The sequence below is a fragment of the Trichomycterus rosablanca genome, chromosome 19 (genome assembly GCF_030014385.1).
Source record: "Trichomycterus rosablanca isolate fTriRos1 chromosome 19, fTriRos1.hap1, whole genome shotgun sequence".
NCBI lineage: Eukaryota > Metazoa > Chordata > Actinopteri > Siluriformes > Trichomycteridae > Trichomycterus > Trichomycterus rosablanca.
In genome coordinates, this window is record NC_086006.1 from 2,710,834 (window position 1) to 2,855,012 (window position 144,179).

A 144,179-nucleotide genomic window follows, 5' to 3' on the forward strand; every position below is an offset into this window, starting at 1 on the left:
TTTATTTATTTAAACCTCCGCGTTTGAGTCCTTTCTCTCCCACGTGACAACTTTGACTTTTATTTGATGTCAGACAGGATGAACCTGAGATATTTCATGTTTTATCTGCTCAACTTCCTTTCATTTATTAATAAACCTTTATTCTTTCAAACCTTTAACCGTCAAAAGTACATTGAGATCTTAGAGCAACATGTGCTGCCTTTAGGATGTCGTCTTTTCCAGGGACGTCCAGCATTTATCAACAAGTCGATGCAAAACCACATTATGAAGTCATGGCTGTGGAAGAAGAGGGTGCGGGAACTGGACTGGCCCGCCTGCAGTCCTGACTTGTCCCCAGTAGAGAATTTTGAAATGAAAAATGCGACAACGACGAGCCCGTACTGTTGCACATCTTAAGACGTGTTTGCAGGAAGAACGAGACAAAATTAAAGCTGAAACACTAAATCACTTGGTCTCCTCGGTGCCAAAACGTCTTTTAAGTGGTGAAAAGGAACGGAAACATTACAAAGGGCTAAATGCTTTACTGTCCCAACTTTTTTGGAATGTGTTGCAGGCCTGAAATGCAGGAATGGATGTTTATTAATGAATAAAATTAAGTTGAGCAAAACATGAAATATCTCAGGTTCATCCTGTCTGCAATCAAAAAAAGTCAAAATAAATGTAACTTTGTACTTTTAAATAAAATCTACATCACACTTCAGCTCTTAGAGTAATAAATGAATCCTGGTTCATGATTTGTACCTTTATAAGTGAGTGAGGATTGAAACCTGGGGTGGAATGTTATCAGCAGCGTTCCTGAGGGCCAGGTTTTGTTCTCAGCTGTGTACAATCTCTCTCGTGGCATTTTTCTGAATGAACAATACACGCCGGCCTGGTTTAAAAACACAGCTCACAGGAAATATGTGTGAGTTTTGTGTGTCAGCACGATTTCCTCCACATTCTTATGAGATAACACGGCGTTCCAGCGGCTCCGGGTTCGAAAAGTCACGTCTGGATATCTGGATCTTATTTATGATGGTTCATCCATGCCAGAAATATTTTGGCTTCTTTGTTCGGGGTCTTGATGTCGAGAGTCAGCTACTGTTTCAGGTTAGAAAAGTGGCTGATGGGTAATTTTTGCTCAATGTGCTTGTGGTCGTCAGGTTCTAATGTTAGAGTCGCACCCGTTCTCGTCCCCTGAACACTGTGTATGTTCCTGTAGTCATAATCTATTTTTCTATTTCTATTTCTATTCTACACCGATCAGCCATAACATTAAAACCACCTCCTTGTTTCTACACTCACTGTCCATTTTATCAGCTCCACTTACCATATAGAAGCACTTTGTAGTTCTACAATTACTGACTGTAGTCCATCTGTTTCTCTGCATGCTTTGTTAGCCCCCTTTCATGCTGTTCTTCAATGGTCAGGACCCCCACAGGACCACCACAGAGCAGGTATTATTTGGGTGGTGGATCATTCTCAGCACTGCAGTGACACTGACATGGTGGTGGTGTGTTAGTGTGTGTTGTGCTGGTATGAGTGGATCAGACACAGCAGTGCTGCTGGAGTTTTTAAACACCTCACTGTCACTGCTGGACTGAGAATAGTCCACCAACCAAAAATATCCAGCCAACAGCGCCCCGTGGGCAGCGTCCTGTGACCACTGATGAAGGTCTAGAAGATGACCGACTCAAACAGCGGCAATAGATGAGCGATCGTCTCTGACTTTACATCTACAAGGTGGAACAACTAGGTAGGAGTGTCTAATAGAGTGGACAGTGAGTGGACACGGTATTTAAAAACTCCAGCAGCGCTGCTGTGTCTGATCCACTCATACCAGCACAACACACACTAACACACCAGCACCATGTCAGTGTCACTGCAGTGCTGAGAATCATCCACCACCCAAATAATACCTGCTCTGTGGTGGTCCTGACCATTGAAGAACAGCATGAAAGGGGGCTAACAGAGCATGCAGAGAAACAGATGGACCTACAAAGTGCTTCTATATGGTAAGTGGAGCTGATAACATGGACAGTGAGTGTAGAAACAAGGAGGTGGTTTTAATGTTATGGCTGATCAGTGTATTATTACATATTGTTGTAATGTGTGTATTTGTGCACTTCTTCAGCAGCCTCATTTGCCATATAAAGCCATCTTAAAAAATCTTAAACTCCACCAAGCACTACAGTTAAGAAGTAACAAGTCAGAAAATTCAGGCCACGTCCCCTGAGCTCGATCCAGCGATACTCATTCCTCTTTACCACCAGCTCATCGACTCACTTCCAAATTCCTTTTATTCTCTTTTCACTTTGTTAAATATTGTCTTTGTGCCGGCGTGATTCGCTCCTGCTGCTGCTGCTGTGGCTCGGCGTGTTTTATACAGCCGCAGAATGCCCGAATGATTAAAACTTCTTCTCTCCCTCTTCATTAGTCCGGCCAGCACGCTGTACTAGAACGTTTTTTATTTCTTAATGCAGTTACTGAGTGCTGCAGAGGGTCGGATCGTTCGCTTTTAACTTCTCCAAATATAGATCTGATAATAAAGTCATGAATCTCCCTGCTTGTGTGCGTAGGAGTGCAGAGACACACACAAAGAAATACTAACACGGTCATGTTCAGAAGTTTGTAGACACTTGTCATAATTAGTGGGTTTGGCTACACTTACTAAAGCACATTACATTTACATGTTCGGCATTTAGCAGACGCGTTTATCCAAAGCGACTTACAGTACTGTGACAGTATACTGTCTAAGCAATTGAGGGTTAAGGGCCTTGCTCAAGGGCCCAACAGTGGCAACCTGGCAGTGGTGGGGCTTAAACCAGCGACCTTTTGATTACTAGTCCTAGGCTACAACTACCTAGTGGTTACTGGTTACCCTGTACTGTGAGAAACTCACACAGACACGGGGAGAACATGCAAACTCTACACAGAAAGCTCCCAGACCGCTTTCCAGACCTAAGAATCGAACCCAGTACCTTCTCGTTGTGAGGCGATAGTGCTACCCTCCATAGCGATTAATACAGCAAGAATAGAGAAGACCGTGGGTGTGTGTGCATGTGCGACAACTTATCAACCAATCAAGACCTTGAATGTCACCTAGTGCAGTTATTTTTATCCCCTGATCACACACACACACACACACACACACACACACAGAGTAAAGATTAAGATAAGCTGTCAGTCATCTGTGGTCCACCTGCACCACCTGTCAGCTCAGATCATCCTGATACTAAACACACACACACACACACACAGACCCACACACACAGACCTCTTTATTCTCTTCTATTTTCTGCTCCTTTCATCTACCTGTTGTCGAGGACTGATCCATTTTCTCTGATTTGAAGCTGTATGAGTGAGATGCCGACTTTCTTCACTTTGAGCAGAATGAAACCTGACGTGGATTTCTGATGTTGTAGCCGATCCGCCTCACGTGTTTTTGCTTACCGTTCAGTCAAAAAAGCATTTTGGTCAAGAAGGCCTGACTCATGATTGTTCCAATTCGTCCCAGAGCTGTTCAGTGGGGTTTAGGTTAAGGTCTCTGTGCAGGCGACTGGAGTTTATCATCACATCATGATTTTATGGACCAGATTTGGTAGAAAGGAGTGTAGTCATCCCAAAACAGAAAAGCTAGAAGCTCCTAAAGCATTTTTGTTTGGAGTTTGGATGTATTTTGTGATCTTTCTGCTTGTGTACCCAAACCTAAGACCAGCCGATAGCACCGCTGGGGTTTTGAACCCTGTATCCCTGCGGCAGGGTGCTAGTGCAGTTTACCGGCATGTGAGTTGAGGGTCGCAGTGGGTCTGATTTATGCCAGTCTGTTCCAGGGCAGACACACACACAGGGCAATTTTTAGTAGCTCCAATTGGTCTGACAAACCGGAGCACCCAGAGAAAACCCACATGGACACAGGGAGAACATACAAACTCCACACAGGAAGGACCCTGGTCAAGTCAGTGGCCACTTATTTAATGATGATGTGCAGATCCTTGATAAGGAACGGGGAGTCAGAGGCCATCTATATAAAGAATGTCGTGATTGCAGCGATACCCCGATCATATGTGAATAGCACACATGGCCATTGTAATGTTATCTATGGCCAAATAATTGTAATCTATAATTAAAGCAGAAACCCAGGTAATCCGGGGAGTTCAAAACATTTTTTACAAGTTTACAACAAAAAGGATTCGAACCCGGAAAATGTCCCTAAAGTTTGGAGCTGGACGTTGGTTTACATTCATATACTGATTCTCTTTTTTCCTCAGTAAAACAGTCAAAGCTCTAAAATCCTGTAGCAGAACCTCACAGGCGTGTTTATCAATCCACAGTTTTCTGGAAGACTCGTTTCAGTGAATGAAGCCGACACACATCATTCGGCTTTACTGTTCCTGGAAGTGTTTAACATGCTAACTGTGCTAACCTGCTAAACATTAAACTAGCTGTTCAGCAAAACTGTTCCAGCATCCAGGCCTTAAGCTAAAATCACTGACTCACTGTTAGCATGAAGGAATCTGGAGACTCGGCTCTGATTCAGTGTTATTTTTAGTCTGTACTAATTACTATAATTTCTATTAATCAGCCACAATGATAAACTGAAATGAAGGGAGGTGCATCCTGTTAGCTCTCATTATTCTTTCAATATTAAAGCATTGTTTTTATTTTACACAGTATTTTATTATATAGTACTAGCAAATCTATAAATAAATGTTAATTCTTTCCTTCTTTTTATCTTTTTTTCTTTCCTTATTTCTGTCTTTTTTCTTTCTTTCCTTCTTTTTGTCTTTGCTTCTTTTTGTCTTTCCTTCTTCCAGTTTTTCATAGCCAGTTAGTCTTTCACTGCTGGAGACCCCGATCATGTCCATGGAGGGCATATTTGCCCTTTTATTTGCTCATGCTTTGGTGGATTCATGTGTGAGGTCAGTCTTGCACATGGAGAGTAATGCGCTGATCTCAGGGAAAGCCCCTCAAAACTGAAAAGTGCATTCTCACCTTTTAAACACTATAGTGAATGATCCCTGCACATGTTGGTGGTGTTGATGTTTCCTTTGAACCTGTGACAGTAATACATCACCAGACACTAAACAGCCTCAGTGCTTGTACACTGTCAGGACTCTCACATTCTGTTTTGTGTTTGTTCCACTTTGTATTTTTTTAATCTTAAGGACGACTGTAGTGGTGCGGTCAGGGTCGGCTGGTTCAGATGGTTCAGGAGGCCAGTTGCAGGCCCTGGCATTGTTGGTGGTTTAAACTAGCCATCCCTTATTGACAGAGATTAAATAGCCACAACAATCAACGTCAACAACTACGTCAACAACTACGTCAACAACTACGTCAACATCAGCGTCACTGCAAGTTTTTAAAGCATTCCATCAATAAAGACGGCTAAACCAGTTCCACTGACTATCATCTGTGCTCATGCTGGTCCTGTTACTCCTCACACTGTCCTCATTCCATCACTTATTACCACATTAATCTTTAGCATATCTGTCCATCAGACTTCATTCCAGAAGTACTTATTTAATAAACTTTTGCCTTGTTTAATGCCAGTGTTCACCAGTAAAGCAGTAGGCAAATCTTCATCATGTCTGTCTTGTGCAAAAATAAACCTGCATCCTGGTTTTACATGGACTTTTGGAATATCTAAGGTTTGGGAGAAAGCCAATAATAGTAATAATAATAAATCATAATAATAACAACAATAAACAAATAATGATAATAATTAAGCAGTGGGTAGAGTGGGTGCTCATATTCCCATGGGTCTTAAAGCCTTGGGATTAATCGTCGCCTCAGGTCTCTGTCACTGAGGAATTTTGTATGTTCTCTTAAAATCTTTGTGGTTTCCTTCCACATCTCAGTAAACATGCAGAAGGTGGATTGTCCATTCAAAATTGCCTCCAGGTGTTGCCCAGGGTTTTCATGAGGCACCGGATCCACAGCAACTCTGACAAGGAAGTTAATAAATGAAATGTGTGTATTGTTGTGTTTCTCTAATTTGCATTGTGTGTGTGTGTGTGTGTGTTGGGTTAAGGTTGCTGCATTGCATCAGTTTATCTGTCAGTAACGAGTAACGGTCAAGCTGAACACACCCCTGTCATCCATCATTCCTCATTCATTCTCTCACGAGCCAAAACATCCATTCACACAATCAGAAATACAGAGAGAGAGAGTGTGTGTGTGTGTGTGTGTGTGTGTGTGTGTGAGAGAGAGAGAGAGAGAGCGAGAGAGAGCATTAACTGCAGTAGAGAGGCGAGGTGGGGGTGTGAGGATGAGCGAGCGAGAGAGAGGGAGGAGAACAGAGGAGATGAAGAGATGATGTCCTCTGCCTACATCTCTGCCTCTCATTGACAAAATACATGATTAGTTTTATCTCACACACACACACACACACACACACACACACACACACACACACATGCGGACAGTACCGCAGTGCACAGCTATAGGCACCACAGCTCAGCCAGCATGATGTAATAGAAACGACATCATCGCCCATCAGCACCGTCCCGGCTGCAGCACCATCACCGGAATCAGCCTCACCGACCTTCAGCATCCTGGACCATCGGAGACAACAACACCAGTAAGACCACCAGCAATTGTTGCTTGTACCCTCGCACACACACACACATGTTCACTTTCATCCAGCCACATATGAACTCTGGGCTGTTTTTGCTCTTTAATAGTTTAAATACTGTTAAATGATCAAATACGTAGTGATAATTCTTTGTTTTGGACTCTCGCAGGCGCCACACTGGGGTCGGCAGAGTATGCGGGGCCACCGGAGGCCATGCGACTGGTCCACGGCACAGAAAAACACACGTTCTCCTTTAAAAAGTGCTCTGCCTTCCAGTTCTTCAAGAGAAAGGTGTGTGGAACGATCTGTATGCTAACAAAAAGTCAGTGTAAAGGAGTCTTGTGGTCAAAATGCAATGCAGGTAGGACTAATGTGGGGAGTTTAATTTGTTGGCTTTGGACTGGAGTTTGTGGACACTTCACAGTGAGCTTGTTGGACAGTCCATTCTTAAATCCTGGGCATTATTATTGACCTGCCCCTTTCCTTATTGCAGCTGTAATAGCCTTATATCTCCTGAAAAGGCTTTCCAAGACTTTGGAGTGTGTCTGTGGGAATGCGTGCTCGTTTAGTCAATATAGTATTGGTAAGAGCGGGCACCGATGGCTTTCAATCCGTGTTTCAATTCATCGCATCGATGTTTGTGGGTTTGTGCAGGCAACCGGAGCATTAATTCATGCCAAAACAGCACTGCTGTATGTACTGTCGAATGGATGGAGACAGACTAGCCCGTCAAACTTGCCCCATTTATGTAAGCTTTGGAAAGTTCCTTGAAAACGAGGAATGAGAAAGTCATGGCACAAAGAAATAACATAATGAAACTTTCTGTATGTATTTTTTTATTTGTAAATCATTCAGTCACAGAAAATGAAAAGTAACAGTTATAGAAACCTTTAATCCCAAGCTCACTAATACAGACATGATCCTGTAGCTAAACGTGGTAGTTTTGCAGTGTCAGCCATATTGGTCAAATGAAAGACATAACATAATGTCATAAAGATGAACATAAACCAAGTAAATTTTCATTACTCAGGCGTGTATTTACATCTATTGAGATTCGATAAGCTATTGTGCCAAAAGTTAAAAAGTGAAATCATTACTTATCTGTATTAGCCTTGTAGCTAATGAGTCAAGATCAGACACCATAATGTCTTGGCTAGGAGGCTTTGTTGGTAAGTTCATTGTTTATTCGAATACCTGAGGATTTGTGATGCGTAAACCTCCACAAATGATATCTTTAGGTTCAGTACTGGGGCTGCAGTGCACAGGTAATAAACATTTAATGCAATCCAGGATACTGATTATTGGGAGAAGGTTTTATATACAGAAATCCTGCTGCACTGGACTTATGTAACTTTCAGCATACACGTGTTAGAACAAAACTGGGAAAAAAAGAAATGCATTTAAGATAGGATAGGATAAAAGATATGATAAAATAATATATGATATGATAGGAAAGGATAGGATAGGATATAACATAAAATAGGATATAAGATAAAATAAGATAGGATATGATAAAAAAGGATAGGATATGATATAACTTAAGATAAGATAAACGAAGATAAGATATAAGATAAGATAGGATAGGAAAGAATAGGATATATGATAAAAGATATGATATAAGATAAGATAGGATTGGATAGAATATAAGATAAGATAAAAGTTAAGACACAATAAGATGATACGATAAGATAGAAGTATAGGTATATAAAAATTGACGAATTTAACACATTTCAACAAATATTGCATGTTGTCAGGTATTGTGCAGTAACAAGGCATGTTTTATACAATATTGCACATTGTTTAATTGATTATTATTTTGTTTGCTCTGTCCAAGCATCAAACTCTTGTGATCATGGATATACACCGATCAGGCATAACATTATGACCACTTTTCTAATATTGTGTTTGTCCCCCCCCACTAACAGATGCCGTGATGAAGAGATAATCAGTGTTATTCACTTCACCTGTCAGTGGTCATAATGTTATGCCTTGTCTGTGTAGCTCATATTCTAAAGATTGAATCACCCACTGTGTCTGTAGGTTCATTCTGTATGTTAATGTAGATAAATGCTACACACTTCCTGTTTAGAGTTGTTCTTTATTACTGCTGCCAGTGTGAGAGGTCATGATGATGTGATATCACATGTGATTCCACCAGTCCAAGTAATGTACCCTGATCTAGGACTCAGTTACTCAGCAGTTCATTACAGGGACTCACAAAACAGCTCGAGGGGGCAGATTCTGGTGAAACTACGCGATTATAAACGATTTATAGAGAATCTCTTCTCTAATCCCATCACCACATCAACGACTGTCCACAAAACAGCTTTAGTGTTTCAGGATTTATCAGAATCCAATTCCACAGTAGTGGTGATACAAACAGTCCTTTAACATACTGGAAAACTGCAGATATTTCATAATATTAAAATATTATTGATATTTTTATGGCAGTTTTAACACTTCAGAAAACATCAGTTTTCTCTTCACACTTCCAGTGTATGTTTTTTTTTTTTCAGTCATCAGGTAATGTTTGTGTGTTTCAGCTCAGCTCAGGATGGTGTCCAAACACACACACACACACACACACACACACACACACACATACACACACAGAGCAGATGGAGTGTTAGTGGCTGACTCAGAAAGATTGTGTTGTGGTTGTTGGGTGTTTATGCCAACTGTGAAGAGAGAGAGAGAGAGAGAGTGTGTGTGTGTGTGTGAGAGAGAGAGAGAGAGAGAGAGAGAGAGAGAGAGAGAGAGAGAGAGAGAGAGAGAGATAGATTGTGCTTGTATATCTCTCTATTTTCTGGTGAATTTAACTAGTCAGTAACTAGTCTGTTCTCTTGCTCTGTTGGTTGATTGTGTCTTTATGTGTATAGGCCTGTGTAAGAATCAATAATACAATATTTAAAATATATAAAAAAAATAATAATACAACATTTAAAAAATATAAAAAATAATAATACAATATTTAAAATATATAATTATACAATATTTACAACAAATAAAAAATAATAATACAATATTTAAAAAATATAAAAAATAATAATACAATATTTACAATATATAAAAAATAATAAAACAATATTTACAATATATAAAAAATAATAATACAAAATTTAAAATATATAAGAAATAATAATACAATATTTACAATATATAAATAATGATAATACAATATTTACAATATATATAAAAATATTAATTTAATATTTACAATGTATAAAAAATAATAATACAATATTTACAATATGTATAGAAAAAAACAATATTTACAATATATATAAAAAATACAATATTTGCAATATATAAGAAATGATAATACAATATTTACAATATATAAAATAAATAATAAAACAATATTTACAATATATAAAAAATAATAAAAAAATATTTACAATATATAAAAATAATAAAACAATATTTACAATATATAAAAAATAATAAAACAATATTTACAATATATAAAAAATAATAAAACAATATTTACAATATATAAAAAATAATAATACAAAATGTTAAATATATAAGAAATAATTATACAATATTTACAATATATAAAAGCAAATGAACCAAATCCCTCTATTGCTGGTAATTTTCTCCAAATCCAGCTGTAGTGCTGGTGTTCTTAGCATCAGCAAGGTGTTTAATTGTCACCTCAAAAAGTGAATCATTGTCGGTTTAACAGTACATACTGTACATACTCTGGTCAAACTTTAAAGAAGAATGTGACGTAAGTAGGTGAATTTTGAAGCTGTTGTTAACTTTAATCCACCGAGTCATCCTGACATGCAGTGACACGCCACCATAAATCTGAACCCTGTGTGATACCAGCAGCACCGACAGCCTCTTTATTACACAATAAACCAGCGTACAGGTCAACAGATTACAGCGGGAATATGATCGATTATGTTGTATAACAAAAAGCCAGATGTGGTGGAACATCATCTCACAGTACACCAGCTTTTATAAAACAGTTATATTAAACAATACTGTCGTTTCTTTGCCATTTGATGTTGATTTGAGGAGTTGTGCACGGCTCGATGTTAACGGTTCGATCTCCGGATGCTAACTACGTTATTTGGTATCTAGTTCTCTCACCTTCCAAAAACATGTCAGTAAGTGTACCGCCTATTCTACAGTATAACTGATAGATCGATGTCCTGCGATGGACATTTCGTCCACGATGTACTCCTGGCTTAAGGCCAGTGTTCCCAGTAGAGACTCTGGACTGGTGCAAAGCCGATCGTAATAAATCACTTATGATCAATTTTCAGACAGTACTGATATGAAAATGTGATGAATGTACATGCTTAGTGTGCGTGTTGTGCTTTAAAATGATGACTGGACTCTGCAGATAGGTATCGTTCACACACACACACACACACACACACACACACACACACACACTTGGCATTTTGTTCTTGGCTGAGCTTTCTTTGGAAAAGTTGAGTCATCATCAGCAATTTGGCTTTGTATCTCTCTCTCTAATTCTCTCTCTTCTTTTCTCTCTTTCTCTGTCTTTTCTCTGGACGTTTTTGTAATCATATTTAATTACTGTACTGTGTGTGTACGGCTATAATAGCAATCTCAGTGCTTAAAAACGCTTTTACCTCTGTTTAAGATTTAACAATATATGCTTTTAACTTTGCAGCAACGCTCGATTTAAAGAGACTCCAGTGTCCTGCATACTGAGCAGCTCTGGAATGAATTGGAACATCAACTAAGGCTTTCCTGACTGACATCAGTGCCAGACCATACAAACGTCCTTTTAAAAACATGGGCACAAATCCTCACAGACATACTTCTAAGTCCAGCTAGAAGCCTAGCTGTTGTTATTTACAGCTAAAAGATCACATAGGGGTCGCTCTGTTTTAATACAATATGTTTTTGAAATGGGACGTCCAACAAGCTAATGGTCAGGCGTCCAAATACTTTTTCTTTTTTTTTTAAAGGGCAATTAACCTGACTGCATGTTTTTGGACTGTGGGAGGAAACCGGAGCTCCCGGAGGAAACCCACGCAGACACAGGGAGAACATGCAGACTCCACACAGAATGGACCCGGACCGCCCCGCCTGGGGATCGAACTCAGGACCTTCTTGCTGTGAGGCGACAGTGCTACCCACAGAGCCACCGTGCCGCCCGCGTCCAAATACTTTAAGTAGGTGAATTTTTAGGCTGTAATTGGCTTTAATCCACCAGTTCAGTAGCCTGGCATGCAGTGACAGACGTGCCACCATAAAACGAACCCTGTTTGATACCAACAGCACCTATGGTACAGGTCAGCAGAATACAGAAGGAATACTAGCCAGTTGTATGATTGATAGATCTGACCGGTGTGTGTTCACAGGTACGGAGGTGGATGAGGAACCCCAAGGTAAGCGTGGAGAAGGCGCAGACTAAAAATTTCCTCTCACCGTGTCCCAAGTGTCAGGATGGACAAGACCTGTGGTACACACACTTCCCCACGTCGTACGCCTGCTGCCCGTACAGCCCCGGGGGGTACTACGTCCCACACCCACCCAGTCCGCTGTGCCAGCCCGGCGTGCCAGGACCGAGGGACAAGAATAAAAGCTGCAAGGTCAGACATGCTCTTATCTGTCATGTAGATCTGTTTTGTCTACCTAACTGGACTGGAGAAGATTTTATGTAAAATATGTAGCGGTTTAGGTAGTGGACTAGTAATAAGAAGGTTGCTGGTTCAAACCCCACCTTCATTAATTTGCCAATGTTGTGTCCATAAACAAGGCCCTTAATTGTCAAATGCTCAGATTGTATTCTGTATTCAGTGTGTGTGTGTGTGTGTGTGTGTTAAGAGAGAATAAAAGGACGTATCAATCCTGGCATTGAGCTTAATCCAAATCTATTGCCATTTGACCACACACTGACCACACACTCGCTCACCTATTCACACATATTATATCTTATATACCGATCAGCCATAACATTAAAACCACCTCCTTGTTTCTACACTCACTGTCCATTTTATCAGCTCCACTTACCAAATAGAAGCAATTGTAGTTCTACAATTACTGACTGTAGTCCATCTGTCTCTCTACATACGTTTTACATAACTTTTACTCTGTTCTTCAATGGTCAGGACCCCCACAGGACCACTACAGAGCAGGTATTATTTGGGTGGTGGATGATTCTCAGCACTGCAGTGACACTGACATGGTGGTGGTGTGTTAGTGTGTGTTGTGTATGAGTGGATCAGACACAGCAGCGCTGCTGGAGTTTTTAAACACCTCACCGTCACTGCTGGACTGAGAATAGTCCACCAACCAAAAATATATCCAGCCAACAGCGCCACGTGGGCAGCGTCCTGTGACCACTGATGAAGGTCTAGAATATGACCGACTCAAAAAGCAGCAATAGATGAGCGATCGTCTCTGACTTTACATCTACAAGGTGGACCAACTAGGTAGGAGTGTCTAATAGAGTGGACAGTGAGTGGACACGGTATTTAAAAACTCCAGCAGCGCTGCTGTGTCTAATCCACTCATACCAGCACAACACACACTAACACACCACCACCATGTCAGTGTCACTGCAGTGCTGAGAATGATCCACCCACCTAAATAATACCTGCTCTGTGGTGGTCCTGTGGGGGTCCTGACCATTGAAGAACAGCGTAAAAGCAGGTTAAAAAAGCATGCAGAGAAACAGATGGACTACAGTCAGTAATTGTAGAACTACAAAGTGCTTCTATATGGTAAGTGGAGCTGATAAAATGGACAGTGAGTGTAGAAACAAGGAGGTGGTTTTAATGTTATGGCTGATCAGTGTATATAACCAGTCCGTGGTGCTAAATAGGTTGCGGGCTGCTGCTTTAAGGTCACTTTATCTGTGTGTATTATTCACGCTCTGCAGCTCGTAATGCTAATGCATCCTCACAGCGTCTCTCAGAGTTTACACAGCTGAGGCTCTTTAGTCTTTGTCTCTATTTGTATCTTCACCTCCTTCTCTTCCTCCATTCGATTTCTCTCCACGTTTCCTTTCTGTTCTCGCTCTGATGATGATCTCTGGGTAAAAATAAGGCTGTTTTAATCTGCAGCTCAGCATAAACGCGGTGAGTTCGACCCTCACTGCTCCAGATACAGAACCAGGAAGCTACAGACTGATCTATTACATAATCTGCTCTTTTATAACAGCCCGGTGCCCTATCAGCTCTCAGCTTAAACCCAGAGCTCTGAGAAATACTGAACCTAAGGTCATCATGAGCTAGGTTTCATGGTCTTGGCATATTAAGCCTCATAAAAAGAATATATACAGATTGATTTATGTGTGAATTGGAAACACCTTTGTGCACATCTTCTAATTCAGAACAATAAAACAGCTAGAATGCTGATAATAAACTTGTGTTAGATATATTATCATCTGCCAAAAGCAGAAATTAGTTTTAGTTATCGAGTCTATAAAAATACTGTGGAAAACATAGCATGCAGTTTGGGATCAGTAAATTATAACTAATTGCTGTAACACTGATCAGCCATAACATTAAAACCACCTCCTTGTTTCTACACTCACTGTCCATTTTATCAGCTCCACTTACCATATAGAAGCACTTTGTAGTTCTACTTTGTAGTTCTACAATTACTGACTGTAGTCCATCTGTTTCTCTGCATGCTTTGTTACCCCCTTTCATGCTGGACCCCCACAGGACCACCACAGAGCAGGTATTATTTAGGTGGTGGATCATTCTCAGCACTGCAGTGACACTGACATGGTGGTGGTGTGTTAGTGTGTGTTGTGCTGGTATAACTGGATCAGACACAGCAGCACTGATGGAGTTTTTAAACACCTCACTGTCACTGCTGGACTGAGAATAGTCCACCACCAATTAAAAATATCCAGCCAACAGCGCCCCGTGGGCAGCGTCCTGTGACCACTGATGAAGGTCTAAAAGATGACCGACTCAAACAGCAGCAATAGATGAGCGATCGTCTCTGACATCTACAAGGTGGACCGACTAGGTAGGAGTGTCTAATAGAGTGGACAGTGAGTGGACACGGTATTTAAAAACTCCAGCAGCGCTGCTGTGTCTAATCCACTCATACAAGCACAACACACACTAACACACCACCACCATGTCAGTGTCACTGCAGTGCTGAGAACGATCCACCACCCAGATAATACCTGCTCTGTGGTGGTCCTGATCATTGAAGAACAGGGTGAAAGGAGGCTAAAAAAAGCCTGTAGAGAAACAGATGGACTACAGTCAGTAATTGTAGAACTACAAAGTGCTTCTATATGGTAAGTGGAGCTGATAAAATGGACAGTGAGTGTAGAAACAAGGAGGTGGTTTTAATGTTATGGCTGATCGGTGTATATACAGTTTCGGGATCACTTTATCCGCAATATTTGAACAGAGAAAAAATAAGAAAAAAGTAAGAAAGCCTGAGAACCAGGTTGTCTCCTCATGCCAGCTACTTGATCCACCAGGATGTGACAGCCCAAGTTCCAAAAAATAAAGAAAAAGAGGGAACTTAGTAAAACTAGCAATGGCTATAAATAGATAGATGATGTAAAACTGACACTCCATCAGCAGATGTCACTAGCATGAGCATGGATGCCAATTAAACCAGAAGAAGATAGCAAATGTTGACGAGGGTGCAGATAAGCAGAGAAACCAGCAATGAGCTGGCAAATGAAGTCGGAATATAAAGATTTCCTTCAAGCTGCAGCTCATGAACACTTAACACTTAATGAGGCGCAGAGACCGCCCTTAAAGTGCCGATTTAAGGAACCGACACTGACAGTCATGTGCGCCTCTGCAGGATCAAAAATGTGCATGAGGTGCAGCTTTTATAGTGTGTAAAGAGTAGCAAATAGTTCAGAACATGATATATAGTTGGTGAATAACGTCTATGTCACTGTTATTCACCCAGGACGGCCTGGGATTGATTTCACCTATCATCTAAAAAATGTTTTGGAGATCATCGTGTGGTGTTTAAGTGGTGTTTCCATTCGCTCCTGTTTTTTATTTTGAGTTGAAAAGACTATTTGTGAGCGTTTCCCTGAGGCCATTTTCCATGAGTGTCTGTATTTATGTTTGTTGAAGTTCATCCATCGTCTGTGTGTGTTTCCACTGCTTCCTGCTGGTTTAGTTTATATCAGGTCACTAAAATGCGCTCTAGTACGATCTGAGTAATCCAGACGGGCGTGTTATAATGCACTGGAACCTGTTACAGTCCAGTACAGCTTTAGGAAATTGCATGGTGCAAGTACAAACCCCATTTCCAGAACATTTGGGACATTTTGTAAAATGCAATAACGGCAAGAATCTGTGATTTGTTCGTTCTGTTGATCCTTTGTTACACTGACAAAAATACAGTGAAAAAATCCTATGTTTCCACTGACCAACTTAATTGTATTTTGTAAATATAAACACGTCTGCGAAACATTCGAAAAATTAGGACAGCAGCATGTTTACCTCTGTGTTACATCTCTGTTCTTATTAATGGCACTTTTTCATGGTTTGGGAACTAAAGAAACGTCTTTGTTTAATATAAGACTCAACTGTCCATGTTGCTGTTGTCTGATTTTCCTCTTTATGATGCACTTTACTTACATTTACAATATGAGACAGATCTGGACTGCAGGCAGGCCATTCAAACACACGCATTCCGTGTTTGTTGTAGCACATGTACCACCATCCACCAGAAAAGCCTAGTGCTCATGAACCCATTAGTCTTATCACTTTACTGGACAGATGGAACACCATTATTTAAAAGGCTATTCCCTCAAATGTTTGATGATGGTTGGGGTGTGTGTGTGTTGCTGTCTAAAACCATATATCCATATATCTGCTATAGTTATTTGGTTGGTTGACAGGTTGGGTATTCAGTTGGGTTGGGTCAAGGCCAACCCGTCCATCTAAGGGGACAACTCGACCTGAAACGATATATTTTCATCATTCTAAATGTGGTATTTGTAGGAAGTTCATTTAATTCATTCATTTTCTTATCTGCTTATCCAATTAGGGGGGGGGGGGGGGGGGGGTGCTGATTGAGCTCCTATCCCAGCTTTTCAATGGGCGCAAGGCACACAGTAACACCCTGGACGGGACGCCAGTCCATCGCAGGGCACACACACACACACTCATATACCTATAGGGCAATTCAGGACTGTGGTCTCATTGCTTTTGTGAGGAGTTTTGCAAGTTCTCTCAATGCCTGTGTGGGTTTTCTTTGGGTATTTAACCCCACCCTCCCACCACCACCACCACCACCACCTCTAACATGATTGTGTGATGCCCTGTGATGCATTGGCACCCTGTCCAGACCCACCATGCCTTTGACCAAAATAAAGCAGTTAGTTAATTAATTAAAAGTTTATTAATTACATTTCACATCCAAAAATAATAATAATATTATACAAAATTCTCAGTTTAAAAAGGAAACCTTGTTTTCTTTATTGTCTCTATTGTTACAAGATCTGTCTCCGCACGACTGTGTCCCAAACTGCAAAGTGTCATAATAAATAGATTCTAAATGAATGTAACACTGTTTTAACACTGTTGTGATTGGTGTGTATCTTGGTTACTGTGATCTAACAAGCATTAAACCCTAAGCAATAAAACTCAGACTCTGTTTGTTTCCCATATCACTATAAATGCAGAATGATTAACCATCAGACGAGGTGACTTCACTTTTAACAGCCACCGTTTCAGAGGTTTTATGGAAATGAAGCGCCGGAGGTGAAATTAGTGATCGATTTCCTGAAAGTGCAGAAGTGTTTTGAAAAACTGACCTGATCAGATCTGTGCTCCGTTGGAACTTTATCACACATTTATTACAGCGTGAGTTTTAATCAGTGACCTGAAGTGTGTGTTTTTCAGAAGTGTGTGTAGGGTTTAGTGTTTTTAATTCTTGGATGCTGGATGTTTGTCATTAAAGAACATTGGCGTGGCTGATAGTGTTGGTACTTCACCACAACGTGTTACCAACAATTACCACTTTAGCTGAAGTGTGTGTAAATGAAGATTCAAATGGGTGGTGGGTGGTTATTGGTATGAAACCTACTATAGGGTTTTTACGATTTGGACTATAATCTAAAGGAAATGATTGAAAAAGCAAATATTTGATTCTATGTTTTTATACCCATTATTCAGCTTTCAGATTTGGATAAGTTGAACCAAGTCCACATACAATATTCTTAATGGGGTTGGGTTTAGGACTCTGGGATTTCTTGCTTTTCTGTGGTTGGGGGCAGGAGGCATTTAAAACCAGAGCTGTTTTACCACCGCTTTATCCTATTAAGGGTCGTGATGGGTAAAATTCATCAGACGAGATGCAGAAAACACTGTGAACAGGTTGCCAGTCCATCACAGAGCGCACACACACACCTAGGGGGCTGTTTAATATCTCTGATTAACCTGACTGTGAAAGGAAACACACACAGACACAGGGAGAACATGCAAACTCCACACAGTAAAAACCACGACCGCTTGACCTGGACCTTCTTGCTGTGAGGCGACAGTGCTACTCACCGAGCCATCATGTCACCCAACACTTGTTTGTTTGTTTGTTTGTTTGTTAGGATTTTAATGTCATTCCTTACACCTTGGTTACATTCATGACAGGGACATTTGCATGTCACTCATCACACAAGATTCATCAGCTCACAAGGTTATATCAAACACAGTCATGGACAATTTTGTATCTCCAGTTCACCTCACTCATGTCTTTGGACTGTGGGAGGAAACCGGAGCTCCCGGAGGAAACCAACACAGACACAGGGAGAACATGCAAACTCCACACAGAAAAAAACAGAACCGCTCCACATGGGAATTTAACCCAGGACATGACTTTTAGGACATTACATTATTTATTTATGGTGCATTGAGGATAAAATAAATCAGTATGTTATCATACACATATTATAAACACATGAAGATTTTATATGTAGTGAAACATTGATTCAGTTTGTGATACAGCCGGTGAACTTTAACCAATATTAAACCGTGTACAGTGAAAACCAGGTACTGTTACTGTATTTCAAACTCGTGTTATTCTTGGTTATTAGAAATGCATACTGATTAACTAAAGATGTAGATGATATTGTTTTTTAAATAGTTCACTTGAGATGAAGTGTATGTAAATTAATCGCCTAAAGAGAGATTAATAAATGGCTTCATTCACTAAACACATTAATAAGCACCAGACTTTGTTATTTGGGTTTTCAGGTGAACATTAAGTGTTTCACACGAGCAGTTTTCGCATTACTGTGTTTAATCTATGTAGAATGGAGACTGTTTACAGTAACTGGCTGCTGATCATTGGTACATTTGGCTGAATTTGGGGGAAATGTAATCAGAAAGTGCTTTAATTCCTTCGTTATGCAAATCTACAGCTGTTCGGCCAGATGGGATCTTCGTTGTCATGATTTGCGCTTTATAATGCAGTAAAGTAGACAGGTCTGGACGGCATGACACACAGTCGTAGGAGGTGCAGAATGTGGCTTAGCATTGTGATGTTGAAATAATCACAGAGGTCCCTAAAATAGATGTTGTCTAGAACATGTGTAAATATCTCTCAGCAATAAGGGCGCCTGACAGGTAAAGTTACTGACGCCATGGACAACAATACGCCTCCATACCATAAACTCGACACTGGTAACTGTCTGAAATGATGTTTTTTTCTGACCTGGCCAAAAAACGACTTTAAAGTTGGCTGTGTTACAGGATATGGTGGACATAAAGCTTCTGCTGTGCATAGTACAGTGTTAATTTGCATTTGTTCATGCAAGAGTTCATGTTTACTGGAGGTGGTCGGTAGACTATTCACCAGCCCATGAGCTGATGTCCATCATGGAAGCATGCTGGTTTTCAGTGCAATAAGAATAAGATAGTAAGAAGAATACCTTTGTCATATATACATATACACATGTAGAGTACAATAAAATTATTTTTCTGCTTATCCCAGCTTGTTTGGAAGCTGGGGTCAGAGCACAAAAGCTCTACCCACAGGGCTACCACTGTCCTTTTATTTATTAATTTTTTTTCATGTATCCCATCTTGTTTGGGAGCTGGGGTCGGAGCCCAGGGTCAGCCATCGTACTGACCTGGAGCATCAAGGGTTTATGGCCCTGCTTAAGTGCATAACAGTGGCTGAATGGCAGAGCTTGGATTCAAACTCTCAACATTTAGGTTGATAGCCCAAAGCTCTACCCACTAGGCTACCACTGACCCCGATTAAGGTAAAACATTAAATAAATTGTCTTTATAGTTTTAGAATTTTGGTCTAATTACAGGTCAATCAGAAGGTCGCTGGTTCAAGCCCTACCACTGCCAGGTTGCCACTATCGGGCCCTTGAGCAAGGCTCTTAACCCTTCATTGTTTAGGCTGCATATTGTCCAAAAAGGGTTTGGATAAAAGTAGATCACTGTTTTTTTTTTTTTATCATCATTACAGCTACTGTATGAACTTTTTATGGTAATTAAGTTAGAATTTCTAGGATGCAGCACATTTTTAAGGTCATCTGGCAGACCACTTAGGGGTATCTCAGTTTGAGAAGCACTGCTATAAGGCATGATGGGAATAGGGTTGAGTTCTTTTTTTTAGTTAAAGGATTTACTAGCTGTGTGTGTTTGTGTGTGTGTGTGTATGTGAGACAGACAGATAAAGACAGACAGTAAATGGTTGTACTGGCTGTGCTGGGAGGGGGTATCTGTTATCTAACACAGTTCAGAGCGAGGTGGTCAGAACCAGCAGCAGCCGTAAATGCTTTTGTTCACCAGTGTGACGGATTGGTGTCGGATCGTTCACACAACCTGCACATTACACTTCATTACATGCACAAACTGCAGTTCATTCATGAGCCTCTGAGAGCTGATTATGATTATGTCAGGTACTATGTCACTACCATGTCACTTTCATGTCACTAATATGTAGGGATGTAACGATACACTCTACCCACGATGCGATGCGATTCACGATACTGGGTTCACGATACGATGTTTTTTAAACAAAAATGAAATTGAAAATAAATACTGTATTTGTGCTTATCTTTTATTTATCTAAATAATGAATGTCCTTTTATTTCTGAGGTAGGTACAAACTATGCAAAACAATGCTGCACATTTCCCTTTTTGTGTAAAAAAAACCTGAAATGAAATAAATCCCACATTAAATAAATAAAATAAATAATACAAATAAAGAAAGTATCCTCACATGAATAAATTTGGCTGGGAAATTCCGAACCTGGCAACCCTGTAGTGACGTCAACCAGGCGAGGTGAATAGTGCCAGCGCCCTCTGCTGTTTAAAGTGAACATTGATACATGAATTATCCATGTAAACCGATTTAAAGTGGTGTGGTGAGTCTTGTGGTGCATCGTTACATCCCTACTAATATGTAATGACATGCTACTGCCTTGTCACTATTACGTCACTGCCATGTCATAACCATGTCATTACCATGTTTCTACTATGTCGCTACTATGTCAGTACCATGTCACTGTATTGTTTTCACTTCTGTGTCCATGTCACTGCCATCCTGATTATGGTGAACCATCCAGGGCAGTTGTAGCCTAGTAGTTAAGGTACTGGAATACTAATCGAAAGATCACTGGTTTAAGCCCCACCACTGCCAGGTTGCCACCGTTGGGCCCTTAAGCAAGGTCCTTAACCCTCAATTGCTTAGACAGTATACTGTCACAGTACTGTAAGTCGCTTTGGATAAAAGCGTCCGCTAAATGCCAAAAATGTAAATGTAATCCAAAAAATGTTACCATGTGCTGCTGTGGTGGTCTGTAATGAAGTCAGCACTTAAATAGTGGGTGTACCTCAGATGGTCAAAGGGTGTAGAGGACAGTGTGTGTGTGTGTGTGTGTGTGTGTGTGTGTGTGTGTGTTGAGATGAAGAATTAATGTGGTGGAAACACACAGCCTGCTTGATGTGCGCCGATGACTCATCGCTGGGGTCTCTGCTGTGAAACACACAGACTGTGTGTGTGTGTGTGTGTGTGTGTGTGTGTGTGTTCACAGGTGGACATGAAAGGCGAGTGTATTTATAGTGGCAGGATTTGAGGTGAAGCGTTTCTGTTCTTTCACCTGCACTCAGAAATGCCAGCATCATCGCGGCTGCTCCCGCGTCATGCTAATTGCTACACAACGCTTAAATTACAGCTCTGTGGAAATAGATACGGAGCTCGATTGTCCTTTACGCTGATTAGGTTGCCGGGACGATGATAACGAGTGTTAAGAACAACTGACCTTGAACGCAACAACAACAGCGGCGTGATTTCCCGACTAACCTGAGTCCAGAGTCCGGCACATTTACTGTATCAGGCGCTCGCTAGGTGCTAGCTCTCTTTCTTAACCCAGTTCTGCTAGTACGTCACCTTTCACCCTCTTGAGCCGAGGCTTTGGGCTTTAAGAGTGTACCTGCCGGCCTCTGTGCTGAAGCTGTGCCTCCGAGAGCCAGAGGAAGGGGTGTAGTTAGATAAAAACAGCCCCTGAAGCTCCATATAACCCTCAGATCTCACCAACGTCTGCTGTTTGTCCAGTGTCTTAATTTCCTCACATAAATGTCATTTAATTATGACATTGTTTGTGTTTTATTTAATTAAACATGAATGCTAACCCAGTTCTGAACCCTGATCTCCGCAGGCGTTAGTTTATCCTGGCTGGCTCACGGTTAGATCTGCATTACTGCAGAGTTTGCACAACACACTCTCTGCCCTCTTTCCGCACATCTCGTTCCTCCGGTCTTGTACTTTTTGTACAGTTACACAGTTTCTAGTCCTCACCCCAGAGGTGACACGGATCAGTGTTACTGGCCTGGCACCTTGCCCGCTGGCTCCTCTTTTCCCGGAACAGCCTGGCACTGTAAGCGGGTGGATGTGCTATTAAGAAAATTCATGAACTGACCCACTTCTAAAGTCGTGATCCTGATGGATGGTTTATGGAAAATCTTTAACCGCTTTCCAGAACAATATGAGATGATTTTATGGAGTTTGAACACTTATGGTGAGTCACGGGAGGGTCAAAGTTCAGCTGAGCAGATCGTTTAAATGAAGAGGAACAAAATGTGTATTATGTTTTTATTTTTTATTGTTCATTACCCTCATTTAAATAGCAGGAAGTACTTTAGTTTGTAATTCTGCATAATGAAAAAGCTCATGCAGAGACACTGAAAGACTCTGAAAGACTCTGAGAAACTCTGAGACACTGAAAGACTCTGAAAGACTCCAAGAGACTCTGAGAGATTCTATGAGACTCTAAGAGACACCGAGAGACTCTGGAAGACACTAAGAAACTCTGAAAGACTCTGAGAGACTCTGAAAGACTCTGAGAGACTCTGGGCGACAGGTCAAACTCCAGCAAACAAAGGCTAACTCTAAATAAAAAAAACTGCCAATCAAAGGCGGTTGGAAACTTTGGCGCACACTAGTACACAACCATAAACAAGCACGCAGACCTTCCTTCTTGCAAAACAGCCTCTCAGTTCACGGAGCCCATAGCCAGCAGGACCAGCACATGCCCGAACCTAAAACAAGGAGAAAACAGAGAGACGGAGAGTCGCTGTTCCACCCTGGCTGCTTTCCACAGGCACAACCAGCAGAAGAGAGACGTGTGGGATCTTAGGAATTCCAGGAATGTTTATCCAACACCAGCCGCTCCGGCCGGGGCTTTTTCAAGCTGTAATAGAACCAGAACTCACGCAGCAAAAACAGCAACTTTCCACTGGTGGGCAAATTAACAGGCATAGAACTGAAGTGAATTAGGAACAAAGTAAAACAAAGATACATGTGCTCAAAGTTTTGTTGAAATCAGAATATAAAATCCATATTTAAGTGCCAGAAAATCTGGTACACCAGTCTAATATTGGTAGGTCCTCCACAGAAGCGTAGCACTGCAGAATGTTTGAGGTGGGGCATGAACCAGCAACCTTTTCATTACTAGTCCAGTACCTTAACCGCTGAGCTTCAACTGTCCTCTACAACGGGCCACAGACCCCACAAGCTTATGGAAATATTCTATAGACAATGAACTCCATGCTTCCAGCAGAACGGACCAAGGGTTTCTTGATCCACAGTGCAGTGCCTGGCAGCACAGATGTGTTCTTTACATGGAGAACACACAAACTCCAGACAGAAAGGACTCTGGTTGTCTAGCCAGAGTTCTGAACCCTGGCCCTTCTTACTGTGAGGCAACAGTGCTACCCATTGCACCACATTAAACTACTGCTTCAAATATAAATAATAAACATTATTGCCTTGTTGCGTTGATGTAGTGCTGAGAAGAAGTCAAATTGGTATTTTTTACTTGATATAAAGGGTCCAGTTCCAGGACCAGCCATAAAAAAATCCTTTGAGCATTACGCCTCCTTGCTCTTCCTGTTTTGGCAGGTGTCTACAGGTATTTTGCGTCTGCAAAATAATGATTCATCCAGCAGACAGCTAGTGGCAGGTAGTGCTGATGATTCACCCATCTTGGAAAGCATTTCCACTGTGTTACAGTTCACATGGCGTGTGCTTTACACCACTACTTTGTGCTTGCATTTATGCAGAGTGTGGCCTGCTGTATGCAAGCAGTTGTGGGTAGTTGTAAAAGTCATTGATACGTTTCAAACAGTGTCTAAATTCCATGATATAATTTAAATATTTAATATACTTGAGTACATATTTGTATATTGTTTATATAGTGTAAACATAAGTCATGTTGCCGCTAGGACAAACTGAAAGGCTGCAGATGGATCACATCCCACAGATGGATTTTATTTTAGTCAGTATTTGTTCTAAAGTTGTTTGCTTAATCTTGTGTCTGTGTGTGTGTGTGTGTGTGTGTGTGTGTTTATCCAGGTGAGGAAGTGGAAAATGCTGAGTCGGCACAACGTCGACGGAAAGGCTAAAGATCCGGAGCCGGAGGGTCACATGATCTGCCCCTGGGCAACGTCGCCCTTGCTGGGGGTCCCTGTACTGATGGAGTGCTCCATCTGCAGCGTACCCTTCATCACCTATAGCAGCGAAGAGACCTGGCAACCGCGGCAGCGCACACAGGTTAGCACACACACACACACACACACACACACACACACACACTTATACAGAAATACTGACAATATTACAGATGATTTTGGTTAAGTGTGTAGCCACTGATGCACCACTGCTTTCACATCATCATCACATGAAAATCTTCTTCCCCTTAAAGGTTGAAATCAGATGGAGCTAAATCCAAACTATAAGCGTCTCTCAGTCTCACAGGCACGCACAAGTTAGCTTAACGTGGGTGACGTATCTCAGGCTAGCTCACACTCACTGTCTCTGAGTAGGTGATTAAAAAACGACTCTGTTTCCTCCTGATGTGGAGACAGAGATGAGAGATGAGATGTAAGGCAGCTGTGCACATGTAGAAAGAGTCGAATAGTTTTCTTTTTAAGCTATAATATAGATCCAAAGTGCATTAATGTGCTGGTAATACGTAAAATGTATAACTCTTGGCGTAAGGCACACAACCACTGGACCCTGGAGCTGAGGAAATATGGTACAGATGACTCTGGGTTTGGTAAACGCTCCTGATTTTATGCAGTTACTGTGTTCTCATTGTAGAGGTCTTACATTGTGTCATTCTAATGCAGGGAGCCGAGCACTTTTATACTTTTAGCAAAAGAAAATACATTATTCATAAAGCAAAGACCTAAATCTGTTATCACTATGGTAACTGCCTCTCATTTTAGCAAGAAGTTCAGAGAGAGGATGGGAGGGATGGGGATTGTGCTGGAAGGTGGGGGGGGGGAGCAGAAAAGGCATTCATAGACTGAAATAGAGAATTCGGGAGGAGAGATAACACTGGGGAGGTGTGTGTGTGTGTGTCCAAGTAAGTGGGGTAAGGTCAGCGGTCAAAAAACTCCCCGTTTCACATTCCTGTTCCCCCGATGTGCCACCGTGCTGCTGCCGGACAATCAGTACACCACAATCTGAGGAAATTCCACATAAGCTGGAAAAAAGCAGAAATGTATCAGTGTGGAGCGGATAATAACGTTTCTACACCTCCAGGACTCACCAGCATTATCAAATAAAGGAAACTACACTGTGAGTCAAAAATGGGACCTCTGTACCTGTGTCCATTTTACTGACGGACACAACAATTCAATTTGTGTCTCCGCTCCACAGCAGCAGACGATAATATTGTAGCACAAGATAAAATAGTTCTTAACAGAGGGGACAGAATTTTAATAAAGAATTAGTATTTGATTGAAGGTTATGAACTGTACATGTTTACTTGCTGAATTTACAATGATAAACTGTAAAATTGCTCCGTAAGATCCGTGAAACTAGTAGCGAAAGACAAAAACAAAGCGCATGCACTTACCTCAAGTTGAAGAACTGATGCTCAACCAAGAGGACAAACCTCAGACCCATCGGTCAACACGTCACATTTATTTTATTTCTTTATTTTTTTATGCATTTTCTCTTCATTTTCCTCCCGATTTAGCTCACTCAATTTATTTTCCGCTGCTGAGGGATACCCGATTGCATCCGAGGAGAGCACGCCGCTGTACACGCCTTTTCTCGCCCCTGCATTCTGCAAAGGCGTCTCTTCCGCCAATCAGGGTCCTTACACAGCGTTTGAGGATCCCAACCCACACATAGGCCGACTTCCTTCCAGCAGATACGGTGACCAATTAGTATCTGTTGCAGGCACTGCCAATTATGCCCTTCAGATGGCGCCCAGCCGACCGGTGGCAACGCCGAGTTTCGAACCGAGGAGTTTAGAATCTCGGGGCTGGTGTGCTAGCGGAATATCCAACTGCGCTACCTGGGCGCCAACATGTCACATTTATATCAAAACTGGACTTTGATTGACTCCCAATCGTCAATCTGAATTATTCATCGTGATCTGACGCTGCAACAGTGAAAGAATTTTGCAAATTGATCAACATTGATCAACAGTCCAGAGGTTCTTCTTTTACTCACAGTGTATTTAAATAGTGATGAATCTACCCAGGAGTGACCGGCTTGCTTTCTTCATTAATGTAACAACACCTCATCCAGAAAGTCACAAAAAATATGCCCCCCCCCCCCCCCCCCCCCTTTAAAAAAAAAACTTTTAAAGGATGAGCTATTCTGTTAATATAATACAAAAGGAAAACAACCACGGTTAAAGTCAGAAACCTTTATAACGTTAATCATTTCTTTCTCCAGGCGATGGACCTTTACTACCACGGAGAAGCTGATCCAGACTACGGCTGCTCCTCTGACACAAGTAAGAGCTGCTGCTTGATTTTATTCTTTATTTATTATTCCGTCCTGTGCTGTGCGTGTATTATACAGTATAACATGAGTTCATTAGCAAAAAACTATCAGGTGTCTTTGTTCCGTTCTTCACTCCCACCACTTTCTCTAGAAGTCTGATATTCAATAAATAAACGTGCGGCCCGACTGACTCACCGCATCTCCTCACGCGTTTTAAAATGAGATTTTTATTCAGACGTGATGTTGAATGTTGACAGATCATTGGCTCACAGCAAACACAAAAGAACAACCTGCAAAATGTCAAGAACAAAGAACAGAACCGTAAAACTAATGTAAGAAAATCAGGGTGGAAAGACACAGACGTTCGTGTTTGGTATCTCGATCCAATACGAGAACTGCTCAGTGAGCTCAGTAAGATGTGAAAAAGAGAACGTTTGTAGTTTTATAGACCTCAAACCTAAAGAGAACTTTTTATATTCATTAATGTATTAATTCATTGTCTGTTTTACTACCAATTTATCCTGGTCAGGGTCAGGGTGGGTCCCATTCATTGTGGGAAAGGCAGGAAACACCACAGACTAGTCTCCAGTTCATCACAGAGCACATGGGTGGCTCGGTGGGTAGCACTGTCGCCTCACAGCAAGAAGGTCCTGGGTTTGATCCCCAGGCGGGGCGGTCCGGGTCCTTTCTGTGTGGAGTTTGCATGTTCTCCCCGTGTCTGCATGGGTTTACTCTGGGAGCTCCGGTTTCCTCCCACAGTCCAAAAACATGCAGTCAGGTTAATTGGAGACACTGAATTGCCCTATAGGTGAATGAGTGTGTGTCTGCCCTGCGATGGACTGACGTGTGTTACTGTGTGCCTTGCGCCCATTGAAAAGCTGAGCTCCAGCAATCCCCCCTAACCCTAACCCCCTTAACCCTGATTGGATTAGTGGTTAAGAAAGTGAGTGAGTGAGGATTTTTAACATCATTTTTTTGACATGAAGTTCAAACACAGTCATGGACAATTTTGTATCTCCAGTTCACCTCACTTGCACGTCTTTGTAATGTGGGAGGAAACCGGAGCACCCGGAGGAAACCCACATGGACACAGACACAGGGAGAACATGCAAACTCCGCACAGAAAGGACACGGACCGCCCCACCTAGGGATGGAACCCAGGACCTTCTTGCTGTGAGGCAACACTGCTACCCACCAAGCCACTGCGCCGCCCTCATATAGAAACTATTCACTGACACTACTAATCAAAACAAGCTTTAAATAACAGTACCTTAAAATACTCTCTTTACTCCGCTGATGTAGTCATAACCCACCGGTCACGGTTAACACATTGCATGAATGCTAATAACTATTTACAGTTAAACACAAACTGGTATTTATGAAAGAATAACAACCCACACAAGGTTCAGTCGCACCACAGTCGGATCAGTCAGAGGAAACGTAATCACCACTGTATCTGTGTAACTTCTCTATAATAAAATACTACAAATGTTTTTCTCTGTGCTTGTTTTCATGGATTTATAAACCCACTGATGCTTGTTTTACTGTGTAATCAGTGTTCCCTATCTTTTGGATAGGCTGAGATGCAGAATTCGTAGCATGACATTGCTAAGAAGGCAGATAAATATAACTTAAGGATTTATTATTGAAAATTTTTAGCTCTGCATTGCATAACATTGTGAGCGGGAGCTATTTTGGAGCTCCTTTAACATGCATGACAATGTGAAATGTGATCTTCTGTGCTGGAATATTGTGTGTTTAAACGACAGTAATGAAATTAGTTTAATGAAATTAGCACTTATTATATGAGCAGATGGGGAAAAGACAAAAGGCGATAGGCGACCTAAATAGGTTGAGGACACTTGATATGGGAGTTTGTTTGTTTGTTTATTAGGGGTTTAACGTCATGTTTTACACTTTGGTTACATTCATGACACAAGATTTATCAGTTCACAAGGTTATATCAAACACAGTCATGGACAATTTTGTATCTCCAATTCACCTCACTTGCACGTCTTTGGACTGTGGGAGGAAACCGGAGCACCCGGAGGAAACCCACGCAGACATGGGGAGAACATGCAAACTCCACACAGAAAGGACCCGGACCGCCCCACCTGGGGATCGAACCCAGGACCTTCTTGCTGTAAAACGACAGTGCTACCCACAGAGCTGTGCTGCCCTGTATGGGAGATTAAAAGGATGATGATGACTCAAGCCTAAAGCTAACGTTAATGTAATTAGCCTACTATTGACAAAGTTCATAAACATGATAGCTGTTTAACATGATGTATGATTAATTAACATTGTATGAACATGAATAGACATCTAATGCAGAATGTGAGTGTTTTTGTCTGATTAGTCACTTATAACTGAGATTAATGATAGTAATCAGCCTGTAAATGTAATTCATAACCCACTTCATTGGGTTTTTCATTTACCCCTCCAATAGTTACAATACAGGAGATGAGAGAGATGAATGTGTACAGAAATTTATTAAGTGAGGATCATGCAGTGACTTTTCCTCTACGGTGAATGTAAGAAAACGAGCCTCCACATTATTACAGCAACAAAAGTCCTGAAACGCGAGTGGACTTTATTCAGCATGACTGCTGAGTTCACGGAGCTCCCACAGTGCTAAAGTTTCCACTGAGACTGATCTTTAATTACACATATTTTCCACTCGCTTACCCTATTTTACGACACTCGGCTGAACTGTGCTGAACCCTCTTTCTAATGAGGTGATTAAAAAAATCCTAGTAAAGTTTTACTGTATGGAAAACTATATCATTCACGTTTTTGGCAAATGCACACGCTGGGTTTCATTTCAGTCACACAACGCAAGAACGACAAGCAATATTAACAATATTAATCCCTCAGACGGCGCTGCATTAAAAAAACGACATGATTCTATAATAATATAACCACATGGGCTCTAGAATTCTTTAGAAAACCCTTGTGAGTAAACACAGCTTATTTCTGATATCTGGATATAAAATCAAGACTCTAATAGACAATCTTAAGGCTGATGCTCGTATGAGGTGGACAGACGCAAAGTAAAATTGTGTGCTGGGGTCTGATAAGTCTATGTTTTAAAAATAATGGATGTTGTGCTCTCCAGGGCTCACAGGAAAAGGACCGTCGGGACTGTAAACATTCAAGCTCAAGAGCCAGAATCCGTCATGATATGGGGTTTGTTAGTGTCAATGTCTTTGGTACATTTTTGCAACATGTTGCAGCCATTAAATTTTGTGTATATATACTAAAAAACAATAGATATTATCAGTTAAAACATTAAATATATATACGTATTTCCACTCAACATGTTTTGATTGAGATTAAAGCACATAAACAGTCGGTTATTAACATGACACATAAACTTAAAGTCAAAGTTTAAAAAAAGAATGAAAACCAAATGAGACCAAATGTTTGAGTTTTACTGCATTTGGAATCTGAGCCAAAAAACAACCATCCAAACTGGTCATTTTACGATGCATGTGGTTAGATGGGGTGGTGTGTGCTGTAACTTATTTGCCTTGAGTTTTTATGAGCTGTAAAAGTAAAAAAATAAAACACCAAGCACGATTTACAGACAGATAGTCGGTGGTTTGTTTCTAATTTTCTAATTGCAGCTTTTAATTTTTAAATAAAAAGTACACAACTATGCCAATAAAATTCAATGGAGTTTATTATACGCAAACTGTTTACTCCAAATAGCATTCATTACTATTATAACATATGTGGACTGTACTGAACAGTTTGTGCCAAATATCAACAAATTTAATTGAATTGTACCAACTTTGTTGTATCTGAAGCTTGTTATTAATCAAAAGAGTCAAATTAGGGTGAAAACATGACAAATAATTTAGATTCCTAAATGTTTTTTGTTGTTTATGTGTTTCAATCATTTAGCCACATATTCAGATATTATTGCATTACAGTTAGATAGATGACGGACAGACAGACAGACAGACAGACAGGCAGACAGACAGACAGACAGACAGACAGACAGACAGACAGACAGATAGATAGATAGATAGATAGATAGATAGATAGATAGATAGATGGATGGATGGATGGATGGATGGATGGATGGATGGATGGATGGATGGACGGACGGACGGACAGATAGACGGATGGATGGATGGATGGACAGATAGACGGATGGACGGACGGACGGACAGATAGACGGACGGACGGACAGACAGACAGACAGACAGACAGACAGATAGATAGATAGATAGATAGATAGATAGATAGATAGATAGATAGATAGATAGATAGATAGATAGATAGACAGACAGAGAGACGGTTTGACGGACAGACAGAGAGACAGATAGATAGACGGATCGATTGATCGATAAATGGACGGATGGTTAGAAGGACAGACTGACAGACAGACAGACAAATACAAAAGATACCAAAAAGGTTCTAAATTTACCAAATAGATTTAGTGTAATTACGTCAAGGATAGAAAACAACTGTTCTGTTGTGCAGTCAAGCAGAAGCATAAAAACACAAATGTACAGACATGCACCTCTGTTATTCATCGTTGTTATTCAGAACAGAACCCAAACTCATAATTAGGCCTGTGTGACCAGTAAGTGTGTGTGTGTGTGTGTGTGTGTGTGTGTTACTCAGATTTGCAGTCATATGCCAAATCCATTCATGTTATCTCATAAAATCATTTTCCCTTCTAAATAACCTATAATTTCTCGTGGGTTCTCATCAACATGGATCTCAAGTTCATCCCATCTGGGTCATCTCCAGGAAGTCTGTGTTTGTGTGTGTAATTACGTACAGTCATTTTGCTAAACCCCAACTCACAACACTGTTTGCTCTAAAACCACGACGGCGTGTATAATGACTGGCTGTGGTTTAAAGCATTTGTAATGAAAGCATATTAAATAATGAATGCATATTAAGGTTCTAAAATTTAAATAAGGACAGAGCTGGACCCTTATGCTCTAAATCCTCTTATCTCTCTTCTATCAAGCCTCTAATCTAATTCAGATATTTCTCACAGACTCTATTACACAATACAGAGAGGATAGAAATACATGAAAGGTCATGCAACGTCCAAAGACAAAAGTTAGCAGCAGAATGAATTATATTCAGTGCCTTTCAGTAAATAAATATCTTAGAAAGCCTTTTAACGCAACAGTTTTTTAAATGTACACTCTTTTAAAGTAGATTCATTCAAATGTAAGACCTGTTATAATGAAAGTAAACATTTGGAGCAATAGGTACGCAAAGATGTAGGACATTCAAGCTCATGTAATACAACTGAAAAAGGGCTGAATCACTTTCTTTGTAAAAATTATCTTTTGAACACAAGAATTGTTTGTCAGAAGTTTAATGGATTGCTTTTCCTTGGCGGAGAAGATGCACTCAAGCTTAAGAAGGTAGTGAAGCATGTAGTAACAATTTGGAGAATATTTTTTACATTTACAGCATTTAGCAGATGCTTTTAACCAAAGTGACTTACAATTATGACTGAATACAATGCAAGCAAATGCTCAGAGACCCAGTAGTGGCAACCTGGGCTTGAAACAGTGACCTTTAGGTTACTAGTCCAGAACGTTAACCTCTAAGCTATCACAGCCCTATACATTAAGAATATTGTGCAAGTATATTCTATATAGTGGTAGCTGTTTCACAGTTGCAATGCCCTAACGCACATCTAAAGCAAAGTCTAAAAATAATGGCTTACCAAAATTGGTGTGGCACAGAGCCCTAATCTTAAACCTTAATTTAACACTTATGGGATGTATTTAGTTGCCAAATAATGCAAATCTGTGGTTTCTCATTATTGCTCTTGCGGCTGAATGGAAGCAAAGCCCTGCTGTCGTGTTCCAAACCCTACTGAAGTCTTTTCAAAACAAAGGGGGATCTGTTCGATATTAATACAAATATTAGGTATATAGACATTTAGTATCGTGGGGTGTCTATATACTTTTGGCCTTGTTATGTAGAATTCAACAAAATGAAGCTTTAGTAATGCGGGAAAATAAAAGGCTGTACACTGGATTGTAAAGACTAAGGGCTGGTTGAAGGTTCAAGCCTACTGTTGGGCCTTTGAGCAATGCTTTTAACACTCAACTGCTTAAATTGTATTTTGCATCTTCTGAATGCCAGAAATGTAAACACCCACAATCCAAACCAGAGTCAGAGTAAACACAATAACACATTGACTCCTCTCTGCGTCGTAAGCATGGCCGCTGTGTACCGCCGCTCACTAGACTCTGACATCAGCTGGTGAGAGGCGATGTACAGGGGGTTACGTAAGCACTCATTCAGTACACACTGGTCAACTGTAACACCAGAGCCTTCATCGTTCATCTGACGTATGTGGATGGGTTTAGAGTGCATGAGTGTACTTGGCCTTTCGCTCTGTGAATGTACTGTGCATATATTTGTGAAATGTGGGACGATGGACAGCGGTGGGAAAAAAAACACACACTGTTCCCCTGTGGGAAAATAAAGTCATGAAAGGATTTATTGTACACTTATAAGTGGCATGTACCCCATCATGTATCTCATAGCTGTGTCAAGATTTTAGTCATTTCTGCTACTGTTCCTTTAGTGTAACTCAAAGATTAAAACATGCTTATTTATATACAATTCAAAAATTTATGAATTTAACTTGGACAAATGATCAAGGCTCTGGCAGCTTCTAATTCATAACAGACCTGTTTAAGGTGGTTCCTAAATTACACATGATACATCTCATTTTTTGACTTTGACAGTTTGGGTGTTTTTCCCATCCTTGGCAAGAGACCACTTATCCATTTGCTTTGTTATGGGTGCAGTTAAACTAGACCTATTTATCCTGGCACAAAGACCACCAAATGTCACCATTGTAATTTGTAAAAAAACAATTAGATGTCAATCCAGTACAATATAATATTAATATTGAATATGATTTGCCAAAAGAAATAAGTCAAAACTAAACCACAATGCTGTGAAAAGCTAATTATTTTTTCACTGTAGATGTCTCAAAGCTATAATAGTCAACAGAGGCTTTGCAACTAATTCATATTCTTATTAATATGTGGTGTACAAATACTTTTTAACCACTATTTCAAATATATCTTTGTTTATGTACATACATACATCTTGTTTGTTTAAATGAATAAAAAATGAATTAATGACATGACTAAAGCTCCTGCCATTTGTGGTCCAATAATCAACCCTTTTCCTCTTGCCTTCATGATTCAGAATCAAAGTGCATTCTGCATGTGCATGAGAATATCTCAGCTTGCTTAACTTTATATTTATTTAATGCAATACACCGGGGTGAAATGAAATCAGCTGTTACAGTGCAAGTAGGGATTGCTAACGCTCTGACCTGCTTTTGACAGCTTTTTATCAGTTGGGTCAAACGTGATAAGGGAACCTGACTCGCGTGCAATAAATGTTTAATTTAACTTTTCAAGGACATTTTAGGGCAATGAAGGGCAACGGAGAACTGTAAAGTCTGGGCAGTTCTCTCTCTCTATATATATTATAAACAGCTAACCCTAATTAAATTAATCTGGTAAGCTTGTTGCCATGTATATCCAAAAGTCTCTAAAAATGGACACGCTGCTACATTTTTCTTGTTTATTAGTATAAATGAATCAAACTTAAAGTTGCAAAGTCAGATGCAACACCTCATGATTCATATTATTGCATAACAGAAGTGTTTTCTGAGTTTTAAAGTTCATGCAGTTGCATTATCAGGCATCAAAGTGCAAATTTTAAACGATAAAAGTGCATACAGTAAACAGTTAATGTGCATACTGTAGGACAGTACAAGTATGTACTTTAGATGATAAAATGTATACTTTAAAAGTTTATACTTTAAAGTGCATATTGTAGATGATAAAGTGTATACTTTAAAGAGCATACTTTATGTAGTAAAAGTACATACTTTGGACTGAAATATAAATATTGTAAACTGTGAAAGTGTATATGTTAGACAGTAATAGTGCATACTTTAGTCAGTAATAGTGCATACTTTAGTCAGTAGTAGTGCATACTTTAGTAAAAGTATATACTCTAGTAATAGTGCATACTTTAGACAGTAATAGTGCATACTTTAGACAGTAATAGTGCATACTTTAGACATTAATAGTGCATACATTAGACATTAATAGTGCATACTTTAGTCAGTAAAAGTGTATACTTTAGTAAAAGTATATACTCTAGTAATAGTGCATACTTTAGACAGTAATAGTGCATACTTTAGACAGTAATAGTGCATACTTTAGACAGTAATAGTGCATACTTTAGACATTAATAGTGCATACATTAGACATTAATAGTGCATACTTTAGTCAGTAGTAGTGCATACTTTAGTAAAAGTATATACTCTAGTAATAGTGCATACTTTAGACAGTAATAGTGCATACTTTAGACAGTAATAGTGCATACTTTAGACATTAATAGTGCATACATTAGACATTAATAGTGCATACTTTAGTCAGTAGTAGTGCATACTTTAGTAAAAGTATATACTCTAGTAATAGTGCATACTTTAGACAGTAATAGTGCATACTTTAGACAGTAATAGTGCATACTTTAGACATTAATAGTGCATACATTAGACATTAATAGTGCATACTTTAGTCAGTAGTAGTGCATACTTTAGTAAAAGTATATACTCTAGTAATAGTGCATACTTTAGACAGTAATAGTGCATACTTTAGACATTAATAGTGCATACTTTAGACAGTAATAGTGCATGCTTTAGTCAGTAATAGTGCATACTTTAGACAGTAATAGTGCATAGTTTAATCAGTAATAGTGCATACTTTAATCAGTAATAGTGCATACTTTAGACCGTAATAGTGCATAGTTTAGACAGTAATAGTGCATACTTAAGTCAGTAAAAGTGCATACTTTAGACAGTAATAGTGCATACTTTAGACAGTAATAGTGCATACTTTACACAGTAATAGTGCATACTTTAGACAGTAATACTTTAGACAGTAATAGTGCATACATTAATTAGTAATAGTGCATACTTTATACAGTAATAGTGCATACATTAATCAGTAATAGTGCATACTTTATACAGTAATAGTGCATACTTTATACAGTAATAGTGCATACATTAATCAGTAATAGTGCATACTTTATACAGTAATAGTGCATACTTTAGACAGTTTAGATAGTTTACACTTTAAAGGAAAGGTAAGACCGAAGTTTGAGACTCATGCATCAGTCTTTGCTTCTCTTGAAGCTTGAGCCCAATTTTTTTTTTTTTTTTTTTTTTTTTTTTTTTTTTCACTTCAGTGCAGTCGGGTTGCCAAATTGTTAATTAAAAACGTTTGATAAACTAGACGGGTGTTGTCTTTTTAACTCCTTAAACTCTGGCACGACCAATTTAGTGCATGGTCTTACATCTATATATGATCGGAATCAGAATAAGAGTTATTGGCCAAGTATGTGGATACACACAAGGAATTTGGTTTCGGCTGATGGTAGAAGAACATTAAACACAAAAATATACAAACTATAAATATACATACTATATTGGGCCAGTGATAGCTCAGTGGTTAAGGTACTGGACTAGTAAACAGAAGGTTGCTGGTTCAAGCCCCGCCACCACCAAGTTGCCACTGTTGGGTCCTTGAGCAAGGCCCTTAACCCTCAATTGCTCATCGTGTTCAACTCAGTGTGTAAGTCGCTTTGGATAAAAGCGTCTGCTAAATGCTGAAAATGAAAATGTAAATATAAGACTATATACAGGCAATATATAGAAGATGTATGGACGTGTGCATGTATGTATGTACAGTACATATAATATGCAGTTAGAAAAACCTTTCAGAATTAAAACGTTATTGTAACTAAAGCTAATTAGTGTGAAAGTGTGCAGTAGTATACAAATCTTTATAACATCTGCCTTCTGCATAAATGAAAACGTTGCAAACGCAGTGATGTTGAGGTCAGAGATCTGTGCAGGCCACTGGAGTTCCTTCATTGATTTAAATGATTTTATACACCTGTTAGCAATGAAACCTGAACCCATCAGGCATGAGGGGTGTGCACATACTTCTGCTTTTGTATTATATAAATATGTTTTTGTTAGGAGGATGTAAGACTCCCCAGCTGTGCCACGGTTCTGATCTTCAGATGTGAGATTAGAGAACGTGTGTGGGTGTGTTTGGTTAATTTTACTGAAATCTGGCAACCCCGGTTAAACTTTTGAATCAGCGTCCGCTGCTTTTGTAGCGTCATCCGGTGGTGCTGGACCGGGAGAGCGCGAGCGCTGTTCACAGATCACGTGAAGATTCGCGAGCTCGCGCATCACCGGCAAACCGGAGTCTGTAATTCAGATCATTAATGTCTGATTACTGATGTGATCGGATCTTTTCTGTGATCAGGTAGGAGGTTACATGTTGATTTCTGTAGTTCGGTTGATCTGTGATGCTGGAATCGTTTACTTGAAGTGACCGTGTATAAGAAAATGTTATACAGTTTGTATTAAATGTGATTGTATCAGACCGGTGGTGATTATAAATGTTTTATAAAAGACATGTGATGTTTAAAATGTAATAAAATGTGAACATAGACGCGGTATTATTCATTTTTATCACTTTTGAATACTCTGTGCATATGGATCTTATAGCTAAGACTGTATGTAGGGTTGCCAGATTGTGTTCTTTTACTTGTTTGTGAATTGAAACGCGTTACATTGAAGAATTTATATAAAACGACATAAACAAAACGTATATACAATATAATGTGGTTGTCTTAACTCAGAAAGACATTTGATAACGTGTGTCGAATTGAAAGGTTCACAGATTGCTATGTGTAGTCTAATTTCTAACTTTTTATATATTCATCCATTTACACTCGCCACTTCATCCTAATACAAACACCCTAAACAGGGTGCCAATGCATTGCAAGGCAACACACACAAAATAAATGTTACCTGTTTATTTACTGATACCTAGAAAAGCAATTTGGAAAAACATACCTGCTTTCTGCATTTTTGGAAGATGTATGCATTGGTAACCCAGTTGCACCACAGCTGCACCACTGTGCCCATCCTAATAAATGGCACAAAGCAATATGGGTGAATAAGTGAGTACATAATGCCATGCAATCCATTGGTGCCCCATGCAGGGTGTATTTCAGGGTGTATTTCATATACTGTATTGTTTCTGGGTGGTGCCAGACCCACCGTGACCCTGACCAGGAAGAGACAGTATATTAATTATTGAATAGAAAATCATTTTGATTAATAAGTAAGTAAGTAAGTAGGGCAGCTGTAGCCTAGTGGTTAAGGTACTGGATTAGTAATCAGAAGGTTGTCGGTTCAAGCCCCACCACTGGCAGGTTAGCTCTGTTGGGCCCTTGAGCAAGGCCCTTAACCCTCAATTACTTAGACAGTATACTGTAAGTCACTTTGGATAAAATGTAATCTGTTTTCCCTAAATTAGTGTCACTCTTGGGACACTTTAAAACAAAATTCAGGAATTTCATCAGTCCTCAGAGTGAGGCCCTCTTCACTTTTACTATGTTTTATATAACAGATCTTTATCTATGTTCTTTTTTATTGTTTATATGTGTTATAAATATACCTGTCTTGTGTAGAATTATATTTTTACGCTATGCCTCAGGCATGCAAGGCTATACTTACTAATGTTAACTAATAATTCTGTGTTTTCATGACCTGAGTTATTAATTCTGCAGTTGCTTAAATATCCAACGCCATTAAAGTTGTTTAATTAATTATATATCTATATATTTTAAATTTGGTAGAAAGTGAATATTGGAGCTAACTTGCACAATCTGGCAACCCGATCTATGCGTGAGAATCAAGTTTATGCCGGTCGCAATGGAAGGTTTGGGCGCGTGGGAGGGGCGTGGCTAACCGATTCACTTTTATCTGAACGTACCGACAGTCCCCGCCCACTCGTCCCTCCGCCCCGCCCCCTGGCAGTATAAAGCAGGGACAGTGCAGTGTAGGAGTTCAGTGAGGCTTTTGTATAGTGTTGGGTCGGTGCCCACTCTGGAAAACTACTGCCATGACCATCCAGACGGAGACGAGCGTGCCCTCTCCAGCTCTGACCTACTCTAAAACACGGGGGCTGGTGGCTAATCTCAGCGGTAGGCTCTCATTACCCGCAGTGAATGCAGCTCTTTCAGCCAACCTGCCTGAGTGGAAGAATATCAAATGACTCCTTTTATCTTCTCTCTCTTTTCTCTCTCACAGCTTTTATGAAACAACGAAAAATGGGACTCAATGACTTTATTCAGAAACTGGCAACCAGCTCCTACGCCTGCAAGCAGTGAGTATAAGAGCTATAGAAACAAATGCACTTCATTCTGTGCTGGCAAAAATGGCTTTATTTTGTGCCTATCCTGTTTATAATGGAGAATTTCTAATTGCACTTTATTATTATTTTGTTATATGTATTTATTACTGTAAAAACTTTGTGATGGAGATTTAAAATGATTCCAAGGGTCCTCAGTAGATGAGGGTCCAAGAGCAGCTACAATTGTCTTGAGACATAATGCCAGCAAATGTAATGTGTAATTTATGTATTATATACCTAAAATAAAAATAAAATAATCCTAATTGCGTTTTGAAAAGGCCGAGAGGAAAAAAGTATGACAAAAAGGGCATTAGGACGCCAAATTTATACGTATTAACTAAACAATTGGTCACAAAGTTCAGTAATATAAAACAAATCTAGAGTTTTTAAAGTGTCTTAACATTTTAGACACATTTAACGTTTTAAGAAATTATAATGTATCTAGAAATGCTATATTTAAGTAATAATTATGTATTTAGAGTTAAAAATCATTATTTTTATATGGTTTTTATTAAATGACTACATATGACTACACTTTAGATGCATCACAAACGTCAATTTATTGTTCAGTTACTTGTAATTGTGAGTGTGGATTTGGATTTGGTCAGTGCTTGTGTGATACTTTGGGAAAAGCATTTTGTAACGTATGATGATTGAATTCTAAGTAAATTTTACATTATTGATTGATAACAACTGTAATTGTTAATCCTCCTTTTATTCTGCAGTCCAGAGGTGGAGTCCATCCTGCACTTGGCACCACCACAAGATCCAGAACTCATGACCAACAACCCCTCTCCACCTGTAAGAATTGATATCCGAGTACACATACGCATGCATGTATATATTTAATACCGGTCTAACTTCAGTATCTGGTCTCGCCCTACAGCCCAGTCCGTCTCAGCAGATAAACCTCGGCCCTTCGTCTAACCCCACCGCCAAGCCCTCGGATTTCAACTTCCTGAAGGTGATCGGGAAGGGCAGCTTCGGAAAAGTGCTGCTGGCACGGCATCGGGGCGACGACAAGTTCTATGCCGTCAAAGTGCTCCAGAAAAAAGCCATCCTGAAGAAGAAAGAGGTAATCTGATCTCTTTAAATAGGCCAGCCGTTACAGTTTGTCTTTTTTGGCCGATACCCTCGTTAAATAGAAGAGTCTGTTGGGAGATCAGGGTCTCATTAATAAAGATGAATTTCATTGTTCAGCTGAGTTTAGAGTTTCTGGGTCAAAAATGAGAAACCATCGTGTTCTGTTTGGGGTCCCTGAGACCACGGAGCCTCTTTAACAGCTCATAAAATATATCTTGAGCCTTTTTAATCAGCTCGATATTTCATAACCTTTCCTGAATAATATTTTATATTGTTATTGTGTTCTAAAGTGACTCCAGAGCTAGAATACATGATTAAAGCCAACAGGTTTTCATATGTTTATAGTTTCTCTCTGGTGTTGAGGGTACAGCTGACTCTCTTACACACACACACACACACACACACACACACACACACACATTTACAAAATTTCCACCTCTCTCTCTCTCTGGTTAATTTGGCTAGTTAATTTAGTTAATTGTATTTACCCACACAGCTCTGGGGTCTCTGGGACCCCAAAACACAAAGCCAATAGACAGCAAAGTTTGATATTAGTGTGTCATTTATTATCAGTGTCACTTCTTATCAAAGGATTTCATTAAATACGAGATTCTTTCGACAATATGACGTTTGATCCTGACCGGGCTTCTTGTATGTCGTGCAGGAGAAACACATCATGTCAGAACGTAACGTCTTACTGACAAATGTCAAGCACCCGTTCCTGGTGGGCCTGCACTACTCCTTCCAAACTGCTGACAAACTTTACTTCATACTTGACTACATCAACGGTGGAGAGGTGAGACATTTCAGGTCATCTTTGGATTTAATATCTGTGTGTAGTGGTGTGTTTGGATGGACATATTGCTGGGCATCTGGGCAAAATGTATATGTATATATAATATGATCTAGCTAATGACTGATGATACGATACGTGTCTAGTACAGAGTAGATGGTTCGCTTTGATGCCTTTTGCCTGTGGACCACAAAAGAGTTGACTTTTCTGGTCCAGGATTTGATTCAGAGTCAATTCCACTCATCAAAATTCAGGTTCAGTCTAGTTTGCTCACTGTTAAGTGCTATATCTGTCTGACAGATCGTCTAAAGAAATACAGACCTTTTCTCAAACTAGATCCGTAACCCCAGCGAATTTAATACGACATTTAAAACAGCATCACATCGCTGAATATGTGGAATTTAACACAGTGAACAAAGGCAAAGACGTTTGCCTATAACCCAACGCACATTTATATGCATAGATATGAGAGTTTCTATTAAAAGAAGTTGAACAAAAATGTCGACCAGGTGGTGCAGCGGGATTTCCCCCCGAGATTCTTAACACCCCGGTTCGAATCTCGGCTCTGCTGCCGATTGGCTGGGCGCCGTACAGCGGGTACAATTGGCAGTACCTGCAGCAGACGATAATTGGTGGGTAAATGACCTAGACCGAGTCATCTATGCAGAAGCACGGACCTAAAGAAAGGAGCAGCAATACACCCTCGTCAAATGCGATCAGGGATCCACAGTTTCTGTATGGTGACATTTATAAACCTTATGTTGCAATCGGTGCATCTCGCTCCTTTATCTGAACCTTCCACAAAAAGTGGGCGTTTGTTTGGGGGTTTTTTACTTGAGATGAGTCACACTGCGAACTGTTTGTCAGCGGTGAAGAAATACATGAAAAGAAGAGGGAAACAGATAATAAAAGAGATACCCGAGCTGAAGGCGAGAGTCAGAAGGGCAGGCAGACAGTGGAGACAGTGAGGGGGACACAGACAGAGAGCGGATTTCCCTTCAGGAGGTAAACGAGCCTGCTCTTTTTAAAAAGAGCTATTCAGGAAATAGCTGGGAGGGTCTCTCTCTGTGTGTGTTTGTGTGTGTAGCGTTAGCTCAGTTTAGCACCGATGGGGCTTTGGATCGGGCTGTGGAACTATGTGTGACTATTGTATCTCCCAGTGAAGTACACTCTCATTTCCTGTCATTGTTGGAGTGAAGAGCGAAGAAAGCGCGGATGAAATACGGCTCTCAGAACGCAGCGCCGAACACAATCATCTCTTTTCATCTGCACTCAATCAGTCTGGCTAGACACCATTCAGGATCTAAAAAGACTATTTTACGTAAGCCGTCCATTGTGCTTTTTAAAGGCGGCGGTGGTGCTCTAGAGCGCCGTAGGGAAACACGGGGATTCTTCTGCAGGGGATTCTTTTGTGCAACAGGGTGACAAAGACGTTATTTCAAAACAAGTAGGGACTTGTTCTCAGTGGTTGGGCTTGGCATTTTACAATTCTGAAGCACTTTATTAAACGTATGTGAATGAACCGGAACATCAACTGAGACTTTTCTGACAAACATCAGCGCCCGGCTATATAAATACCCTTCGATTAAATGGGCACAAATTCTCACAGACATACTTCAAAGTCTTGTAAGAAGCCTTGACAGAAGAGCGTAGCTGAAGAGATCACTCTGTTTTAATTCTATATGTTTATGAAATGGGGCCCAACTGTGGCAACTGGGCAGTGGTGGGGCTTGAACCGACAGCCTTCTGATTACTAGTCCAGAGCTACCACTGTCCTGGTCACTATTTCTGTAGATGTGTGTAAAAGACAAACAGCTAATTTGACTCTTGATTCTGAGACCTAACCATTCTCTGTTTGCATTTCTTTTTGCCCCCCTCAGCTTTTCTATCACCTACAGCGGGAGCGGTGCTTCCTGGAGCCGCGCGCCCGCTTTTACGCGGCGGAAATCGCCAGCGCTCTGGGCTACCTGCACTCCCTGAACATCGTCTACAGGGACCTGAAGCCCGAGAACATCCTGCTGGACTCGCAGGGACACATCATCCTCACCGACTTCGGCCTGTGCAAGGAGAACATCGAGCCCAACGGGACCACGTCGACGTTCTGCGGGACGCCTGAGGTGGGTAACGTCCATCTCCGACACTGTATTGTTACCGTGGAGACTGTAGAGACTCGGTCAGTTGTGTTTGAATGCACTAACGGACTGTGTTTGTATTATCCTGCAGTATTTGGCTCCTGAGGTGTTGCATAAGCAGCCGTATGACAGAACGGTGGACTGGTGGTGTTTGGGTGCTGTGCTGTATGAGATGCTGTATGGCCTGGTGAGTGTTAGGAAAAATAGAGCCCTTAACTAACAGTCTGGTGGTGTAGAATGATCCACCATCCGCTGTATAAATGCTCCTTTATCTATTTTACACCTTCCACCCAATACGTGGTCGTTTACTCCTTGTGTTTGTGGTTTACAGCCGCCGTTCTACAGCCGCAACACGGCCGAGATGTACGACAACATCCTGAACAAACCCCTGCAGCTGAAGCCCAACATTTCCAACGCTGCCCGACAGCTGCTGGAGGGTCTGCTGCAGAAGGACCGAACCAAGAGGCTGGGCTGCACTGATGATTTCGTAAGTGTGTGCATGTTCACGCCAGCGTTACCTCCCTCAGAAATGTCTTTATATTTGTAGAATTAAAATGAACGTTTCCTTGTTTCTTTACAGACTGAGATCAAGAATCACATGTTCTTCTCTCCCATTAACTGGGACGATCTGAATGCCAAGAAGCTCACGCCTCCTTTCAACCCTAACGTGGTACGTACAATTAATACTGAAAACACTGACGGTTTTTAATTAGGGCTGCATGATTTATAATTATTTTTATTGCTAAAATAGTGCTGAAATATGCTAGACCACCGCATAGCTGTTGAGAGGTGCGCTCTCAGTGCCGGTCTCAGGCCCGGATAAATAGGAGGCTAAATAGTATTTCATCACCTTACCTGGAACTTGTATTATAAAGATTACACCGTGAACGTGATCAAACTGAAAAATACCTTACTCCTCCTTTACATGCTCCTCATATACTTACTCCTACACTTACTCCTCCTTTACATGCTCCTCCTATACTTACTCCTATACTTACTCCTCCTGTGCTTACTTCTCTTTTACATGCTCCTCATATACTTACTCCTATACTTATTCCTCTTATACTTACTCCTACACTTACTCCTCCTTTACATGCTCCTCATATACTTACTCCTATACTTACTCCTCCTTTACATGCTCCTCATATACTTACTCCTATACTTACTCCTCCTTTACATGCTCCTCATATACTTACTCCTATACTTACTCCTCCTGTGCTTACTTCTCTTTTACATGCTCCTCATATACTTACTCCTATACTTACTCCTACACTTACTCCTCCTTTACATGCTCCTCATATACTTACTCCTATACTTACTCATATACTTACTCCTCCTATACTTCTCTTTTACTTAATCCTCCTATACTTCTCTTTTACTTACTCTTTTACTTACTCCTCCTATACTTACTTCTCTTTTACTTACTCCTCCTATACTTACTTCTCTTTTACTTACTCCTCCTATACTTACTTCTCTTTTACTTACTCCTCCTATACTTACTTCTCTTTTACTTACTCCTCCTATACTTCTCTTTTACTTACTCTTTTACTTACTCCTCATATACTTACTCCTATACTTACTCCTCCTATACTTACTTCTCTTTTACTTACTCCTCCTATACTTCTCTTTTACTTACTCTTTTACTTACTCCTCATATACTTACTCCTATACTTACTCCTCCTATACTTACTTCTCTTTTACTTACTCCTCCTATACTTACTTCTCTTTTACTTACTTTTACTTACTCCTCCTATACTTCTCTTTTACTTACTCTTTTACTTACTCCTCCTATACTTCTCTTTTACTTACTCTTTTACTTACTCCTCCTATACTTGCTCCTCCTTTACTTACTCCTCATATACTTACTCCTATACTTACTCCTCCTATACTTACTTCTCTTTTACTTACTCCTCCTATACTTCTCTTTTACTTACTCTTTTACTTACTCCTCCTATACTTCTCTTTTACTTACTCTTTTACTTACTCCTCCTATACTTGCTCCTCCTTTACTTAATCCTCCTTTACTTATTCCTCCTTTACTTATGTATTTGCTTAATCATTATAACCTATTTGAAGCTGAATTGTGCATTTCTTGTTAAATGTTAATAATATAAATGATAAAACTAATAAAATAAAGACAGCTCTGTGTTGCTATTAATATATTGTCAAGAGCTTTCAGGTCAGATTTTATAGATTATCACTGTTTGATCCCTCAGGCTGAGAAGTTGTGTAACAAAACATGTATAAAACATTAATTATTTAGATTGTATTATTTAATATAAATCTGTGAAATATCCTGTTTACATAGTTTTTCACCAAAGTTAATTTCACTTTTCAGACCGGCCCTAACGACCTGCAACACTTCGACCCCGAGTTCACAGAAGAGCCGGTGCCCAGCTCCATCGGCTGTTCTCCGGACAGCGCCCTGGTGACGGCCAGCATCAGCGAGGCGGCCGAGGCCTTCCTGGGCTTCTCCTACGCCCCCGCCATGGACTCGTACCTGTAGATCGCCGGACACGCCGCACCATAGACTCTGAACTGTAGATCATCGCCATGGAAATGCCGTCCCATGGATTCCCACCTGTAGTGCATCACTATGAGAATGAAGCCAGCCCCATTTCACCCCCCCCCTCCACCCCGGATTGGGGGGGTTTGTTTGCACATGGCCTTAGGCAGCTCCACAGGCCTCGCTTTAAAGGCCCGAATCTCACGAGGCAGAACCGACTTCATCTTTATCTTCGTCATCACCGTCATCGTGTGCGCAAAAAGCATGATCGCTTCTCCGCTTACGCCTGGGTCGCTGTTAATGGACATCGAGAGAGAGCAGGAACGCTGTTCGATGGACTTTTGTTTTTATTTTCTCACCACACATCATCCTGACCGTGGGTGTCGCTGTCTGGAAACGTAAAACGTCAAAGTTTAGCTTTCCAGGATGTATTTATATCAGGGCTGGGCGAGATGGCAACGTTTAGTTTTACCAGCACTAAGAGAACCATAGTGCCGCATTTTAAATTGTGGAGAACATGCCAAATCCTCATTTCTTTAATATGTACTCAATTTATTATTGTGTAAAGTTTGTTAGGAATGAAAAGGGCCTGCGTTCGATTCCTCTACCGGGAAGTCAGGGTCCTTTCTGTGTGGATTTTGTATGTTCTCCTTGTGCTTTGTTTTCCTCCCACAAGTCCACAGACATGCAGGATAAAGCGGTGGTAAAACAGACATTCAGTGAAGTTTGTTATGTTCTCCTTGTGCCTGCATGGGTTTTAGTTTTGGATTCGTGCTTTTGGTTTTCTATTCCCTTACAAAACCATGTCAGTATGTGGATTGGCTTAATATAAATAGTTTTTGGTTAAGGATCAGTGATTATGAATGATGAATAAATGACCAAAAAGTCAAGTAATACAGATACAAATTCAATATCATGCTGTCATATCGTCCAGCCTTGACGTATACGTATATGTGCCTTCATCTCCCACCCCGTCTCCTCACGCCGGTCATGTGACCAGCCTCTGACGACCACATGACCCCAGGTTTGGTCTTGCACATCTACCGTTTCTCACCACACTGATTTAACCGTCACGTCTCGATTTTTCTTTGTTTCCCACGACTTGACCGTGATGTTTATTATTGTACCATGATCGAGTGGACCAAACGCTGGAAAGGTTCTGCTGCTGTGTGTGTGTGTGTGTGTGTGTAGATGGACGCCTGACCCGACCAATCAGACGCCTTAGTCTCACCTTAGTCTTCCAGCCTCCTGCTCGCCACATTCCACTCGATATTACTGTGTACTGCTATTTAAGTTTGTTTGTATATTTCGAGTCCGTGTATTAGTTTTAATATATGTGGAACTAAGGATATGCTTCTACGTAACAATACCTGTCCAGAAGATGTACTGTACATTGTCAAATGTGACTGTTTGGTTTGCAATAAAAGTTTATTGTTATTTTGCCCAAACTTTTCATTTATTTATGCCTCACATTAGAGCTTTTTTAAAAGCGCTGTCGTCTTTGGCATCAACTCGCATTTACAGCATTTAGCAGATGATCCAGAGTTGGTCTGTCTTTTCTTCAGCCGCCCTTTGCCTTCTTCTGTACTGAATCAGAAGGATTTGCCAGTTCCAAAGAGGTAATAAATAACTGCCTACAGATGAGTCAGTTACCTCGGGTACAAATTCTCTCTCTCTCTCTCCTCTCTCTCTCTCTCTCTCTCTCTCTCTATATATATATATACAGTATATATATACACCAATCAGCCATAACATTAAAACCACCTCCTTGTTTAGAAGCACTTTGTAGTTCTACAATTACTGACTGTAGTCCATCTGTTTCTCTGCTTGCTTTGTTAGCCCCCTTTCACGCTGTTCTTCAATGGTCAGGACCCCCACAGAGCAGGTATTATTTAGGTGCTGGATCATTCTCAGCACTGCCGTGACACTGACATGGTGGTGGTGTGTTAGTGTGTGTTGTGCTGGTATGAGTGGATCAGACACAGCAGCGCTGATGGAGTTTTTAAAAACCTCACTGTCACTGCTGGACTGAGAATAGTCCACCAACCAAAAATATCCAGCCAACAGCGCCCCGTGGGTAGCGTCCTGTGACCACTGATGAAGGTCTAGATTCTAGAAGATGACCGACTCAAACAGCAGCAAAAGATGAGCGATCGTCTCTGACTTTACATCTACAAGGTGGACCAACTAGGTAGGAGTGTCTAATAGAGTGGACAGTGAGTGGACACGGTATTTAAAAACTCAAGCAGCGCTGCTGTGTCTGATCCACTCATACCAGCACAACACACACTAACACACCACCACCATGTCAGTGTCACTGCAGTGCTGAGAATGATCCACCACCTAAATAATACCTGCTCTGTGGTGGTACTGTGGGGGTCCTGACCATTGAAGAACAGCATGAAAGGGGGCTAACAAAGCATGCAGAGAAACAGATGGACTACAGTCAGTAATTGTAGAACTACAAAGTGCTTCTATATGGTAAGTGGAGCTGATAAAATGGACAGTAAATGTATTAACAAGGAGGTGGTTTTAATGTTATTGCTGATCAGTATATATACTATATATATGGTTTTGAGTCAAAATACACTATATGGCCAAAAGCATTTGGACACTGATCATGAGCTTGCTGGACAACTTCCAAAACACAGGCTATTACAATAAACTGACCTCTATGTGATCTTTGAGCCATAACAACAGCCTCTCTTCTAAGAAGGCTTCTCACAAAAGTATGTCTGTGGGAATTTGTGCCCATTCAGTCAAAAGAGCGTTTGTATGGCTGGGCTCTGATGTTGGTCCAGTTCTAATGTTTCAGAGCTGTTGAGTGGTGCTGAGGTCAGGGCTCTGTGCAGGACACTGGAGTTCCTTTAAACCGAGCTTTTCTTTGTGTGTATATAGAGCTTCATGCACAGAGGAACAAAAGATGGTACCTAACCCAGCACAAGGCTTTATTAGCTTATGCCAAACTTCCCATTATAGGCATACACACATACCACCTCACATTTATTCACATGCCAGCCTGTACTGTATTCACAGGGTGATTTTTTCCAGACATTGGCTGCATTGTTTAACAGATCACCTGATGGCAGATGGACTTTCCTCCCTCAGTTCTGCCCTTATTTTACAGACTTGTGCGTCAGGACTCTTACACAACAAACTCCTCTGACGCACACACACACACATTCACACACACATAAACATTGACCTCTTGTATAGTCATTTCTCTTTTCCCTCAGTGGATTTAAAGGGAGATGCCGTCCGTTCATTTTAAACATAATAAAAGTATTTACTTAACATGGTGTCTGGTTTCACCAGAAAACACTAAGCAGAAGGCGGGTATACCCTGTACAGGGCGCCAATCCATCGCAGAGCTTCAGGTTTAGCACACCCACCCAGGTATCAGCAATAATGGACCACTGTGCCACCTGAGTGCCTAACACATACACTGGATGGTCAAAAGTTTGTGGACATCTTCCATTCTAAATCCATGGGCACAGATATGGATTTGCTGGTATAGTAGCCTCCACTTGTTTGGGAAGGACTCCCACAAGATTTTGGACTGTGTTCAAAAGTATGTGGTCACCTTCCATTACAAAATCATGGACAATCCTGTATTTGCTCTATGTGCAGATGTAATAGCCTTTGCTCTTCTGGGAGGGATTTCTACAAGAACTAAGACCGTGTCTGTGGGCAAAGAGCACTCGTGGGTATAAATGCTGAACTGTTACCGTTAGGCTGGAGGCTCTGTTACAATGCAATCATGTACCATGTAGTAGTCAAGTCAATCATCAGTTATATTTTTAATAGCCTTATTTAACAGGAAGTCTGAAATTAAACTGTATAAAATAGCATGAACTTAATCCTGTGAGAGATGCATAAGGTTATGTATTAAACACTATAGTGCATTGAGACAGGTTAAGCCTGATCCTAAAGTGATTTATTGTTCTATAGCGCCCCCCAGTGGGTTGATTTCAACTGTCTGTAACATGTTTAAGGCCTCCTCAGCCACTAGAGGAAGCCAGAACCACTGTAAAATGTTTACTGTGTTTAGGAAGTAAAATAGTTTAAACGACAGTGAAAGTTTATTAATAATAATAATAATAATAATAATAATAATAATAATAATAATAATAATAATAATAATAATAATAATAATAATAATAAAAATAATAATAATAATAATAATAATTGTGGTTTGGACGTTATGGCATTTTTGCCTTTTAGCCAGATCAAAAATGTCAAAAGATGTGACAAAATGTGTTTAAACTGGACAGAAAACAATGAGACGATTGTCTGTCTGTCTGTCTGTCTGTCTGTCTGTCTGTCTGTCTGTCTAACAACAGAACAAGTTTAACAGAATCAATTAAAATAGGAATGAAATGAAAGTTTTGAGTTTAAATGTAATTATTTCTCAGTTTATGTATGTTTTGCTGTTAAGATTTTACTGTTGACTCAAGTTACTTGACTGAATGAAAACTAATATAAGCTGGTATAGAGAGGATATATAAATGAAACATGTATGTGTTATGTGACCTAATCGACTTTTTACAAATATTGCACTGCTGACTGTGAGCCTCATCAATTCTAACCCTAGGCCTCATCACAGTTAATCCCTAAAGTCATTTTCCAAAATCGACTCTGCTGTTCTGCCAGCAAAGCGGAAGAAACTTTGAAAGAGGGAGTAGTGTAAAAATCTTGTCATATGAATTTAAAATCAAGCAGAAAAACTGGCTTCTAAACACATACAATAAGAACAGCAGTTTAAACCACAGCTGCTCACCAGCAGGACCAGCATAATATTTGGTGGGTGCAGGCAAGCAACTGGCTAAACCAGCTTTACTCGTCTTGGCTTGCTGACTGTCCAGCTAAATAAGCAGATAATCACATCAGTGCTATTAAAGTTTAGAGTTTTCGAATATGTGTTTATTTACAGTCTTGGTGAATATTTACATTATGATCAAGCACCTCATTTGCTGTCTGTAAAAAGTATTTAGACAACTCAAATTAATAACAGAGGGTGAACTGGATGCTTCTGGGTGTGAATCAAGACTGTAATCCCAATATACCCCCCCCCATTCAGATATGCTCAAAATACCTCCCAATATTCAAATGTAAATTATAAATATTATAAACATTTTCCACTCACTAGCTTTGTTCAATGTTAGGATTTGTCAGTCATTTATATGGAAGGAATGTTTTAGAATGGCAGAATTCCCCTTATCCACTTTCTCCTGCCTTTCTTGCAGTGTTAGAGGCTAACACACGACCCACGGCGACCCTGATCAGGATCGAGCAGTTAGTAAACATGAATGGTTTTATACTGGTGGGCAGATCGATCCAAATATCAATATTATCGATATCAACGTTGGTATTGGTATCGGATCGATACAACATCTTACATGCTTACCTCGCTCCTCCCCTCCTGCTCTGCTGTGTTTTGTTGTGGTACTAACAGACATCGGTACGTTGGTAGGCATTGGAAGATTGTACGTTTTTGAAAACTTTGCTTTGCAGATACAGAAACAGGGTCAATTTTATGGAAATAATAGTGTAAACTATATGTACGTAAAGTATGAACGCACCTTACGCACTTTGCGCAAATGAATCGGAGCATGCGTAGTGAGGCTCTTATTCTGTGTTTTGGTGAATGAGAGATTTTTTCTTTGGACTTTGTGCTTATTAATGTAAACAGAAAAGCATCATTTTTTTTTTTTAAATAAACAAGGACACACGTATTCGGTCACTATTAAAAATGTACAGATTTATTCACCCAGCAAACACAACTATGTGGTACGAGTTAGCCGCTTTGTGGTGATACGCCATGATGGTAACAGTGTGAGAAAGTAAAGCACCAGAAACAAGAAATCGGACCGCTTTAAACAACTGAATTTATTTACAACCCTACTGAGAGCAGCTACTTACAAAAAAAATGTATGTATTACAATAATACACATAAAGGTCATGAAAATTCATTCAGATTTAGCAATTTGATGATGCATCTACCTTAATTATTAAAAAGTTTCGGTATTGGTATCGGTATTGGCGATACTGGCCCTGTATTTACTTGGTATCGGATCGATACCAAATTTTGCAGCATCGCACACCTCTAGTTTGGCGTATCAAAGGAGAGTGATTTTTTGTCAACCTGGCAACCCTGCGCTCCGGCCGCCGTGCACGCTCCTAACTAGGATCTGTTATTTCGAAGTGGGCGGGGCTTGCACTCAGACAGCTGTTCAAAACAAGCCGGGCCCCGTCCCAAATCACACACTAGCCTACTACATAGTGTGCATCGATCTAACGGTTAAAACGGCCGTCTTGTCACGGAGTTCTAAGGCAGGTTTAGAATTGCACACTAGCGTACTAGGTAGTGTGTGAGAAAGCAGGGGTGACGGTTGGTCTTGCACAATTTTTAGCTCACTATGCTGTAGGGTGCTGTGCTGTTTTTTAAACGCAGCCAAGACTTAAGCGAAGGCATAAGAGTGGCGTAAAAAACAGTGTGGCTTCCAAAACCGGGAAGAAAGAAGAGATTCACATGATGGAGTTGATGCAGTAAAGTCGGAGGAACAGTCCTGACTTGTTATAATGGTAGCAGGTGAGATTTACCCTCTTTTATAACACTAAAATGGTTCATTACTTCCTATAACGAACATCAGCTGCTTCCAAATTGACAGCATGCAGACTAAACTCACTACACTGCAACACAAGATACACTCTGTGTAGTGCTTTATTTATTTAATTATTTTATATTTATTTATTATTTATTTTATCTATCTATCCATGCATGCATGCCTGCTGAAGTTAAACTGACCTTGACACTTTTGGCCAAACTTGTGTTGTGGTTGTATTCATATTGTTGACATTTCTGCAATCTGCACATTGATTACCCTACAATAATGATTAAAATATCTACACAAAGGCACATTAAACCTATATTTCTTAAATATATACTCAATTTAAAGCTGTTACAGGATCATTCAAGCATTAACCTGGTTTCTTTAGCATTTGTTGCTCATTTGAAAGTGGAATTTGCATATTCTGTATGTTTTAGCAGCCTTGGAACTTCAATAACTTCTGCAATTCAGTATGTTTTACTGCTGCTTTATCCTGGTCAGGGTTGCAGTGGGTCTGATTTACTGGGCAAATGGCAGGAAACACCCTGGACAGGTGGCCAGGGCACACATTCACACCTAAGGCAAGTTTAGTAGCTCCAGTTGGCCTGACTGCATGTCTTTGGACTATGGGAGGAAACCCACAAATTCACATGGAGAACATGCAAACTCCACATGAACCGAATCGAACCCACGCCCTTCCTGCTGTGAGGTGTCTAGTAAAAGGTTCCCCACCCCTGCTTTAAGGCATGGAGTGGTGTTCTCCTGCCAAGGTTACAACGAAACCCCAAGTTGTCGTGCTTCCAAAACCTGATTGTCTGAATGGTTAGACTTGGTCAAAGAACCACCAAAAACAGGTCAGTCCTGAATGCACATTCAAGCAAGCTTTATATTGTGATTTGCTTAGAGGCTGCTGTGAAGACCCCTGCTTTTTACTGTCTGTGATTGTTTTTGACCTTTAGTCTAGCTTTTACTTTACACTTTTGCTTTTTTGCAGTTTCCATTGTGTAATATGTTTTGTTTCATGAGAAATCTATAGTAATAAAGACATACAAAATGTGCAATTATTTTTTTTCAGCGCGGTATGAGTCTCAGAAGATCAAACTATCTATCAGATGAGTATTTTTTTTTTGCAGTTTTTGCACTTTTGTTAACGCTAATAAACACTGCCAGATTTTAGACAGATGCAGGGAATTAGATTTGAGCCTAATCTCACAACCTTCACTGCAAGAGGTGAAACGGAAAAAAGCTACACGTTCACACACACAGCACTGCAGCACACACACCGCTCATGAACCCAGTCACACCGGTGGACAGTATGAGGGATCTGTCTTGACCGCTTCAGCACTTTTTCACTGCTTTGTATTTCTCTGTCCTTTTATGCAGCTGCACAGCCCTGCTGGGAGAGCATGGACACCCTGGCTGAGCCCAACCAAGTGACCTCCGACCTCCTGAACAGGGCTGGTCTGCACTCTCAGGATTTACACACAAACACTGAGAAAACCACACCTGCGCACACAGGTATGAACCTACCACGCAGTAATGTAGCTCTGTCTTCATTCCTTTACCTCCACAGATCGTGAAGGGTTTACAGGATTACTTACACAAATGTACAGAATTTGCACAACGTATTTAAATGTGCTAGTGGGAGCTCAGTGGTTAAGGTACTGGATCATCAGAAGGTTGCTAGTTTAATCCCCACCACTACCAGGTTGCCACCTTGAGAAATGTCCTTAACCCATCTACACATAAATGTATGTTTAGACTAAAAGCTATAAAGTTAATAAATGATTATAAATTATAGATTATAAATATAAAAGGTTATAAATGATAGTAATTTTTATTTCATTTGATTTTTCCACCACTTTATCCTGGTCAGGGTTGAGGTGGGTTGCACTGGGAGCAGTGCAGTAATACACAACGAATAGGGTGCCAATAAATCGTGGTTCCCCCTCCCCCCCCAGTCATAGCCAATCGTGTCTGTATGTAGACTCCCGTCCAGCTGATAGCACCTTTGAGGTTTCAAACCCTGGATCCCAGCAGTAGTGAGCTAGTGTCATTTACCCCTGGGTTACTCAAGTGCCCAAATCATCATGATGATGTTTTTTTATGGTTCTTCTGTTTATTGCGGCTGAGCTACATGAATCCTGAGGACTTGTGTGTGACAGAAGCTGTTTTGTGTCAGTATGGAGGCTGAATTTAACCTGTATTTTGCTTACAAAATTATCTGGATGTTTTGCATCTTGCTTAAATATTAAGTCAGAACTCGGCTGATCTACACGAATGCTGACAGAAAGAGCTTTAATATCCTGCCAGCTGCTCAGTTTTATGAAACACGTGTTTTTTTTTACCTTGTGACTGTTTTCTACCGACTTTGTTTAAAATCTCTATTCAGAATGCTTCACTAGTTCTGCTCACATGTTTTTGCTTTGCCAAATGAAGCTGTTTTTCAATTAAGTAAATCATGAGGACCTCAGTGATGTGTTTTATATTTTGATTAGAATTTGTGAGCTTGTTAGTTAACCGTGGGCTTTGTATTCCTGCTGTCAGCCACAATGAACAAAGTGGTCTAGGTGACTGTTTTCCACACAGTTCAAGTATATAAGACATTGCTTAATTTAAAAAAGGGGAAGATAAAGAGTGGAAAACATCCATTTGTTTGCTAGTTCTAACGTTATGCAATGTTCTTGTTTTGTACAATGCTGTTTAATAATTACAACCATCTTTTAAGCCAGAAGAACATTTGAGCCAGGTAAACGTTAAGCTTGTTCAGTTTGTACCCTAGTCAGAGTCATGGACATAAACAAAATTCCTCAGCCAATATTCAGTATATTTAGGACACACTAACTTAGCTATTAAATTAATGTTTAACCTTAATAATTAATAATTAAAACAGGTTTACACATTGACTACACACAAACATACTATCATGCACGTTACACATTACACATTACGTTACACATTATGCAGTACATTACTGCATTTAAAAACGCACATCGTTACAACTTGTCTGTAATTAGAAACCAATTCAAAGTCACATTTCACGCAGTTATTAGTTATAAATCTTGATTTTAATGGAGCTGTCGGACCAAGCAGAGCTTTTTTAAAGCATGTGCTCAAGTACATGTGGAAGAACAAAAGCTCAGAAGCTTCTGTCAGCTTTAGATACACCAACAGTAGAACAAAATGCTCAGGAACTGTGGGTTGTTTTCAGAGAAGAGATTGCAATAACCTTCAATATGTTTTTTTTTTTAATATATAATATTGTCTAATGATTATAACAAGGGTTTTTCTTATAATGTTGTTGCTTAGTTAGTGCTGTAGACAATGGACATAATCATAATAATTAAATTATTATATGGAGCTGTCTGAGCCAGCATAGTAATTATTAATTAATTAAATTCTTATCTGGAGCTATCTGAGCCAGCACTAAAGTACATGTAGATAAACTAAAAGCCCAGAAGCTCTTATTAACTTCACATACACCATCAGTGAGTGAGTGAGTGAGTGAGTGAGTGAGTGAGTGAGTGAGTGAGTGAGTGAGTGAGTGAGTGAGTGAGTGAGTGAGTGAGTGAGTGAGTGAGTGAGTGAGTGAGTGAGTGAGTGAGTGAGTGAGTCAGTGAGTCAGTCAGTCAGTCAGTCAGTCAGTCAGTCCACAGAAAGGAAATTTCTTGTTGCTGTCATCTTGCTGGGTGATCGGCTGTGTCTGAGAGAGGTGATGAAGCCCTGCGATAGATCGGCACCCTGTCCAGGGTATTTCTGCCTTACGCCCAGTGTTGCCCACTGGAACCAGGACCTGCCGCAACCCTGACCAGGATAAAAAGGGTTTAATTAAATGTCCAGATTAAATTCAGAATAATAAATTTTGAACACTTTCATGTTGTCACACAACTGTTATTGAGTGAACGATTATGCAGGCGTGGCCAAGACAATAAAAGTAAAGTAAAAAAAATGAGGGTAGCTTTTCAATAGGCACAAGGCACACAGTAACCCTCTGGGTGGGGCACCAGTCCATCGCAGGGCACACACACATTCACCTATAGGGCAATTCAGTGTCTCTAATCAACCTGACTGCATGTTTTTGGACTGTGGGAGGAAACCGGAGCTCCCGGAGGAAACCCACGCAGACACGGGGAGAACATGCAAACTCCGCACAGAAAGGACACGGACCGCCCCGCCTGGGGATCGAACCCAGGACCTTCTTGCTGTGAGGTGACAGTGCTACCCACCGAGCCACCGTGCCTTCTTACGATCATAAAAATAAAAATGTATGTATAAGAGTAACACCAGAAAACAAATACTAACAAGAACAACAAACTAAAACACTCATCCTGCCCTCCTGCCATGAGTATCACAAATATGTGCAAACATGGTGTTAAACCCCAAACAAACACACTGCTGTTGAGAGAGAGGCCTGTACTAGGTTAGTTTGTTGACATTTTGAGGTGCACCAGTTTAACAATAATTACCTGTGGTCCCATGAACTTTTGACTTGTGGATTATTTTAAGTTTAAGGTGTTTGTTCTGGGTTTAATAGATTCTCTCATTGTTGTGTGAACAAAAGGTGTCAACATACTACACATGAAATAACACAAATAATCATGGTTGAATACTTCTACTCCCAGTACACATAAGTAACATATTTTATCCAGATTAACCAGATTAACCACAGCAATGTCATTGTACCAGCACGGTATAATATCAGGGTGTGGTGATTAGCCGTGGGTGAATGTGGTTCAGTAAACAGCAACAACTGGTTATATAATTATTATTATTATAATACACAGAAGCTTTTTCAGTGATAATTGTGGAGCGTAGCCTTGTCATGTAGGTGAGAGTGGACCAAAACAGTGCCTGGCTTAACCTCAGCCTGCTGGATTCTGGTCACCACCCAGCTGAACCAAATTCCATAATGCTCACAGTAGTGTAGGTGTCGTTTATAAGAAATCATGTGGAACATCCCCAGTGCCTTTCTGTCGCTTAGAAATCCAGCATTAAATTACTTACACTGATCAACCATAACATTAAAACCACCATTTTATCAGCTCCGATTACCATATAGAAGCACTTTGTAATTCTACAATTACTGACTGTAGTCCATCTGTTTCTCTACATGCTTTGTTACCCCCTTTCATGCTGTTCTTCAATGGTCAGGACCCCCACAGGACCATCACAGAGCAGGTATTATTTAGGTGGTGGATGATTCTCAGCACTGCAGTGACACTGACATGGTGGTGGTGTGTTAGTGTGCGTTGTGCTGGTATGAGTGGATCAGACACAGCAGCGCTGCTGGAGTTTTTAAATACCGTGTCCACTCACTGTCCACTCTGTGCTTCTAAATGGTAAGTGGAGCTGATAAAATGGACAGTGAGTTTAAAAACAAGGAGGTGGTCATAATGTTATGGCTGATCGGTGTATGTAAATTTAAGACTCTCTCATTACAGGTGACTACATTAGGTTGTTTGCCTGAAGGTCGAAACTCAGAATTTCTGACATTCTACATGATAAATGGGTGTCTATACTCAATCAGAGTATAGATACAGTGTATCACAAAAGTGAGTACACCCCTCACATTTCTGCAGATATTTAAGTATATCTTTTCATGGGACAACACTGACAAAATGACACTTTGACACAATGAAAAGTAGTCTGTGTGCAGCTTATATAACAGTGTAAATTTATTCTTCCCTCAAAATAACTCAATATACAGCCATTAATGTCTAAACCACCGGCAACAAAAGTGAGTACACCCCTAAGAGACTACACCCCTAAATGTCCAAATTGAGCACTGCTTGTCATTTTCCCTCCAAAATGTCATGTGACTCGTTAGTGTTACTAGGTCTCAGGTGTGCATAGGGAGCAGGTGTGTTCAATTTAGTAGTACAGCTCTCACACTCTCTCATACTGGTCACTGAAAGTTCCAACATGGCACCTCATGGCAAAGAACTCTCTGAGGATCTTAAAAGACGAATTGTTGCGCTACATGAAGATGGCCAAGGCTACAAGAAGATTGCCAACACCCTGAAACTGAGCTGCAGCACAGTGGCCAAGATCATCCAGCGTTTTAAAAGAGCAGGGTCCACTCAGAACAGACCTCGCGTTGGCCGTCCAAAGAAGCTGAGTGCACGTGCTCAGCGTCACATCCAACTGCTGTCTTTGGAAGATAGGCGCAGGAGTGCTGTCAGCATTGCTGCAGAGATTGAAAAGGTGGGGGGTCAGCCTGTCAGTGCTCAGACCATACGCCGCACACTACATCAAATTGGTCTGCATGGCTGTCACCCCAGAAGGAAGCCTCTTCTGAAGTCTCTACACAAGAAAGCCCGCAAACAGTTTGCTGAAGACATGTCAATAAAGGACATGGATTACTGGAACCATGTCCTATGGTCTGATGAGACAAAGATTAATTTGTTTGGTTCAGATGGTCTCAAGCATGTGTGGCGGCAATCAGGTGAGGAGTACAAAGATAAGTGTGTCATGCCTACAGTCAAGCATGGTGGTGGGAATGCCATGGTCTGGGGCTGCATGAGTGCAGCAGGTGTTGGGGAGTTGCATTTCATTGAGGGACACATGAACTCCAATATGTACTGTGAAATACTGAAGCAGAGCATGATCCCCTCCCTCCGGAAACTGGGTCGCAGGGCAGTGTTCCAGCATGATAATGACCCCAAACACACCTCTAAGACGACCACTGCTTTATTGAAGAGGCTGAGGGTAAAGGTGAGGGACTGGCCAAGCATGTCTCCAGACCTAAACCCAATAGAACATCTTTGGGGCATCCTCAAGCGGAAGGTGGAGGAGCGCAAAGTCTCGAATATCCGCCAGCTCCGTGATGTCGTCATGGAGGAGTGGAAAAGCATTCCAGTGGCAACCTGTGAAGCTCTGGTAAACTCCATGCCCAGGAGAGTTAAGGCAGTTCTGGGAAATAATGGTGGCCACACAAAATATTGACACTTCAGGAACTTTCACTAAGGGGTGTACTCACTTTTGTTGCCGGTGGTTTAGACATTAATGGCTGTATATTGAGTTATTTTGAGGGAAGAATAAATTTACACTGTTATATAAGCTGCACACAGACTACTTTTCATTGTGTCAAAGTGTCATTTTGTCAGTGTTGTCCCATGAAAAGATATACTTAAATATCTGCAGAAATGTGAGGGGTGTACTCACTTTTGTGATACACTGTACATTATATGGTTATTTATAATTATATGGACACCTGACCATGAGCTTGTTGGACATCCCATTTAAAAAAACAAATGCTATTAAAATAGAGTGAACTCTGTGTGATCTTTTCAGCTATAACAACAGCCACTCTTCTGAGGAGCCTTCTTACAAGACTTTGAAATATGTCTGTGGGAATTTGTGCCCATTTGGTCTAATAAGTATTTGTATGGCTGGGCACTGATGGCTGGGACACTGGAGTTTCTTTAAATTGAGCTTTACTTTATGTATAGAGTTTTCTGGAAGGAAAGGGCTTTCCTTAAACTGTTGCTGCAAAGTTGGGAGCTGTATTTTCCTGTATATAATTAATTTATTTAACCTCTTGACAATGTTTGTGGTGTCCCAATACTTTTGTTCATATAGTGTAGATAGATAAATACAAACAGCTGTACTGATTGCTGTCCCCCTCTCTCTCTCTCTCTCTCTCTCTCTCTCTCTCTCTCTCTGCAGGAGGTGTAGCAGGGTTGGTGGTGTGCTCTGTGTCGGTGGCCTCTCTCAGCGGGCTGATGCTGGGCTATGAGATGGGTCTGATCTCCGGAGCTCTGCTCCAGCTCAGGGAGGTGCTGGCGCTCACATGCCCACAGCAGGAACAAGCCGTGGGCGCCCTCCTGCTCGGAGCCTTCCTCCTCTCCGTGGCCGGCGGTGCCATCGTGGATCGCTACGGCCGTCGCTTCTCCATCATCCTCACGGCGGCTCTGTGTGCGTGCGGCACCCTGCTGAGCGTCTCCGCTCCCTCCTTCTGGACGCTGGTGGCGGGCCGCGTGGTGGTGGGCATGGCCGTGGCGCTCTCCGGTACGGCGGCGTGCCTGTACGTAGCGGAGGTGGCGCCCGCCGCCTGGCGCGGAAGGTGCATTTGCGTGTACGAGCTGCAGGTGGTGCTGGGAGTGCTGCTGGGATTCGGGTTAAGCTGGGTGTTCGCTGAAATCGCGGAGGGTTGGAGGTTCACCCTGAGCGGGGTGCTGGTGCCCGCCGGTTTGCAGATGTGCATCATGCCATTTCTGCCTCAAAGTCCTCGGTTTCTTCTTGCTCGGCGGAGAGAAAATGAGGCGCGAGAAACGCTCGCCCGCTTACGGGGCACCGTTCCTGAATCCGTCGAGGAGGAAATCCGGGGGATCACGGCAGCTCTGGGTGCCGAGCGCCAGCAGGGCTTTTCGGATCTGTTCAGTTCTCGTGCCAACATGCGCAGAAGACTGTTTATCGGCGCAGCATTGGTGTTCCTCCAGCAAGCGACAGGGCAGCCTAATCTCCTAGCCTACGCCTCTACTGTACTCCGCGGCGTGGGCTTCCAAAGCAATCAGGCCGCCACGCTCGCCTCTACCGGCCTCGGTGTGGTCAAACTGGTTGGCACTGTTCCTGCGATTCTATTGGTCGACCGGGTAGGGCCCAAAACCTTTCTCTGTCTGGGCGCTGTCGTCATGACCCTGTCAACAGCAACGCTCGGTGTGGTGACACTGCACAGCCAAACCCAAGTCGCCAGTTTGTGCCAAAACCACGCTCCGCTTAATCAGAGCTCAGCGTGGAAGGGACTGGACACTGGTGTTAGGACAGATGGACACCAGGGATTGTTTAATCATGCACATTCATTTTCAGGACAGAACCATCATGCTTTCAACCACACTCAGGTACCGTGGATTTTAAACCTCACACAGGACAGGGACTCAGGACTGGAATCTGTGAGCGAGGTGTCTCCGTCTCTGAAATGGATCTCTCTGGTCAGTCTGCTCGTCTACGTGGCAGCTTTCTCCTTCAGTCTGGGACCAAGTAAGTGTTGCTCAAGATGGGAAAATTAAGAGGGAGCTCCTCCAACACCCATATCACTTATACACCGATCAGCCATAACATTAAAACCACCTCCTTGTTTCTACACTCACTGTCCATGTTATCAGCTCCACTTACCATATAGAAGCACTTTGTAGTTCTACAATTACTGACTGTAGTCCATCTGTTTCTCTACATACTTTTTTTTAACCTGCTTTCATGCTGTTCTTCAATGGTCAGGCCCCTCACAGGACCACCACAGAGCAGATATTATTTAGGTGGTGGATCATTCTCAGCGCTGCAGTGACACTGACATGGTGGTGGTGTGTTAGTGTGTGTTATGCTGGTATGAGTGGATCAGACACAGCAGCGCTGCTGGAGTTTTTAAATACCGTGTCCACTCACTGTCCACTCTATTAGACACTCCTACCTAGTCGGTCCACCTCGTAGCTGTAAAGTCAGAGACGATGGCTCATCTATTGCTGCTGTTTGAGTCGGTCATCTTCTAGACCTTCATCAGTGGTCACAGGACGCTGCCCACGGGGTGTCGTTGGCTGGATATATTTGCTTGGTGGACTATTCTCAGTCCAGCAGTGACAGTGAGGTAGTTAAAAACTCCAGCAGCGCTGCTGTGTCTGATCCACTCATACCAGCACAACACACACTAACACACCACCACTAGGGCTGGGTATCGCTACTAATTTCCTGGATCGATTCGATTCCGATTCACAAGGTCCCGATTCGATTCGATCTTCGATTTTCGATTCGATTTTCGATTCAATTTTGATTCAATTTTGATTCAACACATTTAGGCATATTTGAGTTACATTAACAGGTTTTGTTTAAATATGTACAGATGTTCAGAGAACGAAGGTGATAATTGTACAAAACACTCATTATTAAAAATATTTGTGTATTTTGTTTACATAAATAATTAATCCAAAACAGAAAACAGTAACATTCATTTTTTTATTATTATTTTATATATCTGACACGCTACAACATTGTAAATGTAATGTAAACATACACCTGGCTGTTGAACAGCTTATACCAAGTTTACACGACACGACTTTCTGATTAACACGTGGTCGCTGTAATGTTCACACTACACGACTGATCGGCGATGGGGGGTCTCACACTACACCATCTATCACCAGGGGGAATCACAGGCGAGCTTCTCTGCTCTCCAAAACTACGTTCTGTCACAAAAACACACGTGAGAAGTGATGAAAGGTTTAATGATACCACGTCCAAACATGCACATCAACAAGTAGCGAGCGATCAAAGTTTGTGCGCTGATGAAATAAATGAATCTGAGTGGATTTGGCAACATGAGCAGCATGAATCGTTCTGTAGTGAGTTGGAGGTTAATAAATATTTTGTTTTGTAGAGAACGATCAGGTCAGAAATACTGTAAAACTCGCGTGTGCTGATGTATTCTGATAGAAACTATATTGCGCTCCACCACCTGTTTACAACCTCCCCCCTGTGTTTCCCCTCTCTGTTTCACACATTGATTGAGAGCCGAGTTTTGATCGCAGAGCGAACACCGAGTTCCTCCCGGATCCAGCACCGACCCGTCGCCGAGCGAAAATCAGTGCAAAAAGTTGTGTAGTGGTCATAACCTGAGCTTCTGCCATGCTGAACTGATGTGCAGGTCAGATCTCGTTACATGAAAAAACACTGGCTGGTCACGCGAAATTAAAGGGGGTAACAGATTTCCGTGTGCACCGTAAAAAGGGGCGTATTTAAAAGATCGATCTCGCGTTTATATGAATCGATATCGGATTGTTCAAATAAAGATCGATTCGAATCGAAAAATCGATTTTATAAACCCACCCCTAACCACCACCATGTCAGTGTCACTGCAGTGCTGAGAGTGATCCACCACCTAAATAATACCTGCTCTGTGGTGGTCCTGTGGGGGGTCCTGACCAGGGGGACTACAGTCAGTAATTGTTGGTAAGTGGAGCTGATAAAATGGACAGTGAGTGTAGAAACAAGGAGGTGGTTTTAATGTTATGGCTGATCGGTGTATAAAAAGGTAATTTCATTTTATTTTCATGTTTTACCACCAGTTTATCCTGCTCAGGGTTTTTCCATGATTACTCAATTCAATGCAGTAACACACCAAGGACAGGATGCCAATCCATTGTAGGGTTTCGGGTCCATCCCCCACCCCTCTCAGACATCATCAGTCATGTCTGTATGTAGACGTCCGACTGGTTATCATTTCGGGACCTTTATCATGTACAGAGAGTGTGTGACAAATAAAGTAACTACCTAAAGTAACAAGTAAACAACCCGTCCTGTCATGAATGTAACCAAAGTGTGTAAAACATGACGTTCATAATAAATAAATAAAAATAAACAGATCAGTGTGACTTTGATATTCAGGTGGATGCTGGAAGTGCTCTGTTGCTTTAAGGTGAACTTCAGGCACTGGCGCTGCTGACAGATACTCGGAACTCCTGTTGTGACATTTGATCATGTCATTAATAAGAAAGTTACACAATATAGCAGCAATTGGTCTGATGAGAATTTACACTCTGGGTTTGATTTGGTAATCGATCTGTCCCACCAGGATCTGAGTTTTTTTGTAAATGTTGCACAAATGATTGATGCAGCTTTTCTTATTAATTTTTTGCTTATTTCAGCTTTCATTCCTGTATTCCTGTTGGGGGGGGGGGGGGGGGGGGGGGGGGGGGGTTCTCTGGAAACCTCAGGATAAAATTTTGCTTTAAGTGGAAGAGATGTTATTCTGGTCTTATTTAGTAATCACGTAACACCAGCCGGACCTGAGCGTCTCTGAGCTGATGTGAATGGAGGAGAGAGTTCAGGCCTCCTGCTGATTAAGCTACACCATATGAGCTATATGCTCCTGTGCACAAAGTCAGGCCTCTAAAGATAAGGGTTAGTGAGTTTGGTATGAAGGAGGTCGACTAGCCTGCACAGTGCCCTGATTTTAACCATGTTAAACCAGTCTGGGTTAAACTGGACACTGATTGCAAGCCAGGCTCTTTAGTCTAACATAAAATGCTTGTTTGACGGATTCCAACACACACTTAAAATTCTTGTGGAGTCTGTCTGAGGGTCGTTCAAAAGACATACTATTGGCAAAACGGTGTATTTAAAAAAAGCTAGATAGAGCTTTTATCCTAACTCGGTGTATTTTTGTTTCGCAGTGGTCTATGTGGTTCTGAGTGAGATCTTTCCCACTGGGATTCGAGGAAAAGCCGTGTCGGTGGTCTCTGCCTTCAACTGGGCAATGAACCTGGTCATATCAATGAGCTTCCTTACACTCACAGGTAAAATCACACAAACAGCCCAATATAAATACAGTTCATGATGGTACTTCAGTTCAGCAGGATCGACTACAGTCAGGGTTCTAATGTTGGATTGAAAAGGATCAAATGCGTTTTAGGAAAGTGCCAAGTGATTTCATTTGCCTGCAAACAACTTTAAAGTACCCGAACTATTTAAATATTTCTGTTTGAATTATTTGTTTACATTTAATTTTCATGTTTTTCATCACTTCATCCTGGTCTGGTTTGGATGTGTGTGGAGGTTCAGGATTTTATACATGAAGTGAATTAGGGACAGAAAGTGCCAGTCTGGCTACATGCTTCAGATTCCACACCTAGTTCATGTTATGAAATGCGGTGGCGTCGCCGGTGTTTCAGTCGCTTTGCTGTGTAGCCAAACTGCAGACATAAGCTGTCCAACTACACAGCTAGCGAACGCATCGACAGTAACTGTGGGCATTACAGTTTAGAGCAGATTTCCACCCCTGCTCCTCACTTCTGCTGTCCTGGTGAATGTTCTTTTATCATGTATCATGTATATCATGTTTTAGATGTGTTAGATGTGTCCAACTTGAGAGGGTCGCTGTGAGCCTATTTTTTGCCGGTGCATAATTTCACTTTGCCTCCCAAAGACTTTTGTCTGTTCCATCATCAGCATCTAGTGAGACGTTTATTCATAGTCCCCAGTCCTTCTATTCCCATGATGAGTTCTCTGCCTGCATTGTTGTTCTCTTTTTCAGTTCTGAAGTAAAGAACAATATCTTTGGCCTTTTAGTTTGCAGTGTTGGTTGGTATTTAGCAACTTTAACATTTTTGGTCGTATTTCTAAGCACAAAGTCAAGAGATGTTTCATGTCAGTTTGAATATGAAGTTCAGATACTACTATATTTGTACAATATGCTTCTCTCTTTGTATTAAATGTTTTGTCTGTGTGACTGTTTACAGAAAATATCGGCCTACCCAGTGTGATCTTCTCATATGCTGCTATGAGCTTCGTGCTGCTGATATTTGTGATCGTGTTCGTGCCGGAAACGAAGGGACGATCGCTGGAACAGATCTCAAAAGAGCTGGCCATGAAGTAAGATAGCACAAACGTGTAGTACAGATTGGTATGGATAGAAATATGGATGAGTATAATATACTGAATATTAGTAAGTGTTTTGACATATTGCTGCACATTTAAAAACAAGACCTGACCCACACAAAAACCGACAGTGTTTTGAGATGCATATAAAAAATGATCATTTAGGAACATTATGAATTTTCTACAAACCTTCAAGCCTCTTGAAGTTTACTATTAGACAGGTACGATTAGTTCACAATATAATACTTAATAATTTGCTGATAACATGTGAATAAGGGGAATACTGGCACTTTTTCGCACTTCAAGCACTGGTTGTAATGTTAAAAAAAACCTAAGCCCGTACCTAATTCTCAGCCGTAAACCGAGACTTTTCCCCTGTAATATTCAATTTGCTGTGAAATTCTAAATTTTAATTCTAAATTCTAAGTTTGTGTTTAGCGGTTTAACATATTTCATTCACGTAGCGCCCAAGTGCCTCACGTTTACTGGTTAATTTGCACTATGAGGCACCCTAGCAATCCTATGGCAATTCAGTTAGCAATCACTTAGTCAAAATGTCCAAGATGTCAAAGTGTAAAGCAGCTACAAACACGACTCGGGAAACTCTGGTGGACGAGAATTTTCATCTTTGAGACAGAACATGAAGCCTCACACCGTCGCTGGATGTTCTAGGTTTACATTCAACTATTAAGGTCGGCTGTGCTGTGTATTGTAGCTTCCATTTATTAAGCATTTAGTAGGGCCCTACATATTGTAAATAGAAACTATTAGGACCCCCACAAATGTGCATGGCATTTCCTATTTCATAAGACTTGTGCATATCACTGTCCATTAAATGTTTGGCTGATGGTAGCTCCTCTTAGTACACATGTTGAGTGCAGCAGGTATAATGACTTGGATGACCCGTCGACTGGGTTGAAGTATCTCCAAAATCTCCATGTTTCTACACTCACTGTCCATTTTATCAGCTCCACTTACCATATAGAAGCACTTTGTAGTTCTACAATTACTGACTAGTCCATCTGTTCCTCTGCATGCTTTGTTAGCCCCCTTTCATGCCGTTCTTTAATGGTCAGGACCCCCACAGAGTAGGTACTATTGGGGTGGTGGATCATTCTCAGCACTGGAGTTTTTAAACACCTCACTGTCACTGCTGGACTTAGAATTGTCCACCAACCAAAAATATCCAGCCAACAGTGCCACGTGGGCAGCGTCCTGTGACCACTGATGAAGGTCTAGAAGATGACCGACTCAAACAGCAGCAATAGATGAGCGATCGTCTCTGACTTTACATCTACAAGGTGGACCAACTAGGTAGGAGTGTCTAATAGAGTGGACAGTGAGTGGACATGGTATTTAAAACCTCCACTCATACCAGCACAACACACACTAACACACCACCACCATGTCAGTGTCACTGCAGTGCTGAGAATCATCCACCACCTAAATAATACCTGCTCTGTGGTGGTCCTGTGGGGGTCCTGACCATTGAAGAACAGGGTGAAAGTAGGTTAAAAAGGTACGTAGAGAAATAGATGGACTACAGTCAGTAATTGTAGAACTACAAAGTGCTTCTATATGGGAAGTGGAGCTGATAAAATGGACAGTGAGTGTAGAAACAAGGAGGTGGTTTTAATGTTATGGCTGATCAGTGTATACATCCTCACACTCACCATGTTACTGGTATTTACTGTTTTGCAGGAATCACCTGGGCAGCACACTGTTGTGCCAGAGATGGCAAAAGAAGCCCAAGACTGACCAGCCACAGGAGGAGAAATCTCTAGCAGCAGTCTGATCAGAGAGACGAATGATGAAGAATTAACACAATCAACACGAGTTTGTTCTGCAGCGATGGACGTACACATCACCTGATTAATAGATGTTAAGAGAGTGATCGAGTGATTCCTCACAAAACCGTGCTGATCACGATACTTTAGAGAAAAAAGAAATGGTCAAGCAAATAGCTATGAAATTGCTGTGAACCGTGTTACTGTTCCTCACACACACGCGCACACACACAAACCGATGCACTACAGTAATGAGTTCAGATGCCTTGTCTTAACCATTTAAGTACTTGACTGTAGTAACTAGGTTTTTTAATGTAGTTTTCCAGGGTTATTGCAATAACTGTAAAGCATCGATTCATTGTTTTGAAATAATAACAACAGATTTTTAAGTCAGATTTGAAAACTGTGGCAGTGTCATCTGTTTATGGGTGTGTTTTTACAATCCTCCTATCAGAGAACAGTGCTATACTCAAAACCGGTTTGAAGCACAGAGCCGCCATGGGTCTGTTATCATTTTTGTAGTCATGCATGGCTGCCGAACAGTTTCTCACAATCAGAAGCACCGAAAATCTCTCACCTTTGCAGCTTTACACTTTACTGTAGACCAGCAGTACACAGATTGAGTCGCTGTATTTGCTCCACACACATTTGCACATCTTTACTAACCAGTAGCTGCAAACGTGGCTTGAGATTTTGGGTGCTTGATATGCAATACCCGGGCGATGCGTGGAGCGGACGGAGCAAGCCCCTCTTCCCACTCCCAGGCCTAAAAATCCATTTAATATATGGTCCTCGGGTAGAGGACGTATCAGATATTAAACTGATAAAAACAGATACTACACTTGATCTTAGCAGCACTGCTCCATTTTAACTGATGACTGTTGTTTTTTTAAGAAAACTATTATGTACTGGATGTACTCAAAAATCTGAATTTTCTGCCTAAATTAGCAACTTTTTATATGTTTAAATGTCCATGAACTGACGCTTGTTAACTGAAAAGATGAATGAAAATGTCAATAAAATAGGAGGTGAAGAACCAGCGGCACAAATACACGTTTTGTTTTATTATGGGGTAGCACTGTACATCCCAAATGATTTGTTGTCCTCATCCTTTGTGAAATGGTATTTACTGCACATGTCCATAAGAACATACCAGACGAACTTCTGATGTTCACCTGACCTTCACAGATCCAAACCTGTGTTCTGGATTGGTTTAAATTTACACAGACACAGCCGGTCCATTTACCAACTATAGGTTCAGGTAACTTTCATTTTCATGAACCGCTTTATCCTGGTCAGGGTCACAAGGCAGGAATATCCTAAACAGGGCCAACTATTACCCAAAAGACATTGCCGATCATGTCCGTCAGTCGATAACACTGCTATGATCGGACCTAGATCTCAGATCCCTAACCACCGGGCTGCACAGAAAGAATAAATAATTACAGATTACAGACTCTTGGGGTGTTATTGTCTCCAATCACCACTAGGTGGGAACAGCGTCTTGTTGCATCAAGAAAAGCTCGAGATTCACACAGATTTTCCAATCTATAGTTATTCTATTTTAAATCGTCGTGCCTCTGCCGGTCCGCGAAATTATATCTTATATGAAACCGGTCTGTGCTGCAAAAAAGGTTGGGGAGCTCTGTAATAGACTGCTGCGCCACTGGAGTGCCTCATCTGACTCTACCAATTCTTTTTAAATTAATAAAAAAAAAACAGAAATCTTGATCATTAGAAGTTTTTGAGTTCATACACATGCTCTATATCAGGGTTTCTGAAACATCAGAATTCTTTCATTCTCTTTTTTTATTGCAAAATACAAAATGAAAACATATCACATACACACAGGACCTGCAGACTGATTTATACACCCGTGTTCCTGTTCAACAGAACACACAGTAGGTAAATGTTATGTAATATCCTGCTCAGTATGTTTGCTCTTTCATGTCCGACCTTCCAACGCCGTCCAAGCACTAAAAACAAGGAATAAAATGTTCAGGAAGTACACGGTGATGATCTTCTTCTGAGCTGTACGGTGGTTACAGAGGTCAGAGCTGAAAGGGCAGCTTGGACTTCTCAGTCCTGCTCAGACTCACGCTGACGGGAACAGCTCGGCGTCGCGACACGTTTAATCATAAGGTGCTTCGTTTTAAAATCTGATGTGTGTTTTACACGCGTGGTTTCTGACACTCGAACAGTAGAGGGTAAATCTGCTCCACAGCTGAGGCAACAGTCTGAACGTTTGGTCCTGTGAAAGAGCGCAAGAAAAAAATGTGTTCAGGAATAAGGAGACGACAGGGGTGAAGAATATGGAGACATTTATTTGGACACGGACTTCTATTAAGCAGGTTTGACTATTTAAAATGAATGTAACCCCCTGTGTGTTTACCTGACCTGATACACCAGGGATTTTCAAGCAACTCACATTTTGTCCATGAATTTTACCACGAACCAGTTAACACAAACAACACATCAAAGCAAAACACAAAGGGAAATATAATTAATTAATTAATAAAAATTGTGGCAATCTGGTCCCACTGTGGTTTACAAGATGTAACGTAAAGCCTCCACAAGATGGTGCTTGTGTACATTAATTATTTATTAGGATTTTAACGTCATGTTTTAAACACTTTGGTTCCATTCATGACAGAAACCGTAGTTACTCGATACACAAGATTCATCAGTTTAATGTCACACACTCATGGACAATTTAGTAGCCCCAGCTTACCTAACTGCACGTCTTTGGACTGTTGGAGGAAACCGGAGCTCCCGGAGGAAACCCACGCAGGCACGGGGAGAACATGCAAACTCCACACAGAAAGGACCCGGACCGCCCCGCCTGGGGATCGAACCCAGGACCTTCTCGCTGTGAGGCGTGTTTGTGTACAAGTTCAATTTAATTGTGGCTTGTGACCCACCCAAGGGTCGTGACCCAGGGTTTGTCATGCACCACCACTCGCTGATTTCTATCATACAGCAGTGAGGGAAGTGAGGGCTGCAAGCTGCTTTCGTTTGGCTACTAATGTGGGTAAATATTCAAGTTATGCGCTTAATGCTATAATCAGTTTATACCCTATTAGACAGAAAAAGCCCTGAGAAATTTTCCACTTTTATTTCAGTGGTACCTGTAGACTATAAAATACGTATACTACATTTCCCTGGAATCACTGTACGCAATGAAGTAACACACCCTGGACTGGACGCCGACCCACCACTAGGCCTCGGCCTCCCACCCGCCCACAATATGTAGTACTATGGAACTCATTAAAGCCATTTATAAATGGCAGAAGGTCATAAAAAGTCATTTCAGATGAATTAGAACCCATAGGCAAGTTACCTGTGACGGTGATGCTGCCTGTGGAGAAAACCTGCACTGTAGAACGGAGGTTTTTGATTCTGTATGTAGCAGCAGGATGGAGCTCAGGCTCATAGCTGAAGGAAGAAAATGACAAAACAAACCAAGAATTTTATTTATAAATGCTAAACAAAACAAACAAACTATTAGTGAAACAACAGAAGAGAAAATTAACTGTAATTTCATATAGACACTTTATTTTCATAAAGTAGCTGCTTATTCTAAATATGACCTGAGCATGTGGTTTATTTGCCAGTATCTGCAAATCACGACCATACAAGTACAGTTATTGCTCATGAAAACTTTAATTAATTTACAGCTGCAATCTGTGGACCACAGAGCTGAAGATTTTAGGATAAATCTATTTATTATTTGTTAATTTATTATTCAGTTTGAAAAAGTGCTTTGGTAAACACTACAGATTTCAGTACAAACATTTTTTGCTTGTTAAATGTTTATTCCAACTGCTGGAGACAGGATGCTACTGATGAAAGTCACCTTTTCTTTACCTAAATAATTCTTTTAAACTACTAACTCAGTCTGAACCCTGTGTTTCTAAGTCATGCTTCAGGACAAAGTGAATTCTTAAAATAATTAAGTCTTTTCTGGTTAAATTTTTAGTATTATGATCCTTTAAAGAAAATATCAGCCCCCAAAAATCCTATTGTGGCAACATTTAACAGTCAGTCAGTTTTAACACACTAACTCGATTCTACAACGAACTGGTTACTGTAGCTGAGCTTCCCAGAGCCACAGTATGTTCTGTAATCTTCTTACCAATAGAGGGCGCTGTAACACAGCAGTGGTAGTTCAGTTATTGATGTGCAAATATACAGAAGGTGTTCATATACAGAAGTAAATCCCCAAAGTCACAGTTAGAGCACGACCCTCTGCTGCTCAGCTGTAGGTTTAGGTTGAAAGTTCTTACTTGTGAGCCACTTTTGATGAAAACCGTCAAATAAACAGTTTTTCCCATTTTTGTGCCCTTTCAAATACAAATAAAGACTAATCTGTTGATTATTAAGCCCTTAATTTACTAAAACAACCAAGTTAATGATGCAAAAATGCTAAATTCAGTCCAGAGCGACTTACAGTACTGTGACAGTATTCGGTCTAACCAATTGAGGGTCGAGTGCCTTGGTCAAGGGCCCAAGAGTGGCAACCAGCAGTGGTGGGGCTTGAACCAGCTACCTTTCGATTACCAATCCAGTACCTTAACCACTAGGCTACAACTGCGCTGGACACCCTGGACAGGTAGTCAGTCCATCAGGATGGACAAATTTTAGCAGCTCGAATTGGCTGCATTGGAGCTCCTGGAGGAAACCCACACAGACACGGGGAGAACATGCAAACTCCACACAGAAAGGACCCAGACCTCCCCACCTGGGGATCGAACCCAGGACCTTCTTGCTGTGAGGCGAAAGTGCTACCCTGTGCCCAGGGTGAGCTAAAACAAGCATGGATAGGAAGTAAAAACTGCTGTACCTGGCTATGGGGCGGTTGTTCTTAGTGAACTCGATGAGACGGATCTGAAAGGGCATGGAACAGACAGCCAGGACGTTCACAACCTTAAAGTCTGAAAACTTCACCTGCAGGAGAGCAAACACACAGATTTTTAACAAACTGGTCAACTCGTCACTCTTAATACGTGACCGCAGTGACAAAGCAAAAAGCTTCACCTTGAATCCAATCTTCTGGAGACAGCGGGCTAACCTTCTGGCACCCAGTTTAGCCTCGTCTTCGCTAGAGAGAGAAGCAGAACAGGTTGAAAAACTGTTTATTAGTGCTGATGGTTTAACTGAAGGTGATACAGGAAAGAAATAAGAGTTTTGTACTTGCAAACCTGGTTGCTCCAGTGCAAATGATTTTTCCTGACGACCATATGGAGGCAGTGATGCGTGGTTTACGCAACTTCATTAAGACTTTCTGGTAGGAAACAAACACATGGGTCAACATGGTCATTACCTGATTTCAGTTTACTGGTCAAGTAAACAGCATATAATCCATTGTACTGTCTTAACTCAGTTATACAATTTTAAGAATTGTTACAGATCCACTTGATGAGTTAATATTTATTTGTTAATTAGGATTTTAACGTCATGTTACACACTTTTGGTTACATTCATGACAGGACAGGTACTGCTTAAACAAGATTCATCTGTTCAAGATTTTTAATGACAAACACAGTCATGGACAATTTTGTATCTTCAATTCACCTCACTTGTATGTCTTTGTACTGTGGGAGAAAACCGGAGCTCCCGGAGGAAACCCACGCAGACACGGGGAGAACATGCAAACTCCACACAGAAAGGACCCAGACCGCTCAACATGGGAATCGAACCCAAGACCTTTTTGTTGTGAGGTGACAGTGCTACCCACCCCGCCACCGTGCCGCATCAGTTCACGTCTTTAACACAGTAAAACTCAGTCATGGACAATTTTGTATCTTCAATTCACCTCACTTGCACGTCTTTGGACTGTGGGAGGAAACCGGACATGGGAGAACATGCAAACTCCACACAGAAAAGACCTGAACCGCTCTACCTGGGATCGAACCCAGGACCTTTTTGCTGTGAGGCACCAGTGCTACTCACTGAGCCACCCAGTTGTAGTTCATAAAACTTCAAAAATACCGCCAGTATTTTGTGTCAGATATTTTTACTGTTCTGACATTTACATGCAGCCAACACACTAGCATTTACTTTTACTGGTGTATCGACTCCTAACAAAGCTTTGAGTGCTGGCTGATACCAACATTGATTTGACTGATACTGACTGCCCTGCAAAACTGACGCCAACTGTAACTATACAAAGGTGTGATGGTGGCTCGCCAAGACAGTTTGTTAAGATTTGTGTCAAGTCACATCATAACGTCATTTATAAAAGGCGGAACATTTGATTGATTACTGATTCATTATTTTAGTAGGTGACCAGCCTGTCAGTATCCCAAGCTATTTTGGTCATATCTCTGACCCATAACTTACTCCCATTTCTGGTTTGTAGATGACATTGTTCCCCTCTAGGCCGATAGTGCGCAGGTTGAGATGGCACCTGGTCCTGAACACGGAGACCACGTTTGTGATGATGATGTCCAGTGCCACATCGTTAGTCGGCTCCATGAGGTCTCTTTGGATGGAAGATGCTTTACAAATGCATGTCACTTTTAGACGTCTGAAAAATAAAACAGAAAAACAAATGGTATATATCTTAGTGCATTATGCACTAGCAAAAATATCAAATGGCCTTTTATGACCTATATATATGCACCAGGTCAGGCGGGAATAGCTTCAGACACCATGTTTGTTCCATTTTAGGATTTAGCTATTTAAATTATATATTATATAAAGGTTAACACAATGGTAAACATGCTTCTGTCTCACCTGTTATTTACAAAGTGCTGCAGGCGTTAGTAAGATCAAACATAAATTAAATATAATTGTGTTTGCAATTATACAGGTTGAAATTATGAAGGTTACAAATCAATTATTTTCTTTTGCATACCGTCTGCACTTTTCTGTAATTGAGGTTTGTACTTTACACAGTGCTGCATGAAAAACTCAACTGTACGGAACACTGTGACCTTACTAAACACTTCATCTACGGCGTTTTCCATTTGTTTCCCTGGACTTTATGAATCCAAACATAGTGGTTACGAATCTTAGGACAGCGAGTTTGATCGTTTTAACTTATTATATGATTTAATTGACACTTCTCTTTACTAAACTTCAGCTAATAGTTAATAGATGCTCAGTAATAACAGTAACAGTGTTCCACACAGTAGAAGTTTGTCAAAATAGATCAGTTAAACCGGGCCTTTTCTTTTGAAGAAATTGAATTCAGATTCAATTTGCTGTATTACTGCGTTCTATGATTATCCATATAATGAACACACTTAATGAACTCAATAGCTTATCAATTTAACTGTACGGAACACTGTGACCTTACTAAACATTTCATCTACTGCGTTTTCCATTAGTTTTCCTGGACTTTATGAATCCAGACATAGTGGTTACCATTCTTAGGAAAGCGAGCTTAATCATTTGAACGTATTATATGATTTAACGAACACTTGCCTTTACTAAACTGCGGCTAAATTTAATAGATGCTCAGTAATAACAGTAACAGTGTTCCGCACAGTAGAAGTTTGTCAAAATAGATCAGTTAAAGCGGGTCTTTTATTTTAAATAAATTGAATTCGGATTGAATTTGCTGTATTACTACTGCATTCTATGATTACACATATAATAAACACACATAATGAACTCAATAGCTTATAAATTTTACTGTGTGAACGGTATTGTTAGCATGCTAGTTGCTAATACTAAAACACACAAGACTACAAACCCATGTAACGCCCCTTCAGCTTCTCATTTCCTATGGACAGTTATAACAATCTATTCTTCTAAATATTAGGACTAATACTGCAGGAATTATTTGTAAATGTAAATAAAATCTAACAATTCTAAACAAACTCATCACAGCAGCGTTGCTAACAGCGCTCTTATAAATAAACCACTTACTTGCAAACGAGGACGCTTCAGTATAAGCAGTGATATGCAATAAATATTCAGTATAAAACACTATTAATAATAAAATCTGATAAAAACTGCGCTAAACTGCACATTTATTTAACAAACTAAACAAAGGCTTCAGGCTCTGATGCATAGCAACGAGCAGCGGCCATTGGCGTGGATGACGTCACTCCGTGTTGCTGTGACGGAAGTGACGCAGTAACGTATCAGCGCCCCTAGTGAAGATGAAGACTACAATCAATAACACAACAACAAACAAAAACTAAAACTACTAAAGTTACACTCAAATTTATTAGTTTATTAGAATTTTAACGTCATGTTTTACACACTTTGGTTACATCCATGACAGAAACGGTAGTTACTGGTTACACAAGATTCATCAGATCAAGTTTTAATGTCAAACACAGTCATGGACAATTTAGCATCTCTAATTCACCTCACTTGCACGTCTTTGGACTGTGGAAGGAAACCCACACAGACTCAGGGAGAACATGCAAACTCCACACAGAAAGGACCCGAACCACCCCACCTGGGGATCGAATCCAGGACCTTCTTGCTGTGAGGCAGAAGTGCTACCCACCGTGCCACCCTTACACTAAAATAGAATTAAATAAATGCCTCAAAATGCCCTAAAGCAGACATTAATACTATATTTTAAAAGTACTTCAATGTAACCTAAATGTACGTAGTCACTAGACTGGTGACTCATTTGCTACTTTAGAAAGTACAACAAATTTAAAACAAATACACAGGAGTATTAGGTAGCCTAAACAAATTTTAGTTATATGAATGTATTTTCTGATACAATCGTATCTTGAAACTCAACATCAATTGGTTCTAGGACTGGCGTTGAGTTTAAAAGGTGCTGAGTTTCGAGGTATTTTTTCCCATAAGGATGTTTGGGAAACCTGTTAATGCGTTCCATGGTCCCGTGGACTTGCATATTTTTTAGGCTCATGTAAAATAATGAGGTTGTTTTTGACACTTTTACACTGAAAATAACACAAATATAATATAAAAACACTGACATCAAAAGCTGATTCTGACAATTTCTCAGAACCTCGAGCTGTAACAAGTTTAAAAGTGAAACAGGGAGGAAAATCCAGATAAACACAGATACATGTGGAGCCTTCAGAGTATCTGATGGTTGTTCCACACAAATGCAGATTCGTCTCATGTTCACACTGTGATGACGTTTTACCGCACCGCTCAAGCCAAGCGCTGAACAAAGCGACTGTTCATTGTTAATTTGAAATTAAATAAATAGATTTTTTTTTAAACAAACTGAACACGGTAAACAAGGTAAACGTTGAGTTTAAGGGTACACATTTCTCGATGAAGGGCGTTGAGTCTCAAAGATTTTGAGTTTAGGGGTCGTTGAGTTACAAGGTACTACTGTATATGTTTAGTAAATACCACCTTTAATGCAGTACCTCAGCCAGGGGGCAGACTCTGACCAGTCAGGTGATTTCCTCACAAACAAGACTTACTTCTCTAAGCCACATTTCGATCTTAACATTGTTTTTTACTCAAGTAATCATTTTCCAAATTACTTTTTACTTTGAATTGTCACATGAATTATAAAAAGTTAAGTTTTAATTTTTAAATGACCCTAGACGCCAATTCAGTCATCATAGCTTGGTGAGCCACAGGTCATTAGCTCAAATGAGACACCCATAATTAGACACTCATGAACTGCAATTCCTCAGGCACACTGAGACATTTAACCTCACACTTTATAACTTAATAACTTTATGATCTGAACCCAAAAGTCAAAGGGGGTCTGTTGGTCCTGGATTATTAAAAGTTGCTTTGAGACAATGTTCATTGTAAGAAGCGCTATATAAATAAATTTGACTTGACTTGACACACATAACTTATTTTGTACAATACCTGCACATCTGGACAAATTATTCTAATTCTAAACGTTATATGCCGGAATAATACTTGAAACATTTACATTAACGGACTCACAGTAACTTATACTTCAATGTTGTATATCTGTACATTCATAGCTTTACATGTATATATTGAACAGATGGTGCTACAAGTGATTTGATTTGACTTGAAAAGAGGAGACGGCAATTCACATCTGGGAACTGCTGACGTGGGCACAAGTGGAGTTTTCATTTATAATTAGTTGTATAACATGTTAAACAACTTGAAAAGTTTTAAGTCAAGTACAATAAGCCCATTCCTTAGTCAACTAGTTTTATATTCTAAAGTACTTTAAGCACCTTTCACCGTACCCTTAAACAGTACCAGATAAACAGTTAACACACTATTTCTTAATGATCTTTTCTCATCAGATTTCTGATTCTGGCTAAATTAAACAAGCCTTGGAAGGTTTTTCACATTTTGTCAGAATGTCTACAAAACTGTTTTTATCGTCTATTTGTCATTACTTAATTCCTGTCATAACTTTGTCACAGCTTTGAGTCTTTAAAGAGACTTATGAAGGTATGAAGAAATGATATTAGATAAACATAATACATGACACAATTATAAAGTACACATAACCATCTGAAATCTTGAGACCAGTTAATAATGATGCATTTGCCACAAATCCAAAAGCTCAACATTGTTCCAGCGCAGCACTTAAGATGTTTGTATCTGCCACTTTTTTATGATCGTAGGTCATAGCTGTAAGACGTTCTTTCTTCACAGCTTTTCATGTCTGTGTTTATTTTGTCCTGTCTCACGTCCAGTATTGGAGGTCAGCGGCTTTTGGCCGAAGTGGACACATCTGGTCTCGGTGCATTGTTGTTTGTGGTCTGCGGTTTTTGGAAAGGCGACAGGCAAACTGAAGGAGTTGTTTTGACATGGATGAGACAAGAACCCGATGCTGAGGGCTCTCAGCTGTTTTAGGGAACCATGAATGAGAGGAAATCTTGGGAACACTTTACTGAATGAACTCTGGTCTGGCGTGTTTTACGCGGTGATAGTCATGGAGCTTATTTAAGCAGATAGTATATGGAATGAGTTCTTTATGAGAATATTATCAGCAAGATTCCTGAGAGATTTGCAATAGGCCTATTACTTTTATCTGCCTCTTTTTCTTTATAAGAAATGTGTTTACAGAGGCATCTAAAGTTCACTCATTTGGATTTGGATCAGCGTCTGTACTCCTAATGCCCTCTCTTTCTTTTCCTTTTGCTCTTTTAACTTCTCGACTGGACTTTTCCCAAGCACAACACCACAATAGCACTGGAATGATTCAGTGCTGTTGTTTGCTCTTGCTTGGTTACCAGATAGAGTCGGGTGATCTTGAGATCCACTCTGGCAGAAATATACTGATGTAAATAAAATAAATTCTGCTTGGAAGTCCCTGAAGAGATGTCCCGAGCTGTTTACTATAAAGCCAGAGATTTAAAGCAGGTTAGGCTTGTGTCGGACCACAACCGACGTCTCCCCTAACCCCCCCGCCCCTTTTCCTTCCTGGTGCTGCTGGTCTCAAGTGTGTTTATAGACTATAAAATACAACGTAATGTCATTAAAATGCTTTTCCTCCGAGAAATAATGCAGTGTTCATTAGGGCCGACGATACATAAACAAGCAGCACAGAGAGTAAACGCATTCTCCATCACTCCCTTTGCTCCTGAGAGAGTTCGGCTTGATCTAACGTTCTCTCTTCTCTTTTTTTCTCTTCTCCTCCACTCATCTTTTTTCTTAAATTTACATTCATACTCTTGTATCCACAGCATCATCATTAAGAGCCATAACTGATCAACATCCTCTCGTGTTTTCTTGTCTCCTGTGCTTTTATTTGTCCTTTGCTTTACTTTTACTTCTGACACTAACAGTTGAGTTTATGTGTTTACATGTTCATTCCTCCAGCGCTTTATTAGGTTCACATATTTGATTGGTATATTTATTAATTAGTTAATAAGCTACAACTACCATACTAATGAACCTTCTTTAACCTGGAACCAAACATACCAGAGCAGGCCGTATGGGTGGAGCGAAAAACAGTACAGACTGTCAAAAACACACACACAGGAGTAAAACAATACATGTACAATATTTTACAATATTTATAATCCAAAAGTGTAATGAACACATAAGCAGGACTACAGAAAATAAAAACCACAACAACTACAGCAGGGCAAACAAAATTCATCCTGTTCTTGCTGTTGCTATTGTAATCGTTTTGCTCTAGGGTGGCACGATGGTTCAGTGGCTCGCATTGTCACCTCACAGCAAGAAGGTCCTGGGTTTGAATCCCAGGTGGCACGATCTGGGTCCTTTCTGTGTGGAGTTTGCATGTTCTCCTTGTGTCCATGTGGGTTTCCTCCAGCTGCACCATTTTCTTATCGACAGTACAAAGATAAGCAGTCAGGTTAATTGGAGATTAAATTGCCATAGGTGTGTGTGTGTGTAGGGTGTTTCCTACCTTTGCCCAGTGAATTGCACCCACCCCGACCCTGACCAGGATTACGTGGTGGTAAACCAGACAATAAATAAATGAATGAATTTGCTGTCAGTGTTTGGTGGTGCAGCTGTCACAGCCTCAACTGCAGTGAACTGAAGTACCCTTCTGAAAATAGCACATCTGGATTTAAATGTGCACTGTATTGTACTGCAGGGTTCTGAGCAATGAGCAATGGAACAGGGGGTGACTACAGTCCTGGGTTTGTAAGGGAGTGTTAAGGGTTAGCGAAGAGGTCCTGCAGAAACACATGCTTGAACTTTGGATCCCATATAAAACCAAAACTAAATGGATCTGGATGTGCTGTCCAAACAAGACATTTAGATGCCGTGATGGATGGAAGATTGCTTGCTGATAAATGTGTTTACATTAGTCAGACATTGCAGGATCTAAATGCTGGGAACTCTGAATTGCTCCAGTGAATTCTGCATTAGAATTGGGAAACGGCTGCTTTTGTTTATACATTATTTTTATACAAGTCTTTTATTAAAAAAATCAACCACTCGAGGATTTTTGCCAGTAATGGAAAAAGACAAAGTGCAGAGGAGTGAGATGTTTCTTCAGAGCTCTGCATTTTGTCTATATTAGATCTGGGAAAGAGGAAAAGCCAGTTAGATAAGAAGGAAGTACAGCCAATGATAGCAGAGAAGTGAACATCACACTGAACACATTGTGTGTGTGTGTGTGTGTGTGTTACACTGAAACTAATAAGTGTGTGTTTATGTGTGTGTGTGTGTGTGTGTGTGTGTGTGTGTGTGTGTGTGTGTTTTGTAGCATTTCCTGAATATTGTTGACCTTAATGTTCATTAATTTTTATTAATTAATGAATGAACATTGTTTAATTATGTTTTTGGTAAGCAGAAAAAATGAATAAAAGGATTGATGTACACTGACCAGCCATAACATTAAAACCACCTCCTTGTTTCTACACTCGCTGTCCATTTTATCAGCTCCACTTACCATATAGAAGCACTTTGTAGTTCTACAATTACTGACTGTAGTCCATCTGTTTCTCTACATACTTTTTTAACCTGCTTTCACCCTGTTCTTCAGTGGTCAGGATGCCCACAGGACCACCACAGAGCAGGTATTATTTAGGTGGTGGATCATTCTCAGCACTGCAATGATAATGACATGGTGGTGGTGTGTTAGTGTGTGTTGTGCTGAGTTTTTTTAATTAACGTGTCCACTCACTGTCCACTGTCCACTAGACACTCCTACCTAGTTGGTCCACCTTGTAGATGTAAAGTCAGAGACGATCGCTCATCTATTGCTGCTGTTTGAGTCGGTCATCTTCTAGACCTTCGTCAGTGGACACAGGACGCTGCCCACGGGGCGCTGTTGGCTGGATATTTTTGGTTGGTGGACTATTCTCAGTCCAGCAGTGACAGTGAGGTTTTTAAAAACTCCAGCAGCGCTGCTGTGTCTGATCCACTCATACCAGCACAACACACACTAACACACCACCACCATGTCAGTGTCACTGCAGTGCTGAGAATGATCCACCACCTAAATAATACCTGCTCTGTGGTGGTCCTGTGGGGGTCCTGACCATTGAAGAACAGGGTGAAAGGGGCTAACAAAACATGCAGAGAAATAGATGGACTACAGTCAGTAATTGTAGAACTACAAAGTACTTTTATATGGTAAGTGGAGCTGATAAAATGGACAGTGAGTGTAGAAACAAGGAGGTGGTTTTAATGTTATGGCTTCAGCCATTCTTACCATTGAAATAATGTTAGCGATTCTATATTATCTGTTTCTAAATCTACACTAAAATTATATTAAAATGATAAAGAAATACTCATAGTTATTAATACAGCTGTAATCGTGATTTGTCTGGTTGCTGTTTTCTAAAATATCTATCACATGCATTTATATTTTCAGTTCCATGTCAATAGCATCATTTCTTATAAACGCATCATATAACTAACCAGTGTTTCACTCATGTGTCTCTCATGTCACACTGAAATGAGCTAAATCAGATGTTTTTATGTGTGTGTTTATGTTTTTCCATGGGTGTGTGCCTGCATTATTAGTAAAGCGTTTTAAAGAAGGGAAGTGCCAGTGTTTATGTGTGAGATAAGTACGAGTGTGTAAGTGTGTGTATGAGTGTGTCAGGGGGAGCGGACTCACTCTTAGCCATTAGCCGTAAACACAGAGCTGGGAACCTCCATGTGTTTATATCACCGTTTCTTTCCCAGTACAGTCAGCAGTTCCTCAATTACTCACACACACACACACACACACACACACACACACACACACACAGGTATAACTATCTTCTATCCTTATACACACCATCACACAGCTAACCATGACCTGTAATACACACACACACACATACATATACACACCATCACACAGCTAACCCTGAGCCACAACACACACACACATACACACACACAGACAGGTATAACTATCAACCATACATATATACACCATCACACAGCTAACTACAAGCCATAGTACACACACAATGTACATAGTTACCATTAACCCAAATACCCCCTATCATCCACCTAATCATTACCCACAATACACACACATTCATATACAAGGCACAGAGCATCAGAAGGCTTGCGGCTAGCATGTGCTTTCTCTGAGACACTAGCAGCCTGCTACCCATATATTTACAAGCTATTTACAAGTCACTGGGCAGAGTGGCACACTATAACATGAGCACTTCTCATCCACTTACAATCCCATGAAGAATTTGTAGACCTTTCTGCATCACTGTCAAAAGCTAAATTCATATAAATATTATTATTAGTTTAATAAAACTATTGCAGTTATGTAACCTGCAAACAGACAAATTCCCAGTGCATCCTTGTATAAACAGATCTCTCTCTCTCTCTCTCTCTCTCTCTCTCTGAGGTTTGATACGTTTACAAGTACACAAAGAGACAGTTACGCCGAAGGCAGGAAAAGACGTAACATCACTGCAGTGCTTGAGAGGTCCGGCTGACATCATAGGTACGAGTCAGACCGTCCTCCCTGCTGCTATCAGTTTATTTATCTGGACTAATGGGAGAGAGAGAGCAATGGGTCGGAGAGGTGTTTGTGAAGGCCGAGACTCTTCTCTATAAACATTGCTTTCCTGCAAATCTCTCAGTCCAAACACTGGCCGGGAGAATCATGCCTGTCAAGTGGCACTTTCACGTCCTGGCATGATTCGGAACCAATGCGATGCACGAGGGTGACGCACTGGGGTTGTTTGGCGGCTTCATCAGTGTTTGGCAGCTTCTGAAGTGTCTGTGTGAAGCTGAGTAGAGTATATTTATCTATCTACCTATCTATTCATTCCATCTATCCATCCACCTACCCAACCCCACCCACCCACCCACCCACCCACCCACCTATCTATCTATCTATCTATCTATCTATCTATCTATCTATCTATCTATCTATCTATCTATCTATCTATCTATCTATCTATCTATCTATCTATCTATCTATCTATCAGTTAAAATTAGGGAATTTCTTACTGTTTTTACAAATAATAAAATCCTTAATCTTCTGGCACTAATATTTCGACTTTATTCTCCAAATTATTTCAACTTTACTCTTGAAATCAAAACCTTATATTGCAAAGAATCATTTAACAGCAACCCTAAAACTCCATCATACAAGGGATCTTCAAAAAGTTTCCACACTTTTGTATTTTGGTTATAAGTGGTGAGGGTGGGAGGAGGAGTAATCGGTCGTGTCTGAGAGACTCAGAGACGCTTATAGTCCGGATTTAGCTCCATCTGATTCCCACCTTTTTGGACGCTCAAAGAAGCTTTAAGAGGAAGAAGATTTTCATGTGATGATGATGTGAAAGCAGCGATGAATCAGTGGCTACGCGCTCAACCAGAAATGTTTTTTGCTGATGGCATTAAAAAGTCGGTACGATGCTGGAAAAATGCATCGGTAGGTGACAATGTAGAAAAGTGATGGAGTTTGTTTTTGTAATTCTTAATAAATAGAGTTTCAGAAGTAAAGTTCCTCAGTGCTGACATCTTTGGTTTATTGGTAACATTGTAAATCATTGAAGGTGCTTGAGATATAACCACAGCTACAAAATTACCACAGTACATACAATTTTTTTGTTTTAAGAATCTGGTGCTGACATCAAACCCATTTGCTCTGTGATACTCGATGTTTTGAGGTGGAAAAGTGCAAAAACGTTGGAGATCAAAGACCAGCACTGTCAGATTTAAGCTCTGTGTGTGTGTTTGTGTGTGTGTGTGTGTGTTCAGATAAAGATGAGATCCAGAGTCAGATAAAAATGGTGGATGGGGTTTTGACCTCACACACATGCGTCACTGTCAGAGCTGAGCTGGCCATGCGTAAGTGTTGAGCTGATGCAGTAGTGCGCGCTCGCCAGACTGATTCATTTCATGTTTAGAAAGAAAATACACCTCTGATTTAGAACCCTGCTGAGCGCTAGTCTTCTGAATCTTACGGACACTTGATCATCTTAAACTCACAGCATGTGCGTGTACACACACCGGGTTTGTTTATCAGGCATTACTGTAGGTATTTAAATAAAATAAATGTGTGTGTTCATATGTGTGTTTCTGTTCTTTATTATGAGAAAGTTGTGACTTTAAAATGCATGAATTAGAACTTGTTTGTCTTTAAGCATTTTTAACTGGCTATTTTTTGTGTCTGTCGCATTATTGACCTTTATTTAAGTGTGTGTGTGTGTGTGTGTGTGTGTGTGTGTGTGTGTGTGTGTTGTTCTGGAGGAGTCAGCCAGAGGTTCATTCATTTGGGAAATCAGATTCCCAGAAACAGATCCTTCATCATTATGACGGCAGCGCTCATTAGTAACCATAAAGACGGAACAAGCGTCCTTCTAAAAACCAAACAGGCTCGCAGTGACTCCTCACCAACGTTAAATCACTCAATCAGCTCAAACCTGGGGGTGTTTAACAGCACGCGACCAACAGTGAGAAAAATGTGGTAAATATTTGATCGACTCCAGTACAAGACGTCTTAAATGTGTAATGTGCAAGTTTTAGGGGCGAGCATGTCGTGGGTGAAGATAATTCCAATCACAACAGGTTCTTCTCAAGACTCCAGAGAACACTTACAACACACTAAACATTGTTCTTCTTCTGTCCTCCTGAAACTTCACCAAACAGAACAGAACCAGTGACAGTGAACAGACAATCATAATGCACTAGCACAAAATCACCCCTGTTAAATCAGATCCACTAATAATCAATTAATTCTGCTGTTATATATTCACTCACTCACTTTCTTTCTTAAGGGCGGCACTGTGGCTCGGTGGGTAGCACTGTCGCCTCACAGCAAGAAGATCCTGGGTTCGATCACCAGGCGGGGCAGTCCGGGTCCTTTCTGTGCGGAGTTTGCATGTTCTCCCCATGTCTGCGTGTGTTTCCTCCGGGAGCACGGGTTTCCTCCCACAGTCCAAAAACATGCACTCAGGTTAATTGGAGACACTGAATTGCCCTATAGGAGAATGTGTGTGTGTGTGTGTGTGTGTGTGTGTGTGTCCAGGGTGTTACTGTGTGCCTTGCACCCATTGAAAAGCTGGGATAGTCTCCCACATATAGACACACAGACAGACACACATACACACCCATTCACCTATAGGGCAATTCAGTGTCTCCAATTAACCAGACTGCATGTTTTTGGACTGTGGGAGGAAACCGGAGCTCCCAGAGGAAACCCACGCAAACACGGGGAGAACATGCAAACTCCACACAGAAAGGACCCGGACCGCCCCTCCTAGGGATCGAACCCAGGACCTTCTTGCTGTGAGGCGACAGTGCTACCCACCGAGCCACCGTGCCGCCACGTTATATATACTTCTCCTTCTTTTTCTTAGTATTATTATTATTATACCAATAATGCTAAAAACAAATAATAAGTAAATTTTTTAACCGGTTTTTGGTGGTTCAAACCTCAGGAAAGGAAATACAATATTATGTGCAGCAAGCACCCGGAGTGCTTTAGAAAACAGACACTAAAAGATCAGAACTAGTTTCTTGTCAGCTTTGCTTTTAACATAGTTGGACAACTGGTTAAGGAACAGTTTAATTTAAAATCACTTGAATTGCTGTTAGATGAACTGGCGACCAATGAATCAGACCCACCGTGACCCTGACCAGTATGATATGTTGCTAAATCAGACAATGAACGAATGAATCTCAGTTAATTAGTAAGTAAAAAAGATTTTTTTCTGGTGCCCAGCTCACATCATATTCCTGTCTTGTTCCCAGTGCTTCCGGATGGCACCTGAGCCACCAGGACCCTGACCAGGATGAAGTAGTTAGTAAAAGCTAAATGGGTAAGTGAGTGCAGAGTTGGGGAGTTTTGGGCAGTTTGGGGTGATATCTGAGACGTGGTTGGGGTAGCTGGCAGGGGCGAGTTCTTATGGGTGTAGCTGTGTGTTCATGAGTGAGTCCGTGAATGTGTGTGTGTGTGTGTGTGTGTGTGTGATGAATAAGACACTGTATGTGAATAGGCACAGAGTAGAGAGTGTGTGGGTTTATTATCTTTAATTAGGAGGAAGAGAGATAAGGACCACCACACTACCATTAAGGTGATGGATTGTACAACACACACACACACACACACACACACACACACACACACACTTTGCCATCATGTTATGCTTTTCGTTTCCCCACACACTTCCACTTATGTTCAACCCAAACCTCATTCGTTGTGGCTCAGGTCGTTTAACTCACTGTAAATTACATTTTCAAAAGATGTGGAGAAAATGAGAATATGGGAAACGAGCCGAACCGAAACGTGAGGTTAAAAGATGAAGGACAAATGCAAACAGCTGCATCTGCACGTCAAACGTTCTCAGACATGCATTTACATTGACATTTACATTTATGGCATTTAGCGTCTGCTTAGTGCAGGACATGTAAATGTAAACGTAAATGTATTTGCAAGGAGCATGTATAGGGTTGTACAGTAGTCTTGGGATTTTTAAGCACTGCAGCTGTTCTTTTCTGTGACTGAATAATTGGAAAACAGTAAGAAAATTTCACCTGGGTACAATATAAGAGACTTTGTGTGATGGATAAGAACACATAACTGTTATTGTAAGCTGTTCATGTAAATGTAACTTTGTGACCATAATGTCAAGGTTGTGAACCAAGTTTTGGACTCCTGGCAAATAAATGAGCAAAAAACAGTCTACAGGGTGTCCCTAAAGTCTGGACAATTTTATTTCATTAGAATATTAATCAATAACATCTTCAATGTGTTTCACTATTTGTGATGCAATATGCATGTGTGTGTATTTAGTAAACATATAGTTAGTTATAGAAGACTAGTTAGTTATAGTGATATTTTCTATATGTCCAGACTTTAGGGACACCCTGTATAAATAGGTACCGGGAGGACACACTTCTGTAGATGTCATTTGCATTATTAATTACACTTATTGGTGTGAGACAGCAGCAATTGCCCATGGATAACCCACCAGCAGGGTCAGTAGGGTCGACTGTAAGATAGAAAAAGGTTATAAAACATTATATAAACATTTATGTTTTAAAGTTATTTATTTTTCTAAGCTTGCAATACAGTGTATTGCAGTATCATACGTGCATGTGTTGTCAGAGATAGATAGATAGATAGATAGATAGATAGATAGATAGATAGATAGATAGATAGATAGATAGATAGATAGATAGATAGATAGATAGATAGATAGATAGATAGATAGATAGATAGATAGATAGATAGATAGATAGACAGACAGCACACGTCTGTAAGTTGCTCTGTGTGGGAGCATACACAGTGAATGAATGTTACTTTTGACCATATAGGGTCTGTTCAAAAACCTAGTGAGCTGCCTTGCTGCCTACTGCCTACCTGATCAGCTGCCTCAGTAGAGAGGATTCTAATAAGACATCGAACTCATAAGGCAGGTTACTATTCTGACAGCGATTAAGTCACCGCAGTTTTAGCTCACTAAGCTAACACAGTTAGTCTCGGGCCAATTAAACCAATAAGCTGTGGCGGCACAACCCGCTAGCACACCAGCGAATGTCTCCCACCGTATACCGAAAACGGTTAAACTGTCCCTTAAATAAACGACACTTGTGCACCTTTATAGACATTAAAATCAATGAGGATTTACTTACATTTGAAAAGAACAGTGAGAAAATTTGTGCCGCACTGAATGCTGGAGGCGTCGGACGCTCCCTAGTTATTCAGTCAGATTATCACTCAGAATTAAGGTGCCTCAGTAGGTGCATTTTAAGGAATCTAAGAATTTAGACACGCCCTCTTCTCGGGAGTGTAGGACGACGTAAAAGGCGTCTCCCAATGTCAAGGTTGTTTGAATCAGGTTTTGGACTCTGAATCCTGGCTTTTAATGAACATTTTTGCATTAGAGTCAAATGTTCTTGCTTTTTAATTCAGGTCATATTTGCGACTGTGAGATCGTGTTGACTCATGATGTGATTGTTGGACCAAGAGCTGGAGTCATTACGTAACTTGGAGGGACCAGAACTGTCTCCGATAACAAATATATGTGTGTGGGTGCATGTATGATAACCAGATTTGTACATATGAAACAGGGAGTCAGGCGTGTGTAGTATCATACTGGAACAGTTGGAGATTTCTGACAGTCATCGCGTCCCTGGTCTGGTTGCTATCTGGGCTCCTCTGCTTCTGGACTCCTCCGTTTAATACCCGAGCCTTAGTTATCAGCCTGGGTGCGATTCCTCAGGCTTCAGTTCTGAATATCCTGCAGCTTATCGACCGCAGACCCTGAATTCTGTGTAAGAGTGGTCAAGAGATGGTCCTCTGAGGCCAGGCTGTATCTGGGCTTCCTGGGTGGAAGAGATCCTACGCCTACCCTTTGACCTCAGAGAGGCAAAGCTACAGATAAGAACCGTGTAAGTGTGTATTCGTGTTCTTACATACAAAATAACTTTAGGGAGTGAAAAATCTTACACCATGTCCTTCCCACCACTCGTTCCTCCCTCTCATTCCCTTCAGAATAAGACGTGATCTTAATTCCAGGTTTCAGAATTAAACATCGGTGTCACCCTTGTCAAACACAGCGATGAGAGTGTGATGTTGGCTTTTGTGGCGTGCAGATGTGAGGTTACGACACACCAACACACAGCCAGCTTTTCTTTTTTAGTTATCTGGCTAATGTGCTGTCTGGCAGAAGCAAAGCTACTGTTGCAAAGCTGAAATGCATCAGTTTTATCCCAGAGAGAATGAAAACAGTCAGAGGAACACTGGTGCTGCTATCTGAGGGCCTGGTCTTCTTCACCCTGGTCTTCACCCCAGTCTTCACCCTGGTCTTCACCCCGGTCTTCACACTGGTCTTCTTCACACTGGTCTTCTTCACACTGCTCTTCCTTTTGGTCTTCTTCACCGTGGTCTTTCCTTAACCTGGTCTTCTTCACCCTGGTCTTCTTCACGCAGGTCTTCACCCTGGTCTTCTTTACTCCGGTTTTTACTCTGGTCTTCAACCTTGTCTTCATCACACTGCTCCTCACACTGGTCTTCTTCACCCTGGCCTTCTACACCCAGGTCTTCACACTGGTCCTCTTCACCCAGGTCTTCATCACCCTGGACTTCACACTGGCCTTCTTGACCCTGGTCTTCACCCTGGTCCTCACACTGGACTTCACACTGGTCCTCACCCTGGTCTTCAACCAGGTCCACACCCTGGTCTTTACTGGTTTTCACCCTTATCCTCACCCTGGTCTTTACCCTTGTTTTTACCCTGGCCTTCACACTTAACACTTTCCCTCACTTGCAGTATTAACTATTGTTCTACAGGTTGCCTCCCAAAAGAAGTGTTCATCACCAACTTTATGATTTGAGTTTTCATAATTAGGCTTTCACACAAGATTCCTAGAAGTCACAAGCTGAACCAGATCCACTGTGGAGACCACAGAAAAAAACTCTATTCAAAGAGCAAAATGACTAATTTAATTCTGAAAGCAGATATATGATAAGCACAAAGGGGAACTGAATGGAGGGTCACTGATCCCCAAAATACGTTTGTATTTATGAGGGTTTAATATTCTCTGGTCTCTGCATGATCTGATCTGGCACTGCGTGTGTAGAGATGGGTTTCTGAGTGATCATCTACTCCAGACACACAGATACAGATCCTCTTCTATGATAGAAACCAGCGGTAAATCATTAATGAGCTCATCTCATCCTCTCACTCCGTCTCTCGCTCTCTCTGTGTCTCACACATGGAGAAGAGTCTCATGCACCTGGACTCTGTGTGTGAGGGTCATGAGCGATGAGGGGAGGTGCGGCGGGGCGAATGAGCCCAGATTCGTTTATTTCAGGACGAGTGTGGCTGGAGTGTAAATAATCTCAGCACTATATTATAGATTAATCAGGCGCTCAGCTGGATCTCACACACCACCGAACATAAACACAACTTTAGGATGAACCCACATCTGTGTCTTCGTGGCTTTGTGTTTGAAACTGAGATAGCTGATGGGAAAGAATCTGACCGTGGTAGTTCAGAGGTTCAGGTACTGGATGAGGGGTCGGATGATTTCTGGTTTGAGTCTGTTGGCCCCTGAGCAAGACCCTTAACCCTTAATTGCTTGCATATGTACAAAAAAGTACAGTAGTCAAAGGACCAATGAGTAGCTTTAAAACAGATACAGATCTGATGAAAAAATAAAACGATAAAATATACAACCCTGTTTGACCCCCTTCTTCACTTTTCTGTTCTGAAAATGTTCCCATTTTTGTCCATAAGGACGTTCAACCGTTCCTTGTGTGGACACTGACCTTGACAGTGAGCAGTAAGCAGGGACGAAACACACAGAAACATGAAGTGTGCAGCTGCGAGGCATCTCGCTAACATCCGACAGCCCATCATGTTCACTCAGTCACAGAGAGCTTGACCTCTCCTCCCTGTCAGCACCGGTCCCTTCTAGAGGATTCAGTGGCCTTCTGGGTCAGAAACAGACCCACACATCTACTGTGCAGTTTAATGAGTTTAAGTGTGTACTTCCCTGGGTTGAAGGCTGTGATTTGGACTATAAATCTGTATTTAATTTTATCCATGCATGTCATAGTTTCTACAAAGCTGAAGAACTATGCACTTTTATACATTTGTAATTATTTTTTAAACACTTTAAACCTATTTGCATTAAGATGAAGTTGTCTCTCCCATCATTACTAGTGTAAAAACCTCCACTTTTTGTGCCCATTCAATCAAAACAGATTTCGTAAGACCAGTTAGTGATATAGCTGAGGTCTGGCCTGCAATCAACATTTCAATTCATCCCAAAGATACTGGGGAGTGTTGGATCAGTGCTACTGAACTTGTTGCCACTTTTGGGACCCTGAGCAAAGCCCTTAACACTTGAATGCTTGAATTTGTAAATGGCTTTGAATAAAAGTGTCTGCTAAGTGCCATATTACACCACTAAATTCATAAGCTGAGCTGCTGTATGTTTATTTTAGACCCAGCTGATTTGTAAAATAAAAAAAACCTACAATAAACTTCTGAATAATGTTGAATTATCAGGTCACAGAAAAACAACTGTTGCAGTTCACATTCGTGTCACTGAATGTAAACACTTGTATGCAGTGGGTTGGCTGGCCTGTGAGGAAGTTTGTTGTTCTCTTCACTGGCTTCCTGTAGCTGCGCGCATTCAGTTTAAAACATTAATGCTCGCCTACAAAGCCAAAAATGGACCAGCCCCAAACTACCTTCGAGGTCTTATCAAACCCCACTCTGTACCACGCAACCTTCGAGCCACTAGTCTTGCTTGACGTGATCCTCCACCCAGAACTCAAGGAAGACGAGCATCAGCATCAAGGCTCTTCTCTGTACCAGCACCCAAGTGGTGGAACGAACTTCCCTTGTCTGTCCGAACATCTGAGTCTCTCAATGTCTTCAAAAGACGATAAAAAGCCCACCTCTTAAGCACTTAAGCTGACATGTACTTACTAACTAAAGCTCTTATTGATTTCTTGCAAAACAAAATTGGTTCTAACAGGGTTTGAGCAGATTTATATTCTTGGACTGTTGTTTACTTAAACTAGAGGTAAGGTAATGTTTACTATGGAAGCACTTCTGTAAGTCGCTCTGGATAAGAGCATCTGCTAAATGCCGAAAATATAAATTTATAATATATGTGACGATCACTGTAAACGATGTAGGAATGAATATAATTTCCACCGAACAAATCCAGTCGTTACTGCTGTTTCTTTCAGCATCAGATCTTCATTCTGTGGAAAAGCAAGAAGTTCTCAGGCAGTAGAAAAGATTGAGTGTGAGCGCAGTTGGCACGGTCTGTCATCCTGTTCATTTAGAGGGCTCCGATTCAGCGGGTGAATTTCGGCTCTTTTTCGGGTGTTAGCTGGTTAGTGTCCAGTTTCAACAACCTCTGACCTTGTCAGGCTAATTAGCAGTGTCCCTCTAAAGCTCGGGCTTACTCGCAGTCCTCCTTCATCGTGCTGCGTTCATTTAGAGCGTTAACCTTCCCATCACCCCTCACCTGTTCCTTCGGATCTGCACGCTGCCAAAGCTCTTTCATTACTGCATCATTTGAGATTTGTCAACATGGGTGCATGTGGGTGGCTTTCTTGATCTGGTCACATCATATAAAGGGTGCTTGCTGTGATACAGCAGCTGATTACGGAAATATTAGTCAAATTACAAAATAAAATGGACAAACTATTTATTATATTAGTGACTGTGTGTCTATATATACAAGTGCATTGTTCTGATCAGGGTCACGGTGGCTCTGGAGTCTAAATCTTTTACAGTCCTTGTTTAAAATGACATATTTAAGCTCATTCATTCATTCCTGAACGAGTCATGGCAACCACATGAGCGCGTACCCCAGCGGTGCCACCAGCCTGGTTGGGTATGTCTAAGCAAGGAAAGGCCGGATAGGTTATCACCGCTGTCCAGTGCAACAGTGACTCCTAGTGTCTAGTCAAGGCATCGGCACAGGTAATAGAGGTAAACTCTTCAGTCTAGTTTGTTCCTCTGTGGGTAGGAATCAGACGCTGGCTGGTGAAAAGTGGTCCAGGTGGAGTGGTCCAGGTCCTTTCTGTGTGGGTTTCCTCAGGGAGCTCCAGTTTCCTCCCACAGTACAAAGACGTGCAAGTGAGGTGAGGTGTCCGGTCATGAATGTAACCAAAACAGTATAAAACCTGCCTTATTTGTCACTTGTGTTCATATACTTTAGAACATCTTGTTGTGGCCGCTCAGGTGGCGCAGCGGTAAAAAGAAACGCGCTGCAACCAGGGCTGGATTCTGAGAAGCGTGGTATCGAATCCAGCCTTGCTTTACCGGTTCGAAGCTGAGTGGCTATATGAGCAACGATTGGCCGGTTGCTCATGTGGGGGGTGGGACAAAGAACCGGATGTGGGTCTCTCTCTGTCAGAATGCGATTGCGTTCTCTGCCGGCTGATTGGAGGCGCTTACACAGAGATGGGAGAGGGTGCCCTTAGGGTGTGTCTCTCCGCATGCAACGCTGGGTGGCGCCAAAACTCGTCAATGTGTGGGTGGCAAAGATGCATCTGGCTGCTGCTCGTGTTTCGGAGGGGATACGGGTTAGCTTCAATCACCTCCGTCAGGGCAGGGTTCGGCATAGACAGAGAGGAAGCACGATGCTAATTGAACAATTGGATGCGCTAAAAAGGGGAGAAAAAGGGGTAAAAAAAAAAAAAAAAAAAAAAAGAACATCTTGTAATGGCATTCATGAAGGAAAAACATGACCCTCATGCAGCAGTGTGTGGATCATGGTTAGCGAGCAAGTCTCTCTCACAGGGATCTGGAGTTTAGGCTGAGCCAGATCAGTGACAGGATTTGTGGTCGGACCATACAGAGACTATTTTAGGCTATCTGTAATAACACTGAAGCAGGACTATCAATCTTACATCCTTTCTTTTATTTTCCTTTTACAAGCCCACCCATGAGAACAAGGCAGAGCAGATGAAGAGGAACATGGAGAGAAACAGAGGGAGCACAGAGGCATGTTATTAAAACAGATATTTAGTTTGACCCTATATTTCTTTTTAAATAAAAATCTTTATGTCCGTGTGGCTCAGCAACAAAGCAAAATGTCCAGACCTGTGATGTGCAGCCACTATATGGTCAAAAGTATGTGGACGCCTGGCATCAAATTATGAAAGCATGTGCATTATTATGGAGTTACCCGTCCCACTGCGGCTATACTTTTCTGGGAAGCTTTTAGAGTGTGTCTGTGGGAATTTGCACCTGCTACTAACAGAATAGTCACTCGTTAGTGCAAGTATGTCCTTCCATTGCAGTGTACTGCAATTGATGGTCACTAATCCACACTTTTGTATGTTCATAAAGGTCAGAGGAAATAAAAAATAAAAAATTAACACACCTTTGGTCATTTACCCTGTAAATGTTTACCCATCTCATTTATTTATACCTGTAATTCTGGGTGTTTGGCATTTGCTGCACACGCTGCTTATAACAATGCAAAGCTATCAAACGTAGACTGATAATGAAGCGTCATTCTATATAATCAGCATTCAGCATTTGTTTTTTTACATAAACCTTTAGCAGAGTCGCTGCACTGATCCCGTGTTTGTTCTTACAGTTTACTTAAGGCCATACGACACTGCACCTAAAAGCGAACCACTAACGAGGTGCGAGGTCAGCAGACTGGCTAATTGGGGCCAGATTAAGGGTGTTTTGATGGCCCAGGACGATAGAGTAGAGGGGTCGCTGTCTTAGAGATACCGGAACTGTGAGGTGTCAGGGGTCAGATCTCTGGAGGATCATCACACTTCTCCTGTAGCGCCATCTCACAGCCAGTCAACAAGCAAACACTCGCTTATCTACAGCAATTTGTTTTTACAATTAAAATGCCTTACAAACGTTTCAGGACTTCTAACATAGCAACACGGTTTTAAAAAGTAAACTTAAAAATAAAATAACATTTTAAGAATATTTCACTATTCATAAAGGTGGGTTTTATAATATTGACAACAATAACATTATTTATAGTGTTAGTATATTACATTGTAGTGTGTATATATACTATTTTTATAACTACAAAAAATATTATTGTAGTAGTAGATGTTATTATTATTATTATTAGGGACAGTTGTGGCCTAATGGTTAAGGTACTGGATTAGTAATCTGAAGGTTGCTGGTTCAAGCCCCACTACTGCCAGGTTGCCACTGCTGGGCCCTTGAGCAAGGCCCTTAACCCTCAATTGCTTAGACTACATACTGTCACAGTACTGTAAGTTGCTTTGCATTAAAGCGTCTGCTAAATGCCGAAAATGTAAATTATTATTATTATTAAACCATTATTTGTGGAATTCACGCTTTCATCAGTGATGTCAAGTGCTGGTATGAGGATGTATTAATAACGTCAGTGTTAAACCATAAAAGGTGCTTGACAGTTTTTGTGTAATCTGTGGTTGCTCAATGGTTACAGTACTGGACTTGTAATCACGGGGGTACCACCAAGTTGCCACTGTTGGACCCCTGAGCAGGGCCCTTAAACCTTAAATGCTAGAATTGTATTCGGTCATAAATGTAAGCTGCTTTGGATAAAAAACTCTGCTGAATGCCCTTAAATGTAAATGAAGTGTTACTGTAAGTGCAATCTGATTCAATATCTGTAAAACGGGGACAATTAAAAGGGTTATGCTTGTGAAGGACTTGAACATCCATGTTATAATAGTCTTAATTGTTGCACATAATTGATGTTTATAAATCTAAACCAATAAGGCTCGACTTAAAAGGGGTTTGTTATTATATGGAACTACACCGATCGAATTTGGGTGTTGGATCATTCTCAGCACTGCGGTGACACTGACATGGTGGTGGTGTGTTAGTGTGTTTTGTGCTGGTATGAGTGGATCAGACACAGCAGCGCTGCTGGAGTTTTTAAATACTGTGTCCACTCACTGTCCACTCTATTAGACACTCCTACCTAGTTGGTCCACCTTGTAGATGTAAAGTCAGAGACGATCGCTCATCTATTGCTGCTGTTTGAGTCGGTCATCTTCTAGACCTTCATCAGTGGTCACAGGGGGCGCTGTTGGCTGGATATTTTTGGTTGGTGGACTATTCTCAGTCCAGCAGTTACAGTGAGGTGTTTAAAAACTCCAGCAGCGCTGCTGTGTCTGATCCACTCACCAGCACAACACACACTAACACACCACCACCATGTCAGTGTCACTGCAGTGTTGAGAATCATCCACCACCTAAATAATACCTGCTCTGTGGTGGTCCTGTGGGGGTCCTGACCATTGAAGAACTAGAGAAATAGATGGACTACAGTCAGTAATTGTAGAACTACAAAGTGCTTCTATATGGTAAGTGGAGCTGATAAAATGGACAGTGAGTGTAGAAACAAGAAGGTGGTTTTAATGTTATGGCTAATCGGTGTATATCATGCATTTATTATGGAAAGGTGTGGAAGAAAATGCTTTATAGATTTAATAGTTATCCAGAGCTATGATCTAAGATAGGAACAAGAAATAACCTGCTTATTATTATTATTATTATTATTATTATTATTATTATTATTACTGGAATGTGACATAATTAAAGGCTTTTTTCTATCTGAAGTCTGTCTTAACTAAAAGTGTGTACAGAGAGCGCACTATTTTATAAGAAGTGCACTAGGTAGGCTGTAAGATTTCCCTGGTTTATTAATAATGAAGTGCACTTATAAAGGCAGCACTAAACCATTCGGACTTTGGCCTTGTAGCAGTAACCTGAAGTCATTAAGCACAGCGTGTGTTGTAGCAATCATCACCCCGGACTCAAGGCTTCTCTCAGAGCTGCTCTTAGCCGCGACACTTCCACCGCACCCGGTTTGGGATGTTTTGGCTCTGACAGTGGTGATTAAAGGGGGAACTTGGGATAGGATGTCATTTAAAATCCAAACACGGTGTTTGGCGACGCGGGGTATCCGTTACACTGAAACCCTCCGAGGCGCCAGTGGTGCATTTGAGACGCTCCTAACAGGATCACTACAGGATCCTATTAAGAGTTCACCAGAACCCAAAGTCAGTGAGCTGTCACACCAGCACAAACTGTAACCACACGTTACGATCATTTACAACCCTGTAAATCACTTAACATTACTGCACAGGGCAGACACATGATTTACCACCCCTGAACATCATTCACACTGCAGAGTCAATGGAGCCAGCAGGTGTCTCCTACCATACAGATGAGCTTTGTGGGTATACAATTACTGCTTGTGGCTCATCTGCTGCTTTGTACCCTTTGTATAAATACTGTTGAAGTTTATTTTAAGGGTATTTAAAAATCCCAACAACACTGCTGTGCCTGCTAGACTCATACCAGAACAACACACATGCACATCTCATTACCATGTGAGTGGTGAATGGTGACCAACCAAACATTATCTTGTTACTTGGGGGTAGAATGGGGGTCCTTTCATTTAATTAATGGCGTATAACGCAACAGATGGGCAGTAATTACAGTCAGTAATTGTATACCCACAAAACCTGTACAGTAGTATAGCTTGTAAACTAACCAATAAATGCATTTTATTATGTGTTTTATGGCTAATTGTTTCACTGTTGTAAATAATAATGGCTTTTTTATTTTTGAAAGCAGGACTAGTTGTGCTTATTTTAGATATGTGATAGCCCTTGTAAAGGACAATAAAACTAAGAATTAAGCATTTCTCTGTTTGGAGAATGTGGGTTAAGCTGCCATGTTGTTAATTCCCTGATATTTGCTTTTTAATCAACAGTGGTTTCCTTTTTGCCACTACCATAAATACCTGATTTATAAAGTGCTGCAAATAATAATTTCCCCCATTTCTGCACTGGACTTTTGGAGCTTTTTGAAACCAAGCTTCCAAGTGGTAACCAAGTGGTTAGGGAAGCACGGCCTGACATGGGTCTCTGGGGCCCAAATATCTTTCATTGGCCCAATACTTGCTCCTCTGTAAGGCACTGGCCACAAACATGCTAACCAAATGTCAACCATAAATAATTGCAAAGCCAAATTTGTCAGTTTCATGCACAGTACAGTTACTATTATTATTATTATTATTTTTCTTCCACAAATTTGTGCAATTAAACCAGCCCAAACTGCTCACTGTGAAAAGGGTAGAACCAGGTCCAGTCAGAACCACTTTTCCACTTTTTGCGCAAATGTGTCTTCGAAGTGCAGGGAACCTTTAAATGATTTCTTGAATACACTCCGGATTTAATTTAGTGCAGGATGTGTGTGATCATCTGTATTTGTATCTTCTGGGTTCCTGGAGGACTTTCCTCCTTTGCATGATCTTGTCCCGCCCCTGAGCTCTATATAAATGGTCATTTCGTGCTGGACTGCTGCACGTCAGACAGATTTCAGATCCTGCGTCTTTACGCTTCTGCGCTTTAGGTATTTCAATGCGTTAAGGCTGCGCTTTTAGGGGAGAATTTAGGAAGTTGTCATTCCACGGTCGGACATGTCCACAGGCTCCATCAGCGACACGGACGAGTTCCACGAAGAACTGCTGGACGGTTTACTCCCGTTCAGCTCGAACAGAGACACGGCGGAGAGCTCCAACAGTGATGGCGCACCGCACAGCGAGCACACAGCGCCAAAACGGCGAAGGGTCTCCGCGTCCTCACGCAGAGCAGCAGGTGGCGGGACAGCGACCGGGACCGGGACCGAACCCCCGGAGGGCAAACAGGTTCAGAGGAACGCGGCGAACGCGCGGGAGAGGGCGAGGATGCGAGTGCTGAGCAAAGCCTTTTCACGCCTGAAGACCACACTGCCGTGGGTACCGCCGGACACCAAACTGTCCAAACTGGACACTTTGCGTCTCGCCTCCAGCTACATCGCCCACTTGCGCCAGGTCTTAGCCAACGACAAGCACGAAAACGGTTACATCCATCCCGTTAACCTGGTAAGAAGCAGTTTGTGTAATTTAATGTGTAATGATCTCTCTGTTTCATACAAAATGACGATTTGTGTTTATTAAAATTATACCCAAACTAATATGTTAGCCCCAACAATTATAAATTCATCACGAGTGTTGAGTTAAATAAACAGTTATATTACTGAATACAATGCTGAAGAAAGCCTGTCATCACTGAGCAAATCAAAGCTACATTAAATAAATCATTATGGTGTTGACTAAACCCTTACAACATTTAATTAAACCTTATAGTGTTGACTAAATCCTTACAGTATTTAATAAAACATCACTGTATTAAAACACCTAGTGGTATTGAATAGGCCCTTGTAATATTAAACAGCCCCTAGTATTATTGGATAAGCCTTTTTCATATATAATAAACCTTTATGATCATTAATAACTTACCCTTGGGGGTATGGAATAACCTCTTGAATAAACACTTACAGCCTTGAATACTTTCTTACAGTAATGAATGAACTATTACAGTATTGAAAACACTGGTATGGTATTTAATACCCCTCATAGCATTAAGTAAACATTTACATCATTGAATACACCCTTACAGTATTGAATGAACTCTTATGGTATCAGATACATTTTAAATTTTTATGAAATTGAATGTATACTCCTCAGGTATTGAATACACTCTTGCAGTATTAATTAAACCCTGATGGTAATAAATAAGCCCTTATGGTATTAAATACACATTAGATATTGAATGCACTCTTATGGCATTGACTAAGCTTTATGACATTGAATACATTTATTAAATACACACTTACAGTATGATAAACCCACTCTTATTTTAAATAATACTGAATCACTCTCACAGAACTGAATACACTGGTAAGATTTTAAATAAACCCTCACGGTACTGAGCAACACCTAATTTAATACTCTTAAATAAAAAGAGTTCCTCTGTGGTTCTTGATGGTTTCTCAGACTTGTTGGATATTTTATAGGGTTTTTGCATGTAAACATGTTTTGTAGAGATTTTATTTGAAATCCTCTCTGTAACATGGTTCAGAACTTGGGTTTAGTCTTTGCTTCAGCTCCCTGTCTGTGAGGAGTCTCACATGGTGAAATTGTGTTGCTTTCTGAGGGACTGGTGTCCTGCCCCGGGTGTCTTCTCCACCCACGGTGTTCACTCTTTCCTGTTACATGGACTGGATTGTTTTACACCTCCTCAACCATATAAGCTAGTAAACACATGAACATGCATCAAGTAAACATTTAAATAATGTTTATTGTTTTAACAACTTAAAGAACAGAGTAACTTTCATACATTATATATGCAATAATACATATGTACATGTATAATATATATGTATATTAATGTAATTATTCAGTACAAGTTCACTAGTTTTTTAGAACACATGAGAAGTGTGTTTTTATTATAAAAGCACAAACATAAGATGACATGTGAGTGTACTAAAATATGTTAGATTATTTAGTATATGTGTGTATATTGAAATTTATTATACATTAGATGTGTAATTGTGTATTTATAATTAAGTGTAATTGTAACTGTATTATACTGCAAATACAAATATACTCTAATTTAACCCAGACACAAACACACTAAATCCATACCCTGGACAGGGCTGCAATTCATCTCAGGTCTTGAGCCATCCCTTCATGACTGTGTGAAGGCCTGGCCGGATGGTTGCACTGCTGAGCTAGCTTAACAGACCTCTGTGCCACTTGAGTGGCCTACCAAACTTACAAAGTTATGCTTTTCCATTCAATATTTATTTACTTTATGATGAAACTGGATGATCTGAGTGGCTGTACTGTCTAACAATATGTAAATCAAGTCACTGCATAGATCCAACACTATTTTTTTAAATCTATATAAAAAAAAGGTGACAGAATCTAAACAAACAAGCTGCTTCAGCAGTTCAAGATGATAAAATAAATCGAATGCTTTACCTGAGCATACAATACAATGGTTGTAAATGTGTAAAATTTCTAAAGGCCTCTAGATGGTCAGACAGGAAGGTAAGGCAGCTCAGAACCTCAGTGGTAGTCCGGATTCGGATAAGAAAACCTTTATATGGTGTGGCTTGACTGTACAGATCCCATGTACATTTATTTTTGGGCAAAACGTTTTATTTTGTACTTTTGAGGAGGTGCAGAATGGTGGGGTCATGGGTCATCAGCATGAATAACTTTAGGTCAAATAGTGCAAAGTAAAATTACTGTACATGTGCAACTCTCTTTGCACTTTTGTAAATGGACAATTAATGAATTTTTCTGTCTGATATGGGACCTTTTATATTTGTTAAAAGCATGAATGAAATGTAAAACAATGCACTAAATTCACCACTGCTTTGCTTTTCTTTTTACAGACGTGGCCGTTCATGGTCTCGGGGAAACCGGAGAACGAACTGAAAGAGATGCTGAACTCCACCAGGTTGTGCGGCACCACTGCCTCCTGAGAGGAATTTAACTGCAGACACGGGACATGTTAAATATATATTTCGTTTTTGATGAACGAAAGCACATCATCTCCAGTTCGTACAAATAAAAGACTCATTGATGCTGGAGGATGCAGGAAGGAGCCGCTGAAGAAGCCGCCGGGGACGCGCATCCTGGTGCGCATTTCTGTACAGAGAATAAAACTATTTCTATTTATCTACCTCGCTGGTTCGAGGGAGCAAACGTGTGCGTTTATATGATTAGTTTAATTCATTTTCTATGCAAAGAATATGTATATAAGCTTGATATCTGCTTTGGGTGACGTGTGTTGTCTCCAGATGTGGTTTTGGAAGAACAGCATTATAATGAAGGCTAAATAAAATATTTTCATACTAATATTCTACTTCAGATGATTCACTGTGTATAGATTAATGATCCCCTGGCTTTACTTTACTTTACTTGTATCACTGCTGATGTGTTTCTGTGATCGGTCTCAGATAGGGGGTGTTTATTTATTTTTTCTGACCCGTGTGAACTTTCTTATCATGTAACGCAAACCCACCCGGATCAGCGCAGCCGCAAGAGAGTAACAACCGCAAAACAAGAGATTTATTAACCAAACAGCAGCCAAGAAAAGTACAAACTATCAGTGTTAGATTAACATCCACACCAAAGACCTAACGTTTAATAAAGAAACAAACCGTTTAGAGTTTTTTAATCGTTTAGTGTGATGCGCATCCACTGTTTTACCCGCTGACTGGGAGCTGCTTTACACTTATATTATTTTAAGGCATTTAAATGTGTTACCGACTTAAACATGATAGCATCAGAAATAATATAATAATAACCATAATTCTAAAATTACATGCTATAAAATACATTATTTTGTTCCTATAGTTTATTGTTTCCTATTCACAAACTTTATGTTTTTATCTTAATTAACTCAACATTTAATTTTAATCTGCCACTGTTGTAATAAAATATCTTGAAATATTATAATAATACAGTACATAATGAATAAGTAAATAAATAAATATTTATACTATTGATATATACACAACCACAACATAAAATCCAGTATGTAGCATTTATAAATAACAAAAAAAGAATTAAAATACATTTAAATACACTTTTTGCGTTTTGTGGATACTGGAAAATGATTACACGACAAGTTGTAAACTTGACAATGTAAACTCTGCTTTTTATTATTTCTGTCAATTTCTAAAAGGTGCCGTTTAGATTATTTTAATTATTATTATTATTATTATTATTATTATTATTGTTATTGTTATTATTAATATTATTATTATTGTTATTATTATAATTATTATAATTACTATTATTACTATCCCTATTATTATTATCCCTGTTAATAATTTCTGTTAATTATTTCTGTCAATTTCTAAAAGGTGCCGTTTAGATTATTTTAATTATTATTATTATTATTATTATTATTATTATTACTGTGTTACTAGTAACAGTATTAGATATATTATTATTATTATTATTATTACTGTGTTACTAATATTGGTATTAGTAGGCTATACGATCTATTATTATTATTATTATTATTATTATCATCATCATCATCAATATAGATTTGTACATAAAAAGAGAACAGTTGTTTTTGACCTGCATGTGTGGAGTTAAATTTAGTCAGAAATTATTTGTTTTTATTAAGATAAAGCTCTTTCATGTCGCAATTGAAAGCTAAATAGGCTGTTGAAATAGAAACGTTACGGGCTCTGGGGTTTTGTGTTTTCTTTATTTATATTTTGAAATATAAATAAAAGACACATTAAAATCTCAGCTCACACAGTAGGAGCTTGTTTTAAAACAATTAATAACGAAGTGATTTTTTAATCGGATCGTTGTGCAGTACAGACAGTAAAAGTTCAGGCTGGTTTGGGGTGTGATGGTTCTCAGTGCTGGAGAACGCTGCTCTATATCTGGATGTTTAATTTGGCGCGGGGTTGCGACCGATCTGTTTATACCGAACCGACAGATATTTATGCGCCACTTCACTGAGGAGGGAGTTACCCAGAATGATCCAGAGCACAGCCAGTGTCACCTTTAGATCCCAACATCTCCACCCTGCAATATTTACATTCACTTCCACACACATTCCTGCACTTTCAAGAGAGTTCTGCATAACGAGTTGCTGAAATAATTTGATAAGTTAATTTCTAAATGTTAAGTTTTTTTTTCGGTCTTATTTCTTTATTATTTTGCTCAGTACATCAGTAATAGCTCTCTTTGCGTTGGTCAACAGTATAAGAACGAACTGGACGGACCCTGTAAACTTGTTTGTCTTGTAGTGTGTGAGGTTGGTCAGACTCTAAGATGTGACGTTAGGAGAGTCAGTCCATCACTGGGCATCACACTGGACATGATGTCAGTCCATCACAGGGCATCACACTGGACATGATGTCAGTCCGTCACAGGGCATCACACTGGACATAATGCCAGTCCATCACAGGGCATCACACTGGACATGATGTCAGTCCATCACAGGGCATCACACTGGACATGATGTCAGTCCATCACAGGGCATCACACTGGACATGATGTCAGTCCATCACAGGGCATCACACTGGACGTAATGTCAGTCCATCACAGGGCATCACACTGGACATGATGTCAGTCCATCACAGGGCATCACACTGGACATGATGTCAGTCCATCACAGGGCATCACACTGGACATGATGTCAGTCCATCACAGGGCATCATATTTCTTAGTTTTTATTTGTACTAGCTGCTTCACCCTGATCAGGGTAGTAGTTGGTCTAGTGCCACCCAGAAACACTGGGCACAAAGCAGAAACACACGCTGGACATAATGTCAAAGTGCATCACATGATTCTGATTTACCTACATCCCTGTGCTGCCCAGTCACCAATTATCTAGTAATACAGACAAACTGGTGTTATAGCAGGTTCTCTGCATGCCCACATGCTATATCATACAGATTCATTCGTTTCTTTCTAGATTTATTACTTCGTACTAACTTGTCCACCCTGATCAGAGTAATGGTTGGTCTAGTGCCACCCAGAAACACTGGGCACAAAGTGGAAACACACTTTGGACAGGATGTTTGTCCATCAGGGCATCACACATAGTCACTGACACCGTTAGAGACGGGAGGAAACCAGCGTATTTAAAAAAACAATGTAGAGAAGAGGAGAACATGCAAAACTAGGTCTCTGGGTTGATGCATGGCATTCTGCCCCCCCACTTAAAAAAAAAGGTGACAGAGCTGGTCCAGTTGGTGCTCCACAACAGTGTAGGTTCAATTTTGTCCATTTGGGTTTCTTTCAGGTGCACTGGTTCCTTCCTACCTTCCCAAAATATGCAGAAGGTGGAACAGTTGCTCTAAATTGCCCCTAAGTTTGACCGACTGTGTGAGTGTGATGCCCTGTGAATCCTCGCCGGGGCTCCCTGTGTTTCTCGGGTAGGACTGGATACATTTCTGTGTTTCTGGGGTGAAACTTTAAGACAAACATGTTTTTTAGGTCCTGCTGAGCATAAATAACAGCATGTTATTAAGCACTGGAGATTTGAGCTATGTGCCCTCAGCGTACCGGACCATTTCCTCCTTTAAGCTTAAATTACTCTCATCTCTTACAGCACTGAGGGAGAACAAAGATCTGATGGCAAAGACAATAACAAGCTCAGTGCAACCATCCATCACGCTGTGTTATTATAAGGAGAAGCTGCAGAGCTGATCTGAGACTGAGGAGAACAAGGGAGGCAAACACACACACACACACACACACACACACACACACACACACAGAATCTACTCGAGCTTAAGCAGTGAACAACATTGATCATTCTGAACTGTGTTGATAAGCGCTGAGGTGAGGTGTGATAGGAGATTTACTTTAGCCGGTGGAGCTTCACCCACCCTGTCTGGCTTCTTTGATTTCATTTCACACACATTAACTTTATTTATAGATCTTATCAAATCCAAGCTGTGGTATTTTAGGCTTTTCATAGCCGGACTAGTCGTCTAATGTGCAGGCTTTGATGGTGTAGCTGCCTTCACAATCAAAATGAATGAATGAATGAATTGATGCGTGTATTGTCATTTACTATAAAATAACAATGCCAGTTTCTCAACATACAACATACACCCACACATACAAACTAAAACGGTAATATACAACAGTTTAATCCTCAAAATCCTAAATGTATATACGTATATTCACATTATATAAGGTAGTAGTATAGCAAATTAGACACGGTAGAATGTGTGATGGCTATCCAGCTGAAGCCACATAAATCAGGCTGCCAAAACATGGACTGGCTGCCCCACATTGACTCTAGGTATGGGCTCATAAGCAAATGTGTGAATGTGTGATTTGCCTTAAAAGTAAGGCCACATACGAGGGCTCTTCAAAAAGTTTCCTCACTTTTTTTTTACATTTTTCCAGCGTTGTACCAACTTTTTAATCCCATCAGCTAAAAATGTTTTTGGTTGAGCTTGTAGCCACTGATGCAGCGCTGCTTTCACATCATCATCACATGAAAATCTTCTTCCTCTTAAAGCTTCTTTGAGCGTCCAAAAAGGTGGAAATCAGATGGAGCTAAATCCGGACTATAAGCGTCTCTCAGTCTCTCAGACGCGAGCGATTACTCCTCCCACCCTCACCGCTTATAACCAAAATACTTTACATTTACATTTTCATTTTACATTTTCAGCATTTAGCAGACGCTTTTAGCCAAAGCGACTTACAGTACAGTTACAGTATACAATCTGAGCAATTGAGGGTTAAGGGCCTTGCTCAAGGGCCCAACAGCAGCAACCTGGCTGTGGTGGGGCTTGAACCAGCGACCTTCTGATTACTAGTCCAGTACCCTAACCACTAGGCTACAGCTTATATAAAGTGAGGAAACTTTTTGAAGATCCCTCACACTTCCCTCCCTTTGCTTGCTCACTTTTCTCTTGCTTAAACAAGCAGTACATACACAAACTCTTGCTTTAAAAGTGTCCCTCTGACTTCCTGTGAGCAGCTCGGCCTATATATCAGTGAGGATGTCCTGAGACTCTCCATCACAGAGGGACCACCGCTGAGAACACGGATTTGGCCCTTCGTTGCCTTAAGAGCATCGGGGAGGAGCAGGGGGAGGGCCGTGCTGATTAGGAAGACAGAGGGGCCCAGGATTCCCATGCACCGAGAGAAGACGCCTTAATTGTTTTGTTGGACGTCTGCCCAAACCTCTTTATTATGCTTTAAATCTCCTGAGAAAGGACGCTGCTTTTTTTCTGGAACACCAGGCTGCTAGAGGAGCGTACGTGTGCACGGGTTAAAGTTTACGACGGCCATTTAGAGGAGGTATAAAACAGGACAGACATTAAATCTTTGCGCCTGGTCTCTGTCGGAGGTCTGGGTCTGTCACTGCTCATCCTCACGGCCGTCGCTCTTAAAATCATTTTTAGTTTAAATTAGTTTATCACCGTTACAAGTCGGGGCAAAACATTAGTAAACAATCTATAACTTAAGTAAATGATCTAGAATAAAGACAGGATGACATTTTAACTCCTGATATATACAGGGTGACAACTAGAAAAAAAACTAGTAACCTTAGTATTTTTGTCAAACCTACAAAAGTCCGAGGTAGAGATTAATAGTTAAAAATGTGGTTTAGCCAAAAATATAATAAAGTAAATAACATTTTAATAGGGCAGTTGTAGCCTATTGGTTAAGGTACTGGACTAGCAATAAAAAGGTCACTGGTTTAAGCCCCACCACTGTCAGGTTGTCACTGTTGGGCCCTTGAGCAAGGCCCTTAACCCTCAATTGCTTAGACTGTATACTGTAAGTAGCTTTTAATAAAAGCGTCTGCTAAATGTAAATAATCCACAGTATATTAATAGCCACCATTTTGTATGGCAAGCCATTGCCTAGTGGTTAAGGAACTGGACTAGTAATCAGAAGGTCACTGGTTCAAGCCCCACCACTGCCAGGTTGCCACTGTTGGGCTCTTGAGCAAGGCTCTTAACCCTCAATTGCTTAGACAATATACTGTCACAGTACTGTAAGTTGCTTTGGATAAAAGCATCTGCTAAATGCAGAAAATGTAAATGTAAGTTATAGGGCAGTGATAGCTGAGTGGTCAAGGTGGACTAGTAAGCAGAAGGTTGCTGGTTCAAACCTCACCACTGCCAGGTTGCCACTGTTGGGCCCTTGAGCAAGGCCCTTAACCTTTTCAATTGCTTGGACAATATATACAGTATGTACTGTAAGTAAAATGTAAATGTCAGTTATAGGGCAGTGATTGCCCAGCGGTCAAGGTACCGGACTAGTAAGCAGAAGGTTGCTGGTTCACACCTCACCACTGCCAGGTTGCCACTGTTGGGCCCTTGAGAAAGGCCCTTAACTCTCAGTTGCTTATACTGTAGGTCGCTTTTGATAAAATCATCTGCTAAATGTAAATAATCTATATTAATAGCCACAATTTTGTAGGGCAAGCCGTAGCCTAGTGGTTAAGGAACTTTCGCAACTAAATCCTGACCAGGGTAAAGCGGTGGTAAAACAGACAGTAAATGAATAACTAAAGTGATAAAGACGGTGTTTTCTGTCAAAGCAATTTGCCTGAGATGGGAATACACATCCACATGGCGGCGCTATAGGACAAAAGCTCAGTTATTTTACTGGCTTGGTACATGTGCCAGTTATACAGAAGTGGGTTTAATTAGGCAGCGTGAGGAAGTTTTCTATTGAACCAGTCATTTCATTTCAGAGTTTTTATTTCAGTTTTTTATTCTAACTGTGAGCTGTTAGAGAATACTTGCATTATTAACACTATACACAGCTGCTCCTTTGTTTATGATGAAAATGTACATGGTATTTTTTAAAAGAATAATGAACATAACAAAATACATACTAGTATAATCAATACACATTAATTACCTTGTAATAAATAAAAAATAGTAATACTTATTACACCACGCAGAATTTAACATGTGGTATGTAAACCTGTTAACATGATTCTTAAAAAAACCCCACAATGGCTAAAGTACAAGTTCGTAGTAATTGTTAAACAAGGTAGGAACGGATGTATTCTCCACTGAGGACCTGCTGTAGATGATCTTCTGGTCCATGTAGGAAGATGATTTACTGACCTATAAATAACACACCGCTTATTGCATACTGGTAATAAATTCAGCAGCTGAAACGATGACTTAAAAACTTCCTTTGGGATCACCCCCCACGACTGCTCCCGTTTACTGGAACCTTTATTACACCCCCATAGATGATACCTAAACCAGCAAAGACAGAAGTGAAAGAGATGATGTGTTAAACGACACACCAGGCGAGCACAGGAGAGAGGCAGTAGTACACACAAATGTAAAAAAACACTGTACTGCCATGTGTCAGAGCTCAGGAAGTCATCCTGATCAACTGGATTATGATGATGATATTATTAATAATGATAACATTAACAATAACAATAATAATGATATTATCATTAACAACAACAATAATATAATAACTAAAATAGAACAACAACAAAACAACTGTGTAATAATAATGACAATAATAAGGATATCACTAATACTAATAATAATAATAATAATAATAATATCATGATAATAACAATAATAATAATATAATAACAAAAATAACAACATCAAAACAACAGTATAATATATTAAAAATAACTATTATTATTATCATTGTTATTATAATTATTATTGTGTGCTCTAAAACAAATCATGAAATCAATGTGATTTTTTTGTCACTGAACATTTGATTATTATAAATTCTTTATTTTCTATTTTATTTTATTTATGCATTTTCTCTCATTTTCTTTCAATATAGTGTAGTCAATTTGTCTTCCGCTGCTGGTGGATCCCTGATTGCAGTCGAGGTGTGTATATTGCTGCTCAAGCCTCCTCCGACCCGCGTGCAGCCTTTAGTCCGGTCATCCCGCCCTAGCAGAAATGTGTCTGCCGCAGGCACTGCCAATTACGTCGGCTAGATGGCGCCCAGCCGACCGCTGGCAACGCCGAGTTTCGAACTTAGGAGTTCAGAATCTCGGTGGCCAGGTGGCACAGCGGGATATTCCACTAGCACACCAGCGCCGAGATTCTGAACTTAAAATTCGGTTCTGACAGCCCTGGAGTAATTCATGATGATATTATTATTAATAAAAATGATGATAACATTAATAATAACAATAATAACGATAATAAAATATTGCTAATAATAATAATATAATGATAATAACAATAATAACAACAACAAAACTAAAGTATAATATAATAATAATATTAATAATTCTTATTATTATTATTATTATTATTGTGTTCTCCAACACAAATCCTAAACATTGTGATTTTTTTGTCACTGAACATGTGATTATTACAGATTCTAACTGGTTCTAACTGGTTCTGGTGGCCCTGGACGGAACTCATCTTCAGTGCCACGTTCTTCTGCACACGCAGGACAGTTTATGAGTTCGTATGCGACAAGATAATTGCATATTAGTGTGTAAATATGTCAAACATCTAAATCAAACACACACTGTGTGTGTATCTGTGCGGCTTTAATTGTTTCCATCAGCGTGACCGGGAGCTTCTTTGCTGTGGTTGCCATTCTTACCCTGTGATGCTCTACGAGTCAGACAGGGGCGTCAGGTCTGCACTCACATACACACTCACTCATTCACTCAGTGTTTTCATCACACACGTCTATACACAAGTTTCTAGCTAGGTCTGCACACACACGCCTGCTAACACACGCACGGACACTGTAATTGAATAAGTGTGCATGGCTGGATTACAGCTAATTCTTATAAACCTTGTCAGATGTGAAGGATCTGAGATGTTTCAGGGAATCACACAAGGTTAATATTAGCAATGTGTGTGTGTGTACGCGCGTGTGTGTGTGTGTGTGTGAGTGAGTGAATGAGAGTTTATGAGGTGTAAAATGTTTGCCCAGGTGGGGGTAATTATTGATTGAGGGTGGCCTAGAAGACGTAGCTTTGAGTAAAAGCAGTGTGTTATATACAAATATTCAGGGTCTTCTGACAAATTTCCAGTCTCAGTACTTGATGGATCGTCCTTTTGCTTTGATAACCTCTAATGAGTGAATTGTTAAGTCCTCCTAATAAGCTTCTGACACGTCTCTTGTGAAATCCCTTCTAAATCCTGATTTTTATTGGTGGTCGAATATTTCTTCCAAGTGACTGTACGACTGGACTGGTGCCCTATGCCTAGTGTACAGAGGATAGGCTCCAAACCCACAATGACCCTGATCATACTAAGGCAGTTACTGAGAATAAATAAATAACAGTACAAACATTACAGTCAGCGGTGTGGATGTTACTGTAAAACAAGAGAGAGAAACACACACTCGCACTCTCAACCTCTCAGCAAAGACCTCAACAACCGCAGCGGGACGAAGCAAAAAACGTCCTGTTGTTGTTACTGCCGTTGTTTATAGAGTCACAGCATCATCATCAGTGAAGTCGTTCTACGTTCAGTTTTAAACCCTTATCAGTTCCAAACAGACAGCAACACATTACAAACTGAATGAGAAGCTCTGGATTTGGATGTGTACTGTACCGTATCCTATTGTAAAGTACCAAGCTATAAAAAAAGGGGCAAAAGTTTGGGGAGTGGGAAGTGCACAGCTGGAACTCACCAGCATTCTGCTATTCCCAGAGGTGAGACGTCCCCAACCACGTCCCAAACACAGGCTGTGGGTTTGTGTGTGGGCATGTACCTCTGCAGTGTTTGGGTATATGTGTGTGTGTGTGTGTGTGTGTACGAGGGGGATTTCGGAGGTAATTGGGAACAGCTGAGGCTTCCATCCTCAGCCCGCACTTCTGCGATCGGACTGTTTGGACTGAACGAGAGCGCGAGAATGTCTGATTTTTAGCATTTCTTTAAACAAAAGTGAGCAGCGCTTTTATTCAAAACAGATGGTGAAGGTCACGGCGAGAAAACAGAGAGAAAAGAGAGGGCGACGGAGGGGAAGAGATGTGGAAGTGACATACTGAGTACAGTATTATACGGTGGATGCAGAGGAGAAGGAAGAGGGAGCAAATCTTTACTCTTCTGAGCAATAACAAGCATGTTTAATGAACATGACTGTGGGCAGAAAGGTGATGTAGCAGGGTGGCATGCTGTCTGTGAGTCTTCCCATGTCTGTAATGGTTTTCTGATGGTTTTATCTACAACCCAATAGGTGTAGGTGATTTAGTAAGGGAATGTGTGAGTCTTTGCTGCCCTGTGATCGGTTAATACCAATGTGTGGTGTGTCCCTGCACCGGGGAGGCTCCAGACCCATTGTGACTTTATTTGAGCATGTTTAGAGCTGGGTGGATAGCACTGTCACCTCACAGTAAGAAGGGCTTAGGTTCGATTCCCATAGTCCTTTCTGTGTGGAGTTTGTGTTCTCCCTGTGTCGGGGCTCTGGTTTCATCCTACAAGTCCAAAGAAGTGCAGTCAGGCCGACTGGAGCTACTAAACTGCTCTAAGTGTGTGTGGGAATATGTCTGTGGTTCCCCTGTGCTGGGGTTCCCAAAAATCAAACCCACAGCCTCCCTAAACAGGATAAAGCGGTGTTATGTTAGGCCTAAAGCAGACAGTGAATAAATGAATGAATATTTAAAGCCACCGGTTGCATATTCACAACAATCAGTGATGGATTCCAGCAGAGAGCCTCAACACGTACGGAGGACTTGCGCTAGTGTCTCAACCAGTCAGCAGGAGTCCCTGTTTCAGCTGGAAGAAGATGAACTCCCATCAATCCTTTACAGCATAAAGCATGCTCAGTTATGTCATGCCTGAGGGAGGGACGTCACTGCTGTCTCAGAGAGCAAAACATACCCTTCATATTCGATACAGCAATCAGGCCTCTACTGGATTATTATATTATAAACATGTTATGGTTCCAGTTCCATAAATTCCAGTTTATCTGTCAGTCTAATTATTAGGAGATTTGTAGGTAGGTATTTACTATCTTTACTATCTACACTACATTCATCTATTCTAACTAAGTGGGTAGTACTGTCGCCTCACAGCAAGAAGGTCCTGGGTTCGATCCCCAGGTGGGGTGGTCCGGGTTCTTTTCTGTGTGGAGTTTGCATGTTCTCCCTGTGTCTGCGTGGGTTTACTCCTGGTGCTCCGATTTCCTCCCACAGTCCAAAGACGAGCAAATAAGGTGAATTGGAGATACTAAACTGTCCATGAGTGTGTTTGATATAACCTTGAGAAGTGATGAACCTTGTGTAATGAGTAACTACCATTGTTAAAATCCTAATAAACAAACATCTATTCTAACACATCTACACACGTATATGCCTTTTCATGGCACTACTGTAAAAGAAAGCACTTATTAACGAGCCGATAAGCTGAGACAGGTGTGTAAGCACTGAAATATACATAGCAGGCGGATTAGGATTCGGAAACGCCGCTACAGGCCACGTGTAAGCCGAGCACGCCCTGTCCTGACCCTATTCTGGAGATCAGAGTCCATTATCTCGCCGCAAGTCTTTCAACAAAAACTCCAACTCATCTTTAGACTTTTGTTCCCCGTTTGTCCATCCGTGAGGCCGCGACGCCCTTCCGGGAGCGGTCAGGATCGCTTTACACGCGACACCGGATCTACAACCTCCCTGCCGCAATGAATATTTAATCAAGCCCTGCGCCCGCGCTGGACAAATGATTTTTTATTTCTGACAGTCGGCTGCGGGCTCGAGTTACACGCGGCAGCAGAAAGAGCAGGCGGCTGCCGTGAACCGGGAACAGGCCGTCGTAGCTCCTGGTCCCAGGTGACACCATATCACCTGGATCTATACTATGCATGAGTTTGCTGAAGTGTTCTGTCTTTGTCAGCTCCTAAAGCTGGGAAATTATCACATGACCATGTCAGATAAATAATTCTAGATCCTGTCTTTGTAAATTTGGTGCATTTTCTGTAAATTATTCTTTTGGAATAGAACTAATGCACAGCTGTTTAGAATTAATCCTGATTATAATGTTTCTGTTTTTTTCTATATTTTAATCTTCCTTTGTGTGTGAGATGTGCTACATTAGTGCTTAAAATCAGCTGCACCATCATCAGTGATGTTAAAGAACAAATAAATGTGCAGTTTATGGGCTCAACAAGCCTGAATTCATATAAACCCCTTAAAATGTAAAGTTATATCATTATATTTATGCCATTTAGCAGACACTTTCATCCAAAGTGACTTACAGCACTTTGTAGTTCTACAATTACTGACTGTAGTCCATCTGTTTCTCTACATACCTTTTTAACCTGCTTTCACCCTGTTTTTTGCAATGGTCAGGACCCCCACAGGACCACCACAGAGCAGGTATTATTTAGGGAGTGGATCATTCTCAGCACTGCAGTGACACTGACATGGTGGTGGTGTGTTAGTGTGTGTTGTGCTGGTATGACTGGATCAGACACAGCAGCGCTGCTGGAGTTTTTAAATACCGTGTCCACTCACTGTCCACTCTATTAGACACTCCTACCTAGTCGGTTCACCTTGTAGATGTAAAGTCAGAGACGATCGCTCATCTATTGCTGCTGTTTGAGTCGGTCATCTTCTAGACCTTCATTAGTGGTCACAGGACGCTGCCCACGGGGCGCTGTTGGCTGGATGTTTTTGGTTGGTGGACTATTCTCAGTCCAGCAGTGACAGTGAGGTGTATAAAAACTCCATCAGCAATGCTGTGTCTGATCCACTCATACCAGCACAACACACACTAACACACCACCACCATGTCAGTGTCACTGCAGTGCTGAGAATGATCCACCACCTAAATAATACCTGCTCTGTGGGGGTCCTGACCATTGAAGAACAGCATGAAAGGGGGCTTACAAAGTATGCAGAGAAACAGATGGACTACAGTCAGTAATTGTAGAACTACAAAGTGCTTCTATATGGTAAGTGGAGCTGATAAAATGGACAGTGAGTGTAGAAACAAGGAGGTGGTTTTAATGTTATGGCTGATCGGTGTATATAAGGTGCCTGAACTCTGAGTTACTATTTCTAGAAGTATTTATACAGTAGTTGTAATTGTTTACTCATATTTGTTCCCCCAAATGGCATCATTTATGTTTTATATTCCCATCAGTTCCACCCCTCCAGCAGAACGACCGGCCCCTCACTTGTTTACAATATCTAGAACATCTATTCCAACATAATAAGACTGAACCATTGCAGATTTGAAATGGGGGGAAATAATCTGACAGAGAGACTTCAGATTCTTTGCAGATGAAAAGTTCAGTCAGTCTGTGTGTTTATGCTGCTAATATTCGGACTATAATTACCTACAATGTAAAATGTAAAGACACTGAGGCCCTGAGGAGTCGTTTCCATTTCCATCTTGCTACAATGCTCAGATTATATACCTATAAATGTGTAGTGTTCATGTTCCGGTCTTTATGCAAACATTTTGGGTGGCATGGTGGCTCGGTGGGTAGCACTGTCGCCCCACAGCAAGTAGGTCCTGGGTTCGGTTCCTAGATGGGGCGGTTCGGGTCCTTTCTGTGTGGAGTTTGCATGTTCTCCTCGTGTCTGTACTGGTTTCCTCCCACAGTCCAAAGACGTGCAAGTGAGGTGAATTGGAGATACAAAATTGTCCATCACTGTGTTTGACATTAAACTTGTGAACTGATAAATCTTGTGTAACCAGTAATTTGTTTCTGTCATGAATGTAACTAAATTGTGTAAAACATAACGTTAAAATCCTGAAAAATAAATTTAAAGAGTTTATCGTTGGGGCAACACTGTGGCTAAGTGGGTAGCACTGTCGTCTCACAGAAAGTCCTGGGTTCGATCCCCAGGCAGGGCAGTCCGGGTCTCCACTGTATTGTAATAATAAATAAACACTAATATTGTAATGTCATGAATATTTAATTTACAGTAAAATAAAATTGTTATTTTAAAGAATTAGACGTCTCTGTTGATGTTCCATTCACTTTTTCTTTCTGTACAGTGACGTCAGTCGTTCTTTGGGTTCACAGTCATTTTATAGCTGGACTTAATCCCCTGCTTCACGTTACTTATCTTTTAAACCCATAAAGTACCTTTTCGAGAGGGGTAACTGGTCCACTTTCATTAATTTGGGATTACCAAGAGTTTCAGTCTAATTGATCCAGAACTAAAATAGAATCGGTCACTTTAGTGAAACAAGCCGCTCTCTTATTCAGCATGACTTCACAAGAATTTCTGCTGGTGGAATTGTCTTACAGATGAGTCCAACGATACAGAGAGCTGGAGAACAAAAGTCAAAGTCACTGTTTTGGTTTTGTAAAATCACTGGATGCTGCAGAACGTTAAAGACTTCATGTAAAAAAAAGTCTTTAATTCATTAGGTGAACAAAGTTATCCAACACGCATATCACCCTCATGTCCTATTAACTCAATAAATAAATCAACAGCAATGACAGCGACTAATAAAATGTTTTCGCTATATAAAATGTATTCTTTTTAGAGATCATGGCTCTTATTGTGGTTTGGTGGAGTCCTAATGTGTTAAACACCATTTTGTTAGACTCTCAGACTATTTTATTAGTTTTATTTAGTTTAATTAACACAGCTAATTGTATTTGGAATTAAAATTTCAGATTTTTTAAATAAAGGTGATGCTGGTGTTTGTTCTATAAATAAATCAAGTGTAGTTTTACTCAGGTTCTGTATCCCTAACAAACCAAACTAAATGTAACACTAATTAAATTATCACTCAATTATTTGAATACTTTTAGCATTGAAACATTTAATCAGCTTTCTCATATTTACACATTTACCCATGCTAGGTCTTGCCTCTGCCTAAGCTTATGTTCTCCCTGTCATATAAGGAACATTCTGAAGAGTTAAGACTTGTTTTTACTAGGGATGTTAAACTTGCACTTTTCTTCTGGACCTGGTCTGTTTGGACGTTGTGTTCAGAACATTTGGGAATGAAATGAGAAAATGAGCCAAAAACCTACAACACATTACGAACTCCAATCTTTGGAAGCTTATCAATGCCGTGGGCCTCCAGAACTCGGGTCTGACACACCAGATGTACTTAGTTAAAATCGCATCAATCCCTAAAAAATGGCAGTTTGCAGCTACAGAGGACTTAGAATAAATAAAATAATTAAATAGACGTGTTAAAGGGACGTGTTAATATCTCCGTTTTTCCTAATAACTCCGAAATATCAGCACGTCGCAGACAGAACGATAATCCTGTTACCCTGATTAACTGAGAGCTGATGTCATCCGTACCGCAGCTTTTTTCCATCTAGTCAACAAGCCGCACGAGGCTTAATAAGGTCATCGCTCAGGCGCATCTCTGATTCCGGATCAATACCGGTGGGGAGCGTTGCTTTATTATGGCCTCCGTCTCGTGCCCTCAACATTAAATATGATCGCTTTGTTTAATGGAGATACACTACACAGCCAAGAATATGAAGAGAATTCAAGAATTTTTACTTACCAATTCATCCTAATTAGGGTCACAGTGGGTCCTGTCTGGTATCACAACCTGGTAAGATGCCAATCCATAGTAGGGCATCACACACTCACACATGGCTAAATGAAGAGTAGTCAGTCAGTCTTTTGTGAGTTTTTGGGAGGATGGAAGAAATTAAAGTATGCAGAGATAGCTCATGTGGAAACAAGAAGAACATGCCCAGTCGACACGCCCACTGTACCAGCTACAATGCCTCACTGCCATTTGCAACGGATAGATATGTATATTTTAGCACTCACTGATTACAGGATCAATGCAGCCATGCAATGTGCGTATAATAAACACTGCTTGTAGAATGGATTTAATTGAGAAGCACGGTGGCTTTTAATGCCAATGTTTCTTGGGATGCCACTTTCCAGACAGACATAGCAGAGCCTGGATTCGAACCGACAATCTTCCGATTGATAGACTAAAGCTCAACACACTAGGCTACCACTGTCCACAAAAGTGGAGTGTTAAAATGTATGTATAACTTACACCTGAGAAAGGAACGTTTACAGATTGTGTAGATTGGGTTTCCATACCTGAACAGCTAAACTCAATCATAAGATCAACTTGCATGTGACAGATGAATCTGAGTGGCGGATACCCGGGGCTACCAGCAGGAGATACCAGTATAGTTTAAGCTGCGACGCTTAGGAAGGAAAATAGTTTCGATTGGACGGTTTGGACTGGACTAAAACTATATGTATGGTTATATATACTGTATATATAATACATCATAAGACAAACTGTGTGGGTTTACACTGGGAGTTCCGGTTTCCTCCCACAGTCCAAAGACGTGCAAGTAAGGTGAATTAGAGACACAAAATTGTCCACAACTGTGTGTGATATTAAACTTGTGAACTGATGAATCTTGTGTAATGAGTAACTACCGTTCCTGTCATGAATGTAACCAAAGTGTAAAACATGATGTTAAAATCCTAATAAATAAATTAATAAATGTTTTTTTTATATTGATGGTTGTATTTGGCTGTTTAATGCGCTTGTGAGAAAGTAATGGCTATTGTTATTTGTTTAGCAGCTTGGCTAGTTTATGTGTTAATGCTAACAGTGGTGTCTGAATCTGTTTACGGTTTTTCGATGTGTGTTCCTGATTCCTGGCAGTCACGCTCTCATTATGTGTTGCTTTCTAGCTCAGGGCACTGGAACACCTCAGACCGTCCATATTCATGTCTTTGTTTCACTTGTTCTTTCTTTCTTTTTTCTTCTCTTGTGTGTGTGTGTGTGTGTGTGTGTGTGTGTGTCTGAACTGAAAGGACTTCTTTAATCAGATCATTTACTGAGGGAAACTCGAGATGCTCCGACTCCCACGTTTACCAGGTACACGCATCGGGATTACGGTATGATCCCCCGGGGTACAGGCGCACACACGCAAACGGGTCAGAATTAGGGATTACGAAAATGTACCTGTGGCATTGATTACAAATACGGGCTCAAAAAAAAGTAGAAAAGGTTTAATTTACCCTAAATGTCTCTGCAGGAATCGTATCTATGTTCTGGTATTTGTTGGGTAGTTTGTAAAATGGTTAACAGTGATTTTTAAACAGGGTGGTCGGCTCCACCATCCATGTGGGATGTCAACAACGTTCAACCATCCTAAAGGACACAGTTAAAACATGTATGTGCTTATTAATATATAAGTTTATTTAAGGTTTTCCTTAAAATCTAATGAGTGAGAAGTATACATACAGCAGTTTTGATTATGAATGAGGTGCGTATACACCTCAATCTCAACCACAATCTCCTAATTTCCTTATTCTCCCCCAATGAGGAAATTTCTCCTAGTTTTTTCTAGCGGTTCCTTGTTTTAGACTTTCTGTCTGTTGGCGGCGAGTCTTTTAGTTCTTCAGCCCTTAAACTCTGGAACTACCTTACACAATCGCTTTATGACTGTTCCTCATCTCCTCCTTCAAAACATTATTCTTATTTTTAATGATATTTAATGCTCTTTCCTTTAAAATCTACATTGTAAAGTGTACTTGGGTATGTGAAAGGTGCTATATAAATTGAACTTATTATTATTATTATTAATATTATTATTATTATTATTATTATTATTTACAAATTTAAAGCAATAATACTGAGCTTTCTAAAATAATGAATCAAGCATTTTATTTACCTCCAGGAAGTTTATTGTTTACATTATATTATGTCACATTGCACAACCTACAGTATATATTATAGAATTGCAGACTTGCTAGAAAAAATCATTTGTTCTCAGATCCATGATGCCAGTCACGTAATCTATATAATCTATACTGCTGGTTCCTGTAGCAGAAAAAAACATTGACACATCATCACTGACTGATCTCAGTGAAGATCGTGAGGATAAAAAAAATGTAATAAAAATGCCGTTATGTTGAGTAATTTAATATTTAGGGCATTCAGTAGACGCTTTTTTTCCAAATTTGTTTTTTGTATGTGTATCCATATACATGTTTGTATTTAATGATGTATTTTTTATTTATTGTAAATAATAAAAAAAACTCAAAAACATCTTCGTGCTGACTGGTTATTATTGTTGTTAGTATTATAATTATTAAAAGTAGTAGTAGTAATAGTAGCAGTATTAGTATTATTATTTACATATCAGCATATCAGAGTAAACAATGCATTGGAGTAAACAACCCAACATTCATGGTAAAATTAAGCCAGTATTGGGTAAAAAAAGAACCTTATTATTATTTAACACAATGGTTAAATTGCATGACCCAACAAGTTGGGTTAAAATAACTCAGCATGTGTTCTGTCCAATATTTACCCAGCGCTGGGTTGCCAAATAACCCAGATTGGATTGTTTTCAGCCCAGCATTTTTTAGAGTGCAAATAGAGTAAACCATGATATTACAAATCCAAATAAACAAACAATAAACAAACTGGTATACCGTATCTACATGGATATTCTGTCTTAAACAAATTTGTGCAATAAACATGTTTGTACATAAAATATCCCGCCAAATTCCTTGTACTCACTTTGTACTTGGCTAATAAAGGGATTATGATTCTACTATTGATCCTGATTCTGACCTGAAAGTCACACACACACACACACACCTCTCCTAACACACCTGATTTACCTGTCATGGTGTGCTTTGCAGCTGTAGAAGTAGTCATGTGATCAGACATTCTGTATCACAGAAGGAATTACTGTAAGGCTACTGTGTGTGTGTGTGTGTGTGTGTGTGTGTGTGTGTGTGTGTGTGTGAGGTTCATTAAAGAGTATCCCGTTAAATATGACATCTATGTGAAATGTTGTTCTTCTCAAACCCAAAATCCTGAATTTGGGAACGATGCCAAATGTAACCCATTTTGTGTGTGTGTGCGTGTGTGTGTGTGTGTATATGTGTGTGTGTGTGTGTGTGTGTGTGTGTGTGTGTGTGTGTGTCCACTGGGAGGATCAGGAGGCGAGAGGGGATCGGTTTACCCCAAAAATGTGGCGGCCATACAAAAGCATCCCATCCGGCAGGACCTGGGAGACCGGAGCGAGGGAGGGGTTACCAGCGCGATGGCAGAATCCAGGAAACTGGAGATGACATAAAAGGACGCATTAACGGAGAGAGAGAGAGAGACGAGAGAGAGATTTGGGAAGTAGAGTAAGACAGGAAAGGGGAAGACATTTTTCTTCACTACCCTTTTTTACTCTACAGTGTAGCCCAGTGATTAGATCAGGTTGGTAGTTTAGGTTTGGGTGGGTGCTGATGAACCAAAGCTGTGCCATGTTCTACAAACGACCCACCTTTGCCCACACAAGTCTATCATTTATTACCTATTAATATTCATTCATTCACTTAATTTCTTAACCGCTTATCCAATTATGGTGGCGGTTGGTGCTGGAGCCTATCCCAGCTTTTCAGTGGGCGCAAGGCACACAGTAACACCCTGGACGGGGCGCCAGTCCATCGCAAAGCAGGCACACACATTCACCTATAGGGCAATTCAGTGTCTCCAATTAACCTTGACTGCATGTTTTTGGACTGTGGGAGGAAAACGGAGCTCCTGGAGGAAACCCACGCAGACACGGGGAGAACATGCAAACTCAGCACAGAAAGGACCCGGACCGCCCCACCTGGGGATCGAACCCAGGACCTTCTTGCTGTGAGGTGACAGTGCTAACCAATAACCCACTGTGCCGCTTAACCTAATAATATTATAATAATTATTATTTATAATATTATTGTTGGACAGTACGGTGGCTCAGTGGGTTCGATTCCCAGGTGGAGCGGTCAGGGTCCTTTCTGTGTGGAGTTTGCATGTTCTCCCTGTGTCTGTGTGGGTTTCCTCCAGCAAGTCCAAAAACATGCAGTCAGACCGAGTGGAGCTACTTAACACTGGCCTAAGTGTGTGTCCAGGGTGTTTTCTGCCTTTCTACTGATGAATCAGACCCACTGCAACCCTGACCAGGATAAATGCTGCAGATTTTAAAGTGACAGGATGATGAAATTTAAGTTTAAACCTTTAATTTAAACAAATCCATTGTGTGTGGGATTGTTGAAGAACGATTACAGAGGAAGTGAGTAAAGGTACATTTCTATGTCAGGCTTATTACAGCTTATAACTGATTTTGAGGTGTAATAGAAGAATGAATTTTTCTTGTACTTTATTGATGCATTTTCTTTCAATTTGTCGTAGTCAATTTGTCTTTTGCTGCTGGTAGGTCCCTGATTGCAGTTGAGATGGGTATATTGCTGCTCACCCCTTTTCACCCATGCACTCTGCACAGACGCCTCTCTATCTGCTAATCAGGGTCCTTACACAGCGTTTGAAGACCCCCACCCACATAGTCCGGTCATCCCGCCCTAGCAGAACCGTGTCTGCTGCAGACACTGCCAATTATGCCCGCTAGATGGCACCCAGCCGACCGGTGGCACCGCCGGCGCTGGTGTGCTAGCGTAATATCCCGCTGCGCCACCTGGGCACCAATAGAAGACTTATTAGAAGTCATACACAATCTGAAACGAAACCAAAGATGTTTGAAAATCAATGAGCTATTGATAAAGCACACACACACACACACACACGTTCACCCTGTAATGGAATTCTAAATATATGTCTGTGATGAAACATTCAACTGTCTGCATCTGCCATTTAATGCAATCTCCCCTACACACACACACACACACACACACACACACGACAGAAACCTAAGCTTCTATTAGCTAATGAAAAAAACAAATTGCACTCCCATGTTAGCATTAGCTACGACCCTCTGAAACTCTGAACCTCTGAGGATACGGACTGATCTCTGTCTGTCAGTCTCAACCTGCTCACATTTGACACACACACACACACACACACACACACACACACACACACAGGCTTGGTTAAAGTAGCGAGGGTATTAGGTGAAACGTGAGCTTGCTAAAGCGTCTCCTCTGTGGGGTTAAGAAAGCCCACTCTCGTTCATTAACCCACTTGACCGCTGCAGTGGCCCTTGAACTCAAAATTAGATTCCCTCCCCCATGGCGGTTACTGTCGACGTCCAAGAGCCGCCGTGTTTAAGTAGATGCATGATCTAGAAAATTGTGTTGCATTAGTATTTCTTTGATTAGATAAAATGTCACCACTTTTATCTCAAATTTAATCAAGACGTCTTTGATGTCTGACGTTTCTTCATTCTTATTTGTCCTGAAGCGATAAGGAACATACAGCTATAGCACAGCACTTTATAACTATAAATCATCACACATTTCTATTAAAAATCTTTGGACTTGAGGCACCCAGGTGGCACCCTGGTTCGAATCTCGGCTCTGCTGCCGGTCGGCTGGGCGCCATCTAGCGGCCACAATTCGCAGTGCCAGCAGCAGACACAAAATTGGCCACCGTGTCTGCCGGGTGGGAAAAGGCCGGACTATGTGGGTGGGGTCTTCAAACGCTGTGCAAGGACCCTGGTTAGCAGGCCGAGGTGCCTGTGCAGAAAATGGAAGCACAGGCGTATAAGAAGGCGTATAAGAAGGGGTCTGCTAGGACTGCGCCTGAGTCGGAGAGCGCCATGTTACAGCCTAAAAGATATTCCCTATAAGACATATGGGGCGGTGTTCATATGGAGATCCGTATTGCGCACAGAGCGTCACGCACCGGTCTCTATTGTCCCCTGTATGATCATTCAGGCACTATCCATCAGCCAGCAGAGGCCGATTAATGTCCTTATAGGTGCCCGGCCTGCGGGTAGCAGAGCTAAGATACAAACTCGCCAATGATGTTCCAATCATTAGACCACAAAACATGAAGAGCATTTTAGTTTAAATTAGCCTATTAAGGCAGGCTTTAATACCTGTATGAGGACCCCAAACTCCAGCCGTCTATTCACAGGAGCTGTACAAGCACACACACACACACACACAACAAGTAGTTAGCAATGGGAGTGCTGACACATTTGGTTCCATGTTTCTAACTCCATGTGTGTCCGAGTGTTTGATTGTTGGAGTGATAAGTAATTAGAACGCGTCCCTCCCTATAAAGCTCACTCTGAAAATACCAGTGTAAATGTAAATCATGGTTTACACACACTCAGGAAATGAAGCATGCTCCATGCTTAACACACACACACACACACACACCAGGGTTGGCTGGTGGACGGTGACTACTCAAACAGTGAAATGAAACACAGCGGGCAGTTTAATTAAGAACAACATTAAAGAAATGCAGCATCAAAGGCAGATATAATTCACCGAAGACAGGAAGTGTTTACTCTGTAACGTACAATACTAGAATGATACTAAACACACACGCTTTGGTATTGTTTTTAATATATTTACAGACTACACACACACACACAGTTTACCCCCATATCATTTGTACTGTCACAATTTTTAATACCTGTTATTGTTTATTCTGTAGTTTTTATTAGGGTTTACAGTAGGGTGATACAGCAGCACGGTCCACAAAAGACACACACAGAAATAAATATATACAAATACACCGATCAGGCATAACATTATGGCCACCTTCCTAATATTGTGTTGGTCCCTTTTTTGCTGCCAAAACAGCCCTGACTTGTCAAGGCATGGACTCCACTAGACTGTTGGGCCGACACTGTTGGATCGGACCACACGGGCCAGCCTTCGCTCCCCACGTGCATCAATGAGCCTTGGCCGCCCATGACTCTGTCGCCGGTTTACCACTGTTCCTTCCTTGGACCACTTTTGATAGATACTGACCACTGCAGACCAGGAACACCCTGGAGCTGCAGTTTTGGAGATGCTCTGACCCAGTCGTCTAGCCATCACAATTTGGCCCTCGTCAAACTCGCTCAAATCCTCACGCTCGCCCATTTTTCCTGCTTCTTTACGACCTCTGCTGGCTGAGAGTCGGGGAATAATGCGTTGATCAGGGTGTGGCTCTCCATACACAAAGCTGATCCGCATGTGAACGCGCCTCGTGCGGGTGAAAAAATGCAGTCGGCTACTGCACACGTGTCGGAGGGAGCGTGTGTCAGTCTCGCTCTCTTCAATCAGCAGTGGAGATCAGCATCGGTAGAGAGGAAGCATAATGCAATCAGGTAACTGGATATGACTAGATTGGGAGGCAAGATTTGGAGGAAAAAATACTGTGATACTGTTTGGTTTAACTGTATTTAGGTATTTGTTGGTAATGTTTATTTTGGCACATAGAAGTCACAGAAAACCCCCAATAAACTTATAAAACATTCGAATCTTTGATTTCTTTCCACAAAGGAGGATGTGTTTCAATCACAAAACGATCATCTGCTGCTTTCATTCCGTGCCCTTCCATTTTTGAGGCCTCGTCAGCGTGACCAGACGTCAGCAGTTAGCATGTAGAATACGCTTCGGAGTCGTTTCGGCCTGGTCTGTTTTGTGTCACAGACAGTGGTGGATGAGTGAGACGTGGAAAATTACAGGGGGCCCAATCATTAGCGGCGTAGATTCAGCTCACCTCCGATCCGAATGAAAACACCGCTGTGTGGCTTCACCGGGGAAGTTTAGCGCTAAAGCTATAGCTGCTAATTTGGGAAATTATTAAGGCATGCGTTCAATTGTGTGCTTTAGGAATAAGGTGAGGATTGTGGTACGCTCTCTCTCTCTCTCTCTCTCTCTCTCTCTCTCTCTCTCTCTCTCTGTGTGTGTGTGTGTGTGTGTGTGTGCTGTTCTTGTTCCTTTTCTGCATTAATGTAACCCTCATGTTTATTTCCCCTTCCGCACTCATTACTAATGAAAACATAGCGCACATTTTTACTCCGAAAGTTTGGACAGAGTCCCTGATCAGGGAGTGTGTGTGTGTGTGTGTGTGTGTGTTAAGGGAGACTTTCGATGCTGTCCAATCACACCACAGGAGATTGCTGTAATAGCCAGGATGTAAAAGCCAAGGCTGCAGCTCTTAAGCATTCTGGGTTTTCTGCACATTTTTTCATCTTTACATCATTTTGTATCTCCAGTTCACCTCACTTGCACGTCTTTGTACTGTGGGAGGAAACCGGAGCTCCCGGAGGAAACCCAAACAGACACGGGGAGAACATGCAAACTCCACACAGAAAGGACCCACACCGCTCCACATGGGAATCGGACCCAGGACCTTCTTGCTGTGAGGTGACAGTGCTACCCACCAAGCCACGGTGCCGCCTCCTCGTATTAGTTTGTCAACATATTAAATCAGTTATGTGAACATGCTAGAGTTATAGAGGATAGACTGACAGATAGATAGATAGATAGATAGATAGATAGATAGATAGATAGATAGATAGATAGATAGATAGATAGATAGATAGATAGATAGATAGAGAGATAGATAGATAGATAGATAGATAGATAGATAGATAGATAGATAGATAGATAGATAGATAGATAGATAGATAGATAGATAGATAGATAGATAGATAGATAGATGGTGGGATGGATGGATGGACAGACAGACAGACAGACAGACAGACAGACAGACAGATAGATAGATGTAGATATAGATATGGATGGAGAACAAAGTCCAAGTCAGTATAGAATTGTGCAACAGAGCCAGATTGTTTTGTTTTTAAGGTCTTTACCAATGCCAAACCAGAAAATAGATCTTTTTTTTCATTTGTACGCGTTTGACTATTGTTTTAAAGAATAAAGTGGTTTCCTTGCTCAGCAGTGCTTTCATTTATTTCTTTTTACTCAACACTTCATTCTGGTCAGGGTGGCGGTTGGAACTGGCACAGCTCTGAAACACTAAACACAAGGCGGGGCGACTTCATGATTCTTTGATAATACACAGAAATGCCAGCGTTGCCCTTGATGAGGACATTTAGGGTGCATTAAGTTGTCCGAACGTATATTAAAGGCTGCTATGAATTAGAAGCTGGATTAAGGATGTCCCCATCAACAGTCAAGCAAGCTTTATGGTTGCCAGCAGCAAAGACTATTGCATTTCAAATGCAATTGTTGTGAAATTCAAACTTTTGTGTTTGTGTTTAGCAATTTAATGTTTAATTAAATTGCACTATGAGGCGTCCTAGCAATCCTACGGCAATTCAGTTAGCAATCGCGTAGTCAAAATGTCCAATATGTCGAAGTCTAAAGCAGCTAAAAAAACAACTCAGGTAAATTAGTTTGAAAAAAACAAACCCAACCAATTCTGTGGACGGCACCTAAAGACGTACCGTCGCTGGATGTTCTAGGTTTACATTTAACTATTAGGTAGCTGTGCTGTGTATAGTAGCTTCCATTTATTCTAGCATTCGATTTATAAGTGTAATTTAATGACTGGCATGAAATGTGGCTCTTTTTTTCTAAGATCTAAGATGACAGTTGTGTTTGCAAAGATGATCTTAGGACCTGGAGTTGTGACATTCCTGTAATCTGCTTTGTGAGATCAGCACAGGGTTATCCAGCCTTCCTCATTACTACATTAATGTTTATTAATGTCTTTTCTTACTTTAACTAATTCACACATATGTGACCGTTCAGTCTTTTTAGAATAGGACGATACAGATATCCCTGTCTGCTTCTCTCTGTGTGTCTCTTGCCTCTTACAGAAATACAATAAGTGGTTGTAAATTGCAGAGCAGATGGCCGTCACGTCCAGAGGGTAGAGCTCGTGGTCGCACAGCTCCCGAAACACTCAATTCATTTGTCGAATGAAGGATGAAAGGTAGAAACGTAAAGTGAGACTTTTCAGAGAGCGTCGAGGCCTTAATTCATTTACAGCTGACCTGAACTATAGTTACTGTGATGGAAAGTCCATGTGTTCAGGACAGAGGAACCGTGTGTGTGTGTGTGTGTATGTGTGTGTGTCCTGTCCACCACCATTGTTATTTCATTAGGGTGTAGGATTACTTCCATTAACTCAGCATGTCGCCTGGACCTAAAGAACCCCCTCCACACACACACACACACACACACACACACACACACACACACACACACACACACACACAGTCTCTGTCTGTTGTTCTGGCTTCTTTGTCATGCTTGCTCCTTCTATGCAACCACACACACACACACACACACACACGTACATACATACATACAACAAAGTTTTAGTTAGTCAGTTAGTTAGTTATGAGATCATTGTGTCCTGATCTTGGTCTCATCAAGCCTTCAGTTCTTGACCTAAAAGCTTTAAATATCATCAAGGACCTGGATTACACACACACACACACACACACACACACAAATACATACAACAAAGTTTTAGTTAGTTAGTTAGTTAGTTATTGGTCTTGAAACCGTCTTGAGACCACTGAGCCCTGATCTTGGTCTCATCTTGTTCTCAGGCTTTCACTTGTTGATCTAAAAGCTTTAAATATCCTCAGAGGACCTGAGTTACACACACACACACACACACACACACATACTATACAACAAAGTTTTACTTAGTTAAGATTGGTCTTGAAACCGTCTTGAGATCCACAGTTGGAGCCTAGTGGTTAAGGTACTGAACTAGCAGTCACAAGGTCACTGGTTCAAAACCCCACCACTGCTGGGTTGCTGTTGTTGGGCCCTTGACCCTCAGAATTGCTTAGACTGTATACTGTTACTGTACTGTACGTCGCTTTGGATAAATGCTGAAAATGTAACTGTGCCCTGATTTTGGTCTTATCTTGTTCTCAAGCCTTTACTTATTGATCTACACGCTTTACATATCCTCTCTCTCTCTCACACACACACACACTCACACACACACACACACACACACACACACACACACACACACACACATATACAATAAAGTTTTAGTTAATTAAGATGGGTCTTGAAATCGTCTTGAGATCACTGTGTCCTGATCTTGGTCTCATCTTTTTCTCAAGTTTTCACTTCTTGACCTAAAAGCTTTTAAAATCATCAAGGACCCGGGTTACACACACACATACAATAAAGTTTTAGTTAGTTACGATGGTTCTTGAAACAGTCTTGAGACCACTGCACCCTGATCTTGGTCTCATCAAGCCCTTATTTATTGACCCAAAAACTTTAAATATCATCAGAGGACCTGGGTTCGATCCTCGCTTGTGGTGTGCTCGTTGCTCAAGGTTTGATTGTAGTAAAAGCAGAAATGAAATGATAAATATGCAGCCTGTATGAAGTAGAAATAATGTATTTAATAATGTGTTTCCACATGGTAGTTTTACCTTTCAAAATCAGGAGGACAGCGAGCAGACTTGGAGGTTCTTCACACAGGGATGGAAATTGAAGCTAATCATGTATAACTGTCTTATTATTCACATTTTAATTGTTAATTTAATAATAAAATGCTTATGGGCAATTAAAACATACACACACATATAGACTGAGTTCATTCCATGACTTCCTGCCCTCGGTTTGAGATATCGGTGTAAGTGTAAACCCCATCAGGCTCTCAGTGGGATATTAGCAGGATTTATGAGCTGTTAAATATTTCCTTTGTTTCGGTGGCGGCCGGCTGCTGTAGCGATCAGAGCTTCCATGCTCCGCTCAGACGAGTTCATTAACCTGATCGTAGATTTTTTTCCTGGGCCGAGAGAGCACGAAGCAGCCCTCCAGAACGACACCTCCCAAATCTGCCAAATACTCAATCAACAGCACGACGCTCTGTGTAGTCTGTGTTTATGAAATATCGAGCTCTGCTGGAAGTGCTTCAATATTTTCATGTAATGTCTGAATGTTTAAAAGTGTTACTGGATGTTTAGCTTTGTCTACCTTCAAATGACCCCAAAAATGCTTAAATAAATGCATAAATTAATGAAATTCAGATCAGGTGACTGTACAGGAATTGTAAGTCTGCATTTTTTTGGTGTTCAAGTAGTTTTTGACTTTGAAATTTGTAATGAAAACATTATATTAAATTCAAGACTCTGATTAGCCAAAACATTAGGACCACCTGCCTAATATGCTGTCAGACCAGCTCAGACCTACCGTGACGTGGAAAGACGGATATGAAACCAGGACATTACCAGCAAGTCCTTTAGCTTCTGTACACTGCGAGCTGGACTCTCCCGCAACTCTTCCACCACATGATCTTGAAGAAAATGGATAAGTCTAAGCACTTGATATTTTTTAATTACTCTGATGTCCAGTTTCAACGCCTAAGTGTCCACTGTAGGTGCTTTTGACACTAGACCGGGGTTAGTGCGGCCTCTCACATCTACCTGATTAAACTCTGATGTGGTAAAAGCGACTCAGGCCGTACAAACGATGCTTAACACGATCAAAGCTTAACGTGACTTATTGTACTAAAACAGAGAGCGAGGAATTTGATTAGCGGAGGAACTTATGAGCAGTAATAATGAAGAGAAGTTTAGTGCTCCTGTCTCCTTCTTTGAATACATGAAGTCACATTAAGCTTTTTTTTAATGATAAACGTTTTAAACCCTCAATAAGGGTTAGGCTTTATTTTAACAATAAACATTTTACACCCTCTGAGTACAATTTCTCAGCGACCTGAGATGTAACACAAGTTTAAAAGTGAAAGGCCCTTTCATAATCACTAAACACACACACACACACACACACACACACACACACACTCACTCTGTCTGTTGTTCTGGCTTCTTTGTCATGATTGCTCCAGGAAATTCTATGCAACTGCACACACACACACACATTAGTCACATTAAGGTTTTTTTTTAAACAATAAAGTTTTAACTCTCTGAGTACAATTTCTCAGTGACCTGAGCTGTAACACAAGTTTAAAAGTGAAACAGTGAGGAAAATCCAGATAAACACAGATACATGTGGAGCTGTAACACTGGATCTGATGGTTATTCCACACAAATGCAGATTCGTCTCATATTCACACTTTGATTATGTTTTACCACACCATCAACCTGAGTGCTGAACAAAGCGGCAGTTTGCGCAGAGGCTATGGTGACAGCATTACCCACTGCACCACTGCACCACCCTTTTCACAATCACTAACATAAAATTAGGAAGCCACACCACATAGAACAAAGAACAGTAAAATAAATAATATCATGTTACTGCTAGAACACACATGTTCCCTACAAGGGTGCATAAACTTTTCATCTTTTTTTTGTTGAACCCCACCCAACTGTGTTCAAATGTACAACGTGTTTGTTTCCTTGTTTTTCCATATGTAAAAAATTCAGCAGTCTTTTGACTTTCCTCTGGAACTATCTCAGGCTTTATTGCGCAAAATGTGCCATGCCGCGCACCATTCGGGAACTGTGGGGGGGTATGGTGCATGGGCCGACGCCAGACGCAGGCCCCACTTACGCCACCACTCTGAGTATTTTTAATTTGTTTGACAGACACTTCTGGTGGCATCTCGTGCTTCTACAGCGTCAGCACAGCAAGCACAGCGCCCAAGTCTATAAATAAAGACCCTGCCGAGCCCCCCCACCGACCTCACGACCACTTGCTCATATACGCACCTTTTCACCCTCTAAGCAACAGCTGTCAAAAATAAATACTCAGCCCGCATCCTTCTATCAGCCTGACACAATCTTCCAAACCCTTCAGAGTGAAGAAAAGGTGGAAGGTCTGTCTTTTCTGAACCTATAGCAGTAAACGCTGGTGCCAAATTTGCACGGCGCGCCGCAGTGCGGTTCGAGATCTGCAGGACCCCCTGCTGTTTCAATCCACATGACAGCGGGGAGTTTTCATTACTTTAAGGAACGTTGTGTCAATCATCGCACATCGTGGTCCTTCCATGTCGCAGGCTTGCCAAGGAGGAGTAATTCGCTCTCTTGTATTCTCAAACTTTTTTCTCTTCCCACTCGCTCGCTTTCTGTCCCCTGCCAAGTCCGCCTGCCTTCAGCCCATATGAACGAGCACTCTTTAAATTTCACTTTTGGCAGAGAGATGGAAGCTCAAGAATGATTATCGCCCCTCAATATCAGTATGAAGGTTATAAAAATGTTCTTCTGGCTAATTTGCTTCATCTCAGTGAAAATATGTACCAAACTGAACCTTTAATAAAAGTACATTTATTTAAAACACACATGTTGAAAATGTAACAGCGATAAGTCATTTCCTTTTTTATTTCTTTTGGCTGCTCCTGTATTTTGGGGGTCGCCGCAGCAGACCTGGTCCTCATACCAGATTTGGCGCAGCTCATACGCCAGATGCCTTTCTTTACGCAACCCTCCTATTTCTATCCGTGCTTGGGACCAGCTTTATCCGTGGCTAGGCCAATCACGTCCGTGTCCGTGCAGACTCCCGACAGGTTGATAGCACCGCTGAGTCGAACCCTGGATCCTCAGATCTCAGGGCACTTATGTTGGACATGTCGGCTGGGCTGGTGATTAACGTTCCATTTCATTCCAGACGTGTTCGTTGGGGTTGAGGTCAGATGTCTGTTCTGACCACTTGAATTCCTTCACACCAAAGCTGTCAAACCACGTCTTCATGGGGCTCACTTTGCACACTGGGGCATATTTAAGCAGAAAGAGAAAAGGGTCTTCCCAAAACTGTTGGCTCATGGTTGGAAGCTGGATTTTAATATAATTGACTTTAAACCTTGTAGCTTGTTGCACTTGAAGTCGATTTTTAAAACAATATCCAGAGTATGCTAAAGTGTTTCTATTATTTCTATATTGTTTCTATTATTAGTATCTATCTATCTACCTGTCTGTCTATCTATCTATCTATCTATCTATCTATCTATCTATCTATCTATCTATCTATCTATCTATCTATCTATCTATCTATCTATCTATCTATCTATCTATCTATCTATCTATCTTTCGTTTTTCTAGGTCTGTCTACCTGTCTATCAATCTAACTATCTACCTGTCTGGTTATCTGTCCATGTGTCTGTTTATTAGTCTGTCTGTCTATCTATCTATCTTTTTTCTATGTCTGTCTACCTGTCTACGAGCCTAACTATCTACCTGTCTGTCTGTCTACAAATCTAACTATCTACATGTCTGTCTGTCTGGCTACAAATCTAACTATCTACCTGTCTGTCTGTCTACAAATCTAACTATCTACATGTCTGTCTGTCTACAAATCTAACTATCTATCTGTCTGTCTGTCTGTCTCTCTATAAAGACAGTGTGTTTTTCTGTCACCTCTGCTTTGTGTTTTCGTCTCTTCCTCTGTCTGTGTAAGTGATCGTCAGACCAGTGAATCAGACCGGAGGGAGAAGAAGAAAATCGTGGCTGTGGTGTGAGTTTGCACATGAGAGAAAGAGCGAGTGAGATTATTTGGGCCATAACTTCACTGGGCGCTCTTCCATACTGTGGCTTATGGGTAATTTGCAGTGATCAGACAAAAGCTCTTGCACAGAGATCGTTCCTTGGTAATCCATCACGTTCGCCTTCGGTTTTTACACTGATCAGAAAACAGCATGTGCGCTAAAGCTAAAGCTAAAGCAACTGCGTAATACATCCCGCTAGAAAATCCATCACGCTTGTGTTTTAATACACGCAGAGATCAAATCTAGCAGCTGTTTGGACTTTTCTATATTGGTTATGTCAGATGTGTGTGTTACTTCCTGTTTGGCCAGTAATTTGCTAATAATAGGCAACAAGTGAAGTGTAAAAGCCATTGCAGTGTGTGTGTTTGTGTGTGTGTGTGTGTGCGTGCGTGCGTGTGTGTGTGTGTGTGTGTGTGTGCTAGCTTTGGATCAGCATGTTCAGCAACTTCATCCCAGCGTCCTGCTGCTGTCCACCCACAGCTTACCACTGCTAAACACATTCAAACACATTTAAAAGAAATAATAGAAATAAAGGCACTAATGTTGTCAAAGTGTATGAAGCACTGCACCACTAAATCTACTGCTGGGGGGTTAATAAACTTCTTTAATTAATATATCCACTTCAGATTTATACACAGTGTCTTTTTTTATATAGTTATTAACAAAATAGTATATACACGATATTTCCAAAAATATGTAGACACACCTCCTGATTATTGTTATTATTTTTGAATACTTCAGCCACACCCATGGCTAACAAAATATAAAGTCAATTCCATGCTTTCAGCTTCATCCCAACAGTTCGGGGGCCTTTTCTGTCTCAGCATGACTGTTACAGTGCAGTTGTAGCCTAGAGGTTAAGGTGCTGGAGTAGTAATCGAAAGGTCACTGGTTCAAGCCCCACCACTGCCAGGTTGCCACTGTTGGGCCCTTGAGACTTAGACAATGTACTGCATTGCACCCCAATGCGCCAAGTAACTTCCATTACTCACAACAAGAAGGGCCTTGCTTTGAATCCCAGGTGGAGCGGTCTGGGTCCTTTCTGTGTGGAGTTTGCATGTAAATGTATACATTCCACAAAAGTATATAACATAAGAAAAAACAACAGTTTGAATACTGTTTTAATGTAGGCAGTTGTAGCCTATGGTTACGGTACTGGGCTAGTAATCAAAAGGTCGCTGGTTCAAGCCCCACCACTGCCAGGTTGCCACTGTTGGGCCCTTGAGCAAGGCCCTTAACCTTCATTTCATTCATCAGGACAGACTCATGGAGCATGTTCTAGCACTCTGTTTATCAAGACTTTACTACATATCCATAATTATTTAACACTACAATAGCTTAGTATATCACATATTACATATCTCATCTAAAATATTCTACGTTTTTTATGACATACTACATTTTTTATTCTATTTATTCAATTACATAGTGTGTACAACATTACTTGTGTACTTTCATTCTTTGTACTTTAATACTTTTTGCTTTAATGTACCTGGAGCTGCTGTAATAACTGACTGAATAAAAATCCCTATGGGATTAATAAAGTTATCGATCTATCTATCTGTCTGTCTGTCTGTCTGTCTGTCTGTCTGTCTGCCCGTCCGTCCGTCCGTCCATCCATCCATCCATCCATCCATCCATCCATCCATCCATCTATCTATCTATCTATCTATCTATCTATCTATCTATCTATCTATCTATCTATCTATCTATCTATTTGCTTAGCTGGTGTACTACTGTCACAGTACTGTAAGTCGCTTTGGATAAGCATCTGCTGAAAATGTAAATGTACGTATTTGCTCTCACTGTCCATAATAAATGAATACATTAAGTAAATGTAGACAAAAAGTTCAGTGCGCTTATTACACTTGTGGTTAATTTAGGGTTCCTAATGACCCAAACTGATCCCGGTTTGGTATGTATGTGTGTGAGGGGGGTTAAAAGGCTCGTACTTGACTATTAATACGCATGTTGTGTTGGCATCCCTGGACCCTCGCGGTTGCCGCCCGTCAGTGCCCCCCGTTCTGGCTCGGGTGCGCTCCAGCAGCTGTGCGCATGCGCGCCTGGACACGACTGCGCTCCGGTGCTGAGCAAAACAGCGCTGTGGGTTCAATCATGAAGTGAAGCCCCGCTGCTCGCGCCAGCGAACTTATCCACGCGACGAACGCACGAGCGAGCGCGAGTTTCCCCGCGTGCGACCGGGTGTAACATGCGTTAGGGTGTCGGTGTGATTTGGAGGAGTCGTTATTGTTCGTTGAGAGTTTTGTTCCGGTGTGTAGAGTGAAGTTTTGCACTAGAAGCTCGAACCTGCAGCACTGAACCGCGCACCAACCTGCGGCACTGACAGCGCGCGCTCAGCCTCCTGCCGTTTCTCTGCACTGCTGCGCGAATGTTTTTGGATGAGCATGTGAACGGAACACCGTGAACACAGACGCAAATTGTTTGGACAATTTTGGAGACCTCTGGCAACACAACTCCACAGAGTAAGTGCGCTTCAATTCTGTCATTCTTCTCCTGTTTAACCAGAGTCTCAGGTCAGAATATTGCAAGTTATTTAATTATTTTTAATGTTTTAATAAATGCAAACATTTATATAAAAGCAAACACACATGCACGTAGATTTGCAAACATTTACTTATTTTAATTTGCCTTCAAATTATACCAAACACACAGAATGAGGAACGTAACTCCTGTGTAAATTCTTCTATATAAGAAACACTAACTTGCTCTTAAAATCCTGAAGCTCAATAATCTCTACAATATTCTGTACAGTATAAATAAAGATCATTTTATTTACATTACAAATAAAAATATGACAGATTAAGTGGAAACAAGTTGTTGTATTCATGAAAGATCCAGAAACTTGACATTAAAATTGATATAAAAAGTGTGTGTTGTAGGGCAGTTGTAGCCTAGTGGTTAAGGGTACTGGACCAGTAATCAGAAGGTTGCCGGTTCAAGCCCCACCACTGCCAGGTTGCCACTGTTGGGCCCTTGAGCAAGGCCCTTAACCCTCAATTGCTTAGATTGTATACTGTCACAACTGTAAGTCGCTTTGGATAAAAAAGCGTCTGCTAAGTGCCGAAAATGTAAATGTAAATGTGTTGCCCTGTGACCACCAGGGATTGGTGACCTGTCCGTGGTGTTTTCTACATATGGGCCAATGAATCAGACCCACGGCGACCCTAACCAGGATAACGAAGTGCTAAAACAGATTGAATAAATGCATGGATGAATCCAGACCTTTCTGTCCTCAAAACACAGACACAGTCAATAATAATCTCCTGTAAAAGCCTTCTAAGAACTTTATAAACTATAAACTAGTAAACTTGGGATTTATTGAATAAAATTAATTTGAACACAGAAACACTTACTGGCTCTTAAAATCAATCCTGAAGAGCAATCATTTCTACAATATTTTGGATGCTATGACTTAAGAGCATTATTTTATTTACATCACAAATAAAGATTTTGACAAGTTAAGTGAAAACAAGTTGTTTTATTCATAAAAGATCCAGAAACTTGATATTAAAATCGATATAAAAAGTGTGTGTTGGCCCTGTGACCACCACGGATTGGTGACCTGTCCGTGGTGTTTCTTACATATGGGCCAATGAATCAGACCCACTGCGACCCTGATCAGGATGAATCAGTGGTAAAACAGACTGAATGAATGAACGGATGAATCAAGACCTTCCTGTCCTCAAAACACAGAGACAGTCAACAGTAATCTCCTGGAAAGCCTTCTAAGAACTTATCCAGACTATTGTTATAAACTTAATGAATTACTTAAGAACTTAAGAATTAACTTGAACACATAAACTTTCATTGGCTCTTAAAATCAATCCTGGAGATCCTGGAGGCTCTTAAAATCAATCCTGGTCGTTTCTACAATATTTTGGACTTAAGAGCATTATTTTATTTACATTTTGACAGGTTATGTGAAAACAAGTGGTTTTATCTCATCTAACAATATTTACAATATTTACTGCCAAGATAAAGTTTTTTATATTACATACTACATTTTTTTCTATTAATTTAATTACATAGTGTACAACATTACTTGTGTACTTGAATACTTTTTGCTTAAGTGAATCTTGTGTAAGCAGTAACTACCTGTCCTGTCATGAATGTAACCGAAGTGTGTAAAATATGTTAAAATCCTAATAAATAATAATACAGAATCTATTTGAAATGCACTGTAGTTAAAGGTCTTCCTCATAAATACAAAGTTAAAGCAACACAATTGTTATCAACTTAAGTCTTATATTTAAATGTTATCTCTGTGCACATAATGACATTTAAATGAGGTAAATAATGTAAAGTCAAATAGATACTGTTTGTGTGTATGCGCAAATCGTTTAAAAACTAAGACGTATTTTAAAGTGTAGAATGATGGAATTCTATTTTGTGGTGGGGCTTGAACCAGCGACCCTCTGATCACTGGTCCAGTACCTTAACCACTAGACTACAGCTGGTCCAGTTTACAAAACAAAAATAAGCAGTTTAACCCCACGGTCGGTCAGTTTAACACTAAAATACACAAATTAAAGTGTCACTGCATTCCTGTAAATATTCCTCCTACACACAGCACTCAAAATGTGTAAATAATGATAATAACGTCCTATTGTTTACTTCTGTTACTACATACAACAATAACAGCTATAATAAACAGCTCACACACTATCAGTGTGAAACTATACAAAACTTACACCTTTATGTTATGATTTTAAATTACTTTAACTGAAAGCAGATGCCCGGGTACCTCAGGGTGCCATGGCACACACTTTGGGAACCACCAAACTGCTAAGTGTAGAAAATATATAATAATAATAATCATTTTGCTTAATTATTTAACTAGTCTTAATTGATTGAATTGACCACAATTCATGATCTGACTTTTCAGTCCAAAATAGTTTTAAAAATAAAATAGGTTAATAAACAGATTAATTATTAACAACTTTAATATCAGATTACAGTTCCATTGCATTTTCATTATTATTGATGGTCAAGACATGTGAATTGTGATGTATGTTTGGCACAGTTCTATTTGCTGGAGTTGCTATTGAACATTTAACAATATAAATGATTATTTATAATTTTCTCTAGGTAATCAATGTTGTTTTACATAGAACGTATGTGTATTATGTGAATTATACTCTATTATATATGAGCCTAATAGAAAATAGTGTCATAACATCAACGGAAAAGCAGTTCAATTGTTAACTGTAAGTATTCGTATGGTATTCAAACACCAGCTGAGATTAATACTGACGTCTGCACTCGCTGCGCTGTTCCACATTTGTTTGTTGTCTTTATTTCCGGCGCTTTTTAGCTCCACGTTAATGATTTTTATTTTGGTCCTTGGCGGCACCAGATCCAAACACCACCGACATAGTGTAGTGACAATAAAGGAATCTTGAATGTTGATTGAATGTGAACATTACAGCTGTGTGAGTTGCTTTATCACGATGCTGCTGAACTCAGATCTGCTGTAAACGGACTCATTTACACAATTTCTATGAATGACGAAAAAGAAACATGGCAGAGGAGTGAGATATGACTCCAAATAAAAGCATTTCAGACACCAAAGAAGAAGCTGCTGCTATACATTCATTCATTCAGAAATGTATACATAGTTTAGGGATGCACTGGGTCCAGTGCCATACAGAAACACTGGACACGACTCGGCAATACATCCTGAACTGGGCACCGGTCCATTACAGGACATTTAGAGTAGCTAATCTATCAGTTGCATGTTTCATGGAGGTGTAAAGAAATCAGAGAAGCTGGAAGAAACCCAAAATGACGTGGAGAGAACATGTGAAACTGCACAAACAGTGACCAGAGGCAAAGATCAAAGCAAGGTCTCCAGGACTTCACCACCCCACCACACTCATAAACTGATAGCATGACAAAATAATTTAAAGTATGACAGCTTAATTATTCATTCATTCATTTGGTGGAATCACAAAGACACAAATCTTGCATTTGGTTTTTGTCTTTCCTGTGGGTTCCCTCCGGGTTCCTTCCAGGTATTCAGGTTTCCTTTCACCTCCCAAATCTATGCAGTAGGTAGACAGGCTGCCCTAAATGCTGCCCTTGGTGCAGGTTGGTTAAAGAATGGGTGAGTGTGTTTTGTGTATTGGTGCCATGTCCAGGGTGTATTCATTAATTATCCACTGATTTTCAGTGACCATGGACAGACAGCGACTTTGGCCAGAAGAAAAAATGAAAGGCTGCAGTTCTACTTTTCTATTAATCAGAGGATTGCTGTGGGGTTCATTGCCCATTTTTCACTGTGTAACTGTTGCTCCTGCTGTTTTAAGACCATCCTGCGACACTTTCTAAGTTGAAAAGTGTCCTTATCATTGGTCTGAGTTTGTAGTTTCATGAACATGCTGTTGTGAATTAATAACAAGTTTACTGATGGGGGATGCGGATCTGTAGCTTTTTCCATTCAAGGTTCTGTTTTATTCTATTAATTTAGTTTTCAAATGATGTTATTTCAAGACATTTTTGTGCTTATTTGAAGTGACTAAAAGCTCTGAATATATTAAATAAACAAAAGTGGTTTAATACTAGCTTCCCTCACATGTTGCTTGGCAGTAAGAGAGCTGGGGGAAAGCAAACATGTATACATGCTTTAACGAAAACTTCATTAAAAGTTCGTTGTAAAACTAAATCTATATTCAGACAAAGGGATGGATAGAAGTCACCTAATTTAGTTTAACTTTGAGTAAGTCAATAGATAACATCTACTAAAGTGTGTATAGATGGACAGTCAAATGGACAGACGGACGGTTATAGATACACTTATAAAAACATTCTAATATAATTTAATTTATTATAATAGTAAAATATAATTTAGAAAACTAAAGTTACGTCTGTAAGACAGTTAAACCGAATCGTCACTGATATTAATTATTGTTCATTTTATTTCTAATCAATAATTTAATTTGGTTTGATTTGGTTCTTATATACAACTTGTTTTCCTTTCTGTCTGTCTCTCTGTCTGTCTTTCTGTCTGTGTCTGTCTGTCTGTCTTTCTTTCTGTCTGTCTGTCAGTTTGTCTATTTTTCTTTCTTTCTGTCTGTCTTTCTTCTGTCTCTGTCTTTATTTTCTTCTGTCTTTCTGTCTGTCTTTCTGTGTCTGTCTTTCTTTCTGTCTTTCTTTCTTTCTTTCTTTTTGTCTGTCTGTCTGCCTCTCTGTCTGTCTTTCTGTCCTTCTTTCTTCACTGGTGAACCATGTCTGTACCAGCGTACCCATCAGCGCGCCCATCCGTCACATCCGTTTTCCCACGTGCCGTGTGTTTTTGTATTTGATACGACGTGGACGGAGGAGAAATATCATCCCGACACTGAAACTGCTCAGCTGATCCGGCGCTGGTGGCTGTTTGGCTGGTGGCTGTTTTCTCGCGCAGGCACCCGGTAGCCACTCTGCTTTTAATGATCCGATAACGGAGCCGAGGGCCCTCGGGTTAGGTTACACACACACACACACACACACAGAAACGTATAAGGAGCAGGAGGCCACACTTAGCATGGAATCACACAAAGCTAACAGGAGGTTGGACCTACTTGGCCACAGAAGACAGAAACGTCCTCCACCGCCAGTGCGAGTCTAACCGAAGAGCTTGGAATGCATCATGGGACATTTCTGAAAATCCACTATAATGATTGTATATTTTGTGGTTGTATGAACATAATAAAGTGCTTCATGATTCCTCTTTGTGGAACTTTATTTTACCATGTAGAGGGTCGAGCGATGACGCACACTGATTTAGAGCACTTGGACTGAATTCACTGGCTGAAGCTCTGATGAATTACGGCCCTGTTTTGGTTTTTGGTTCTTTTTAAGCCCCTTTTTTAGATTGTTTTGTCTTTATTTGATTTTGTGAACCCAACTGCATAGAACTTAAAGTCTGAACTTACACAACACAAAGTTTCCTTCTACTGTTTACTAGCTGAATGTAGAAAAAGAACAGAAGACACGAGGACTTTTAAACCTTTTGAATGATCTGAATTACTGCATTAATGTACCTACTAATTTAATCATTCTGTCGTTTTTGACAGTAGGTACAGTGTTGTTGTTGTGTTAATTTTTTTCCAGGGTGTGATATTGCATTGCGCCCAGTAATTCTGGGAAAACTGAACCCACCGCTACTCCAGATTAAACCGGAAGTAAAACATGAAAATGAAATGAATGTATGACACTACAGCCACACTGCCTAGGTCAGGCAGCACCTCTGGTACTTCGGTTCCTATCAAACTTTTCAAAACATGCTAGAATGTAAATTCTGCTCTAAATTCTACAGAGTAACTAAAGATGAATGAATGATTGAATGAGTTTTTTATACGACAGCTTGTTTGGCTGCGCTATGCATGGCTGAATCGTTTTGTATCATGGCACAGGTGGTTGAGTGGGTGCCCTACAGCAACACAGTTCCTGAATTTATAGGTTCGAGCCTCACTTTTAGTTGCTGTCTGTATGGAGTTTGGCATGTTTTCCCTATGACTGTTCAGGCTTGCTCTGGGTGCTTATGTTTCATTCCATATCACATGTCGTCCTTCCATCTCTCATGCCATCCTTCCATTGCTTATGCAGTCCTTCCATCTATCCTTCCATCTCTCATGCCGTTCTACCATCTCTCATGCCATTCTACCATCTCTCATGCCGTCCTTCCATCTCTCAAAACAGTCTAGCATCTCTCATGCCTTCCTTCCATTTCATGCCATGCTTCCATATCTCATGCCATTCCACCATCTCTCATACCGTTCTTCCATCTCTTATGCCCTCCTTCCATCTGTCATGACGACCTTCCATCTTTCATGCCAGTCTACCGTCTCTCATGCTGTTCTACCATCCCTCATGCCTTTCTTCAATCTCTGGCTCTCTGTGATTGTACGCAGCTCAGCTTTAAAATAAGAGCTAAATTAAAAGCTGCATTAAAAGCTTTGTAATGTGTGTGTGTGTGTGTGTGTGTGTGCGTGTGTGTGGATGATGGCCTCAGAGGGCACAGATAACAGTAGAAATCAATGGTGCCCGGCTCCCTCTCCGCTGAGCATTAAAGGCTAGAGTTTCAGCTCACAGAGACACTGTGCAAATAAAAAATTAAAATGATCTGCCCTTCAGCCTGCACACACACACACACACACACACACACACACACACTTATACAGTCACACACATACACAGACAAATATACACACACACTGTGGCACCAGTCTTACTCGAGCACACACTCCTGTAGGTGCACTTACCGTAATGATTAAACGATAGACAGAGAAATGAAAAGCCTGTGGTGTGAGAAAGAGGAAAAGTGAACCGGGCTGGTACTTCCAAAAAAAAATACCCGGCCTGAAATGAATATCAGTGTAACACTGTAACGCCTAAAAAACGCAGATAATGGACATGGAGTTCAAACTAATATTTCACACACAGGATTAGAACCATGAAATAGCAGCAGATCCTTCAATTTGACCTTTCAGGGCGAACATCATTTATTATTATATATACTCTTCATTCTGGTCAACATGTGGACACGGCTGGGGGTCTACATAGTGGTGGGTGACTTACCAAGGGCGTAGCGTGACTCCCGTAAGCAATACTGCTGTGTGGGAATATCCCACTGGCAGGTGAAAAGAAGTGACCAGCACGGGCACGCATGCTAGTCTGTGGCTATCCTCGGTCAGTACAGGGGGGGTGCAAGCAGCTGAGTAATTGCAATCAGGAATTAAAAATGACTAGTTTGTGAGAAAAGGAAGAAACCCAGAACTGCCAGTCTGAATTCAGTTTAAATTTCTAAATATTAGTGAGTATAAACACCTGATGAATGTCCTTTGTTGTGTCTTGCATTACAAACTGTAAACGTAGAGGTCTCTTTTTACCCTGCAGGATTTGTGATCGAGTCTTCAAGCTTCAAGCATATGAACTCCTTAACCTCAACCCACATCTTTACTTGAGAAGCATTTAGCAGACGCTTTTATCCAAAGTGACTTACAGTACTGTGACAGTTGTAGCCTAGTGGTTAAGGTACTGAACTACTAATCGAAAGTTCGCTAGTTCAAGCCCCACCACTGCCAGGTTGCCACTGTTGGGCCCTTGAGCAAGGCCCTTAACCCTCAATTGCTTAGACAGTATACTGTCACAGTACTGTAAGTTGCATAAGTAAGTTTGAATAAAAGAAAATAAAAATGACAGTATACTGTCTAAGCAATCGAGGGTTAAGGGCCTTGCTCAAGGGCCCAACAGTGGCAACCTGGCAGTGGTGGGGCTTGAACTAGCGAACTTTCGATTAGTAGTTCAGTATCTTAATCTCTAGGCTACAACTGTCTTCATCTTACCTGAGAGCTTCAATCTTCAATCTGTTTCTGTAAACACCTTCGTTTAACTGAATTTAATAACTGGAGCAGCTTGTTTGTTTACATGAATCCTCCCCTTTTTGAATGTATAATTCCTCTGCATCTGATTTGTCTACTTCATTATGCAGTGTTTAAAATAGTGATACAATAAAAGCAACATCTTAAAAGTTTTACATTAGAGAATGTAGGGCGCTCGGGCGGTGCAGCAAAACCTCCCTGTGCCCACGCCCCTGCCCACGCCCATGCCTATAAATGGGCAAAAACACACACCAGTATCTGGACTGAAAAATAATTTAAACTACATTTATACACCATTACACTGTATTGTGTTTATTTTACCACTTTATTGTGACTCATTTTGAATGATTGTGTAATAGTGCTAACACAGTCAGTGTGTGTAAACGTCTCTCTCTCTCTGTGTGTGTGTGTGTGTGTGTGTGTGTGTTAACAGGTAGCTGGATAAAAGCTGAGAAAGGTGGAAGTGCTCAACTGATGGAGAACACACAGGAACTAAACGAACAGGCGGTAAGAGAACTGCACACACACACATACACACTGTGGACCGTGTTATGAACAGAGTTTGTATTTATCTTCAGATATAATTGCTGTCATATGGAAGCTCTCTGTTCGGTCTTTCTGCTGAGGAGAAACACGTCGGCTTTTCGCCGTTTCGGTCCGATTGTCAGGAACCCTCGAAGCTTTTAGGGTTGATTTTTAGCGCCATGTGGGGCACGAGGGGTACCGAGAGCGTTCAGTTTGTTTTGGCTGATGTTTTCCACCTGTTTTATTTCTCTGTTTTGGATTTTGAAGTCGTAATCAGCACTTGCTGAAATTCTCTAAGCTACTGTTGGCCTGCTGTTGTGAGGAGGAAAGATTAAAAAAATCAGTTTAGTTTAATTTACTGTCATTTAAATATGATTAGTTAAGTGTAGGGCGGCACGGCGGCACGGTGGCTCGGTGGGTAGCACTGTCGCCTCACAGCAAGAAGGTCCTGGGTTCGATCCCCAGGCGGGGCGGTCCGGGTCCTTTCTGTGTGGAGTTTGCATGTTCTCCCCGTGTCTGCATGGGTTTCCTCCGGGAGCTCCGGTTTCCTCCCACAGTCCAAAAACATGCAGTCAGGTTAATTGGAGACACTGAATTGCCCTATAGGTGAATGGGTGTGTGTGTGTGTGTGTGTGTGTCTGCCCTGCGATGGACTGGCGAGTTAGTGAGTGAGTGAGTTAAGTGTAGTTTAATCTGGTTAAAGCTTGATCTGTTCGTCTTTTCACTCACTTGCTTACACACAAGTTCAAAGGTTTGAATACGCAGGGCGCTCGGGTGGTGGGTGCGAATCTCAGCTACATGATTGGCTAATGTCTGCTGCAGACAGGACTGGCTAGTGTCGGCTGTGTCTGAGGGAGGACTGGGGGACGAAACCTGCACAGAGATACATATGTACGAGATACTGATCCCTGTGTGAACCCGCCTTGTGCAGGTGAATCGAAGCGGTTGGGGCGTGTGTTAGGTAAGGCCCTCCTTGGCCTGGATTGTGTTCTGCAGCCGTATAACTGAGGGAATAAAGAGGTATAACTGGGGAATTGGATACAACTAAATTGGGAGATTGGCATAATGGAAGTATTTTTATTTTATTCACTCATTTGTTAAAACACTTGTTCATTCATTTTACCCACAAAGTAAAACTACATTGTTGCGACCCAGCACCAAACCAGTCATGTCCTAGTACTGGTCCATAGCTGACCAGTTAGGAACTTCTGTTCCCAGAAGAATTCAGA

The 144,179-nt window shown here is 40.8% G+C and overlaps 5 protein-coding genes and 1 non-coding gene across 17 annotated transcripts in view; 4 read left to right on the forward strand and 2 right to left on the reverse strand.

Moving 5' to 3' along the window:
* The first annotated feature begins 6,285 nt into the window (after window positions 1-6,285).
* On the forward strand, window positions 6,286-47,023 carry sgk1 (serum/glucocorticoid regulated kinase 1). 4 transcript variants are annotated; one of them, XM_063015540.1, is made up of 14 exons: window positions 6,286-6,562; window positions 6,726-6,847; window positions 11,908-12,138; window positions 24,368-24,565; window positions 26,711-26,771; window positions 38,970-39,045; window positions 39,798-39,873; window positions 39,959-40,147; window positions 40,820-40,951; window positions 42,829-43,065; window positions 43,172-43,267; window positions 43,412-43,567; window positions 43,661-43,750; window positions 45,419-47,023. In XM_063015540.1, exons 2-14 carry the CDS (start codon window positions 6,770-6,772, stop codon window positions 45,584-45,586), a joined length of 1,788 nt encoding a protein of 595 aa, XP_062871610.1. In that variant the 5' UTR covers window positions 6,286-6,562; window positions 6,726-6,769; the 3' UTR covers window positions 45,587-47,023. The 4 variants fall into 4 exon arrangements, with proteins under 4 accessions (XP_062871610.1, XP_062871611.1, XP_062871613.1 ...); XM_063015541.1 differs by lacking the exons at window positions 6,286-6,562; window positions 6,726-6,847; window positions 11,908-12,138 and adding an exon at window positions 22,515-22,532; XM_063015543.1 differs by lacking the exons at window positions 6,286-6,562; window positions 6,726-6,847; window positions 11,908-12,138; window positions 24,368-24,565; window positions 26,711-26,771 and adding an exon at window positions 37,041-37,131.
* A 5,048-nt stretch (window positions 47,024-52,071) lies between these two features.
* slc2a12 (solute carrier family 2 member 12) lies at window positions 52,072-68,400 on the forward strand. 2 transcript variants are annotated; one of them, XM_063015539.1, is made up of 6 exons: window positions 52,072-52,178; window positions 53,273-53,715; window positions 59,866-61,176; window positions 64,359-64,481; window positions 65,424-65,556; window positions 67,264-68,400. In XM_063015539.1, the coding sequence occupies exons 2-6, from the start codon at window positions 53,604-53,606 to the stop codon at window positions 67,355-67,357; spliced, it is 1,773 nt and encodes a 590-aa protein (XP_062871609.1). In that variant the 5' UTR covers window positions 52,072-52,178; window positions 53,273-53,603; the 3' UTR covers window positions 67,358-68,400. The 2 variants fall into 2 exon arrangements, with proteins under 2 accessions (XP_062871609.1, XP_062871608.1); XM_063015538.1 differs by having other exon boundaries at window positions 52,154-52,178; window positions 53,581-53,715.
* On the reverse strand, window positions 68,026-68,220 carry LOC134334032 (U2 spliceosomal RNA). Its single transcript, XR_010015452.1, has one exon. It is a non-coding gene; the product is annotated as a U2 spliceosomal RNA (small nuclear RNA).
* Window positions 68,401-69,140: 740 nt separating the features above from the next.
* On the reverse strand, window positions 69,141-75,399 carry tbpl1 (TBP-like 1). The gene is made up of 7 exons (XM_063015491.1): window positions 75,228-75,399; window positions 73,692-73,878; window positions 72,551-72,633; window positions 72,387-72,450; window positions 72,193-72,296; window positions 70,690-70,784; window positions 69,141-69,600 (listed from the first exon to the last, which is right to left on the reverse strand). The coding sequence occupies exons 2-7, from the start codon at window positions 73,824-73,826 to the stop codon at window positions 69,521-69,523; spliced, it is 561 nt and encodes a 186-aa protein (XP_062871561.1). The 5' UTR covers window positions 73,827-73,878; window positions 75,228-75,399; the 3' UTR covers window positions 69,141-69,520.
* Window positions 75,400-98,001: 22,602 nt separating this feature from the next.
* Window positions 98,002-101,375, forward strand: tcf21 (transcription factor 21). Its single transcript, XM_063015791.1, has 2 exons — window positions 98,002-98,546; window positions 100,910-101,375. The coding sequence occupies exons 1-2, from the start codon at window positions 98,103-98,105 to the stop codon at window positions 100,997-100,999; spliced, it is 534 nt and encodes a 177-aa protein (XP_062871861.1). The 5' UTR covers window positions 98,002-98,102; the 3' UTR covers window positions 101,000-101,375.
* A 32,788-nt stretch (window positions 101,376-134,163) lies between these two features.
* eya4 (EYA transcriptional coactivator and phosphatase 4) overlaps window positions 134,164-144,179 on the forward strand; it is a 45,601-nt gene continuing 35,585 nt past the window's right edge. For all 8 annotated transcript variants that reach the window (XM_063014923.1, XM_063014922.1, XM_063014925.1 and 5 more), the window contains exons 1-2: window positions 134,164-134,526; window positions 142,859-142,932. In XM_063014923.1, the coding sequence (XP_062870993.1) occupies window positions 142,900-142,932 (33 nt within the window). In that variant the 5' untranslated portion in view covers window positions 134,164-134,526; window positions 142,859-142,899. The remainder of the gene's footprint in view (window positions 134,527-142,858; window positions 142,933-144,179) is intronic.

What these genes read in the sequence shown, in the direction of transcription:
- sgk1 (XM_063015540.1), top strand. Translation starts at nt 6,770, where the DNA reads ATGCGACTGGTCCACGGCACAGAAAAACACACGTTCTCCTTTAAAAAG. An exon ending in TCCAGTTCTTCAAGAGAAAG is followed by an intron (nt 6,848 to 11,907) that starts GTGTGTGGAACG and finishes GTGTGTTCACAG; the next exon opens with GTACGGAGGTGGATGAGGAA. An exon ending in ACAAGAATAAAAGCTGCAAG is followed by an intron (nt 12,139 to 24,367) that starts GTCAGACATGCT and finishes GTGTTTATCCAG; the next exon opens with GTGAGGAAGTGGAAAATGCT.
- tbpl1 (XM_063015491.1), bottom strand. Translation starts at nt 73,826, where the DNA reads ATGGAGCCGACTAACGATGTGGCACTGGACATCATCATCACAAACGTG. An exon ending in ATTTGCACTGGAGCAACCAG is followed by an intron (nt 72,451 to 72,550) that starts GTTTGCAAGTAC and finishes TTCTCTCTCTAG; the next exon opens with CGAAGACGAGGCTAAACTGG. An exon ending in AACAACCGCCCCATAGCCAG is followed by an intron (nt 70,785 to 72,192) that starts GTACAGCAGTTT and finishes TTCTTCCTTCAG; the next exon opens with CTATGAGCCTGAGCTCCATC.
- tcf21 (XM_063015791.1), top strand. Translation starts at nt 98,103, where the DNA reads ATGTCCACAGGCTCCATCAGCGACACGGACGAGTTCCACGAAGAACTG. An exon ending in ACATCCATCCCGTTAACCTG is followed by an intron (nt 98,547 to 100,909) that starts GTAAGAAGCAGT and finishes TTCTTTTTACAG; the next exon opens with ACGTGGCCGTTCATGGTCTC.
- slc2a12 (XM_063015538.1), top strand. An exon ending in AACCACACCTGCGCACACAG is followed by an intron (nt 53,716 to 59,865) that starts GTATGAACCTAC and finishes CTCTCTCTGCAG; the next exon opens with GAGGTGTAGCAGGGTTGGTG. An exon ending in CTCCTTCAGTCTGGGACCAA is followed by an intron (nt 61,177 to 64,358) that starts GTAAGTGTTGCT and finishes TTTGTTTCGCAG; the next exon opens with TGGTCTATGTGGTTCTGAGT.